The sequence below is a fragment of the Ictidomys tridecemlineatus genome, chromosome 13 (assembly GCF_052094955.1).
Source record: "Ictidomys tridecemlineatus isolate mIctTri1 chromosome 13, mIctTri1.hap1, whole genome shotgun sequence".
Taxonomy (NCBI): domain Eukaryota; kingdom Metazoa; phylum Chordata; class Mammalia; order Rodentia; family Sciuridae; genus Ictidomys; species Ictidomys tridecemlineatus.
In genome coordinates, this window is record NC_135489.1 from 17,291,551 (window position 1) to 17,416,430 (window position 124,880).

Sequence of the window (124,880 nt, forward strand, 5' to 3'; positions counted from 1 at the left end):
TTGGTTCCAGGACACCCCTGACAGAAATCCAAATCCTCAGATGCTCCAGTCTCTTATATAAAATGGTGCGGTATCTGCAAATAACCTATGCATGCTCAATGCCGATAGTCTAGAGATGGACAGGTAAGAGGTGCAAGAGGAGTTTTTATATTGTATTGTTTAGGGAATGATGACAAGAAAAAAAGTCTGTGCATGTTTAGTTCAGATGCAATTTCCCCCTTTATTTAAAATCTTCTATTGGCTGAATCCAAGGATGCAGAACCCGGTGGACTCGGGCAGCCAGTGGTAGGTATCATTTGTGTGTCATGTCACTGCCTATTCCCCGCCCCCCATTAAAATTTCATTCTACAGAATCAAGGCCTGGGTCCTTCCCAATCGCTGCTGCATGCAGAGCACTCAGATAGCGCCTCTGAAGGAAAGTTCCTGAAGGGTGGGCCAGGCCACACAGCCTCCCCAGGGAGCTGCTGGGGCACCACTGCAGTGCCCAGGGACCTTGCTCCTGTCTGCCCTCCAGGCCTCCTGTCCCTACCCCTGCCTTGGGGAACCACAATTTAGGCCCTTTTCTTCCTTCTCTGCTTCTCCATTGCCTTGGTCCAGAACAACTTTATCTAGCCTGGGGCAGAGCGACCTGGCTCAGACGGATCACGTATTCTTCCAAATCTATTATTTATGCCTAAACCGTATGCCCTGAGTTCTTCAGGCCCGAGGCTTCTTCAACTCAAAAGCCAGGCTTTGAAACCCAGAGAGCTTGCCCCCCTCCACGCTACAGTCTCCGCCGTGTTTCCAGAGGCCTGTTTTGTAACAGAAGTGAAAACTTGATTCCTTTTACTGCATTTTGCCATGTCATCACTTTCCTATTGCAGGACTCGTGAATGTCCCTGCGGCTGCCTGTATCAGAGGGCAGGCCGAAGGGCAAGAGGCAGGGAGGGGTGCTGGATCAAAAGGTTTCCCACCACATACTCTGTAGTAGAGGAATGGCCACCAGTATGAATGCAGCATACATGCCCTCAGCAAGACCTCCTTAAAGGCACTTTCTCATGGGTGCCAAGGCATTCACAACCTAATGGTAATGCCACTCTGCTCTGTGGGGGATGGCAGGAACAGCCTGCACCACTGAGCACACCCATTTGCTCCAGGATTCCTGAAGCAATAAGCCTGGCTACGAAACAGTTTGTCATCTTTGCAACCTGGGAAGCTGAGGCAGGAGGATCACAAGTTGGAGGCCACACTCAGCAGCCTAGTGACACCTTGTCTCAAAACAAAGAGGGTTAGATGTGTAGCTCAGTGGTACAGCACTCCTGGATTCAATTCCCACTATCAAAGAACGAATGAACAAATAACAAACCCAAACTACCTTCAGTTATAAAATGAACAAGTCCTGGGGATCTGATGGATAGCATGGGTGGAGACAGATGTGTGGATTAATGTGTCCCATCATACACCTTGAATATATTCAATTTTAACCAAATATTTTGAGTAAAAATATCTAGCAAACAAATGGAATACTAGTATAAAAAAAAAAAACAGAGGCTTTTCTCAATTATTTTTCCTGGCTAAAAAATAAGTGCCTCTTGAATAAAGTTAAAAATATAATTTTTTGAAGTATGTGTCATTGTCCCTGCTGCCAACCACCAATGACATTACTTTCCAGTTCCTTTTTTTTTCCCTAGGCATTTGTTTGAACGTTGGAAATCTTACACTATATGCCATTTTGCAATAGCAGTTTTTCATTTAACACAATCTCATAGGTGTTTTTCCTTGCAACTAAAATTATTTAAAAATGTTAATATCTTTATACTATTCTATTTTAGAGGTGTGCAACAATTTAAACCACTTTCCTGTTGGGAGACATTGTGTTCATATTTCACTGGTATTATTCACCACTAAGGAGTATCTTTTATAAACATCTCAGCCCCCATTTCTGATTACTTTTCAGGATAAAAATCTTTAAAGAGGAATCACCAGGTCAGAGAATATGAGCCTTTCAAGGTTCTGGATGCCCATTGGCCAGACTGCCTTCCGAAAAGGTCACATCATTTATATTCCTCTCTCGCTCACCTCTGTAGCATCTGCACTATCAATATTTCTATTTTTTACTAACTTGATAAGCAAGAAGCTATATCTGGTGACATTATTTTTAATTTCTGTGATTGCTTTTATGACAGAATACCTTTCTTATATGTATTAGCCAGACATATGTATTTCCTCTTCTGTAAATCATCTATTTATAACCTTTACCCATTTTTCTATTTCTTTTTTTTATTGATTTGTACAGATGCCTTATATAGTAAGATTATTAACCTTTTGCCTGTCATGTAGGTGACTAATATTTTTCAGGTTTATTGTTTGCTTTTATTTATTTATTTGTGGTGCTAGGGATTGAACCCAGGGTCTTGTGCATGCTAGGCAAGCACTCTGCCACTGAGCTACAGCCCCAGTCCTGCTTTTATGTATTTATTTTTAAACATCTAGCTGTTTAAAAATTTTGTGTGACCTGATAAGTTAGTCTTCTCCTTTGGGACTTATTGCCTTGTTTTGTGCCTGGAAAATTCTTCTAATGCAGGGATCAGGCAAATATTTGCTTACATTTTTTGATAGTTTTATATGATTTTAAGGTTTGATAATAGTAATATGCCTGGAGTTATTTCATTTTAGGATGAAAGATGAGAATTCAGATGTTTCCTTCCACCAAGTGAGTCCTAAAACCACAGTCAAATGATTTATTCTTTTCTCTGTGATATATAATACCCCCTTCATTAGCTCTGAGACTCTTGCTAAAAAGTACAGATTTTAGAATCTATAAAATGGAAATAATAATCTGCTTTCAACTGCACAGAGTTGTTATGAAAATTGAACAAGACAAGTCTAAGTGAGACAGTTTCTTGAACTCTGACACATTCTACAAATGCTTTGGTGGCTAATAAAACTTATAAAAGACAAAATGGATACCAAAATGTTTACCAGTTTCTTAAAGAAAATATGCATGAGGAGCTGCATTCCACTGGGTCTGAGTTAGCAGAAGGTTAGAAGTCCCCATACCTTTTCCTCTTACATAATTGTGTCTCCCTGTTCATAGTCACATCTTACCAAAGCTAGGAGAAGAAAAGATGAACTACTTTTTTCCTTGAGTCTTGTAAAGATAGTGTGTCAGGGTTACAATAAAAGAAAAAAATTAACAGCAGAAATTAAATTTAGGTATTTTGTTTAGAAATTTCAGTTCTCTTATCCTCGTCCTCCAAATCTCCAGATAGGAGCCAATTGGATTCAACCGTTCAGTCAACTGAATACGGTTTCACTGAGGCTCTGCCATGAGCGCCAGTCTTAGAGACACACTAAGATGGGACAGACTGTGTGTTTGAGAAGACTGTGTCCATGAGACAAGCCAAGAGAGCTAAGCCAACGTGTGGCCAAGGGACAAAATGGAGAACACATAAGGACCAAGGTGAATCCCAAACGCTCCTGGTAATGAGAAGCAGAAAACAAAACAAAATAATAAGCTCATGTCACTTTAGGGGATGGGTCAGTTTAGAAAATAAGAAGAAATAAGTGTCGTAGGTAGATTCAGATTAAAAGCAGAGATGACCTGAAGTCAAGTTTAGGTCTGTCCCCTGGCAGCTGGCCTGAATGGAATGCGTCCCCTGAGGGATCTTCTCCACCGGGTGAGGACGGGGTGGAAGGTAGCAACAAGACAGGGCTAAAGGGTGGAGAACTGGAGGAGTGGGCCGATTTGCTGTCCGTTCATAGAAAGCTATTTCCCATGAAATAAAACTTAAGGGTGGGACTGGCTTGGGGGGGAAGAAGATGGGGATGAAAAGGAGGCGTCATCATGGAGATGAGTCTATACCTTTTGGAGGCATTTTATTTCATTATATATCCTAGAAAATCAAAGTGATGTCAACAGAGGATATGTTCCAAAGATTTCATCAGGTCTGGGCTGGTATGTCCCAACTACTTTGATCTGTGATGTTTTGGGAGTTCATGTCTCACTAAATGGAAAATGCCTTTACACTGTCTCCCTGTGGCTTCAACCAGCCTATCCGTCGTAAGTAAGGCAGGTTCTAGTGCTCACGGCCTTGTTTTCCTGGCTTGTCTTCCTTTTCAAAAGAACAGTCATATTGCTCTATATTCAGAAGGCTGTGTGTCGAGACGGGGGATTATTGAGTTTTTTTTTTTCCTTCTTTTCCCATGGAGGACAATGGTAAAAGATCTAAGATCCACTCCACAGAGCCCTGGGTAATCTTTTTTTTTTCTGTCATCTTTAAGGATGATGCACAATGTGTGAATATGGCCCACAACTGAGGCCTAATTATGATTCTCCAGCGAGTGTGCTGCAGTTTGGAGGAAGTCTTAAATGAGCACTTAAGCAGTAATGCCTCTGAGCACACCACTGTGGATTTGGAGGAGAGCTTTGATTCCTGCACCAGGAGCAGCCTCCTCCCTTGCTGCTCCCACAAGCACTTTTATCACCAAGTTATTAGACCATTATGGTCTACGATGGTCTTTTACCGCCTTTGATTTTTTTTTCTGTTGTCAGACGTGAGGAAAGTGATGTGTAATATGATCCAAAAGGCTCTTGTTTGTTTTAATCTACTGTTTTAATATATTATGGCTTCCTGCCATTACCCTCCTCTGGCAGGGCCCTGGGGTCCTTGGAGATAGCTCGAGCATGGAAAGCACTGGGCACTTTGGGGCTCTGGTACACAGTGGGGGCATTGTGCTCCTGCCAGGTGGGGACTCAGAGCTGAGCATGGAAAGCACTGGGCACTTTGGGGCTCTGGTACAAAGTGGGGGCATTGTGCTCCTGCCAGGTGGGGACTCAGAGCTGAGAATGGATCTAGAAGTTGGGTCCAGGGGCTTTGGAGGTCACTGGAAGACAGAGTGGCCTGGTGTTATAGTTTAGATGTGGTACCCCCCAAAAGCTCATGTGAGAGACAATGCAAGAAGGTTTGCAGGAGCGATGACTGGGTTCTAGCCTTAACATAATCAGTGACTAATCCCTGGTGGGATTAACTGAGTGGTAACTGGAGGCAGATGGGGTGTGGCTGGAGGAAATGGTTCATTTGGGGCATGGCTTTGTATCTGGTGAGTGGAGATCTCTCTCTGCTTCCTGATCACTATGTGAGCTGCTTCCCTCCACCACACTCTTCAGCCATGATGTTCAGCCTCACATCAAGGCCCAAGAAAAGGAACCAGGCTTCTTATGGACTAAGACCTCCAAAACCGTGAGCCCTTAAGTAAACCTTTCCTCCTCTATAGTTGTTCTGGTTGGGTCTTTCAGCTGCAGCAGCAAAAAAACTGACTAAAACACCCGGGGACTGGGCCATTGGAACTGGTCCACCAAAAGATCTCTCCCAAGCTATACATTCCGTGAGGTGCTTGTGTGGGATGGGGGTCTATCTTAGACCATTTTCTGGTTGCTATAACTGAATACCACAGAATGAATACTTTATTAAAAAAAATTTATTTCTTAGGGTTCTGGAGATTGGAAGTCCAATGTCAAGGGGCTCCATGTAATGCAAGACTGTTTGCTGGTGGATCTCTCTTTAGAGTCCCAAGGTGATAAGACTGGGTAAGTTTGCCAGGGAGAACTTGCCTTTATAACAAAGCCACACCCTCAGTAACCCATAAGCCAGGAGGAGGGTTTACACCATTCATGAAGGCAGAGCCCTCATGACCTAATGGCCTTTCCAAGGTCCTGTCTGGTCCTCACCTCTGAGTTCCTCACCATGGGGATTAAATTTCAACAGGACTTCTAGTGGGGACATTTAAACTATAGCAAGGCATTTCCTTCTTGGACTTGAGGTGGGTAGAGGGTAGTTTCCCCAAAACATGTGGAAGGGGGATACCTCCAAAAAGTGCTTTAAAATGAACCTTTCATCTGGTGCAATGTGGTCCCCAGTGATGTAATGGGTGGTAATTACACACAAGCCTGAAAAACTCTTTAAAGGAAAGGGCACCAGCCTAGGCCTTTCATAATTCCCACCCTTTCCTGTAAGACCTGTTATCTCCCCAGCCTCCCTGGAATCTCAACAAAGGCAGAGTTCCTCTTCTATCCCACCAGAAACTCTTGGCTTCTGAAGGCTATAGTCAGTGAGCTGAGAGCAAGACCATGAATAGCTTTATCTTTTTGCGGGTGGTGATTGCCAAGATCATTCTGGAAAGTTCTCTGGGAGAGCTGGCAGAGCTGATCTACTCTGCAAGTCATGCTGGGTGCTGGCAGGAAGGCTGTTCATCCTTGTTGGCCTTTAGCTGCAGAGCAGCCATGCCTTTAACGTGAGACACTACCCTACCTTGAACCCTTCATTTAATCAACCCACAAATATTTATTGACTGATAGCAAGTCAACCACTAGGTTTTTTCCTCTTTATGTTAGCCCCATGAGACATGTAGCAAGAGTGTTTATGCTCTCTTTAAAGATGAGGCAACTGAGGCTCAGAGTAATACAAGACCATCACTAAACTAAAAGCAGCTACAGAGATCAGAATCCACTTCCTTTCACCATTAAGCCAGTGTTTCCAACCGGGTGTGGTGGCACGTGCCTATAATCCCTGTGACTCTGGAGGTTGAGGAAGGAGGATCTCAAGTTCAAAGCCAGCCTCAGGAAAAAATGAGGTGCTAAGCAGCTCGGTGAGACCCTATCTCTAAATAAAATACAAAATAGTGCTGGGGATGTGGCTCAGTAGTTGAGTGGCCCTGAGTTTATTCCTTGGTCCTTTCCCCTAAAAAAAAAAAAAAAAAAAAAAAAAAAAAAAAAAGCCAGTGTTTCCCACTATATTGCAGGTGACAAAGCAGAAAACCCTCACTCCTCAGTTCTGCCAAGGCACTTACTGTTAGGGGAGAAGGAAAAGGAAAGGGGTTAGTGGTATTTCTACATAGCCCATGAAAGCATTTCAATTTAAGACCTTTGGAGAGGAAAATTAAGGAACAGCCATGGGCCTGGACTCTAGTTAACCTCCCATTGACACGGATTAACCATTTGCCAATGAAGAAAACTGCTCTGACCACAGACAGCAATAAAAAGTTCATCAAGAAAAATCTAATTCAAAAGTCGAGTCATGTTTACCATCTTAGAGGCAACAACAGCTTTGGAGGAAGAGGAGGAATATTTTCCACCTTCTGATTCAAGAATGGTAGACAATTGCAGAATTTCAGGAAATGGCAGTTAAGGTGTCTAAAAATGAAAACACTCTCACAACATCAAGAATGAAGTGGGGAGAGCGTACACACCTCAGAGATTCTAATTTCTATAAGAGAGCTGATTAATAAGCCAAAATAAAGCTATTCATCAAGGAATGAGCTGTGCTGCCTAGGGAAGGCTAGGGTTCCTTAGGTGGATGCTGTTGCCCCCAGATAGAAACTATAAGAACTAAAAATTTAGGCACTGAGCATATGGGAAGAGATACTTTGGAGGTGCCAACCCTCAAGAACTGAGCTCGTCATCAGTCACTACAATCACCTTGCTATAGGTAAGAGTTCAGGTCATACATACAAATGTACTTCTTGTTAGAGAAAACCTACCACAGCTTCCTATATTAATCAACCTAGTGTTTCTTTCACAAATATGGGTGAGTGATTCAAGATCAATGGATCATGAAGGAAGAAAACAGCATCTAAGAGAATACTGACATGGAAAACAAAATCCAAAGGGAAAAAGTATTTCAGGAATGGAGAGAATTTTTAAAATCTGAGTAGAGTCTTCAGAGAGAGGCAGTATTTTGCCTCCATAAGAAGAGGATGTTATGAAAAAGATTCTCCAGAAAAATAAAGTAAGTCATTAAAGATGTGATGGCCAAAATTAAAAATTTAATAAAATGGCTAAGATGAATTTGATAAAATCTCTCAGAGCACAGAGTGAAATGGAGATGAGATGAAAAGTATAGGTTTAGAACTAAGAGATAAAATATCAGTTCCAGAGATCCAGCATTCAAGTAATGAGACATCTGGAAGGAAAGAACATCAACAAGGAAGAAATGAGCATGTAAATTATGACAGCATGTATCTAACAAACAGAACCACAAGTTTTAAAATTCAAAAGGTACACTAATTTCTGAGCAGGAAAATGGAAACAAGGCCCATAATCTTTCAGTGAAGCAATACATCACAACAATAAAGAGATGATTCTAGACCTGAAGCATCCAAGAGAGTAGCCAGATGTCACATGTGGTTCCCAAGCGCTTGAAATGTGGCTAGTCAAAACTTTGTAGGGGAAAAATAATGTGATATGTCTAAATAATAACCTGTAAAATATTGATTACAAGTTGAAATACTCTTTTGGACTAATGGGTTAAATTAAAAAAATACACTATGAAACTAATTTCACCTGTTAGTTTTCACCCTGTTTTAATATGGCTACTAGAAATTTTTAAATTTCATGTGTGGTTCACTTTATGTTTCTATCTTATCTTGTTATTGTAAAAGAATCCATATGGAGAGAAGTTGATGACTAACAAGAGAACAAGAATGTGATAGGCAGCAGACTTCTCATCAGAACACTGGGGAGCAGGAGATAATGGTCTTTCAAGCTTCTACGGGGGAAAAAAAGATTTTAATATCCAGACAAACTATTCATCAAATGTGACAGTGACATAAACATTTTCCAGCCATTATAAATTCAGAATGAATTCAGGATCTTTATATAAAAAATATTCATCTAGACTACATGGGAGAGAGGAGCAGCCAAGGTCCACAAGTCAGTACTACTATTCTAGGGATGATAATAGAAAGACTCTCAGGAGGGCGCCTCCAAAATAGGTCTAGAAACTCAGCTCCAATTAGAGTGGGAGGTTAGAGGACCCTGACTGCACTTTTTTTCCAAGAATAGAATGGGGCTGGGAGCACAGCACCCCTGAATTTGAGTGAGGCCCTGGGTTTCACCCCCAGCACTGAAAAAATAATGAAAGAAAAAAAGATAGAATGGACATGAGTTAGGAGACAGGACAATTAAGAAGATGAGGAAATCTTAGAGCAGTGGCAAGGAAGACTTATTTACTTATTTTTTTCTTTACAGGAAAAAGGAAAGATAATTGGAAATGTGTCTGCCGTAGGGGAGGACAAAAGGAAAAACATGAGATAAAAACCTTAGTTCAAATATGAAGTCAACAAAAATGTGGATGATTTTGAGCAATGGATGGAATGTAACAAAAAGAGAATCCATTTGACCTTATCCTTGGAATATTCTCCTTTGAGAGATTCAGCTAGTGACATCGGATCCCATTTCTTTTTCAAAGGATTAGATCACACCATATCTGCAGTGACTAATATATAATCACATTTACATAATTATAAATAGTTATTAGTTTCAGTTTTTATAATCAAAACTGAAGAATATTATAGCTGTATACTAGAATGGGTATGTAATAATTGACACTGAGTAGCAACTGCTCCAGCTGGTGGAATTCAAGTTGGGAGGGAAATTATAGAGGTTGAATTGTCTTCACTTTACTTTGGGAAGAGACAAGAGATACTGTGTTAAAAAACATGGAACAAAAGAAGAGGATTATATATATCAGTTAAAAGTATAAAGGCATGTGTATTATTTAAAAGGATAAAGACAACTAATCAAGGACACGCTGAGATAACCAACAAAACCCAGAATAGGAAGAGACAGTTGCAAATAATGTAAGAGAACTAAAGTTTTTCCCTGTTAGCAGGTGGAAGTGACCTGATATTATCAAAGAAATTGATATCATCAAGGAATCAAGATCTCGGCATATTGGCTCAAATTATGGTGATAAAACTTACCAGAAAAATTAAAAACAAAAGATCCAAAGGGTAGGTGGGGAGGGGAAATGAGTTGGGGAGTTTACTATGCCTTTAATACCGGTCTGTACTGTTTGAATTTTTAGCCTTATGAATGTATCATTTTATAAGAGTTTAGAAAATATAAAAAATTGCTGTTAAAAAAAAAACAATAGGTGTAAAGAAAGCCTAATTAAAGAATGGTTCTTCCCTGCTGGTGACATTTGCTAGCTTGGGTCTTTAGCTAATGATGTATCTACTTGTCCTTTGGGGGTCCCTTCTCTGCGGCTGAGTTCCTGTTCTCTGCATTGACACACTCCATCATTCTAAATCAACGTGTGCACTTAACAGTGCTATTTAAGCCTTAATAAATATTGTATCATCATTCACGGGGGATGGTATGGAGAGCGATGGGAGCTCATATATAACAAAGGGACTTCTTTTGTTAGGGTGTGTGTGTATGTGTGTGTGTGTGTGTGTGTGTGTGTGTGTGTGTGTACGAGATGGACATGGAAAGCAAACAAACTTTCACTGAGACTTTTGAGGCGGTAATGGAGAAACTAACAGCATCCTTATTCGTTTCCTCAGGAATGGGAGAAAAGTCAAGGATTCTCTAGGTTCTTGCTCCTGGCCCCGAGCAAATCAGCCTCAATCTGTCTGTCTGTGACCTCTGAGTGTCCCCAGCAGCATGGTAACTCAGAGACCACAGTGTTGGGTGCTTCTCACAGCCTTCCCGTGGGAAATGAAGTCCTTGCCCCAGGTCTAGCTGACATCAGGACTTGCTTGTCCTGGCTATGAAATGGTGTGCTCCAGCAGAAGCTAGCTCTCCATGGCTGAGCAGAGGCTCAGGACTCTGCTTCCCAACAGAGCTGCCCCTGCCCTCTGTGAGTCTCTGCCTCCCACAGTCCTTCTCCAGGGAGCCTCCTGCTAATACTTGTCTAGTTTCTGACCTCACTTCTGTTGGCCCCTGGCTGCCCTATCCCTGAGCTTGACCCTTTCCATTCTCGTTGTTTCCCATTTACCTATAACCTCATGTCCCTCCTAATCCGGTGGCCCCTTCCATACAAATTCTTCGCCTTTTACCTAGTTCTTGCCAAGAGTTTGGAATCAGTAGTTGATTTCCCAAGGTCATGACCATGAAAAATTCAACATGTATTTGAATATGTGGATTCTAATCTGTTTATTAAAAGTTCAGCAGCATTATTTCATATCACTAATGAGTTTTTGTGTTCTTTACGGTCAACTCAACTCGACTGGGTCCTGTTCAGAGTTCTACACCTTGTTGCTCATCCCCAAACAAGTTAGCCAGAGAGACCTCATGTAGGATTTTTGTGGAAGTCTTTTTTATTTGTCAAGACTTTTTTATTGTTGTGATGTTTCAGAAACCTGAATAACATTAGCTTAAGCAACAAAGGGAGTTTATTAGCTCTTTAAGAATTCAAAATGGATAGAAACTGGGTCATGGCTGAGTCCAGAGGCTCAAACAGTGCCATAAAGGTCTGATGGAGTGCGTCAGTGCAAAGAACAGGAACTCAGCCACAGAGAAGGGACCCCCAAAGGACAAGGAGATACATCATTAGCTAAAGACCCAACCTCCCTGTCTAGCTCTGTTCAGCTTTATGCACTGGTAGGAAGGAAGGTGGTTTCTGGGGTCCTATGGTGTATACTTTTGCAGGAAGGGAAATGCAGTTCTCTCTTGTTGCTCTTTGTATATTAAATGTTACAGAAAAACTTCTGATTGGTATTCCTTGGGTCATAAGTCCGTGTACTAATAACTCCAAATGCAGGCTAAGCTGTCTAATAGCCTTTGTGGGCCACATACCCCTAACCTCAGGCAGGCACGATGGCTGACAGCGCCATCAGCACCACAGCCCAGTATTCTTTTTAAATATTTATTTGTTTTTTGAGGTACAGGATAGAACGCAGGACCCAGCACATAACAGGCAAACACTCTATCACGGAGCTGCATCTGCAGCCCCCGACTTATTCTTTTAATCAATCTAAATCTTCAACTGATTTTAATTCAATGAGTATTGAGTGAATATTTTAAATCTCACCTTGTACTATGCATTGAAGATACAAGATAAATAAGCGGAACACCTGTTTTCAAGGCTTGCAAAACACAACTGAAAAGATCAACCCCTGAACAATTTATGATAACACAGTCAGGTCAATGCTACAGTAGAAATGGGAACGAAGACCAGGGAGCGTGGGAAGGAGCTGAAGACTTGCTCAGGAAGGGGAGACAGCTGAGCTGCACCTTTGAGGATAAAGAGCTCTTCAGCTTGTGCCTCCTGTTCAGTGCCCTCCTTTTCCTCATCTCTTACCTTCTTTTGCTTTGATTAGTTATCGTCCATTTTTCTTCTTATTAAAGAAGTACTTTCCATTTATGAGAAACTCCTCTAGAAATACAATCTGTGCCCTTGAGTTATCAAATTCTCATATGAGTCAGTGTTTGGGGAGGGCTTGTTGACCTCTGATTGTGTGTTGGGCATTATCTTTGAAAGGTTGTTTATAGAAATACATCTGAATGATGTTGTCTTCCTCTTCAGAAAGAGGCTTGTTTGTCACACTCCTTAGGAATGCTGGCAGTCTGGGACAGAAAACTTAATGCAAATTTAGGGTTGACATTTCTTGGCTGAACAGATGATCACATGGGGACCCATCTGCCTGAAGCTGTCTAGCTGCCTGTGGTGTGGTCCTTAGCGTCCCAGCTATTGCTGGGCTCCCAGATTCTATCATTAGTCCTCTCAGCTTTTGAAGGATTGACAGAAGCACAATCCAGCAGCTCAGTGGTCTCTTCTGTATTAACAAATAGTCCCAAGGCAAAACGGCACCAAGTGACATGCTTCCTACTTCAGGTACCAGCCCCCTAACATGTTTTGGTCAGTAGTTCTTCACCATCTTCTCAGGTCTTTTGCTTCTAATAAATTATTTTTGTATTTCATCCAGATTTTATTATCATAAATTTTGTTATTATAAATTATTCCTGAGGCCGGATCCATCTAAACTCCCTTGTCGCCTGGAGACTAATAAACTCATTAGATGGATGAACTGGGTAAGGAGGTTCCCATGCAGTGGGCAAAGTACGAACAACACATGGGGTTGGGCAGGTGCACGGGGGTATCCAGAGAAAGGCAAGTGGTGACTGTTAGGTGCAGGACAGGCTGAGTAAGTTGTCTGCAGGGCATGCCAAACAAAGTTAGCTGCAGGGTGACCTGGCCACTCAAACCCTCTGTCTGGCTCTTTATCACCTGTTTGCTTCAAGTCCAAATGCCCAAGCCCCCGCTCAAGGCTCACTCTGCCCGACGCTCAAGGCCAAACACTTAACCCCCTTGTGTGCCAACAAGGCACCTTGCAGACCCAGACACCCTATTACATTTGGGCTATAAAAACTCCCTCCTGCGGGGCCCCTCTCTCTTGCTCTCTCTGTCTCTCTTGCTCTCTCTCTCTTACGCTCTCTCTCTCTCTTTCTCTTTCTCTCTTTTCTCCTCTGTTGTACTGCTGCAATAAAGCTCTCTTGGTCGCTCTGAGTGTTGTGGTCACTTCCCTTTCAGTGACATGTGGCTAGAGCCCCAGGTTCAAGAAGGAGAGAAGCAGGATAGGAGGCTGGGAAGCAGGAGAATGTCACCTTCAAAGGCTTTGAGGGCCAGTTTTTGGCATTTAGATCTGTTCTGTGGCCAACTGAGGAGAGTAACAATTCTTCAAGTGAGGGATGATATCATCGGATTTGCTTTGGCTCTGTAACTTTGTGTGGCTAATGTTTTAGAGGAAAAGAAAGAAGATGAGAGAGGAATGAGACCAGCTAGGAGACTTGAGGCCTAGTGCTTGATGACGAGGGATGGGAAGTGGGGTGAGAAGACAGGGGGCAGGATAAAACCAGGAGACGGAGCAGCAAAACTTGCTGGCTCCCATGCGATTCCTTGTTGAACATGGTCAGTGGGTGAGCAGTCCCTGTCGAGTCTTTTTGAGATAAGAACAAGCGGATGAAGGTACAAACTTACCTGTAATCAACTCCTCCTGCCAGCCACCTTGAATGGCCAGAAATCAGCTCATTGGGGTTCTAAGATGTGCAGAAAATAAAGTAGCCATAGGGAAGGGAGAAGGTACGGGGCATGCATGTAGTTATCCCGTCTCATGTTAATCTTCTTAGGAGAGTTGGGGAGCCTCCTGCTTGTGACAGACTTTTTTTTTTTTTTTTAATTTAGAAGTGGAAATATTTTTTTTCTCTTAGATCCGAGAAGCCTGATAAAAGTGAGTTTTGTGTTCTATGATGGGAGCAATTTTCAAGCTCAGATAGGAAAAGACAAAAATCAATTGGAAAGTTAGCTGTCATGAACTGGGGCTTAGAAATGACAGCTGACTCCCCTTGACCCTGGAGAGAATCACCCCTACCCAGCTCCCAGCTCACTTTGCTGCTTTTCTTCCTCTCAAACTGAGGTCCTTGGAGATGTCACTCCCCAAAATAATTTTAGATGATAACCTTGGTGCTCTTCAGGGGCTGTTTACACCCGATGGCAGGAGCTGCCGAGAGCACAGCATCATCAGTAACCAATAATTCGACAATGGGGCTATCTCTTGGCAGGGAGGGAAGACTGTCTTGGGAATTCTTTTCTGGAAATGGCCTTTAAAAAAGCCTGTGGCCCATTATTACTTGGGGCAGGATATTTAAGCTCTTTGTGAGCCATCTATGAAATGGGGGATAACAATAGCTCCCCTCGCCCCATCATTTTCTTATAATAATTAAAATGAGATGATACATGTAAAGTGCTTAGGGTAGCGCCAGATGCCTAGTAAGTTCTTTGTAAGTATTAGCTATTATTTTCCTTTTGCATGTCCTCAGTGACTTTGAATCTTTGAAGCATTGGCTTCTAGGCAGCCTAGAGTGCATCGAGGGAGATGGTGAGCCAGGGAGAGGTCCTGGGTTGGCAGGAAATAGGACAACAAGGAAGGGCACAGGAGAGACCTCCTAGCCAGACATGTGTCTTGAAAATGACTGAGTTCATCAGCCAAAGAAAGGACTTCGGGAAAGAAGGAACAATGTGTACAGGGAATGTAGGCAAACGTGGATGAAGCCATTCAGGGCCTGTGGGTGGCCTTCTCCAATTAGGCTCTAAGATGGGAGGTTGGTGGTGAGAGGAAAGGCTGGAGAGGTGGACAGATTCCAGATGAAGGAGAACCTTGAAAGACATGTCAAAGCCTTCAGACTTTATTCTAAAATACTGGTGTTTTAGTCAGATACAGCCACCTTGGATGGCCAGAGGTCTCCACTTGTCAGATACAAATATATCCCCCAAAGCCACATCCCAATTCCCACTTCCTCCAGCCACACCCCACCACTTCATTGCCACTCAGTCAATCCCTATCAGGGGATTAATTCACTAATTGGCTTCAGACTTTCACAACCCAATCATTTCTCCTCTGAACCTTCTTGCACTGTCTCATGCGTGAGCTTTTGGAGGACACCTCACATTCAAACGGTAACAATTGGAGAGCCATTGAGTTGACTTAAGTAAGGAAGTCACAAAATCAAATTATTGGTTTAGAAAAAGTGATCTGGCTGCAATATGGAGCAATGGGTTGGAGAGAGACAGTGCTAGAAGTAAGATCGGGTGAGACCATTTTTTTGAGATCTGATCATGAAAGTCTTAAGCTGGAGCGGTGGTGGTAGGACAGAGCAAGGGGAAGATTAGAGATCTATGGAGCAAGTGGAAGTGTCACCCTTCAAGTAAAGGGATGAGGGAGAAAGAGGAGCAACTGAATGACTCCCAGTGTCTGGATTAGGCAACTGAGCGGCATGTGCTATTCACTAGAATGAAGAGTTAGAGCCAATTTGGGGGGGGGGAGTGATGTTGAGTTTTAAGCAGGGCTTAGATATCTAATATATTTGTGTGAAGTCCAGGAGAAGCATTTGGGCTTTAGATAAAGATTTATGAGTCATCCGTGTGTGGATGAGATCAGCCAGGAACATTCTTTGGAGGAGACAGAATGCTAGGGGCTTTCAATGGCTTCTCTTAGGAGAGATGAAGCAGCAGTGGTCAGAGATGTAGGGAAGCCAGGAAAGAAGGATGTGTGCGGAGCCAAAGGAGCAGGGCGGTTCAGAAGGGGGGGGGACAGTGCCAAGTGTACTTCCTAAAGCATCAGTAATGTAAGGATGGGGAGGATCTGCTGGCTCCCCAAGGAGGAGGAATCTGGATTTTTTTGGTAGGGCCATTTTCAGAAAGGTGGTCCAGATGAACAGTAGATGACAAGGGGGTGAAGGAGTGGATGAGGGTTGAGGCAGTGGTGTCTGTGAGGTTAAACTGCACTGGCGTTCTCTAGAGGAAGACAACCAATAGAATACATGTCCTTAAGGCACACAGACATGTGTCCTAAGAGATGAACGAGTTCAATAGCCAAACACACACACACACACACACACACACACACACACACAAACATGGATTTATTAGATCAGCTCACACCATCAGAAGCTGGATAGTCCCACAGTGGCCCTCTGTAGACTGGAGAGCCAGGGACATCAATGATTGCTCAGCAGTCCTGAAGTCTGCAGCCTCAAAATAAGAGGGACAATGATGTAGTCCCAGGTTGAAGGCCCGGAAACTCCCCTGGAGAGTTGCAGGTGCAAATCTATAGTGAGACTGAAGAAGCTGGAGTCTGGTGGCACCAGGCAATGGCAGGAGCAATAGCTGCACCCACTCACGAGGACTGGAGCTCACGCTCCCTGTGGTCTCCTCCTCCTTCCGTTGTTCCACCCAGGCCCCAGCATACTGAGTGGAGTCACCCACATTCAGGGACGGTTTCCTGCTCTCTTTGCTGTCCCACATGCTAATCGTATGGAAATACCCTCACAGCCACACCCAGAAGTGTGGCTTTACTAATTTCCTGGTGTCCCTCAATCCTGTCAGGTCGACAATACGGATTAATCATCAAGACGAATCGTCACACTGTTGCTTCAAATATACTCACAGAGAAAGAAAGTGGTATCAGAGGGAGATCGAGGGCCCATAATTGAGTTTCTCAAATTGTTTGCTTATTTTTAAAGAAAAGAAAGTGGGGCAGACATATGGCAGATAAAATGCAAGATAAAGTTGATTGATGGAGGCAGAGCCAGAGGAGAAAGGAGTGGCATCCAGGGCCCCGGGCATGGGCTTAGATGGAAGGGTAGTTCTTTCCTGAGAAGATTAAGCAGATACAGATACATATAAGTTCAGAGGGTGGTAATTAATTGAGAGATGTCTTAGAGCAGGAGGGGAAGCTGAGAGTAAGGCAGATGTGCAAGCACTCACTCACCTGTGAGACAGCAGGAGGCAGGGGCTTGACTTGCCATGGAGGTGTGTTGTGCCCTGTGAGGGCTGCTGATTCAGAAGCTCCTGAATCTGTGGAGGCAACAAACGGCTCTGCTCCATGGTTTTCTTCTTGGAAGAGGCAGAGCGTGAGGAGATTCCCAGGCTGGGAGGTTCAGAGCATGCAGAGTGGAGGCCAGGAGAAGTAAAGGCGTTGAAGAGCTGGGCGAGAGTGTCTAGAGAGTATGGGCAGTGCTCTAGGCTGGATAGAAATCAAGATGGCAGGAGGCTGATAGGTGGTGAGAACAGACATAGAGTGCAACAAAACTTCTTTGGGAATAGATATTAGTTTTGATTAGAGTTTAAAATAATTTCTAGTCTAACCTTCCGAAGAAGGTGGATGATCAAATCGAAAGCTGTTATATTAAAAACAACCACCGTGGCCACGCTCTAACACTGAAGGGGAGCAGTGAATTTTCTTTTATGATTGTATAACTAGCCCTGGAATTAGTCTTCCAAAAGATCCAACCGCGTTTTGAGCCACAGCATTATTGTGGAATGAGGGTTTTGTCCCTCAACTTGCAATGCTGGACATAGAAATCTTAGAGAATTTGTTTAAAACACATTCATGTTATTTTATGGTAAAATCTAACCATGTGATGTGTGTTCCTTGACTCCCGGTTGGATAATGAGCTTCTGAAAGAGAGTGGGTTCTCTTAAACTTTCTGTTTTGCTTCTGGTTGCCAATATGGATGCTGGACCCAAATGAGAGTGCTCATAATTATTTGTGAAAGGGAAAATGAATCAATGCACGTCTCGAGAATAAATAGTAAATGCTGTGCTGCCTCAACTTTTACCGACAAGAAAGCTCTGGGAGCATGCATTTTTGATACTCTCTATTGCAAATCATTGAACGCAATCATTGAAATTCAACTGCCGTGCTAGCACATTTGAAAGAGGTCTGATAAAAATGCAAAGTTTATGCTGTCTCCAATGACTTCAGCTAAGTAAAATAAGCCTAGAGGGGAAAATAAACCTTTTTCTAAAACTTCACACAGGGAGAAACCAGAAAGTTTCCCAAGTTTCTGAGCAATGACTAGTATTTCCGAAATGGAGTTTGATCAGGACTGTGAGAAGCCAAAGGTGGTTATGAAAACTAATGGGCCGGTTGGGAAGCACAGGCTACCTTCATCAGGCCTGGAGAGGGAGCGATAGAAATGCAAATCTAAAGCTGCCTCCAGATCCCCTGGTTAAATAGAAACACCTAGAGGCAGAATCAATTTTTCACTGCTCGATGATGACCGCCTGCTCTGTAGGGTGAAAGCACAGAGGTAGGAAACTTTCAAAGTTCTCAGGAAATGACAGGTAGATAGATCAACAATCATTGCTCTCGCCTCTTTTCCTCCTGGAGAGGGTTTGGTGTCTCCATCCCACCCCTTCCTGTCCTGGATACAGTTGGCATCAGCTACTTATTAACTTGGCATGTATCCTGATTCAGGAGGGAGAAGAGGCAAAGAGATTTAGTGCCAGAGGAGACTGGGCCTGAAGGGGCTCTCAGCGATGAGATCCAAAAAGCCAAGAGAGAAGGCTTACAGATCAATTCCATCTGCTCCAGAAACATGCTTAGGGCTGGTCCTACATCACAGTGTGCGTGTGTGTGTGTGTGTGTGTGTGCAGCCGTGTGCACGTTATTGATCGGATGACTCTGTTTTTCTCAAGTTGAGCATTAAACTTATTTAGGGAATGCTGGGTCAAACTGCTGAGATGGGGACTTTCCCGGGAGCCCTGAGATGTTGTCTCTGTTGCAAGGGGAGAGGAATAGAGACAAGCAACTTTCCCCAAGACAGAGCTGCACCTCCTGAGCCCAAGCTTGCCAAGAACCCAAGTGGGTGAGAAGCAGTGCAGCTGTCACTGCAAATGAGCTCCTGAGCTAAAGATCTAGGAAGGAAGAAAGGGACCTCACTTCCTTATGGAAATATAAATATAGTATGGAGCATGGGGGAAGAGTAACTTTGCAGTTTAGGAAACTGTCAAACCCAGGTGAGCAAGGACGACACCACAGTGACGTCATGCTGGTGGTATAGAGATGATGTGGTGAGAATGGCTCTTCTGCCGTCTCCCCCGACACCCAGAACTCCTTTGAATCATGAGGAGAACATCAGACCAATCTCAGTAGGACAGTCTGAAAAGTACCTGACCAGTCAGTACTCCTCAAGACTGTCAAGAGCATCACATATAAGGAGAGTCTGAGAAACTGTCTCATCCTGGAGGGGCTGGAGGAGGTACCATGCCTAAATGGGACATGGATCCTGGAACAGAAAAAGAACACGAGGTAAAAAACAAGAAAATCTGAATAAAATATAATTAATGACGATGTATCGGTTCATTAATTGTAACAAGTGTGTGATACTAGTGTAAGATGCTAATAACAGTGAGAAGTGGATATGGGGTATACGTGAACTCTCAGTACTATTTGTGTAATTTTTCTAAATTAAATCTAAAAACTGCTTTGTTTTTATTTTAAAAATGAATGCCTACCTGAAAAGATGCTCCGCAGCATCAGTCACTAGGGCGATGCAAATCAAAACCAGAATGAGATGTGACTTCACGCCCACTTAGGAGGACTGTGATCAGAGACAGACAGTAGCACATGTTGGCAGAGAGGTGGAGAAATGGAAACCCTCACATATTGCTGGTGGAAATATTGAATAGTGCTGCTGCTTAAATAATTCATGGGGGGGAAGAATGGTCTTTTCAACAAACGGGTGTTGGAAAAATATGAAAAAGCTAGACCTTTCCTTCACAGTGTACATAAAAATTCAGGTGGATCAAAGACATCCAAGTAAGGGCTGAAACTATCGAACTCTTGGGAGAGAATATAGGTGTTGGGTTGGTCAATTCCCCATCACTGTGTCAGGATGATGGGGAACACAGCAGAGCAAAGCTACTCAGCTCCTGGTACAGAGGAAGAGGGAAAGAGAAGGATGGGAGGAATGAAGAAGGGGGGAGAGAGGGACACAGAGGTAGGGAGAAAGGGACATGGAGGGAGGGAGAGAGGGAGCCAGGGCAAAATATAGTCCCAAAGGCATGCCCCCCAGGACTGACTCCCTCCAACAAGGCTCCACATCCTGAGTTTCTATCACCTCCTAATGGCCCATTAAATTATGACTCCATCAATAGTTTAACGCAATTGATAAGGTTTAGAAGTCCTCATGATCCAAACACTTTCCAAAGGCCCAATCTCTGAACATCACTATCTTGAAGACAAAGTGCTTCACATGTGAGCTTTTGGAGAACATTTGAGATCTAAACCATAAGAGGTATGAATCTTCATGACCTTGGATTAGGGAATGGTTTCTTAGATAGGACAGCAAAACTAGAGCAATGGTGTGAAATGAGAGAGAAGAAGAAAGAACTAGAACTCTGCAGACAAGTTGGCACCGGCGGGCGAGCCCGACTCTTCATCTGTCTCTCGTGGGCTCTGGACCACCATCTTCACCATGCTGGTGCTGCAGGAAGAGCTGGTGCTCCACATGCTGGACTCACCAGGCCTGGGTTTGGAGGCACTGAAGGAGGAGCCAGGGTGGGTGCTGCAGGGAGATCCACTGCCTCCTACCAGCAAGGAGAGCCAATAGGCCATCGAGGGCATGTGTGAGCTGCCCCCTGCACTAACCTTCTTAGTGCTAAACAAAAACAACAACAAAATGGGCTGGAGATGTGGCCCCGTGGTAAAGCACATGCCCAATCTCCCGTACTGGGGGCTGGGGCCTGGGGGCAGGGGTCAGCTACTGATTTATTTCCACCTTTTAAAATATCTTATGACTCGTGCTAACACAGAATTAAGCAAAAGAAAGTTCTGGAACATAAAGATCTAAGTAGACACAGCCCAAACCCAGCACATGGCTTTAGTGTCTTCTCAAGAGCACTTCTGAGCGGTCCAGGCCCAGGGTGAGGTCCTGCATCGTCTTTACTCTTCCTCCATCCTCTGTTGCTTTCTTCCTTTCAGTTATGACTTCATCGTTATTTTGCATTTCTGTTGGTTTAAAGGCTTATTATGTGTCTCCACCCTATTCATCTACAAGTCCTCCCAAAGCAAAAAATTTTTCCTTATCTACTTCTGAAACCCTAGAATATAATAGTCATCATGATGATGATGACCACACATAATAATAGCAGTCACATGGATAGCCTCCACCTTGCACTGAGCCCCCCTCGAGTGGTTTGTGTATATTAAATTTTGCGTTATTGATCACAGAACCAGGTATCTGGCTAAGAGCAGGGGCTCTGCCTCCTCTCTGTGCTCCTGTGGGGTGCCTGTTGGGATCCCCAGGGCTTAGCTCAGTTGCCTTAAGATATATAGGAATGGATGAACAGGGATATTCCAGCGGTTACTCCTTGTTTTGAGGGAAACAAAGGAGAAAACTTATTGGAGAGTAAGTTGAGGTTTTTGCAAAATCTTTTTTTTTTTTTTAACCTGAAGGAGATATTTCTTCTAGAAAAGATTTTGTCCTGGTGCACCTTTGATGACACATGGCCCTCAAAAGCATGCCAACAGGGTTATGATACCTTTCAGGGGGCTCCCTGCAGTCTGGCCAGAGTCACTGATGTCCCTACATGGCCTTGGTGGCTGCTTAGGCCCATCTGCCTAACAGTTTGGGCTCATTGTCCACACTTGCTAACTGGGTAGGAACGGACTTTAGCTTCAGGATATCGAAGATGGCTAACTTTGGCATAGAATATTATTGAATCATTTTTAAAGTTGCATTTAAACACTGTTTGCTAATATATCACCGATAGGCTTCTGTTATCTGTGGTTATATTGCTTTATTGATCCCCCAGTCCTGCGGGCAAGCTGAATGACTAAAGAAGCATGCGTAATCAGGGCCAGAGAGCAGCGCCTCTCAGAATGAGTCTGAGTTCCTGCGTGCTTCTGCGTCTCTAGCTTGTTCCCCTGGATTTATGCTGAAAACGTTGGTGGAAAAAAGAAACATTTTTAAAGTTGAATTTATTATAAAAGTGTTTTTTAAAAGTTTAATAATAAAAGACGTCAAGCAACCCACCAAATGGATTGCAGCAAATTTATGAGTGAAGGGAATTCTCCTGTTTCTGATGGGAGTTTTGCCTTTGGGTTTTCAGATCTCCTCTTTCTACCTGTTCCCCCGACTGGAGCCTTTCCAGTCTTAGTGCCCAGGGAAAGATGATATGACAAATTCATCTAGAATGCTATGATGGTCTAACATGCTTGTCTTAGGATTTGCATTTAGGTTATATGCATTTTCAAGAATGCCTTTTAAATGAGGTATCTACAAGGCACTGCTGGTGTGAATAAGGCTGGGGGTAGCTTTTCTGGACAGCTGTCTGTCAACATTTGGTGAAGTTTACTGTACCAGGCAACCCGACTTGTGTTATTTAAATTATACAGGGACTTGCACAGGAATGTTCTCTGCAGCAGTGTTGATGGTGGCTGGGAGTGGGAGACAATCTGGGGTCTGTTTCTGAGGGTGGTGGCTGGATTCAATGCAATGGTTCACTCCATGCTTTGCTGTGGAGCACTTAGAAGCAATGACTCCAAATGCATGCAGTAATATATGAAAGCAGAGTAACGAGCAAAACTATAAGAAGTGGAATGAGATAATTAATACAGTACTTGTTAACATGAACTAAAAATGCATGGACCCAACAATGCACATTTTACATGAATACATACAAATAAAATGATGAAGTTGCTTTGAAAGAAAGGAATGAGTGTAGAGTAGTGCCTCATTCTTGGATGATGGATATTAGGCGTCAAAGTGTTCTTTGTGGTGGGGGTTGTCTTGTGTATTGTAGGACACTTAACTGCATCCTCTGGCCTCTACCTACTCAATGCCAGTAATACCTTTTCACTGTGACAATCAAAAATGTCTCCAGGTGTTGACAAATGTTCCCTGGCAGGATAAGATGGTCATGTTCCCTGGCTGAGAACCAATGGTGCAGGAAACAAAGATAAAAGGAAATGAGTGAATCTGGGCACGGTAGCATACACCTGTAATGCCAGCAGCTCGGGAGGCTGAGGCAGGAGGATCGCGAGTTCAAAGCCAGCCTCAGCAACTTAGCAAGGTCCTCAGCAACTAAGCGAGACCCTGTCTCTAAATAAAATACAAAAAAGGGCTGGGGAAGTGGCTCAGTGGTTAAATGCACCTGGGTTCAATCCCAGGTACCCAAAACCAAAAACAACAAACACTCCCAAGCAACAACAACAACAAAGGAAATGAGTAAAAATATATACGCAAGACACAAGCCTGAAGAAAAATATAAGTAAATAGAAGTTGCCCCACAAGGGCAACATCTAACTCAAAAGAACACATTGTGAGTAGTGGGGCTTCAACATGAGTGTTAGAGCAGGTGGTACTTTCCTCACAGCCACCAAGGCCACTGACTGCCTGTTCTGTGTCTGCACAGGTTTTCCAGTGTGCACGCAGGAGGCACAAAGTCATTTTGTGTGTGTGTGTGTGTGTGTGTGTGTGTGTGTGTGTGTGTGTCTGAGACTTGTGGTGTTAGGAATAAGAGGTTCCAGAAAGTAATGACTGAGCATGGCCTAATCCTGAGTGGCTAGAGGCTGGGTTTGTTCTGGAAGAAGCATTACTACTGAGGAGAGGCCAGCGGCTCATTAATACAGGGGATCCTGAAATGTCCCTCTTCAGCAATATCAAGGATCAAGGCACGGGGGCCTCCTGCTGCCTGCTGGTGGAGGAGCCTGGTGGGCCACTGTACCCCTGCTGCTCTTGACCTCTTTTCCGTCTCTGTCAGACCTGCTATAAAATGCTGAGCAAACAAAGGTCCAGCCAGAAAGCAGGCAGCTGATGGGCAGTGGCCAGTCATGAGTAATTGGAAGGAAGATGGGTTTGGAAACTGTCCATGGTTCTGGATTTGACCTTGCCATGGCAAATCATGGAGAATGTTGATATTTCACTTGGACGATTTTTCTTAGGAAAGGAATATCTCCAATTGTAGAATAGAAAGGTTTGGGGGGAAGAAAAGGCTTACCAGGCTGCTCCTGCTCAGACTCCAATTCCTATAAATTTACCTTAGATCTTGTCAAATTTAAGCCTTACAAAGTTATCATTATATAACATTTGGCACATTTGGGTTTTGTTGTTGGAGTAATAGTGAAGGCAGATTTAGGGACTGCAACAAGTTCTTCTTCTTCTTCTTCTTTTTTTTTTTTTTTTTTGCAACTTCTCTTGACTCAGCCTTAGTGAAGGAGACCACAGAAACTTGAACCCTGTCCACCAATTTTAGGTCTCGTGAGGTTACAGCTGACACGGTACCTTACTCCTTTAGTCTCTTCTTTTTTCCACATACCCCTTCTCCTCTTCTACCTCCTGTTTCTCCTCTTCCTTTTCTTTTTCATCCCCCCTTCTACTAAATTTTGAGGGCAAGTTATAAGAATATCTAAGATTTTTTTTTTAATAAGTGACAAATGAATGACAAGAGGTCCTGATCAGGATTCAGATCCAGGAACATTTTCTTATACTGATGGCTATGGGTTGAACTGTGTCCTTCCCCTCAAACGCCTATGTTTCCTGACCCCCAGTACCTAAGAACATGACTTTTCTGGACATAAGATCGCTACAGATGTATTAGTTAAGATGATGGAAGTACAGTGGGCCCTTCATCCAATATGATTTATGCCCTTTTAAAGGGAGAATTTTGGATGCAGAGGGGAAGGCAGATTGGGGTGATGTGTGCACAAGTCAAGGAGTCCCAAAGGCTGCCAGGCCACCAGAAGCCAGGTCAGAGGCCTGGAGCAGGTCCTTCCTTAGCACCATCAGAAGGAACGTGACCCTGCCCACTGCTGGGCTTCATCTGCCCTCGGCAGCTGTGAAGCAATATATATATTTTTAAGCCTCTCAGGTTGTTTTACTTTGTTACAGCAGCCCCAGGAAAGTAATACATTGGCCAGTTCCTCTTTTAAAAAAATTGTGTTAAAATGTATTTATTAGTCAATTACCAATTACCATACTTAGGATCGTAAAAACTTTTTAGAACCTGTAGACTAAATATTATCCTGGTGATACACATTTGTCCCCAGAATCTGGCTGGTGGGCTGGTTCTCACGTTTTCCTGCCTCCCGTGGGTGATCTGTGGGTGACTTTGGGGATAATGCATTCAGGTTTCTAGAAGGGATTCCTCTTACATGCTACTTTCCTGCTTAAGCTGCAGCCACAAAGAGGTCAGGCTAATGTTATAAGAGGAGTAAGAGCTCCCCAGTCCATATTGTCATGCTTAGGTTTTTTGACACTTGGTGCCCTGGGAACAGCAAAGTTTATTTCTCAGCTGCCATTGTACCCTCCTCAAACTCCTTTGCAGTTTGGGTCCTGAATGTAAATCAGGTTCCTCTAACTAGATGTAGCTGTGTGGGATCGACAAGGTGAAATTGAATCAGAAGTCATCTTATTGCCCCTCTGACTGATTCTACTCACAAAGTCAGGTCTTGGTGAGTATTTTCTGGATTTCAAGAGACACTTGTGGCAGAAAAAATAAATTCTTTTTTTTATGCATTCTTGGTTTCTGGATCTGGGAAGTCCAGGCAAAGGATAATAAAGTCCAATAATTTAGTAGGCACTAATTCCTTGCATTAATTCCCTTCTTGTACAAATATTTTGACTGTGTTCTGTTTACTGTGGGCTGCATGAACTCCCACGGCTTATGGACAACATGGATGAATGATGTTCTCCACCCCTGCAAGCTTTCTGTGGCTTGCATGATACCATTATATTACTAAATGCACACAGCAGCCCTGAGGAGTTCATATTATTATATCCAGTTTACAAGTAAGGGATCAGGATCAGAGAGCTTTTAAAATGTGTTTGCCCAAATTTGCTTGAATAATGAAGTGGCAGAACTAGGATGGAACTGGGATATTTCTGGTTCCACACCTGACACACCATGTGCACCTTATGGTGCAGAAATCAGTTTCCCAGGTCTCCCTCTCTCATCCAACCACTGAATTCATCAGGATTTTCTTCAGGTGTTATGACTGCTGGAGCCCAGGAGAAAGGCCGAGGGTAGCCTGGATGAAGAGGACCCAGCAGGGATTGCCTTCATTTCTACGTCCCACCCTGTGGTAGGCAAAGATGAACCTCCCCTACCCCCACTTCCTACCCCCAAATGAGTCACACTATATGTAATCCCTTGCCTTGGGTGTGGACAGGATTGGTGACTTATGACAGTGCTGAGATGCAGCTCTGTGAGTAAGTTTCATGATCTGGGAGTCCAGTCTTGGAGGAGACACTTTGCAGATGTGTGAACTGCGGTGAAGCAAGAGGGTCACATGACATAGAACTTAGAGGGGCCTGCAGGAGGTGAGGACAGCACCCCTGCTGATAGCCAGAAAGAAAACAGGAACTGAACTCTGCCATCCACCAGGTGAACTCTGCAGAGGACCCTGAGTTTCAATGAAGCACAGTCTTGGTGGATACCTTCATTTCAGCCTGTTGAGACCCAAGAAGAGAACCTTGCTATGCAATGCCCAGGCTCCTGACCCATGGAGACAGTGAGCTCCTAAATGTCTGTTCTCTTAAGCTGCTAGGTTCATGGAATTTGTTACAGAGTAACGGAAACTAAGGTGCACCCTAATCCCTCTTCCAGATGACCAGTCACACACACTCCAGCTGGAGAGTGGGAGGGAGCAGGCTGAGGGGGATGAAGGTAGGGAGGCCTGAACAATTGGAGCTGGGAGTGTGAGCCTGTAAGAAGGGGGTCACCCCTTCCATGAGCTCATTGGAGTCAGTTGGCTTTCAAGGGCTCCCTTCAATGTCAACCTATGGTGTCAACCTGTTACCTGAAGAAAATGGGTGGAGCCAGGCCTGTAATGCAATGGCTCTAGAGGCTGAGGCAGGAGGATCACAGGTTCGAGGCTGGCTTCAGGAACTTACTGAGCTCTATTTCAAAGCAAAAAGGGCTGGGGTGTAGTTCAGTGGTAGAGCCCTTACCTAGCATGTGCGATGCCCTGGGTTCAATACTCAGTGTTGTACATGTGCCCACGTGCCCACGCATGCATGGTTGAAAAGGAAATTCTGGAAGTTGTGATTATACATTTAGCTATTTCTTGGTTTTGTCCTACTCTCTGCGTCAGCCTGCACACCGTGTTCACCACTGTGTCCACCTTCACCTATACACAGAGGACGATCCTGCGGGTCCTGCTTTGCTCTTGCAGGTTGTCCTGACCCAGGCTCTGCCTCCCAGGCTACCGAATGGCTGGAAACACTCAGGCCTTTCAGCCTTTGCCCAATTTGGAAACCCCCTTTCACATAACTAGGACAAAGATTTTTTTTTTTTTTTTTTTTTTTGGCGGTGCTGGGAATTGAAGCAGGGCTCTCACTCATGCAAGGCAAGCCCTGGTCTACGGAGCTATACCCTCCACAGTTTTAATTCAGTCAATACCTGTTATGGTTTGGATGTGAGGTGTCCCCCAAAATCTTATGTGTGAGACAATGCAAGAAGGTTTGGAGGAGAAAATGATTGGGTCATATCCTTGAACTAATCAGTGAATTAATCTCTGATGGGATTAACTGAGTGGTAACTGGAGGCAGGTGGGGTGTGGCTGGAAGAAGTGGTTTAATTGGGGGCGTGGCTTTAGGTATAGATTTGCATCTGGAGACTAGAGTGGCTCTCTCACTCTCTGCTTCCTGATCCCTCGGCCACAGTCTCCTGCCATGATGTTCTGCCTCACCTTGAGCCTCAAGGAATGGAGCCTGCTGTCCGTGGATTGAGACCTCTGAAACTGTGAGCCCTCAAATAAACCTTTCCTCCTCTATAATTGTTCTGGTTGGGTCTTTAAGTCACAGCTGCAAAAGAGCTAACTAAAACAATATCATGGATATTGCAAGAAAATAGAGCCACTAAATTTCCTTTTCTGATTTTTTAGAGTCCTGTCCAGCTGTGCCAGGGGATAGGATAGAGATTTCATTTTATTATTTTATGTTATCTCAGTCTCTTGCTATTCAAATAATCTGTTTGTGGGGAACAGCTGGTTTGTGGATTTATTTATTTATTTTTGGTATTTTCTTCCCCCTTTCTCCCTCCCCAGTTTAGTGCCTGCTTTTGGGGGATGAGTGGAAAATGGGTAGAGTTAGGGGGATAACTTTAAATGGGCATTTTAGGTCACATTGCCTGGAAAATAGGTGCTGATAAATTCTACCTGCAGAACATTTATGGACAAGTGCTTTTGGGAATAAACCCCTGTGAGGAGTGAAGGAACAGTGAACTTGCACTTTTGTGGGGAAGTTCAACTCAGGGGGCATATATTGGGAAAATCCTGTGGTCTCAATTCCAACCCCATTCTTCAGTTGATAAAACTGCCTTAAAGAAGACTGTGCCATTTTTGTGTTTTTATTTCTCTTCTAGTTCTAAATTCCGGGGGGAGAAGACAAGGGTGTTATTTATTGGTCTCCTAAAAATCTAGCCAGAATGGTGAAAGTGAAAATGGTGATGACAATGATAATGATGACCCTGAGCCCATTCGAAGCTCGAGGAGGTTGCTCAAACTTGCCTCCATTAGGCAAATAGTTGTAGCCACTGACGCTACCAATACCAGGTTCTTTCTTTGTGCTTTGATTTGGCTGCTCTTGGTATTTCTTAAAAATAAATTTGCATGGGTAACTCAAGTACATAGAGCTAACGGTGAACCTTCACCTGCGTTTCTTTATGCTCCTTGTGTTTGGGAAGTACCAAACCATCATCTGTCAATCCGTGGAGTTCCAGGCACCTATCCTAGGTGGAGTTCCCCCAGCAGACAGGGAAGATTTAGGAATGTAAGCGAGCTCTGCCTGGCTATAAACAACAGCGTCCCAGCTGCAGGTGCATTTATTTATTTATTTATTTATTTATTTTTAAAGAGAGAGTGGGGGGGGGGAGAGAGAGAGAGAGAGAGAGAGAGAGAGAGAGAGAGAGAGAGAGAGAGAATGAATTTTTAATATTTATTTTTTTAGTTCTCGGCGGACACATCTTTGTTGGTATGTGGTGCTAAGGATCGAACCCGGGCTGCATGCATGCCAGGCGAGCGCGCTACCACTTGAGCCACATCCCCAGCCCTGCAGGTGCATTTAGTGGAGATGTGGGAAGAGGCTTTGAATAGTTACCTTCATTTCTATCTCTGTGGTGGGCTGCTTAGTGATCAGGACTCAGGACTTTCAGTTGGAAAACATAGACCTAGGAGTCCCAAGGTATGAGTATTAGCCTAAGGAAATATTCTCAAACAAATGCACTTATAAGAACTTAGCACAAATAAGAACTTAGCTTTCTATTTAGCCTGCTTAGTGTTTGGCCTGTAGCAAGTTACTTTTTCTCTCTAAACACCAGTTCCATTGTCTTTAATGTAAAGATAATTGTAGTATTTGCCTCATAAGGTGGTGGGAGAACAAGAAGAGAGAAATGGCTGGGCGTGGTGGCACACACTGTAATCCCTGCAGCTCAGGAGACTGAGGCAGGAGGATCTTGAGTTCAAAGCCAGCCTCAGCAAAAGCGAGATGCTAAGCAACTCAGTGAGACTCTGTCTCTATGTAAAATACAAAATAAGGCTGGGGATGTGGTTCAGTGGTCGGGTGCCCCTGAGTTTATTTCCTGGTACTTCTCCCCACCCCCCCAAAAGAAGAGATAGACCATGGAAAGTGTTTAGCACAATGCCCAGAACATATGTGTAACCTGCTATTATTAGATGAGCAAGGAGATGATTTAAAGTTTTATGGTTTAATTGTTCAGTGGTAATAATAATAATACCTGCACCACAAGTTGTAGGGGGAAATGAAATGAGTCAATGAATGAAGATTATTTTTTAAAATGTAACTGCAATGTATCATTATTTATTTTTGAAATAACATATACTGTTCTATCTTTCCTAAGAAGAGTGTGGGTAAAGAGCAACTTCTGTTGCAATGACTGTCACTCACTCCAGCAGACTCAGCATAGACAGTTGGGTGTACTAGGGTCTGTTCCAGCTTTGATCTGGGGATATAAGTCTCCCTAATTCAAAAATATGCATCGACTTCATGGGGAGCTGATAAGCACCTTTCCCAGAAGAATCCCATCCTAGGGCAGTTTCTCCTAGTGATTCAGTCACCTGCATCTCTGATAATGAGGCTCTTCAGATTAGCGTGCAGAATGCCACAAGGATTCTTTAATGTGAAAATAATCACCCATTAATTATCATGAGAAATGTTACAACTGGGCTCTGGTAAAACTAAAGAGCCTTAAGATAGTGGGCTGGAGAAGCCCTACCCTGCTCCCTTGCATGCATGGAATATACCTTTAGACTGTGCCACTGGGGACTGGACTATAGGGTCAATCTCTAAAAGCTCCTACATCCAGTCCTTTGTCTAGTTATCTGCTGTCTGATGCTGTGCAAGAGCTAACAAGAGCTGCCTCTTGAACATTGCTAGGAACATCTTGAGTGCAGCTGGAGCTCCTAGGAGTACAGGACCTCAGACTTCATTGAAGTTGCACAATAGGTGGTTTGTGAGGTTCTGTGCCTAATTTGATACGTAAAACATATAAATATGTGGCAGTATTTGGTTTCAGAGTTACTTCCTTTAAATCTGGTGGGGTATCACAGGAGAGTAGGTAAATCTTGTCCATCTCAAAACCTTTGAGGGGCTGCTATTAGCTACCAAAAAGAGCCTATGTCGTGCATGTCTAAATTGGCTTAACCAGTTTATGATCATTTGTATGAATAGTGTTTTTAAGGCAGAACAAGCAAGGTTATACATTCTTCTACTGGGTACATGCCTATAGTCAAGACTAGTTGTTAGATAATGGCCCAGGCCTTGGTATTCACAGGTGTGCATTGCCACAGTGCCATAGCATGGCACTTTCTTCCCACTTGGGGAATCCATGTTTAATGGAGAGCTTCATGTGCTTTTAGGTGGGCTTTGAGGCTGATCAGGCTCCACTACTATAAGACTAAGGCCAAGTTACCTAAACTCTCTGAAACCCAGATTTTTTTTTATGAGAGTTGTCTTTAATAGCTCAAATATATTACAGTGCTTGATACTTTTAATTACTTTGTGAACTAGATAGGATAGCAAAACATTCTTATCCCCAAAACTAAAAGGCAGAGAGTTTAAACAATTAGTTTAGAGTCACATACAGTAAGAGGTGGACTTAGGACTTGAATTAAAATCTCTGTCTCAAATACCTGGGTTTTCTATTAAATCAGAACTAGAAGTATCTATGGAAGCATGATTCAGACATCTACATATTGCTACTCTGAAGAACAAACTGTATATGAGGTCACGGAATCTACACTTACAAACTTGGATTACTTGCCATGAGTTGAGTTCTGCTCAGCTGGGTTTAATAATGAAAATGTAGTACTTGGAAATCTTAATGAGAGGATTTTTTTTCCCATGGTGCTGGAGATTGACCCAGGGCCTTGTGCATGCTATGCAAGCTTTCTACCACTAAGCTACATTCTTAACCCTAGAAGTTTCTTTTGACCAGCCCAGTTTTATGTACTTTTCTTTTCCTCTGAACTCTTGGCATTTTTGCTTGTTTGTGTCACTTATTTGGAAACACAGCAGCTATGGTCCACAGCAGGAGTGTGTGTGTGTTATGACTCCAACCAGAGGAAGCATACCTGACTCACTACCAGGTCTCCCTGGTGTAACACTAACATCTGGGTCTGAATCCCAGTTCTGCCACTTGGTCCTTATGTTGTTGTACTCCACCATTTGTATTTGTGAGGAGGGAATAACAGCCCCTGCTCTAATGTATGCACCTTGTGCAGCTGTTGTGTCGCACAGGCAGGATTCTGGAGATGACAGCACAATGGCTGCCGTCATGGTTAACGACAGCTATCATTATTAGTTCCAGAAATAATTATGCTCAGTGAACCACTGCAGACTGTCCAGTGCTTCCACATGCTTGATGGGTCCTCATGGATTTATTCTTGCTTCTAATTTTCCTTTTTCAAGTGATTCACCTCTTAGATTTAGGGAGAAAGTAAGAGAAAGGATTTGTAAGGATTGTGGTCAATAATTTAGGGCATTTTGACTGAAAGATGTTCCATACAACCAAAAGGCTTTAACCAAAGTCTAGATGAAGAAATGGCCTAATGTTGATGAGTTTCAAAAGTGAGGAGGGATTTTCCCCCAGTGAGCCAAATCTGTTATTCAGAAGGTCCACCTAGATGATGGAAGTTTCTCTTTAGCCCCCTCAGGATACCCATAACTGAGATCAGAGGTCCTTAGCCTTGAAATGGGCACCTGTGGTTACTGTTTCGCTTTCTGAGTAACAGTAATGGATCACTGGAGGGCAGGTGTTAGCAGAGATAGAAAGGGTTTTGGTGTCATCTGGTTTACCCTTGGCAGAAGCTGGGAATGGCTATGCACCTGTTTTCTAAGATGCCCTTCTCTGTCACAAGTGTCTAATACATTCTGGTTTGTGTAAATTTTTTTTCCTTCAAATTGTATCAATTCAGTCTATGGGTAATAACTACTTTTCAAGTTTGGAAGTTGTAGGATTTTTTTTTTCCAGAAAATACGCTCACATTATACAAAAGTCACAATCTTTAACTTTTATTTTGGACTGGGAGTTTGTAGCTTTCCCATCAAGAAGTAGAATGTCTTACCACTCCTCCCTCGTCTAAGTTTTTGCTGGACTTATGGTTTTCTTTATGCAGAAATGATTCTCCCAGTTCTGTGCCTAGGATTCAAGGGGCCTCTTGTGTTTCACTTGAACCTGGAACCCTGCCCATCTGATCTTACTGGGGGATGAGAAAAAAATGATCTAAGTTGTCAAAACTAACTACTTTAGACTAGTCAGCTCTCAGCCAATCACGGGGCTGATGGCAAAGTGTGAGCGAGACCAAGAAAAACCAGAAAAACCACTCATCTAGGACCAGCGCAAAGAGAGAACCAATGGATTTGTGAGCTATAAACATAAATGTGTTTGCTCTTTTCTAAAATAAAGGTTTTAAAATTATTTTTATTTTTAATTAAAAAACACTTTAATTAGTATACTACATTTGTGCCTATTTATGAGGCAAAATGTGATACCTGGTTGTTTTTTTAAGCAACTAGTGTTTAGGGTGGTTTGTTTGCAGCAAAAGCTAACTGATGGACCAGTGTTTGAGACTCACCCATGCCAAATCAGGTTAATTGGTCTAGGATGAACTTAGCATAAATATATTTTCAAAACTCTTTAGGTAATTCTAATGCACAACCAGAGTTGAAAACCTGTAGTTCAGACAAAGAAATTTAGTTCTTTGTGGCCTGAGTCAGGGGGTTGGGCATAATGAGGCACCTTTGAAACTTGAGTGCATCTTAGTTTAAAATGAAAGAACTCCTTGGCTCATTCACTTACAGAAAATAATAAGCCAACGTAAGAAATGTGCAAAAGTACAAATGTCTCCTTTTTTTAATTTTTTTTTTTTATTTTTGGCAAATGAAAAGACGGAAGTAACTGTAGGCATAACTTAATTCTAACATTAACTTTGTATAGATGGGGAAATTGAAGCCCAGACAGGTTGCATGACTTGCTCAAAGTCATATAAGTAATATTTGGTAGAGTCTCGACTCCATGTGAGGCCTCCTCACTTCAAATATGTTTGTGTTTCTAGGTTCTTCCATAGGGTGACAATGACATGATCCTCATTTTGATTTGTCACATGTAACTCAACTTATCCCTGTACAGATGCTATTTATCTTTAAACTAAAAGGTAGGCTAAGTTATCCTACCTTTAGGATAGGTTACCTTTAAAATTTTAACAGGTTAAGAATAAGGTAATGAGGAATGGGGATACAGCTCAGGGGTACAGCACTTGCCTAGCAAATGTGAGGATTGAACCCCCTATCCCTAGCTTTGGGGAAAAAAATTATGGGGCATCCTTCATCTTTTGTGGTTGATAAGGATGACAGATTTATTGATTATAAAGTGTTAGAGATAGAAGCTGCAGTCTTTTTAAGAATAACTTATTGGTTCTTTCGGAAACCATAATAGGATGCAGCAGGATTAAGAGTGCTGAATTCTTCTTGTTTTTGAGGTGGGGTCTAGCTGTGCTGCCCAGGTTGCTCTCTCATTCCTGAACTCAAAGTTGTCCTTTTCCTTAGTCTCCTGAGCAACCGGGATTACGGGTGCATGCCACTGCACCCAGCTAAGCATTTCATCCTATCAAGAGAGAAAGAAGGCAACTGAATATGGTCAATGAATTAAAGCAGTTTATTTGACATTAATTGCAGAATTTACAGCACTACCATTTAATGATAGGAATAAAAATAGAATCCAGTGTAAGCAACGTTACACACGAAGCATCAGGGTACGAAATGAGCAAACTGGAAAATGCAGTTAACATTCAAGGAAATCTTCCAGAGGACTGGGACCTCATCAAGGTGAGCATTCCCTTGATAATGAAGTATGATCCTCATCCCCACTAGGACCTCAGGGCAGCCACTGAACATATACCCTGTTGACCATCCCTGGAAAATCTTTCAGCACATTCTGACTCTACCTGTCTGAGATGGAGCAAAATCTGCACTATGATGGTTTGGGGGAATATAGCTCAGGGTGAAAAGGAAATAAGAATGTGGATCAGTGTTTAGGTTTCCTTTTTCAAAATAGGAGGGAGTGTGTGTTCCTGGCTTTAAACATGGGAGGTAATGTCAAAGGGCTTGACTAAAAGTAACAGTTTAACACTTTCTCTTATGATTTTAATATTGGAGATAATATCTGGAAAAGCAAAGAAACAGAACAAAAGGTGTGCATGTGACTTTGTAATCTCTTGTCTTCCTTCAATCCGGTGTGAGTCCTATGACAGGTAGTTGGGTTCCTACTGAAGAGCTGGATTTCTGGAATAGCCAGCCACTTAGAAGGCAAGTGGAAGAGTGTGGTCACTGTCAGAGATGCCCACATTTCCCCATGGCTTAAGTGGGTCTCTTTTCCATTTTAAAACTTTAAACACAGCTGGGGCAAATTCTTCTCTCTTTACCTTGTCCCTTCTCTCATCACAGTCACCTTTAAATACCACAAAATAACCAACAGATTAGAAGAAAGGATTTAAACCCCATAAACCAGCATGTGAAATTAATGATGTTTTGAATACCCAAAATAAACATCTCCAACCAGGCCTAATATGAAGAAACTGCCAAGACTGACTTGGATTGTGAGAACAAAACTAGGTGGAGAAAAGATATTGGTACTTGTTTTTAACCCACTTTGGTGGGAGGATCATTTCTCTTGGGAGAATTCACTGACCAAGAATCTGTAGTACCTGTGCTAACAAAGTATTGATCTGGGTGGAAATATTTGAATAGGAAGAATAAAAATATATTGGATGGGCTCTTTCTCTGCAGTTCAGGGAAACACCTTCTTTGAGAAAAGCAAAGGATGATGAAGAGAATTAATTAGAATGTTGGTCAATTCCTAATTATCCTCATCCATGAAATTCGGTGGCATCTAAGATTTGTGGAGAAAAGACTGAACCATTCTTGGACTAAGGGGGGAAAAATTTGGTGATTGGAGATAGAGATTCAAAAAGAAACCAAAACCAGTTTAATGCCTGTACCATTTCAGTTCACACTTTAGTAGTTCTTTTATCAATTGGTCAAGTGTGAAGCTTGAATTCTTGTTTCAGAAATTCTAATGTTGTGGGTGTTTTAAAACATTTTGTGGTGAAGACTTAACTGGCACCATTTGGGCTTGTGTAGTACAAAAAAAAAATAACACACTAAAGGAAGGAGATCATATTTTTTTCCTTCCAGGCAGTATCTGTTAGTGATATGACTACCTACCTGGTAGCTAGATAGGTTTTGTTTGGGACTTAACTTTTTATCTCGGGTGGCAGGCTCCTTGACATACATGGGGCAAGAGAAGGGGGAACTTTTCTGGATTGTAAGATGGCTTTTGAGCTAAATGCCAAACTGAGCTAAAGTCAGAAGTATAGGGGAAAAACCCAAGTTCTACAACTTTTTTATTTATTTATTTTTTTGCAATGGGGATTGAACCCAGAAGTGCTTAACCACTGAGCCACATCCCCAGCCCTTTTTCATATTTTATTTAGAGCCAGGGCCTTGCTGAGTCATTTAGGGTCTCACTAAATTGCTGAGCCTGGCTTTGAACTCACAATCCTCCTGCCTCAGCCTCTGAAGCTGCTGGGATTATAGGCAAGCGCCACTGCACCTGGCTCAACAACTTTTTAAATAGGATGTTCAAGTAGAGATAAAGGAAGTTTTGATGGGCTGTGCTCTTGATTGGCTCCATAGCTATGTTACAGCTTGTCCCTCAATACTTGTCTACAAAGTATTGAGTAATAGCCTGGGCAATGTGCATGTCTGCCCTGAGATGGGAGCAAGGCACAGAGAGACAGTAGGGTCTCCTTTTCCCTCTTACAGATGAAAGAATTGGGAAGTTAAAATACAACTTAGAAACAAAATATTAGAAAACATGATTCCAACCTGGCCTGGATTTTCAAATAAGTATCTCCAAAAGTTATAGATGGGATAGCTAAGTGGATTGCAGAGGATGGGTGGGGAGGGTTTTCTGATTTGGAGGAGTCCAAATGAGTGGTCAATGAGTTGTCCTGGACCCTCTGCAGCAGTCAAGATGGAAGAAAGGCCTTCAGTGCTAGCCCAGTTGAAGTCAACCAGGTAGGCCACTACAGCCGTGACTGGTGAGTACCCACTGGGTCCCAGAAGATTCGAGGTTGCCATTTTCTCTTTGTTTCCATTCCTACATGAATTGGGGTCTACCTTCATGCTGGTATGTGCAAGAAGAGATCTCAGACAGTGCCAGGGTGTAAAGATAGTGAGGCTAGAGTTTGGACCCAGCTCTCTTTAAAGCTGACAGACATGGAGATCTCTTTCTAATGTCCCAAACCTACCTTCTAGCCCAGACCTTCCATTTACCTCCCTGGTCAGGCCCATGTTTTCTCCAGGAGGGCAGGAGATAAAACCAGGCTAAGCTGGTGATTCCACAGTTCTGTGTCTCTAAGGAAAAGGACATCCATTGGCACAAAGTATTGAGTAAAAACCCTTTAATAACAAAATAACATTCACAATGTAGCTACTTCAGATGTCTGTAAAACTTAGCTTACACTTGATTCAACATCACTTTCCACAAAGTTTAAAAAAAAAAAAAAAGGACATAAGTGGCAAACAAAATATACCTCAAATTTCGTAAGACAAGACTTCTTGGCAAATCCTAGTGAGCCAGACCCCTGTGTTGCCTGTAATAAAAAGGGTTGGACACACTCATGTCTCAGACACCCCTCTGTTTTCTTTGGATGGAAAATGCATTTGAGCTTTATAGATGCTACAATATCTGCATCAAGAGGAACAGTTTGTGGGTTGTGAGAATTTACTGAAACAAATATCGATTTGATTTATTGCAGAAGAACATACAAAGCTTTCTAGAAGATTAAACACTATTACAATCATCAACTGTCTTACAAAAGCCCATTTTAAAATTCTTGTATCCATTCCCGTCTTTGGCAGATTAATAAAAGGAAAAATAAAAAGACTATATTACAAAGCTTTCATTATCACAACCTACTTTATAAGGCCAAATGAAAATGTTTCTCTGTATTATTAATGAAAGCACATTTGTAACACGTTCTCATTGACAGATAATGTGAATGCTCGACTGTCGGTGATTTCTAACAATTTGCATTGCACACTGCTGTGTTTCCAATCTGCACTCTCCTATGCAAAACAAAGTGTGCTTGGCAGTTGATTTGGCTTTATGTCAAGCATACTGGTTTGGAAAATAGGTCTGAAACTTGAGGATGGAGCTCAGAACCCAAATATAAGAATTAATTTGCTCAATCCACAGCAGCTGAAAACTACTCTGAGATAATTGGGGAAATTAAAACAAGATGGTTTTCTTAAACTGGGCTTCAAACTCTTTTCTTATACTCCCCTTTAGAAGATAGGTGTAGCATTTCGGAGCAAGTTAATCTGGCTATGGGAAGGAAAAACAATGACATAACCACACAGATGAAGTTCTGGGGAATGGCCATATATTTTTACCCAAATCACTTGGAAAATGTTGGTGGGAATATCCAGGGGAGGGGGTAAAAAAGTCAGAGAATTATTGATATTGATGCCCTTTGAGTTTCTATTAGGAACTGACCTGACATCAAAATACTGGAGGAAATCACACATAGTCAAAAAATAGCCATTCCCAGAGACCCAAAGAGCTGGAGCTGGATGAATTAGCATCCCATATACATAGCCACTTAGGTCTGAAGTCATGAACATAAAGCCAAAAGAACGCAGTTGAGTGGAAATTAAAAATGCAGAGGTGAGTTGCTTTTTGATGCTTATTTTCAAACCCCTCTCAGATATGGTGCTACATCTGGTTTATGAGGATCCCAGTTGGTGAAATGCAAGTTGGCTAACAAACTTGAAATGACTTTTCTCATGATAAAATTTGAACCCAATTCAATCTGACTTGTTTTGAAATCCCAACAGGTGTAAAGATACTTTTGAGGTGAGACATCTCCCAATAAAACCAAGATTACCACTGTCTGAGGCTGAACTGTGTACATTTTCACAGTTTAATGTATACACAACTGTTTCACAACTGCTAACAAACGATAGGCGCCCATGCATAAATAATGTCCATTGAACCAAAGAGGAAGATCTAGTTCAAAATGAAAAATGTTGCTATTAAGACCACAATGCATCACATCGCTAAATTTTTAGCCTCATGCATAAAATTATAGCACTGATTGGCAGTTGCTAATTATAATACTACACTGTTAACACAGAACAATTAATTGTTCAGACCAAGTACCACAAATGTAGAAAATAATTATTATTTTTTTTTTCAACAGAGCAAATGAACACAGATTGTTTCTTCAGCAAAATATGAAACTGTAAACTTTGGGCTCATTCTGCAACTTTCCCCAATCCAGAATAAATAAAATCCAAAGGGGAAAAAAAAAAAAAAGAACATACATTTTTTTTCTTTTTAAGCGCACCTTTTCGTCTATTACAAAAGCACAACCTAAAACGTATAAAGCTTTTTTTTCTTTTTTCTTTTTTTAAATTACAGTTACCAAAAAGAAACAGTGAATAATTTATTACATACGCTATAATAACATTACTCTAAACACTATTATCTATGAGGTATATCTGAGAAAATTCGGTAAGGAATTGCGCGGTCTGCATTGCCAACATGCCCAGGTTCATATTAAAGCTTTGGAACCGTGAAGAACTAGAAAAGGGGGAGAATGGGAGGCAGGAGGAGGAGACATAAAGAACCTTTGGTATTAGTACAAATCTTGTTCTTTGCAGGGTTGCATTGCAAAGCACCACAGTACAATAAGCCCACCAATTTACTGTATGGAGGCCCAGTTGAAGCTGAGGTATTCACAGGAAGGATTAAAAAAAGCACAGAGAGGTCCAGACTGGCTAAATCGTTGCTTTGGTTCAAGCAAGGCACTCGTCCCGTGGTTATGTCACACTTTGCAAGTGAAGCATGAGGCTGAGGGGGGGTTGCTGAGGCGGGGTCTGCCCCTTGGGGATGTTTTCTGTGTTCAAGCTGCCATTGCTCTCTAGGTTCTCGCTTGTGGGACCTGGTGGTAGGAAGGCTGAGGAAGGTTGTGTCTGCCTAAGGGCAACACTCTGCTGCTTCATGGCTTAGGCCATCTTTGTTGTCTCTCAGGTACTCTGAGAATTCTATTTCTAATATGAATTTGGGAAGAAAAACCCAAGTGATTTACTGCTTGGAAGGAAGGCCTTACAGGTCTGCCTCATGAAGGGAGAAGCTGGAGCTTTGAGCTCAATGGAACAGGAAGGAGCTTTCACAGGTGTTAGGATGGTGCATGGAAACCTCAGATACTGAATGCTTCTTAGCTGGTCCGTCTATTTTCTCAATGCCTCTACTACATACTCTGCTGATGTGTAGAACTGATGAATTCATTGGTTCCCTCCTTTATTACCTTTATTGTCTAAATGGTCTCTTAAGAAAAACCTCAAAGGTTACTATATTAGGCGAAGTGCGAAATACTAGTATTCAATGAAGAACTGTATAGATTCGAGGTGGTTATCTGTGTCTAAAACCCATTTGGTCAGAAGCTGAAGGAGATTCATTGGCTAACATACCAATCACTTTGATGAACGATCTTAGTAGTGATTTATCATTTAATGGAATTTAAAGAAACTTCAAGAAGGCCAATTAATTTCAGGACTAAGGAAAAAAGAGAAGCAACTTAGACCACTTCTTAAACTAGCATATCAATTCCTTTGAAAAATTTGGGGTATTTTATAATGAATAACCGGCATCTAATAATGTTTGGTTTAGATTTTTCTTATCCAGAGTGGCTTAGAAATGAAATGTAAACCCTGTAAGTGTAAAGGAGAAGGAAAAGAACTGACAGCAGAAGTGTCAGACGTGCAAATGGCAATCAAGTTCCCTTTCTTGGTAAATACTGACTTAAAAATGTCCATAGCAATTAAACTCAATGGGCCAAGAATGAAACTTCTCCTCCCAGTGAATTAAAAGCTTAATTATACAACACTTTGGAATGGGGAGATTGCAAAGCAATCACATTCTTTGGATCAATATGTATTTCCCAGGGCAGAAACCCCCGCATGAGCCCTAATATTTCAAGGCTGGCCATCGTACTGGGCAACTGATCATATGTGACTGGCAGTGTAACTAGGTAGGTACTGAACGTGCCTGTGATTATTCTCACAGAATGAAAGTGTTAAGTGACAAGCCCCAGTCCCTGCTCATTGCTAAAGGATTGCCACTTTTCTACTTGCCTACATGTAACCAGTGTCACACAGAGGTGGCACCACTCAATGAAGCGCTGGGGCCGAGCAGGAGGCTGTGGTGGGCTTTGGCCCTGCAGTTATTTGACTTGGATAACTGCGTCACTTCTCTAGACCACAAGGGGCTGGACTAACTGAATCCCGAGGTCCCTTCCAGCTCTGCTACCCAATGGTTAGTGTTTCTAAGGTCTCGTAATTGGAAATCTTTGCTGTGATAACTCCAAGCAGAGAGAGAGAGGTCATGGCTAGGACTGAAGGCCATCTCCAACCAGTCTTCTTCACCAATTTGGAATTGGAATTTAAGGAATACAATTACAGCAGCATCCATATTTGCCTCCTGACCACATGGAGGGGACAGCAAATAAATGAGAGAAACACAGAAAATATCCCTTTCTAAATCAGCAGCCGCCATCACATAGATAATTATTTCTTTGGGGTATCTGAGCTGTGGCTGTACATACCATACGTCAGAGAATAGTTCAAATTATAAAAGAGCACAAGCAAAATGCAGACCGCACAGAGAAAGAAATCTTTGGTATCTTTAGTGTCATCAACACGATTAAAATTACAAATGGAAAAAGTCAGTGAGGTAGCCTTCTTTGGTTCTCACTAGAAATAGAAAGTTTTTTTTCCTTTTTTTTCTTTTTTTTCTGCTTTTTTCCCCTCTTTTGTTGCTTTACACACACACATAGTTCATTCTTGGAAGCAGCTAGTGTAAGGGTTTCTCTCTCTCTTTTTTTTTTTTTTGTCTATGATTTTTTTTTTAACTTATTTTTCCAGTTTCCATATAGAAGCCCCGAAATCCAGGCTGGTGAAGCAGGGTCTCAGCTTATGTTTCTGAATGTACAGGTTCAGGTTGAATAGTCATTGCTTGTCCACAAAATTTGCTCTGTTGTTCTGACAGCAAACAAACTGCAGTGCTCTCTGTTGTTTTAAATAAAAAATATAAACTATACAGTGCATCTGTCTCAGATGCTGAATAAGTTAAATAAATAAGTTACAATATGAAGGCTCCGAGGACCCCAATAATTAAGAGGTGAAGATCGCCTGGTACCAGGTGGGGCTGTGAACTTAAATTAAATAATTTAATAATCATTACTTAAACTATTTTAAAAGTTAATTCAAGAAGGAAAAATACCCCCCAATTTTTTTTTTCATAACCTATATTTCTTTCCTGTCTGTAACAGAATTTCACTGCTTTATAAAGCAAACTAAACTTTGAGAATATTCTAAGTAAGATTTTGCATCTCTGATGCACCACTGGTCTATATTTTGATAAATAAGTACAAGAAGTAAAATTTAACTAAGGAAGGATGATTAAATAATTACTCCAAATCTATACACTTATGTACTAGAAACTAATTTAAATAAATTAATTACATTAATAGTATACTTATTGGGTCATAACCCAAAGAAACAAGATTAAAAAAAAATATTTGGAGGGAGGGTCTTCATTTTTTGAATGGCAAAATGTAAAATCTCTTCCTGTAGTCTACTGGGAAATAAAGTAGGAAAGTGTAACTTCTAAAGCTCTCATTAAAGACCATTTCCATGTGACAAGCATGAGAAAAAAAAATCACCACTCCTCACTAGCCAGTGCGGCCTCCCCAGGACCAGGGCAGCCTTGTCTCCACCCAGGAAACTAGAACCCACTTTCTCCCATTGGTTTGAGCTTTACTTTGCTATTTTTTTCCTCCTTTTCTTTTTTTCTTTCTTTCATTTCCTTTTTTTTTCTTATTTTCCTTTTTTTTCGGTTTTTTTTTTTTTTGGTCCTTTTTCAGGTCTTTGGATTTAGCTTTAGTTATGAGAGATCCAGAATAAAGCTATTCAACCGAGGTGATCAAGCGTAGGTGTCATTCTAACACAGATGATTAAATAATATCCAAGGTTCCTTTACAAGTTGAGTTTTATCTGAGATGTGCCCAAAGGAAAGTAACTCAATGAAGATGCTGGGATACTTTATATATACACATATATATTCCTGAACTTTGGTTTTCAATGTTACAATAAATAATCGTGAAAACAATGTACATTGCAAAAGTACCACATACATGTTACAAGATGATTTAAAATTTATTTATTGTAACAGATTACAGTATATATGTATTGAGTATGTCTGTACACACTTGCATGTACACAGTCTAGACACCTATGGGTAATGTGTTCATGTAAAGACAACTATGAGAATACCTGTTGAAATATGCATCTAAAGCTGTATACATCCAAGCTGACAGACCCTATAAACTTTAAGCAAACTTACCAAGGTTTATGCTATATGAAATACCTGCTGCTAAAAATGGACTGAGTACAAGACTTCAGCAGAATGAACAAACCTGTAGCCATGTGTGTGTGTGTGTTTTTTTTTAAATTACATACATTTCCCCACTAAAAATGTTTTACATGGTTAATTGCAATCAACCTAACTCAAAACCTGTATGGGAAAGCTTGGGCTCCAGTTTTCACTTCCCCTAGACTGTCAAAGCCATTTTGGTGTCTGAGGACAATGAGCAGTCAAGGTTCTATGGGATTCACACCATAGCCCATGAGCCTCAATTAGAGGTTTTGCACCTATCTATGTGAAGTCCTATGTTATTTTAGTAATGATTTTTGTATTTCGTAAGTATTTGGGGACCTTCTAAAATAAATAAACAAACCATCCCTCTGCCCCAATTTGGAAAGAAGCAATTCATTGACAGACAAAGGCATTGGGACATCCATACTTAAAGCCAATGTCCTTCTCTTATGAAATTCATACAACCAGCTGGGGTGCCATTCTTCTTTAGGGAAGATTTTTGTGACCTTATTTTAAACATGGAATCTCCTGTTGTTTCAGAGGTGACTTGATCTTAGATATAGGGACAAAATTATTAAGCTATCCAGTTTTGCAAACATCAGAAAGTTATAGGTATACCAGCTCTATCCTTTCTTCCTCTTACCAGTTCCCATTCGCTCTTCTTGGTTAAGCAACAATAACAGCAAAAAGTTCTGAGCTGTTGTGAATCCAGAGAGTTATTACCAAAGTACTTGTGTTTGGGCCTTGTGGTCAACCCTAATTTAACAACAGGTATCATCCCTTTTTCTCCAGTTTTTATGGAGAGTTCTTCAATAACATTGAAACCCATTTTGTTCTTAGATTTTGGAAAATTCTCATTATACAACCACCTAAAGATCTGGGTTCACTGCAAAGGCATGCTGTCAAGAATCTTTAATGACAGAGACTCCTAGAATCCTAACATTTTCAAAAGTGGGAAAGTTTCTCCCTATACCTAGGCAGCAGGAATTATTATGACTTTAAAAAAATCTGCTCAACTTTAATTTATTGCACTAATATGTGGGTGGCCAGCATAGACAATGTAAAATGGTTGATTAGGGGTATTTATATTTTGCTTTGAAATACACTACTGGACGTAGAAAAGTGTGTGTGTGTCAGATTTACCTTCCTAATTTTGTTCTTATTTGAGCTTGAAATGAAAATGAGCTTGGATTTCTTAAACTCATAATTGCTAAGAGTCTCTGGGGAAAGAGTGGCTCTGCAGCCAACTCTGAATTTTCCAGAGAAAGCATTGCACCGGGGTCCTTCCTAGCTCAGACTAGCCTGTAACTTTGTGTGCTACATCCTAAACACTCTTTTACATTTTGGAGGAAGTTGTTAAATATTGGTGTGGAGGTGTTGTTGTTGTTGTTGCTTTCCTTTAGAAGATAAATATCTTTTTAAAAAAAATTCTTGGAATGGAACAATCATATCCCTAGTACCAAAATCACGTTACGTTGAAAGCAAACATGAAACCTCATTATGTAAAGGCATAAGGTTAAATATCTTTCCACTTAGTAGCTGTGAACATTAGAGTATCTGTTGCCTCAAGAAGGTGAAACTTTGTAGAGAACCAGTCCTTCACATAGTCCCTGTCATTGCTGATGGCTGAGGCATGCCTAGAATTTTTCTTGGATTGAGGAATGGATTTTAAACTATAACCAAATCCAAAAGGTTATTTTCTCTGAAATTATTAATGTAAATCAATTTTTAAAAAATTCTTGAGGAAACTCACTGTTTTAAATTCTATAATCTTTCAATACAGCAATTTTTTTTCTTTCAGATTTCTAACAAATTCTGTAGGGCTTTAAATTTTGATAAATAAATGTACAAGATGCACATATATATTTATGTATGTAAATAATTTTTTAAAAAAGCAAGCACTTCTCTCTGGTATACCATTATTTAGTATGAGATATTTATCAAGAGTTCTTGGAGGGAAATTCTTGCCTTTTTCATACTATGACATCTTTCTCTGATCACCAGAGCACTGGTTTGACCAGTTCTGAAATGTCAGGCCACAAAGGCAGACTTTTGGCCTATGCATCTTCGTGGGATGCCAGAGACCAAGATGCTGAGATTAATGTGTCAAAGAATCACTAACAAAACCAAGAGACTTAGCTCCTCAACCTATTCTCAAGAACAACCATTTCCATTGGCCACAGTCACAAGGACTTGTTTAGAAATAGCCAAGGTAAAATTCATTTTCATCAGTACACATGGGAACAATCCCCTGCTGAAAGACACTCTTTTCTTGATCCTTTGACAAAGGATACGTGGAGTATGAGAAAAGGATAAAAAGGACACAAGAGAAACATCAAGGAACAATCCCCTAGCTGGGATAAATTACAAAAATCATGGAGAATCACATTCTCTCCCAGCTCCATGACTGCGGTCCCTGCCTAAAGGGCCATCTACATGGTTGGGAGTGAGGAGGTGGCGTGGTAGATGATGGGGCTCTCCAGGGGGAGGACTCTGGGACTCTCCCCCCAAACCTGCTACATGTCTTTTCTCCAGGACTGAGATGCCTCCCCCGACCCCAAGAACACCACCATGGTCCCACCCCAGTGCCAGCTGTGGTTGCACGCAGGCTCGTCAATGCAAATTGGTAATGTGTACCACCCTGAGGAAACTGATCAACCCATTGCAACAGGAGTTGGACTTCCCCATGAGAAGTCTCTGGTGGATCTACTCACTGAGGGGGATTTGGAACACCCTGATGGACAGAATCTCCTGGAGAATGATTTTCTGAGCTGGCTTCATATTCCATAGCTGGTGGGAATGGACCACAGACTCTTCCCAGCAGTTACAGAAGATGAGCACCAGTGGCCCAGCTCTGGGCTGAATCTGGTGGCTATACCTCACTCACCACCTTGGTCGTGGTTGAGGCATAGAATAAAGATGACTTTAGATACAAATAAAACTCATTCATATCATGAATCTATTTATCAACAGGTTAAATGGTGAAATACTTGAATTCTCTTTCCCAGAAATTTTCATAGAAATCTGAATACTCCAAATCATCCACCATGTCCAATCAACTCTGGCATGGCATGAGACATGAGCGAAACTCTAAGCTGAATCTTCAGCAAATGAAGCACGTGACAAAAAACAAGACATGAATTTGGACAGCAAAAATTTGGGGTTATCACCAATGTCAAGTTGATCTATATATGTATTCATATATTATATATATCTTTCTTTAGAAATGCAACTTTACAGCTGATTTTTAAAAAGCTAATAGAAAAGTAGAAACTGGCAATTATCTTTACATGTTTCCCCTACCCCCAAATGAAGCCCTGTTAAGATGTAGCAATCACATGAATATGAGGTTGGTTAAATTCCTCTAAAAATTCTTTGGTTTTGTGGCTAGGGAGAGGATGCGTCACTAAGACCCCTGCCCTGACCCTCGCTCCACTTCCCTCCCCTGATGATGCAACTCTGAACATAGAAGGAACCAAGTCTAAGGGTTAAGCAAAGAACATTCAAGTGACAATGTCATTCCCCACACTTGGTTGAGCAGAGAGAATTACTCAGTATCCCAACATCTTAAATTTGGCGTCCATGGAACCTTTTGAGAGATTCCATGTTGGGGTAAAAAGCCATAAAACATAAAAGGAAAACGATAAAATCAAATAAATGACCCTTTCCTTTTGTTGCTCAGAGAAACAAAATTGATTACCTTTGTACAGATCAATGATGCTATTAGTATTTTAGCCAGGCAAAAGGAGATCATGAACGGAAACAAAAGATGTGAGAAATCCTCATCTTTGGTATTGTAGCTGTTGAGGTTTCTGTTGTTCTGTTCCGTGTTCTTTTGAAAAACTGCATAGGCACAAATTAAAGACAATCTTCAACTTTAAGATTACCGCGTGAGTTGTCAAATGAAGCAGCAGCCACGGAGGCGCTTCCTAATTTCAATTCTTGTCTTAACCCTTTCTTTCAAATCTGCTTCCAAAAAATGTCCCAAGAGGTCTATTTGAACACAGTGCATCTCACTGTTTTTTTGTGGACTTTTTTTTGTTGTTGTTGTTTTCTTGCGTGCTTCCTTTCATTGGTGGTGATTTCCATTGATTTACGGATTTATTTATTCATTTATGGGACAGTTCTATTTGTTGCAGAAGTAGGTGCAGAAAAAGTTTCTTTGGTTTCGATTAAGTAATTCATAAAAAAGTCAGTCTCAAGTGTCTGTAAAGAATCATTGCAGCGTTTGGCTTGCTTTGAACACCCCCATGGTGCCCACCTGGGGCCATTCACTGGTAAATATGCACATCATGACCTTTGCAATCTCCCAGAGTTCTGTGGGTGCTCTTCGCTTGCTATGGGAAGGTGACAGCCAGGAACCAGAGCTGGCATGGTAAAGCCACCGCCTGGGGGACTTGGCTAACGTCCTTGGCGTAGCTGGTTCGCTCAGCCCGTTATTGAGTCAAATGCAAGAGCTGAATGCCATTCGGAGTTGCAGAGGTTTTTCTGATTTCTAAAAGTAATCACAGTATTTTTAGGCTAGAAAATGGCAAGTTAATAAATGTCTTTGGTTTGCAGTATTCTGCTTCTTTGGTGTGCTGTGTTTTCTCCAGATTTATTCAGCTGTTTTGCAAGGATGAGTCAACAATGGAAGAGAGATAGACTAGATGACAGTCATGAGCAACATGTGTAGTGGTTTGATTTATTAATATTTTTCTTTCTAGAAAACACTGGAAACATCCCTATTAATGGGATGGTGGAGGAAACAACACAAATCAGAAAGAGAATGAATTACGTGGTGGTCGTGAATGCATGTTAGGAGGAACCAGATGACTAATAAATCAAGAAGGATACATTAGATCTAAAAAAAAAAATTCAAGATTTTTTAAAATGCTGCATTTGCTCCATGTACCGTAACAGTTAAATTGGCCTCCTGAGTGTGCGTCTGCGTTATGTACAAACAAAATTTGTAGCAAACTGCAAAATGTGCTTGAAGCCATATTCCTAAAGATTCCCTAATGACTTCACAACAGGTGTCTTGAAAATCCAGATGCAGTGAATCCAGAACCTTCCTTACTTCTGTTTATCTTCATTTGTGCTTGATACTTTGAGCTCAAGTGAATTGATTTGTTTTTGGACAGATCCAAGACCACATGAGATTTCCAGGAGGTAAAGAAAAGAAAACCACAAACTGGATCAACTTAAAGCTCTCCAAACCATTCGATGAAAGATGCCTGAGTTGGAAAAACAGGTCCTTGGATTGTTATTTTTTTTAAAACTTCCATATTTAAAACTTGTGCTCAGTAGTTACTATTCTGATTTTTTTTTTTTTTTTTAATGTCATGGCTGTGAACTTTGGTGTACTGTGATGTAATGAGGCTAAGCACTTGGAAAACAAATGAGGTCATTCTTGTTGCTAGATTCTTCTCTTGTTTTAGTGTCTTGGAAGCCTAAACTCAAGAGTCCTTCCACGGCCTAAATTCCCACTGTTTCCCGTGGGAATGCTGACTGCTAGAGGTTGACAGGACCCGAAGTGGGACTGTGGACATTTTAAGCAATCCTGAGCTTTAGTTGACACAATACTGGAATTAACCCGCTCCAGGAAAGCCCCCATTTGGGTTTCTGGGATGCTTAGCGTGCTCGGAGGACAGTGTTTGGTTCAAAGAGATTAATTTTCAGCTTGCACTTGGACTCCATAGCCATTAAAAACAAACAAACAAAAGGAACACCTGGCCTATGATTACAGCTAGAATAGAAGTTTCTTTTCAAGAGAATTGTGCTTTCAAATCACCAGTGAAGGGCCCCAGCTAAGAATCTGGTGTTTTGTTTTTTTTTTTTTTCTTTGTGTTTTCTTTTGGTATCTGCTGTCCTCATTTGGAGGTGACTTGTGCCCGGCAAAGTCCTTCCATCAAGCTTTGGTACAAGTGCTGGAGGTGGACGAGGAGCCTCCGGTGCTCAGGTCATCCTGCCACTTCTCCAGGCTGCGGCGCCGGGCGTTCATGAAGAAGTTGCTGACGGTGGTGAGCTCCAGGCCCAGCTGCTGGGAAATGGTGATCTGCATCTCCTTGGACGGGCGCTTGTTCTCCTTGAAGATGGCGAAGAGTGTTCGGCGTTGGAGGTCGGTGAACACCAGGCGGGATTTCTTCTGGGAATTGTTCCTGTCTTTGTTTGGTTCTTGCTCTTTGCGTTTGCACGCTTGAAGGGAAAGAAAAGAAGGAGAAGGAGTCAGTGGCAGTGTGAGGACCAGCAGCGGAAGGTGATCCATTGAAAACATCGACAACACAGTACAAGGGGATGTAGACCGTTAAGCTTTATGGCGCAGATTGCCCGGCTGTCAATAACCAGCCTTCCCAGTTCATGCGGGTGATGGAGGGCATCTGTTAGCTAGCAGGGATGGGAGAAAGGAGGAGAGGGGGCTGGTTTACAGTCTGGTTTGGACCAGCTGAAGTCCTCTTTCACTTTAAGTCCCTGTCCCCTGGCACACCCCTAGAATTCTTTACTCTGAAATCAGATGTGACAAAGGACTCCAGGGGAAAGCCTGGTGACGCAGTTGCTCTTATATTCACCCTCTATCATGGTTTTAAGCTGAACTGCAATTATCTTTTGGAAACAAAACTTAAAATTGCATATATTTTTTTTCAAAATCAAGGATCCTACCCATATGACTCTAAAACACTGTTAACAGAATGAAACTAGAAGATGATAATATCTTTCTGACCCCAATTCCTTTCATCTAGACTTCAGGAGAATTAAAACAACATGACAACAATAGTAATAATAACAACAAAACCTTCAAAACAAAACAGGGAAGGACCCTAAAATAATTGGTTTACCCAACTCTAATTTGGGTAATTTGAAGTGAAGTCGGTATAAGAAGACGGAAGGTGAGGGTGGGAATAGAAACCCAGGGTTACAATGAGAGGGCTTTAAGGTTCAAAATTGGCCTATTACTATGTGCAGAGTCTCTTTGAAATTAGGAGAAATGAGTATCACACTTGGATTGACATATGCGGCGAGGACATTAATGTGTCATCACTTAGCCTGTAAGTTGCTGCAAGGTGGTGACCAAGTCTCTCATATTCCTCACTGACTCGTTTTTGGAGCCATGGACACAGTGCTTGGAACCATGATGACAAATGGCTTCTTGACTCTTTCAGGGAATTGGTACAATTCCTAGACAGATTTGGTTTCTCAGAAAGGTGACTTGTAAGAGTTAAATGATGCAGTACATACGACTCATAAAGACACGAGAACATGGGTTAAAATCACTTGAAAGAAATCCCATCTCCCCAGGGTTTTGTACAGCCTCACCCCCTGAGCAAAAACCTTCAAAACAAAACAGGGAAGGACAAACTTCCTGAGCAAACTGGGGAAAGGCAGGGAAAGACTGGATCAGGAGGCCTCTCTAGGAACTGAATTTCATACTCCACTGGACGTTCAGCCCCCGGTCAGGAGTCTCTTCAACTGGACCGACATTTCCCCCAGCAATCCCTCAGGGTGACGACTGGCTGGATTTCTACACACCTTAAAGCCCAGGTCTGTCATGTGGTTTCCTGGTTCTCCATTCAGGCATTTCCTGTCTGTTGGGAGCATCATGTGAGAGGGGCCATTTCAATACATCAAGGGAATATCTTAGGGTTTGCTATGAATGTCTGTGTCCCTCCCCCAGATTTGTGTGCTGAAATCCTAGCCCCAAGGTGATGGTAGTAAGAGGTGGGATCTTTGGAAGGTGATTAGGCCTTGGAGGTGGAGCCCTCACGATGGGGTCAGTGCCCTTAGAGGCCCGAGAGAGACCTCTTGCCACTTTACCATGTGAGGACACATCAAGGGGAGAGACCTCTTGCCACTTTACCATGTGAGGACACATCAAGGGGAGAGACCTCTTGCCACTTTACCATGTGAGGACACATCAAGGGGAGCTGTCGATGACCCGGGAAGCAGGCCCTCAACATAAACTGGATTTATCAGCACCCGACCTTAAACTTCCCAGCTTCTAGAATCCTAAGAAATGTATTTCTGTTGCTATAAATCAGTTCACGGTATTTTGTTGTAGCAGCCAAACAGACTGAGATGGGACTTGAGTTCAACAATCGCAGAAAAGATACCCTAGAAACTAGCCCTTCTAACCTAGTTGGCCATCTCCCTGGTGGATGCTTCACATCATACAGGGAAACAAAGGACTCCCTTCTGAAACAAACAAAATGCCATGCACACCCAACAGGCGGGAGAGAACTTTCCAAAAGGAAGCCTGCTGTGTCAGCTTTGCCAAACTCTTTCTTCCTGACTTTTCTTTCATTTAAAAAAAAATAAAAGTAATCATGTTACCTTGGAAAATTAAACACACCCACAGAAAATAATTTGTTCCTATCTTAAAACCCATTCTCCTGGGGGCCTAGGACTTTCTTAGATGAAGGGAGCTTCCTCAGCAGCAGGAGCTCCAATAGCAGGGGCCGAAACCACTTATTGCTACCTGTCTCTCAGTTTCCCAGCAAATAATTATTTGCCCATCCTTGGCATTTTCTTGGATAATGATTCCTGCATGGTTGCCATAACCTCAGGTCATCTCTTGCCCCAACTCAAGTCTTCTACAGTGGTGCTTTTGAACTTAAGGGTGCCAAGAAATCATCTAGAGAACCCATTAATAGGCAGATTCAAATGCAGCCAGTCTGGGGGTGAATCTTGAGACTCGGCATTTCTCATGAGCTTCCAGGTGATGCTGCTGTTGCTGCTGCTGGTCCACGTGCCTAAGTCGGAGCAGCAATGTTCTGCTTGATTCCTAAAAATCTCAGAAGAGCATCCAATGCAATGGGAAGCTCCAGAGTCAGATATGCTTTGGGTCTGACTCTGCTTCCTGCCCTCCCTCTCACTGGATGATCTCAGTTGCCCTGAGCTGGGAAAATCAGGCAGGATGACTTTCATTTTAAAAGGAACTAAATGGAGAGACTTTGGGTCCACATTCCAGGTTTGCTGCTGACCCAGGGCGAGGCTCATTCTGCAGGGGAGCGCTATGCCCAGTTACACAGTAGAGGGGACCCTCCATGCAGGAGAGCCCAGGGCTCCACTCCAGAGATCCTGAGCACACTGTGTGGGACCAGGTTCTGGACTCGACTCTCAGATCTTTCTGAGATGTGGGAACCAGTGTGCCTGGCAACACTGCCACTTCAAGTCCCCAAACCACTGTGCCTGGTGCCAAGCCTTCATCTGTAGGACTTTGAATAAACAGTGGGGTGGGATAATCTCCTGATAACAAAATCTGGGTAAATATCTTCTGCAAACATTGGCAGAGGTCCTCTGTCAATTAACTCTCCTTTGGATTAACCATATAGCCCTCATTTTCATACCAATATTGATTATTCTTCAAATAATTCTGTATTTATGCTTTTAGTAGGGTGATTAGACAGTGTTGGTAAAAGTCCATATTGGTTTCATCAGATTATATTTGGTGAGGTATAGATAGATAAATTTAATAGATGTATATATTTAATTTCAGAGAAAAATATTAAAGACTTAAAACGTTCAACAAACTGTAGAGAAAGATCCAACCAATACATTCTGCCTATACCTTCCCAATAGCTTTCTAAAGCCACCATATTCTGTGCCAGCAAATTGAAAGCTGTAGCCTGGAATCTGCAAATGTACGGCAAGTCCAGAAGCCCAGAATAATGAGGCGGAAGGTCCATTACTTGCCCACAGTCCTTACAGTTAGCAGTTGCCAGCCCATGATTCTTACAAAAGCTGCTGGTCAGGAGCTGAAAGAAGTAAACACAATTTCACTTGCTTTGAAAGTCTAAGCAAAAGTCCAGAGATCAGACAATGTGGAGAAGCTGTTATGAGGTAGAACCAAGCTGTGAAGCAGCTATAGCCATAGGCACAAGCAGGATGTAAATGGCTTTGGTATTGTTAAAACATTACATCCTGTAGTCAATGTGTACCCATTTCTAAGTGGCCAGGAAAATGCCAAGTGGTTCCCTACAACCCAGGAATGTGCTAGAAACCCAACAAAATAGCAGGTGTTCACAGGTGGGTGGTGCTGATATACTGAGATGATATAGCCCCATGCCAGTCTCTCCTGGGTTCTAGCTACTCCAAGGAAATTCTGCTATGGAAGATGCAAGGCTAACCCACCTCCATGATAGCACATGGATATGTTTCTGCTCTTTCTCCTGGGAGAAAAGTGGGTGTGTTAGTGTATGTGTGTGTGTGCACACGCACGCATGCACCAGGGGTCGATGTGTGTCTTGCATGATGGTGAGGTGGGATGCAGATCCTGAAAGTGCTCAGCCATTCTTGAACTTCCTCCTCTTACTGGGAGGTGCTCCCCATGTGGGGCCACCACGAGGACCAAGAGCTCATATCCATTTGAAAACTGGATGTACCTACTAGGAGGTAGGAAAGAATAAAATTGATCCAGGGCTGGGGATGTGGCTCAAGCGGTAGCGCACTCGCCTGAACTCGCCTGGCATGCGTACGGTCCAGGTTCGATCCTCAGCACCACATACAAACAAAGATGTTGTACCCGCCGATAACTAAACAATAAATATTTTAAAAAAATTCTCTCTCTATACCTCTCTCTCTTAAAAAAAAAAAAAACTTAAAAAAAAAAGATTGATCCAGATTGGTAATGTCGGTCTGGGACTGGGACAGACAGGTGTGTACAGATCTGTGTCTAATCTATGATTCATAGAAAAGGAAACAGCGAGTTATACTTTAAAAAGCAGTTTCCTGGGGCTGGGGCTAGGGCTCAGTGGTAGAGGGCTCAACTGGCACATGTGAGGCACTGGGTTCCATCCCCCACATCACATAAAAATAAAGATATTGTGTCCACCTACAACTAACAATATATCATTATCAATTTTTTTTTTAAAGACAGTTTCCTTAGCAGCCTACTTTTTCAAACCACATAGTACCCAGAGCTAAATAATAAGGGAAGCTCTGGCCCCAGGCACAAGCCTTTTCTGAGTCCCTGAGATGTCAACTTGCCTGTTACCTTGTGGCCACTGTATTTCCCTCTCCCAGGATCAGAAACAGGATGAAGAAAGTGCGTTTCCACAGACATGCTGCTCCCCTGTAGCTGATCTTCCCTAGCCAAGATTGACAGGTCGGTTCTTCTGTCCACACCTCCCCAAACCCAACTTGCCATAAAGCCAGGTCTAATTTGTTTTGAGAGAGGCTGCTCCTGGCATTCGGGGAACTTGGTTAGCCTTTGACACCCAGGCTAACTGGCTTTTAGATGCACCCATAGCCCACCATGGGTCCCTTGAAGGTGTAGGATCAGAGACTTGAGGCAAAGTTTATCAAGCCCAGGATAACTCACATCACCTCAGGAGTGTGTATGGTGTGTGTGTGTGTGTGTGTGTGTGTGTGTGTGTGTGTGTGTGTGTGTGTGTGTGTGAGACGGAGGTTAAGGGGGGCAGTATTTGGTTGATTCTGGTACAGGTATGTGGGGGTGGGCCATCATAGTACCACAAGTCACCTTGGACCTGTTCTGCCCCACAGATGCAGGGGCTTTAGCTCTTTTTAAGGCACCTGAAAATCACCTACCTCCCATAACTTGGTCCTCATTGCAGTCATAGATCTTTAGGGGTCTTGTTTGGTCAGGGGCTGTCAGTTCCACATGGGGAACTGGCGACCCACTGAGCTGATGCTCAGCTCAATTGGAGTCTGATGGGTCTGGAGGCCCCACTTTCCACAGCATCTTTGAGAGGAAGATGAGGCAGAGGTGCATATCCCATGTTACAGTTAGTAAAGTTTCAGTGACTCTTCTTTGTTTTTTAGTGTTGGAGACTAAATCTAGACTTTAAAACACCCTCTGTAGCCTCCCTAATTCCTGGGGGGCCCATGAAGTAAGGGTGACCCAACATCAGATCAGAATCCTCCTGTCCTTCCCACACTACTTGGATTTTGCATCATGAATTCAGATTCACTGAGCAACATTCCTGTCTTGGGCTAGAACTTTCCCATTTGTTTTTGGAGAATTAAACCTAATGATGTGCAAGAGAATTATTAGTCTGGAATAATTAGGGCTCCTGCTCTATAGCCTTGTTATAAAAGATAGATTCTTTTCCCTCCCAGGCTAAAAGTTTTGGGGTTTGGGGGGGAATATCTCTAACCACTGGGACCACCTAGTAGTAGTACTAGTGGGTGCTCAGGAATCAACTGCTGGAGGGAGATAGCCTAAGCAAGCTCTGGGTTTGAGTGGGCAGCAGGGCCAGTGTGGTCTGATTGGGTCTCTGGGGTCTGGACATGTGGGCTTGTCCTTTCGTTCCTGAGCTTCTGCATTTGATTTCTAGAGTCATCTCTCCCATTTCCCTTTTTTTTTTTTGCTCAAGCTTTCTGGCCCATCCCTGTCCTTTTAGAATCCAACTCTGCTTTCCACCTCTGCCTTTAACATTCCCTTTTCTCTCCTCCCACTACACCTCCCAGCCCACCTGGCACCTTCCCCCAATCCAAAATCATTTCCTGTGTTAGACTCCTTAGCACAGGGAGTCTTACAGAAATGATTTGTCCTTCGAATCCTCCCAAAACCACAAGCACACAGGCCAAACAGAGACTGCTATTGTTTAGATATGGTTTGTACATGTCCCCTAAGGGTTCATGTGTTGGAAGGTTAGTCCTCAGTGTGGTGATGTTAAGAGGTGGTGGGACCTTTAAGAGGTGGGGCTTAGTGGGAGGTTCTCAGGTCATTGGGGGTGTGTCTTAGAATTAATGTATTTCTCCTGGGACCTAGTGATCCCAGTATCTTTCTCTAGTTTCTTGTCTCACCATGTGATCTCTTCTCTTCCTCTTGCATTCACTCTTGCCATGATGCATCTGCCATGAAGTCCTCACCAGAGACAAGTCATGGCTTAGAATCTCCAGAACCATAAGTTTCACTAACTGTAACATGGGATCTGTATCTTTTCTGTTTCTTTTGTAAAATACCAAGCCTCAGGTATTTTGTTATTGTAACAAAAATGGACTAATAGGTCTCCTCAGAGAGCTGAGGGAAGGTGTGTGGGCCCTGACTCCACAAGTAAACACAGTCTAGCTGAGATAGAGAAGCCAATGCTGAAAAAGGGCTCTTAAAGCAGCCCCTTTACTGCAGTCTGGTGACAAAGGGCTTGGCTTTAGTGCAAATAGGTTTGTTGAAGGCTTAACCCTTGTCAGACTGAAACATAGTTCCTTTCCCTTTTGGAAAGGGCCATTTTACTGTCTTGTAGTCATTCTTTCCCTTAGTATGAGTGAGAAGGAGCCTCTCAGTGCAGACTCTGAAAGAAGACAGCAGAGAAAATGGAGGCTCATGAGAAGCAGGTGCCACTCACAGAGCACCACAGCCCCACAGAGAAGCTAAGGCTGACTGACTGCAAAAATGGCCCAATGCCCTCACCTTCTGCAACATGACTGTATCTGCTTCAGCCAGAGATGTGTTCACCCTCCCTATGGGTCTGGGATGGCCTTATCACTTGCTTTGGCCTGCAGAATGTGGTGGAAGTGACATTGAGGGCAATTGTGAGGCTGGGCCCCAGGAAGCTGTGTATTTCGTCCAGGCTCTTGGAACACTGCCTGACTGCAGCGTGAACAAGCCCAGGCCAGACTCATGGAGGAGATGGGCTGTCCCAGTGCCAGCCATTCTGGATGGCCAGCTCTGGCTGACCCAGCACTGACTGCAGATGCTCAAGGTAACCAGCTACGATCAGCCATGCATAGCCTGGATCAGCATAACCACCCAGACAACCCATGGTCTCCTGAGTAAAGACAAATGCTGTTTTGTGCTGCCCACTTTGTCATCTCTGTTACACAGCATCATTGTGGCTACAGGTAACCGACACAAAAGCCAAGAACAACCTTTGCCTCCTGCTCAGAAGGTGAATCACATGTAGGGTAGAAGCCTCAGCTCAGAACGAAGACCTGGCTTCCAATTCTATGTTGTTCATTTAGCAATTGCATGAGGTTGAGCCTCATCTGTAAATTGGGGGTTCTAATGCCCACCACTCCAGGACATCCAAATGCTAGCTGTAACTCTGGCCCTTCATAAGTGCTTAGTGGATATGACTATTCTTTCTTCCTTCACAGAGATAAAAAAAAAAGGCATTAGAAGGTAAGGTTAAGATTCAGGATTTGAAATGGTTTTCTAAGGCTTACTCAATAGTAGATAAATGGCTTGCAAGGCTAATGGCAAATAAAAGGTTAATGATTTTTGTTTTCCTTGTGAAGTTGTCTCATAGCCAATTCCCAGCCTTGCACAGGAGGTAGGACTGTGATGTGTTTTTACATACATGTCAGAGATCCTAATAGGTTCTGGACCACCGGTGTTTCCTAACATCACTAATTTATGTCCAAATATATTCTACATATGATGGGTATTGTTAGCCTATAATAAATAATGCAGAAGTGCTCTATTCTCCTTGCATTCAGTAAATACTTTCCCTGAATAGTTCAATATGATCTTGCCAGGGTATAGGATAGGGGTGGGGAGGGAAAACGTCCAGGGTGTGCTGCGTTTGTCAGCAGACACTTAACTTCTGAGTGTATGGGTTTGAAAACTATGCCTACAGGAGAATTCTTTTCGTCTTCCCGCTGGACCGCTGATGCTCTCTTTTAAAGGGCTTCTGCAAAGAGGAGAGAGTGACCTTCTCCAGCAAGGAGGGCACATCCTGAGAGAACATGGGGGTGCAGTTGTGTTGGAAAGATCAACCCAGGCCCTCGATTGGGGTTGTGTTAGGAAAAGTAATGACACATATAAGTTCTCATTTGTACTGTTGGCCTTGTTCCCTGCAAAACCTTTGGGTTTTTGAGGAAAGAAGCGAAATAAACTCCCTCTACTGCCTGCTCTGAAGAGGGGGCCCTTTTACAATGAAAGAGTAGCAAGCCCGTGAGAGGCGATGGTGTTCAAAAAGCAAATTCTCTGGAACTCATTTGCATATTCAAGAACCTCTAAAATGAGAATGACAGGGTCCCTGGCATTCAAATAAGGAAGGAAGGAAAAGAATTACACATTCTGATAGCACATTTTTAACGTTCAGTAAGCCGTCGATGCTGGGAAATCAGTCATGCAGGCTTCTTGGGTCGGCAGAAGGACAGGTGTCAGCACATTGCTATAGGGACACGGGGGGCCGGGTGGGGGGATGCTGACACACATGACTTGGCAGTTCCACTTGTCACTAAGGACCAGCTGGAGTGGGGACACTGATCACTGGGAAAGGGGGGTGGATGTTGGAGAAGGGCTATATTAAAATCATTATTTGTTTATTTTGTGCTTCCTGAAGTTATAAATAATTTGCATTTAGATGCCCTGAAGTTTTTCCTACCTTTCTGATTGCTGGTTCTGGTTTATCAACAAAACCCACCGTGGTCCAGGTTACCATGGAGCTTGGCTCCTGAGAACTGAACCCTAACTTTGATACATCTCTCCAAATGTCCCTGGCCTAAGTCAGATGGAAAATTTAGTGGCTTTGTCTTAAGCTAGAAAGCTGATTTTCCTCAGAAACTCAATCTCCATGGACCAGATTCCAATCCTGTCAGGCAGTGGAGCCATCCAAACTAACATTGGTTTGAGAGGCCAAGAGCAGAGATGGGGATGTGCTTTGCAAATGGTCTGGGGCTGTTCTTTCACTTTCTTCTAATTAAGGGTGTAGGTAAAGCCCTGTCAGGGCTAACCTGTAAGCCATTCAGCAAATTATCCTGAACATACAAGGTACTCTGGATGCATGACCACGTGCCAATCTAAGAGCTGCAGCCCAACTTATTAGAGCAAATGTTCTGGGTGGGAGGATAGGGAGTGAGTGGAAAGAGAGAAAAAGAAAGCCGGGGAGAGCAGGAGGGGCCACACACACACAAGCACCTCCATTCTGGAGACACTGGATGGGGAGGATCATGTCCTCAAGTATAGAGACCCAGAGTCCCATGATGCTTGGCATTGCCAGTAAATGATGGAGCTTTGCTTTGGGCTTCACCTCTGATGTGGGGCACATTTCTGACTATGTGGGAATTTCCTGCAGCACCCTCCTCCTCTCATTTGGAAGATGTGGATCATAAATGATAGGTCTCTGCTGTTCCTCCATATCTCAGAGCCCCTACTCGCACTCAGGTGTTGGGTGGGTTGTAAGCAAGTGAGCCTCAACATGCTCCACAGTAAGTCAGCAATGTCCATTTCTTGTCCCAAGAAAGGCAGAGAGCACTAAGTTCATGGGCCTCAAAGTCATTTTCTGGAGAAAACGAGTTTTATTCCCTGTTTTTTTTTTTTTACTTTCAATACAAAAAGTCTAGTAAGTTCTTGAATTCACTGGAGTCTGGAAGCTTGCTCTGCATGGGCAGGACAAAGGTGCAGGCCTCAGTGCCTGGGCTGCTGCATTACTCCTCTGGTTGGCCCAGCCTGTGGGCAGGAAGCACACTGGAGCATGAGGGGATATGCCTGCTGCCCCTGCCTCCCTGTTGGCAGAAACTCTGGGGGCAAAAGCAAGGAGCCCCACAGAGCAGGTTGCTAAAAGCAGACGGTCCTGGCCAGCTGGTAAACCATGGAATCCCAGGACGGAGGACTTGGAGACCATTCAGTCTAATCTTTTTTTTAGAAATGAGACTAGAACTCCCAGGAGTGACAGTTTGCCCTACAGTGACCACAGCTAGGCAGTGACAGGGCCCTAAGAACCCTGATGCCTTCCCATCTAGTCCAGTGGGATTTTATTTCCCATCTGCCTATTAGAGTGACTCCCTGTGCCTTGAAACCACAATTCCCATTCATCTGCTCTGTGCAGAACCTGGCATAGAGGGATCTCTACTTCTGCTGCAAAGTTGCATTCCTCCAAGCTATCCGGGAAGCCGTGGGCTGCTAAAGCAAATCTTCAAGCCTGGATAGGAATATCTGGCTTCAAATGACTAGAAAACCCTGAGGCAGCTTCTCTAATTTCTCACTAAAATCATCCCAAAGACCTACAATAAAAGCTAAAACTTACCACACTAGAAACTATGGCTGAAGTCAATCTGTATCATTGACTGGACATTTCTGAGGAATTCTCACCTAAATTCAAGGCCAATGGAACCAAATTGAAAAATAGCACCGTGTCCTCTGACTATTCAGAAATTCAGCTGTAGTAGCCATCAGTTTACTTGGCAGGTGCTGCCTTTTGGAACAGCCAGAGTTCTGTCCACTCCCCTTCATTTACCAACTGAGAACAGCAACTCTCAGAACACAGTGGACAAAGAAAACTGGGCCAGGGGTTGGAGGACACCTATGATAGCACTTTGATCCCCAAGGGGTGCAGTTTCCAGACTGCTCTGGGGAGCAAAAGGACAAGAAAGCCTTCGATATGCACTAGTTTGGGGAACTACTGCAAACACACCCTTTGATCAGCTTGCCAGCAGCCTAGGCCTGGATGAGAGGGAAAATCCCACGGCCATTCAGCAGGGCCAGATGATAAGCTGTGCAGAGCAGGGGCTCCCTTAGGTGCATCACTGGAGATTCAGTACAGGTCTTAGAGAGTGAGTTCACTACATCCAGAAACGAGGTCATGTGCAAAACACACACCCTCCTATTGACCACACCAAGCCTGAATGAGTCTTTTGTCATTTGTGAAAGATAGACAGATGAAAAATGGTAAAAAATAGGAAAAGGGATCATCATCTGAAAATCAGAGAAAATTCATTTGCAAGATATATTACAAACACTTAAAGAACATTTTAAAGATTCACTTCAGGACTAGGGATGTGGCTCAGTGGTAGAACACTTGGCTAGCGTGTGTGTGACCCTGGGTTTGATCACTGAATAAGCAAAAAACAAAAAAACTCAACCCAATAGGTTGCAGAAGAGATGATTTATGAAACAGAAAATTACAAAGAAGAAAAACAGACAAAAATGTATAGTAACAAATATCATGGAAATGTAGTTAAGATAAAAAATCTGCAAGAAAATGAAATGCTAGCATCAGAGGACATTGAGAAAGAAGTTGACACAGATTGTAATGCTAGAATTTTAGGCAGCTCAGGTGGTATGTCCTGTAGGGATGCATCCTTTAAATTATTCAATGACTCAAAAACTATCGACATTCTCTTAATGAAAGAAAAATAACTTGAAGATGCAATCTAGCTTATTAAGAATTTAATAAAACTTAAAAACTCAAACTATTCCCATTTGCAGATGACATGATTCTATATTTAGAAGCCCCCCAAAATTTCACCAGAAACTTCTAGAACTTATACATGAATTCAGCAAAATAGTAGGATATAAAATTAATACCCATAAATGAAGTGTATTCCTATACATCAATGATGGATCTACTGAAGGAAAAATTAGGACAATTATCCCATTCATAATAGCCTCAAAAAAATGGGGGAATCAATCTAACAAAAGAGGTGAACGACCTGTATGATAACTATAGAACACTAAAGAAAGAAATTGAAGAAGACCTTAGAAGAAGGAACAATCTCCCATGCTCTTGAATAGGTAGAATTAACATTGTCAAAATGGTCATACTACCGAAAATGCTATATAGATTTAATGTAATTTCTATTAAAATCCTAATGACATTCTTCATAAAAATAAAAAAGGCAGTCATGAAATTTATTTGGAAAAATAAGAGATCCAGATTAGCCAAAGAAATCCTTAGCAAGAAAAGTAAAGCAGGAGGCATCACAATACCAAACCTTAAATTATACGACAGAGCTATAGTAACAAAAATGGCATGGTTTTGGCACCAAAACAGACACATAGACCAATGGTCCATGTGTCTAGAAGACACAGGGACAACCCACAAAAATTGCTATCTCACACTAGACAAAGGTGCCAAAAACATACATTGGAGAAAAGATATCTTTTTCAACAAATGGTTCTGGGAAAACTGTAAATCCATATGTAACAAAATGAAATGAAATCCCCTCTCACCCTACACAAAACTCAAGTGGATCAAGGACTGGGCATTAGAACAGAGACCTTGCATCTAACAGAAGAAAGAGTAGGCCCAAATTTACATCCTGTTGGCTTAGGAACTGTCTTACTTACAAGATTTCTAAAGCAGAAGAAGTAAAATCAAGAATCAAATGGGATGAATCACACTAAAAAGCTTCTTTGCAGCAAAGGAAATGATCAAGAATGTGAAGTGGGGGTCTACAGAACGGGAGAAAATCTTTGCCACCTGTTCCTCAGAACACTGTCCAGGATATATAAAGAACTTAAAAAACTTAGCACCAAAAATCAAATAACCCAATCAATAAATGGACTAAGGAACTGCACAGACACTTCTCAGGAGAAGTACAATCAATCAACAAATATATGAAAAAATGTTCAACATATCTAGCAATTAGATAAATGCAAATTAAACTACACTGAGATTCCATCTCACTCTAGTCAGAATGGCAATCATCAAGAATACAAGCAACAATAAGTGTTGGTGAGGATGTCGGGGGAAGGCACACTCATACATTGTTGGTGGGACTGCAAATTGGTGCAACCACTCTGGAAAGCAGTATGGAGATTCCACAGAAAACTTGGAATGAACCAACATGTGACCCAGTTGTCCCACTCCTTGGTTTATACCAAAGGATTTAAAATCAGCATACTACAGTGACACAGCCACATCATTGTTTATAGCAGCTCAATTCACAAAAGTTAAACTATACAACCAACCTAGGTGCCCTTCAACAGATGAATGGATAAAGAAAATGTGGCATATATACACAATGGAATATTACCCAGCCACAAAAAAAGAATGAAATTATGGCATTTGCTGGTAAATGGATGGAACTGGAGAATATCATGTTAAGCAAAATAAGCCCATCTCCTAAAACCAAAGGCCAATGTTTTCTCTGATATATGGATATTAACTTCATAATAAGGAGGGGGGATGTTAGGGAAGAACAGAAGTACTTTGGATTAGAAAAAGGGGAATGAAGGGAAGGGAAGGGGAATGGAAATAGGAAAAGAGAATAAATCAAACATTACTATCATATGAACAATGTAATTATACATCATGCACAACCAGAAGAATGAGAAGTTATACTCTCTATATGTATGATGTCAAAATACATTCTATTATTATGTATAACTAATTAGAACAAATAAAAAAATAAAAAATTAACCTAAAGCTGACTTAAAGGTGAAATGGAAAAAAGAAAAAGAAAACTTAAAAGCTCAAGAATGTGATATTGCCTTTTAGAAGGATGTGCCAACATCCCTGAGCTCACCCCAAACATCCTAAGGAGGTTTGTGAGGTTAACTAAGCACTTTGTTTGGAAATGAACATATCTTCAGGAAGGGAAAAGGGTTGAGGTCTCCTTTTATAAAGTTCTCAGGGACATTTAAAAACAAGTAATTTCACTACTAATGTTTTTCTTTTTTATGCAAATAATATAGTTCAAACAAAAGAAATTCCCTTGAAAGGGTATTTCTGAGTTTAACACCAAGTTCAGAAGTCCAGTTAAAAAGGATTTCAGATGTCAGACATGAATCAAAACAACTATGCTTATAATGAAGGAAATGTTGCAAAGTGATAAGTTTCAGATGAGGCATGCAAGCACCCTACTATTCAGTGTGATGTTAAGAAAGTACCCAATAAAATGACATAAGAAAAAATAGATAAGACATAGACATATGGAAAGTAATGAAGCTAATTAATAAAATGACAAAAACTGACAAAGTTCAAGCGTATGCTTGGACTGCTTTGTTCTAATTGTATGAACTCATTTGATTTTTACAACCATCCTATGAGGCTGTTTATAATGAATGATACTGAGCTACAGAGGATTAAGCAAATCACTAAGGCTTACATACTAAGTAGGGAAGCTGGGATTCAAATTCAGGTAGTCTGACTGTTGATATCTAACAGGTACTTTATACTATTTTTCCAGATAGAATCAGAACTTTCATAACTACATATTAATTTGATTTTTTTCAAGGCTTTAATTTGATTTTTTAACCTAGAAAAACCAAGAGATTCTAAGACAAATTATTAGAACTATTAAGAAAGTTCAGTGTGGTGGCCAGTTATCAGACAAACGTAAAAAACAATATTGATTATATGGACATAAAAAAAAATTCAAGAGAATAGAAGAAAAACTAGTAGAATTGGAATGAGATTATGTGAGATTTTCGAAAGGTTTCTAGGCTCAGAATCAGCGAGACAATGATCAATTCTATTTCTAAAGACACAACAAACAAGATAAAAATATACCCTTTACATAGAGAAAGATCAAAACATCAAGCACATAGAATAAATCTAACAAAGGCATGCAAATATTGGAGAAAACCTCAAAACTTGGTTAAATTACAGAACACTTAAATAAATGGATTGGAAGACTGGGTAATGCAGAGTTTAATTTTTTCCATAGTAATATATAGATAGAGTACAATCTCTAATCTGAATCCCAACAGATTTCTCTCCCTCCCTCTGTTCTTTCTTTTCTTTCGGTCTTTGGAATTTGACAAGCTGATTCTGAAATTTATATGGGAATGCAAAAAAAAAATTATTGCATAGTCAAGCTATTCTTGATGAAGAGCAAGACAGGACCTTGCCACATCAACTATGAAGACTTTCAGTTAGGCTACAGAGACAGGGATACATAACTCTAGACCCACGGAACAGAGCAGAAAGCCCAGATGTAGAATCATACACATATGGACACTTAGTGACAAGATTGGCCATGTAGAACATGAGGAAAGTGTATTTTTCCAATAATGGAGCTGGGGCACCTGGCTAGGTATGATTTTTTTTAACCTCTGCTTCATGTCATACACAAAAAGCAAGTTCTGCACGGATCACACAGTAAACTGCAAAACAATAAAGTATTCAGGAAAATAAACATAAGGTAGTATCTTCATATTCCTGGGAAAGATTTCTTAATACTCAAAAAGTACTAACCAAAAGGAAAAAATATTTGTATGTTAGGATCCATTAAAATTGAGGACTTCTGTTTATCAAAAGATAGTAATAAGAATAAAAAGGAGATTATGGATTTTGGCCATACACATGATAGGCAAAGGGCTTAAAGCCAAAATACATGAAATCTACTGGAAATCAATAAGAGAAAACCAGACACCCGAATATAAACCAGTACTTCACAGAAGAAGAAATCAAACTACTAAATAAAAAGATGCTCAAAATTATTAATAATCCAGGAATCACAAAACATTAGAGTCCCACCAAGATGGCATAAACATAAAAGTCTTTCAGTCCCAAGAATCGGCAGGTACAGCAGGCCCCAGGAGCCTCCATCTGGGCTCCTGTTGTATAACTGGGCACACTGGTTGGACAGCTGGGTGGCAGAGTCTGCAGTGGTTTAATATATTCATGCCCCAGGGCCAATATTCTGCTCCTGGAGAGACTCCCAGGAAGAGATTGTTCCTTGTGCTGCGAACCCCTGGGCCTTCCTCTAGGGTGTGTGCCAGCCCCCTGTCAACTGACCATGCTTCCATCTCTGGGCCTGAAGGTTTTCTCTGCCTTCAGGAGCCTGCCCTGTCCATAGGCAGGGAAGGCCCCTTCCAAAAGTTTTCCCCAAATAGAACAACTGGAGCTGCCGGTTAAATCCCCCCGTACCTTGTTCTTTAGCAGAGACAACTCTGAGATGTTTCCTATGGAGTTTACAGAATAACTCAGGAGGATTGAGTTCTACTTGCCCATACTGCGAACATGATTGATAAAGCAACTCTTATTGGGCCCTGTCTTGCTTCTCCATTCTTCTGTTAGTGTTTTCTGGAATCATCTTTCAAACTACCTATACTTAAATCCTTGTTTCAGGGTCTTTCTGAGGGAGCCCAAACTAAGAAAATTCCACAGAAATGAATGCTTATATACACTAGGATACATGTACAAGTATGTCCAGAGCCACATTCCAAAACAAAACAAAACAAAAAACTGCAAACCAACCAAGTGCCCATCAACAAGAGAATGAAATAACTGTGGCATGTTGGTTTGATGGAATACTATGCAGCTATGAAAACAAGGAACCACCAGTCCTACTCCATGCCACAATAACAGCATGAATGTAATATTGGGGGAAAAATAAGCCAGACATAAAGAAAAATACTGAATGAGGTATTTACAAAATTAAAAAAACAACAAAACTAAACTACACTGGTTAACACTTGAGTGTTAAGAATTATACAATAAAGCCAGGAGATAATAATAAAGGGCAGAGTAGGCAAGTTATTGCTTATCTGTAGGGTTAAGGGAGGATTTTTGATAAGAAATTTTGGTAAGTAATAATGTTTATTTCTTCTAAAGTGCTGGCGATATTCAATTTGCTTTAGGATAAATTGTCCACCTATATTTTTTATACACTCCTTAAATCCATGTTTTGTTTTACAATAATACATGTTAAGAAGGTATAACTTTCCTATCTAGTAGAAATAACCAACTTGAAGAGGCAAAAAGAAAAATTTAAAAAATTAAAAAACCAAAAACCTCTTCACAATATTAACAAGTAACTAGGAATAATGTTAACCAAAAAAAAAAAAAAAAGAGGAAACACTAAATCTAAAACTTTTCTTTCTTTACTGAGGACTTAAATAAGATTTGAGCAAATAGAGCTTTGTCCCCTATTTATAATTGGAAAAATAAAAATATAAGTTCAGGTCGAGTATTTTCTGTGATATAAGGTTGTTGACTCATGATGGGGTTTTGGTTGGGGAGCATGGGAGGATGAGGCGAACACTAGATAGGGCAGAGGGTGGAATGTGGGTAGGAAAGACGGTGGAATGGGATGGCCATCATTACCCTAGTACATGTATGAAGACATGAATGGTGTGACTCTCCTTTGTGTACAACCAGAGATATGAAAAATGGTGCTCTATTTGTATAATATGAATTGCAACGCATTCTGCTGTCATATATAACAAATTAGAATAAATAAAAAGAAAAAAAATATTTAGATTCAGGCTGATTCTATAGTTTTTCCAGAAGAGTAAAAGTGTAAGGAAGGCTAAGAAAATGCAGAAACAAAAGAGGAGGAGGAAAGAACATGCCCTGCTGGAGCTCAAGACATATTACAAAGCAAAGCGATTTAAATAGTATGATGTTGAAATGGGAATTAAGAAATCCATAGAGCAGAATGGAGTCCAGAAACAGATCCAAGTGTATATATAAGGGGATTTAATTAATGATAAAGTATTTCAGATAGTAAGAAAGGAATAAGTTGTTCAGAAAACACTGTTGCATTAAGTGGCTACCCATTTAAGAAGATGTAGTTTGATCTGAATGTTAAATCATTTCCCTAAAGAAACGGCAGACAGATTCATGATCAAAATGTTTAAAAATGACCCAAGAAGCAAACACATAACTTAAAATAACAATGACATCAATCTGACTGCATCAAAATTTAAAAAAGCCTTATTAATTTTCAAAAAATAGCATGGAAGAGAATATTTGCAATAGGTAAAACAAAAGATTTGCATCCATAATATATAAAGACCTACTAAAAAGGAAAAAAGAAAGAATGAATGAATGAAAGAGAAAGAAAACAAGTCAGTGAAAAAAACGGACTAAGGGTATGAACAGGGCATTCTCAGAAAAGGAAATACGTATGACTAATAAGTACATGAATGTAAACAGACTCATTGGATATCACAGAAATACAACAAGCAACATAAAGCAGTCGCCGAGTACCATTTGTAATACACCAACTACGGGGAAAAGTAAGGTTGATAACACAGTTTTTGGGAAATAGAGACTCTCCCGTGTTGCTGATGGGAGCCAATTTGCGAGACAGCTTGGCAACACTTTTCAAAATTAAAGAACGTTCATCTCCAGGCTCCAGCAGCCCACTGCTCAGTGTCTCCCCCAGCCCCCCGAAGCATTCACACGGGTACCCAGGGACACGTGCTCAACATTGCTTAGCAAATAAGGCAAAGAGCCAAAAAGGTAAGTGGCCTAATTGCCCAACCACACGGGAATGACTGAATAAAGGAAAAACCCAGACCACGAGGTTCAGTGCAACAGATTCAGGCTGGAGGAGCCTTCTGTGAGGATGTGGGTAGATGGTTCTGAGTGGGAGACGAGAGCTTCAGAATAGCCACGCTGAGTGAAGGCACTTGTGTTAAAACAATGCACAAACGTCATCTTTATCCATTCATCCATCTTCGACGAGTACCTCTGTAGGTAAGCACGCACCTGGATAGGCAGACACCTACCCAGAAGAGTACCTACCCCTGGGAATAGATGAGGGAGACTGGGAGGAAGGCGATGGGCAAGGGGGATTTCATTAATGTTTTGATTTTTAAAAGGAGAACGTTGGAACACATTACCCAGGTAATTAAAAAGCAATTTTACTAAAAGCAAAAATATTCATGTGGTTGTCTTTGAGTGGCAGAAACTTTTCTATTTTCCAATTTTTTTAATTGAGCAAGCATTACAACATAAATGACCAGTTTTGAAACTGCAACAAAATACACATAAATCTTACCATCTTAACTGTGTTTGAGTTATTTAGTTCCATCGTGTTAAGTACGTTCACATTGTGCAAACTTCAGAGCTTCTTCATCTTTCAAAACTAAAACTCTACGCCCGTGAAACAGCCACACTTCATTTTCTTCTCTCCTTGCTTCCTGGCAATCCCCATCCTAGTCTCTGTTTCTATGAGGATGACTGCTCTCCATGTCAGTGAAATCATACACTATTTGAATTTCAGTGACTGGGTATTCCACTTGGCATAATGCCTCTCAGGCTCACACACATTATAGCAGGCATAGGAATTCCCTTCCTTTTTAAGGTTGGATAATATTCCAATATGTGCTCTACCACATTTTGCCCATCCATTCATCTGTTGATGGATACCTGACTTGCTTCCACTCTTTGGCTATTATGAATAATGCTGCAATAAACATGGAGGGGGGGTCAAATATCTTTTTGAGATCTTGCTTTCAATTCTTTTGGCGTATGTACCCAGAAATGGTATTTCTAGGTCAAATAGGAGTTTGATTTTTACATATTTAAAGAACTGCCACACTGTTTCTGTAGCAGCTATACCATTTTACATTCCTACTGATGGTATACAGGGTTCCAGTTTCTCCACATCCTCACCAACACTTGTTATTTCTCTCCTCCTCCTCCTCCTCCACCTCCTCCACCTCCACCACCTCCTTCATCTCCTCCTCTGCCTCCCCCGCCCCCTCCTCCTTCTTTAGTAGCAGCCATCCTAACAGGTAAAATAAACTTTTAATTAAAAGAACTATCTATCTGAGCCAGCAGATCTTGCTCCAGGCTACTCCAGGTTGCAGAAGATGTTTAAGTGATGTTCACACCCCAAAGCTCCTTCCCCCGCTCCCTGGCCTGATTTTCTTTCCTCTAATACAATGCTCCCCCTTGCTGCCCTGGACACCTTCCTGAGGACTGGTCCTCACAGTGAGCTCCCCTCCCTCCCTGCACACAAAGGACAGGGACAAGGGTGCAGCTGTAACCAGACCCCATCAGAGCTGCTGGGGATGTGCCTGTGGATCAGAACTAATGGCATTAGGCAATCACTCAGGGAATAGAGCTGCAATTACCCCTTGGATGCTTTCTCCAGGATGACCACATGCAGAACACCAAGAGGGGAGAGTAATGAATCACCGAGTGAATTAACTGGAAGCTGCTCTAATTAGTGTTATAATTTTTCATGAAAACACTAATGAATATGAAATAATGTGGCCATGAAACCACTAGGACAATTAATGCGTAGGAGTAATTTGGGGTCAGGAAAGGATACTGGAGACTGTTTAAATAGACTGGTGTATTGACAATGCAGAGGCACATAGCTTCAAAATCTTCTATTAGCAAATAAGTTGCTACTGCAGAAAATAGCAACGGCTGGGTGTCCGTGGGTTTTCTTTCTTATTAGGCTTCCTGGATTTGGAAATAAAGACAATGGTACGAACCCACAGAGAGGCCCTTCAGGGAGTCAGATGAGAACCCAAGTGAAGTTAAAAAAACATGCTTCTCCTTAGCAGGTATGGCTTCGTAATCACCTGGGTGTTTATGAAAGTAACTTTCTAATAAAACACCCACTCCAAATCAGTGATCATTATGGAGATAGATGAGCTGAGTCTTGTTGGTTCACCTGCAATTTCTATATGTAAAACTATCAAATGTAGAATATTTGCTTCACACTTGTAAAATGGACTTCCTTCCTCCCAGCATGCTAAGCCCATAAGGATTCAGTTAGAATTTACTAGTCCACAGTAGGCTCTTGGGTTCTAAGCATGAACTTAGAAAAATGCCCATAACTGTCAAGAGAGTCTTACAAGGATGATAGGGAGTGGGGAGTAAATAGCCTCACTGCATTTTTGACAAGTCTGCAAAAAGCGACTCTAGTGGTGAATGCAGAGTGGCAACCGTGCTCATCATAAATTCCAGCACGGAACATGACACACAAATTATGCTGAACTAGAGACATGGCCATGTGTAATCTAGCACTAAGGAAATCAGCTGAACTTGCCATTGTGTTTTACCCTTAATGTATCTCATTAAATCTGTACACCAACTAGATGATGTCGGGGCAACCCTATCCTCAATCCACGGAAAAGGGAATGGACACTCTCAGAGGTTAAATCTCTTGCCTGAGGTCATCGCAGAGCTTGGATACAAACTAGACTGGTTTGACTCCAACCTCATACTCTCAATGCCAATGCCAAGCCATATTTGTAGTACATGGTACTATGGTATAGTCCACGACTCAGGCCAAATCTCCTGTTAGAGAAAATGAGAAAGGTGATCAATCAATCAACGAATAGTAGTAATAAAAGCAGCTAAATTAGCAAACATTCACTATCTACTAATTGTTCTAAGCTTCTGTGTGCATTCATTCAAGATTCACAATAATCTTGTGATGTACCCATATTATTCAAGGTCTAGATAGACAAGATAAATCTTGAAGGCCTTGCTGAATCTTAAAGATTTTAGTGAATTCTGAAATGTTCAAAGCTAACTAACAGTGCAACCAAAACCAGTTTTTTTTTTTTTGGGGAGGATTTAAAAACAAAAACAAAAAATTAAAGCAGTGCTTATGGAATATCAATTTTCCAAATATAAGACTTACAAAAGGAAAAGAAGAGAAGGAGACTCTATTTTTCTGTCCTCAGTAGCAGGGCAGGTGAAATGGAGAGAGGAGGCCTTGTTCCTGTTTTCCTTCCAGTGATACAAAACTTTGGTACTGATACCTTTTCCACTGGGAATAAACCTTCTGATAACTTATCCCATTTGATTTTCAAACCTGGTTGGAATTCTGTCTCCTTGGTAGATTTCTGAATGCCCCAAATAAGACTTCTGAATGCCCTGAAGGAAACCAGCTTCCCTGAGCTGGACTGTGAGCTTGTAAATAGTGACCCCAGGACACCAGCTGATCCATGAAAGAAGTTACAAAATTTTTTCCCAATTTTCAGCAGCTGGAAAAAAAAATCCACCCACCCAACTATAGGCACAAAACCACAAGGATTTTGTGGAATTACAGAGTAGACAAGCTTAATAACTAGGGATAGCTCATTATGAATAATAGGAGACTATATCTTCCTACTAAGGGTGGCATTTGTTCACATCCTGGGAAGTGTAAGCTCTGGGTATTGATTCACAGGATGCTCTTTCATATGTATGCAGAAGAAATTCAGCTAAACAAAATTATCTGCCCAATGGAACTCAAAAAATATTTCTCAATTTAATTTTAAACAGACCTCGAAGTGAAGGAAATTTAATTATGTAAGTAATATAGAACACAATGAAATGTCCATCAAAATTGCTTCCAAAGGTTTAAAATGTTTTCCTTTTCAGACAATGTAGTTAGAGCAGCTGAGATATCTATGTTAGTACCAAGTCTTGGAAAACAGGGCTTAGAAATCAATGTGATCACCCCTCTGAGTTAAGTATGCACAAATGAGAGCAACTGAGATCCATATAAATCAGCTCAAGTAGCCCTCTGTGTACCAGACCATTAGGAGGCAGGCAGAGAAGAAGGAAGATGCAAATAAACACATTATCTGGGGCACATTCGCTAATGGAAGGCATTCCTTAACACTCACACTGAGAATCAAGACCTAACCAGAGTGTCAAGTATTTTAACACTGCTCATGACAAAAAAAAAAAAAAAGAAAGAAAGAAAAAGAAAAACCATGCCCCAGATGTAGAAGTTGAGGTTAAAAAATGAACAAAATAACAAAAAACTTAGCCATGTTAGACTCACAAATGAGTTGATCTTTTTTGATATTGCCTTTTGACATTGCCTCCAAATTGCCTCTATATTAATTAGCAAAACCCCACACAATGTCTATGTTGTTTGGATTCTATTGACACTGAATAACTGAGATCTAAATTGGATCCCTTAACCTCTGTAAGCATCAGACTTGAACATTTGCTTCTTGGATGTCTGGTGATCACTGCAATGGAAAAAAATTAAATAAAAACTTAAAAGGAATCCTTAGTTTAAAATACATGATGGGTTATAAGCAATCTGGTAGGGATGGGTCACACTAGAGCTGTGTGACCCTGGGGGTCCTTTGCCTTGTGTGTTTATCGAGTGCTAACTGTGTGTTGGGCACTGTGCCTGGGCCAGGGGAAGATGAAGGAGAGAAGTTTAAGGCCCTTGATTGCTATCATCTAGTAGAGAAATTCAGGCACATCACAAATCATCACAGTACAAAGAGACATGGTTTCTGTCCAGATGGGCACAGGTTTGTTACTTATGAATGTGATATATGTCCCCCTTTATCTTCTCTTTGTTGACAAAACCAGTCCAACTCCTATTAGACATACCTTGATGTCTATATATTACCAAGGGAGTGTCTTCCTGCAAGAACAATTTAACCAAAACAGGTGGTGGTTAAAATGACAGAGTACAAAAAAGAAAAGGCAAATCTCCAGTTCTCTATCCCTCTCTGAACCCCACTCTTGCCATGGAAGCTGCAGAACCCTCCTGCTCCATCTCTGGGTACAGTCATGTTATCTGCTTTCACCAACAGGATGGTAAAGAGAAAATGATTGCTTGCTATTGCTGTGAGAAGGACATGCTCAGGCTAACTGGGTGGTCACAGAAGAAGATGAAAAACGTGTGGAAGAAGAACCACCCATAGACACATGATCCAGCCAGTTACACCACAGACACATGAGCAAATCCAGCTGGGACCAGCCTTCATCAGCAGAATCCGCAAGTGTGAGAAATGTGTTTATGGTTGAATTCCAGGAGTTTTGGTGTGATTTGCTACTCAGCATGATTATGGCAATAAATAACTCATATACAGCACATAACAGATGTTCAATAAAATATGTCCTTCATATCCTTTCTCCCTGCCCCCTAACATTCAAAGCCATCTTGAGTCTTGGGTCACAACTCTAGGCAAGGGACTTTGTGGGGGAAATTCTGAAGAAACTCCACATTACCTTGTTTCCTGACAAATACTGTATATAGATAAGTTCTATCTAATATATGTACTCTCTAAGGTGGACACCTTCCCATTTTATAAAGAAGGAAACTGAGACTCAGGATAGAACTGGTCAATGGCAGAGTTAGAATTAATATCCAAGCCTGTCTCACTCCAAAGCCAAAGATCATTCGTTCTACTGTGTACCTTGCTGCTAAACTGTCTCCATAAGATCTGAAGGGGGAGAGAGGGAGGAAGGGAGAGAGAAAGAGGGAGAGGAGGAGGAGGAAGAGGTAGAAGAGGAGCGGGAGCAGGAAGAGGAAGGGAAAGACAAGTGCTTATTTCCTCCAATCCCTACCCAGCAGCCTGGAGGGAGGAATCTGATCATACGGAGACTGTTCTCAGGATTTGCTTAGACTCCCTGTCTTAGCTTAGCGTTCCCTGCCCTCCATCTCCAGAGATTTCCACAGCTCTGAAGAGGCAGGATGCGGGTCTCCTGAGATGATGTGGCTTATGGTAAAACAAAACAAAACAAAACAACAACAACAAAACAACCCCCCAAAACACCACCTATCTGGGTATAGATTTCCCTCCTCCAACTCAACCTCCTACCTATTTCTTACCCTGGTCTATTAACTTACTTTCCAGAATTTTGATTGTAAAACCTGAGTCTGGGTTTCCAGGGAGGGTGGGCTCACCAGTGGGGTCTCCTCCTGGTCCCTCTTGCTCCTTTTTCCAGGGTGGCAGAAGAGGGGGGGTGGGGAGGGGGCAGGCGGCCCAGGCGGGGAGAAAGTTTATGTCCTGCTTATGGTGCCCCAGCAGGGGACAGTCTGCAGCTCCTCAGGTGGGAGGTGCTTCAGAAAGGCCTGAGAGCCACCTTTCTGCCCAACCTTTCCTGCTTCAGTATCAAAGGAACTTGGTTTGGCTATGCAAGGCACACACGTGACAGTCACTTAAGTCAATTGCTCTCCATGTACACCTAAGTATCATGCAGAACAGCAATACATTCAATTAAAGAAATTTTTTTTAAAATCTGGAATGTTTGAATTTTAACACTATATTCTGTTCACATATGCTCACTCTTCATAGTCTGTTACTCCTGTAATATGAATGCCAAAGCCTAACTGTAAAAGACATAAGGCATCACGAGGCAATATATTATTCCCTCATAAGATGTATAGCAAGTAAATTATCTTAGTTTTGGTTTCTCACTAGAGTTGAGATAATAATAAAATATATTCTTAATCCCATATGGGTATTTTAAAAATAAACAAGGATTTATCCACTTGAATCTTTAAAATTTAGTAAAATCAAAGGGGGAAAAGCTAATTTTTTCCCCACTCTTAACTATAAGTTTGCTTTGGTCTAGGGTACTTTCCCCCCCTCACTAACATAACTTGAACTCAGCTTCAGGTCTCGACTCTGACCTCCTAAGTTGGGATCTCCATCAACTGATGCACAAAGAATACAGACAGGGATTGCCTCTGACTTGCAGCGTCACCCTATAAGATGAAGTTCCAGGAGAGCAGGGATGGCACAGAGCATGTAGTAGGCAGCTAATAAATAAATATTTGTGAATAAATTAATAAATACTTTTATACAACACTATTTCTGCCCATTGTGTTCTCCCAGATTAGTAGATGGTATTTTAAAAACAATCACTATAGAGGCACCATTTAGAAGTATTCCACATTTCATAATACCCAGTGCTCGTCAATATCATTTCCCTCCAAAGCTAAGATACTACAGCCAGGGACTAGTTTTCAAGGGAGTCTTACAGTGGATTTAAGTTTTTTTTTTTTAAAGGTTCAGATTATCCCCTGTGAGTCAAGGGAATGAAATGGCTGTCACTGGACACTAGAAAAGAGACCCGTTTAACCTGTTGGCTCTAGTCCCCAGGTAACCCACTCCAATCAGGTGGTTTTCCTTGCTGTTCTTCAGATGTTGTCCCTTCTGTCGTGTTCCCCTATTTGCAAATCTGTTCCCCTGCGTGGAATGCACATCTCATTCATCTCTCTCGGGTCCTCGCTAACCTTTCAGGCCACCTCTGATCTACCTCCTTTTCTCAAGTCTTCTCGGTTGACTTTAGGCCATCCTTTTCTCTCCCTTTCCTGAGCTGCAGCTGTAATCATCTGTTTTAAATCATATAATCTAGCATCTTAGCTCTTGTAATTCTCCCTACAGCTTTTCTGCGTCTTCTGTTTCTAGCTTCTGGTCCTAGCTGACAGGTAGCATACCCTTATTCTTCCTGTGGCGACTGGCTCATGACTGAACCCATGGTGGGCATTTTTTTTTCCCAAGGGAGTTGACTCCTAACTATAGAATCTCCTAATTTCACTCCTTCTGGGAGGAATAGGTAGTGTATGCTTATTTATATCTGTCACTGTTTTCTAGCTTTTCTTTTAAAATGGGAGTTCTTTTCTAGAAATGATTTGGTCCTTGACAGAAATATTGGCTTACATAATCAAAAATAGATCCCCGTGTTAACTCGAAATTAGACGTAAGCTTAATATGGAGAAAACACGGCTTATGATTTGCTTATGATTTGGTTAAAAGCAAAGGCTGTTCTGCCTTCACACAAAGCTAAAAATGTCACCCATCTCAAAGCAATTGAGCCAGCAATCAGATCAGTGAATCAAAGGTTTCCTCTGACAAATAATTTTAATTATCATAAGCTAAAAATTTGCATTTACATAGCCCTTACTTGATATTCTGCAAATTCTTAGATTGACTTAAATTTACCTAAAAAGAAATAAAATCCTGAGATCACATTTTTGTACTTTTGAGTTTAACCTCTTCCCCTTTTCATCCTTCCTTGTGGCAAATAAATAAGTGAAACCGCTTGAGATCTTGAGACTTAGTAGTTCAAACAGTTTAGGGGATGAATATAGTTCTGCATGTAAAGTGCACCAGCCCTGCTCAGAGATCTGGGCTTTGTTTCAAGGGCCACATGGAGCCAACAAAGAATTTTAAACAAGGTGTTATATGCTCAGATTGAGGACCCAGAAATATCACTCTAGTTTAAACATGGAACAAAGGTGAGAGAGGGCAAGACTGGAGACAGACAGATCAGTTAGGAGACTACTGAAGTTGTTGATGGCCCCAGCTGGGGCAGCACCAGAGGGGATGCAGAGATATCAGCAGATGGTTAAGAGGTGTAATCCACATGGCTAATTTGGTTGACAATGGAGAAAGAAGAAAGGAAAGGGCCCAAATTGACTTTCTGATTTTGGATTGAAAGTCGGCACATGCTAATATTATTCAAAGATGGAATAGGAGAAGAGCATCATTTCTTGGTGGTGGTGAGTGAGGCTGAAGGATAAGGAAATGAGTTCACTCTGAAATAGACTGTGAGGATATTCAGGCAAAGATGATCAGATGCAGAAGAAAACAGCGAGAGGAGAGGAGAGGGCTATAGGTACTGGAGAGAGACCTATAAGTCCTCAGCACAGCGAGATGGTAATCATGTGGGTAAGATCTTCCACAGTATATTGACTGAAAAAAATAAAAATAAAAATAAATAAAAATAAAGTGGCCTAGAGCAGAACACTGGGGGATAGGGCAGGAGAAAGAAAGAAGATGAGATGAGATTTCAGAAAAGAAGGAAAAAGGGTTTAGAGAAAAGAGTGGTCAACCTACAGTGTGTCAAATGCTTCAGAGAGGCCACCTTAAGAACTAAGAGGTGTCCATGGGATCTAGCTACAAAGACCTCAGTAGTGACATTGGTGGGACCAAGTTCACAAAGGGCTGAGGCTGAGCAGGCAGGTCACAGGCAGGTAACACTGAGTTACAGCTACTCTTTCTAGAAGTGAAGAGAGGAAAGAGGTAAAGGTAGGATAGGTGCCGGGAAGCATTTTTTAAAGACATAAAAGAGACTGAGGCATAACAAATGCTGACGGGACAAAACCAATGGAGAGAAAAAGCAGATAGAACAGAAAAGGATGGGATCCCGAGTGGAAGCAGAGGCAGAGCCCAGAACAAGGTAGAGGATTTGGTCTTCAACAGGAAGATCACCTCTTCCTCTTTAGAAGAAAAGAAGAAAGGATGAGGGAGTCAGATGTTGAGGCTGAAGAAAATCCATTCATGTGCCTTGAACTTGTCCTGAAGTGAGCTCTGGTATACATGAGGAGGCAACTACATCCAAGATTTTTTTCCCTGTATTTCTCATATTTGGGAATCTATGGCCCTGACTTAGAAAAACATGAAGTTCTTTTATTCCACATATTTAAAAAATATATATATTTGGAGTCAAAGAAGACCACAGAAAAGGTCCTATTTTTACATGACAGTCCTGTCAAAATCTCTTTTTAATACCTGAGTTCTTTAAAAGGCAATACATTCAGAACATGTTCTTGCAGAATGTAATACCTTTTTTAAAGAAGATTAGTGATCCACATAAAAAGACTTTTTAAAAAAGTCATGCTTACTGTCAATTCCAGGTTTTACTGGAAGAAGTTGTGATAGTGAAACCCAACAACTAACCAGAAATGCATGTCTGCAAATTAAAATGTTATACAATGGAAGAAATGGTTTTATCTACAACTCATTAAATACATTTAAAATCAGTGTTTAGATCTGATTCTGCTCATTTTTAAGGTGAAATTTTAGGTATTTAGACACAGAATTTTTTTTCAAGGAGTTTGAATGCTCTACCAAATTTGTTTAGTTTGGGGCTGGATTTTCCCTTCATACAAGAGCCACTTGGGATTTAAAGATGAATTATCACAGGAAAGGAAATCTCATTTATCATACCCTTGACTTTCTTTTAAAGCGGGCACACTTGTCTGTTCCCAGGCTCCACCTCCCTGAGAGCCACTTTAGCAATAGATTAGGCCTGAACTGAAGTTCCTTGAAATAAAGCAAAAGTTTTACATTTTAATTAGCTTTGGGAAGTCAAGGGCCATTTTTCTAGAAACCCAAAGAGACGGGAGTTTTGCCTCATCCTTGACCAAAAGAACCCACCTGCATCTTTTTTTTTCTGGAATAAAAACACAAATAAAGCAGAGCGGCTGATTGACAAAGGCCAGAGTCAGGGGTCAGTGCTTAATGTCAGCCCTCACCCAGGCTGGGGCCATATGAATCCATTGTGTGGCCTGGAGGATGTGACTCAACATTCCCCGCCTTTTGTGTGGAAGCAGAAGTGGTGGGAAGGACTTTAAAGAGTCCCATCGTCATTAGTGACTCTCAAGAAACCAAACCCAGTTTTTAGATTTATGTGAGATAGTGATGTCTCATAGTTGGCTCTCTCTAAAACATTATTGTTAATTTAATGTGAGAATATTACTTATTAGAATGAATACCATGTTTTCAAAAATCAGAAGCAAGCAGGAGTAGAAACAGAAGCATCCGTTTGTGTATACCTGTAGAGGGTGGAGGTGGGGGGTAGGCGGAGGCAACTGACGCAAACTTTGAAAGGAAACCTCGACCTGAAATACGTGTTGAGGGAGGCAATTCCAATGTCTGCAGAAGGCAGTAACTTGGAGAAATACAGGCCAATCCTCTCGCCCCCAACAGAGGCCCTGCTCGTCCTCTCTGAAGGCAAGGGTCCTTTAGCATCTTTTGTCTCTTCTTCCTTTATTATCGCTGACCTCATACAGAAAACCCAAGAAGGCAGAGGTGAGAGAAAAATCTGAGGTCCTGCTCTATCTGGGGGCATCGAGATGTATAGGACTGAAGCTACCAGTCAGGATCCTGCCCAGAATTAGTACCAAAGGCTCCATCTACCTTCGCTAGGCTGAGATGGAAACTCATGCTGACCACAGTCCCGGCGCAGGGCTGGCGGGCGCTCCAGGGCGCTGTTCATGGTGCTGAAGCCCGCGCCACGGGAGCCGAGGCAGCGACCCACCCAACAGGTGCTGGGCTGCCAGGGGCTCTGAGCTGGGATCGATGTGTGGTGACTCTGGAAACAGCTGCCGCCCACAGAGCTACAGCCAGCTCCACAGCTGGCTCCAAATCTAGCTCAATGGCTCACTTCTTTGCGATTGCAAAACGGCTGGTTCGCATTTTTCTTCCCCGGGGGAATTCACAGAGCCCACCTCTCGCATGCTGATTTGATTGGTCTCTTTCTCCAGCGTTCTCTCTGCTGATGCTAATTGTTGTCCATCCTCTCTCCTTCGTGCAGTATTTTACCTTTGCTGATCTTCTTGCACTTGGCACGATCCTCCCTGGCACCATCAATTGAGCCATTCTTCTTCCAAACGTAACCATTCTTCTTCTAACACACATTTCTTGCATTCTCTGCATCTCCTTCCCCCAAGCACCACAAGGAATAGGGTGGGTGAATAAACTCATTAATGACAGAACTGATAATTGGTTTCTCCTTGGCAATGAATTAGAAGAGGCAGAGGTTAGAGTCTCAAAGGACCAGGAAAAGTTCCCTTAAGATAATTCTGGGAAGGTCATGTTTGCATGGGTGGCAATCTGGAGGGTGGAGCACGGGAGGTGGGGGCACAGAAACTAGGAACTGAGCAAGGAAGGCACCAGGACCTTGTGAGAGGTGCCATGCTGGTTGCAGTTCAAAGACTCCCAGCAGGTGGCACCCTAGTTCACAGTGCTGGTGGTAGAAGTCTTGACTCAGCTTCCACTCCACTTCAAACCTTCCTTCTGCCCCGCAAACCCCCAGCCATGTTTGTAGGCCTGTCTTCCTCTTGATCCAAGTACTTAGCAGGACTACATTCCTGCTAAAAGCACCGTGTTTGCAATTCTATTTACTGTAATGCACAGTAATGAAGGGAACATAAATAGAAAAGAGTCAGTGGAAGGATTTTTTTTTTTTTTGGTGTGATTGATGGTGCTCAGATCAAAACTGTTTAATCATCAATATCATGATTCAGCAGTTGAGAAATGTAAACAAGTTGTGCAACTGCTTTGCTTTGGTCAAAGCCCTGGAGGGGCCCAAAGGACAGGGCCAAGCCCCAGGGAGGGCAGTGCCAGCAGGATGCCTCCTCCCTTCCACTAGGGCAAAGCCGGCTATGCCTACAGACTGACTGGCGTGACCTTTGGCTTTTGCAGCATGCAAGCAGTTGGGCTGGGGTTAATGGCACTTTGCAGGGAGCTCCAATTGAGTAAACAAAAAATGCCTTGCCCTGTTCTAATGGAGCACATTATTCTAAGGCCTTAAGCCTTCATCCAGGCCCCTGCAGCTGCTCTGCAGGTCAGTGCTACCAATAAAGCAATTAGCCAATGAGAAAACTCTTCTTCCCCGAGGGGGACTTGCAGGTTTCCTTGCAGTTGCTGTGTTTTGCTTTGGGTTTTTAAACAGGCAATCCGAGTTGATCTGAGCTTCTTACATCAGACTCCAGGATAAGGACAGTGAAATTGTATGTTTGCTGAGTGTGATATTTTAAGGGACTGGTCCCTTGTTCAACATAGCCTGGTGAGCTCACTGCTTCCTGTTCAATTAACCTGAACCATGGCTGAACTCTGCCCTTTGAACTTGCTTAGCAGATAAATACATTAGCTCACCTAAGGAATCATTAATATTTTTCAATCACATAAAACAAACATGAATGTCCAAAAACAACCCAAGAGATAGCCAATTAGGAATAGCTTGTGCACCATGTTGGAAAAAATCACCAATGGATGTTATTTACAGAGCAAAAAACAGGTCAAGGAAGAAATGAAACAAATTGTGCCAACAGTTCTAGAGACAAAGGAGACTTTCATTTTTATATCTGCAAGCAAAAGGAGCACTAAACAATATTTAGCAACTCTGATTCTGTCTACCCTGCTCTACAACAAAAGTTGTCCCTTGGACTAGCCTCTACCCACTTTCATCAGAGCAGGCAGCTCCAAGACCTTTCTCTTCTCCAAGTTATCTTCAGTGTCCTTGCTCATATGCAGAGTTCAATGTGGCTTTTCTAGGGACAATTCTATTCCTGGTTTTCTACAAATGAACCAAAAAAAAAATTATTGTAGCAGTATCTTTGCTTTTTAGTGAACCAGATTAAATGAATCAAACTAATGGCTTGATTGAAATATTGTACAGTAAAAAGTAGTGTTCCTAAGAAATCTCTACACATGCACATACAAACTAATTTTCCTTTGTGGGGTGGGGGAGGAGGTTAAATAAATCTATTTTGTCTTTATCCCTGCATGTCATCTTAGAAGAATGAGAAAAACATCCCCAACTGGGTCGTTACACATTTCAGTTTGATTTAATTTTACTTCCCACAATTCTGCCTCCTAACCCCTCTTCTCCTACCCCCTTTTCATTTTTGTTTGGTTGGGAGTGTGGGCTTAATGCTTAGCTATCCTAGATGAGAACACTTAAAGGAATATCACAAGCACGAAGGGTAAATCTATTGAACGAGGGTCTTTAACTATGTGGTTTCCTTAAAGGGAAAGGTTGGATCAATAGGATCAATATGAAAGGTTTCCCTGGCCCTGCATAAAAGGGTAAGGGCTTCTCTTTTCACTGGTTTAACTTTACTCTCTGACAAATGCAAATCAATGGATCTGTGTTTACAACAGATTCCCTAACAGACTCAACTTGGGCAAAGCCCAGAGCTTCGCCATGGGGGTGGGGAGCCCAAGCTTGCTCCAGGGGGATGCTCTAGGGCAGAGCTTCACGCTCATGACTCAAGACACAAGGCAGAATAGGGAGCAAGTTGGCAATGGCTACCAAGCACTATTAAAAGAAGAGGCTTTTTGTCCATCCAGATCCTGCTGCCTATGACCTCTCAAAAGAAGGTAGCAAATTAATACACCATACATGTTCTTTAAGGATATCTATAAAATATAAACATAAATCCCACATTCTCAGATTTGATGAGCCAGTCAACCTGGCTTCCTATCAATATAGATCTTGGAGGCTGACTGAACAGAGGAAGCTGTAGTGAAATATCTGCAATTGGAGTAGGATGAGTATTTGAGCTTTGGGGGGGCTCTTTCTGCCCTATCTTAGTGGTAACTGGCCTTTCTTAGTAACGACAAGGCAAACCGCTAAAACTGTGGCTTCTTTTCCCTTTAATTTTTACCTTTCCCTTTAAAAATGTGATGCTTTCCAGAGATTACATGACTTCAAGTCAATACCAGTTACTGAGAAATTATTTTTCTTCCTGCAGGAGAAAGTATATGTATATTTGATTACACTAGCCAAAGTCCGATGCTGATTAAATTACGTTGGAGGTGTGCTTCCAACCCAAACAAAGTCTGCTTTCTCCTGAAAGAGTAATGGATCCTCAAATGGTGAGAGAGGCGCCAAGGTGGAATGAAGAGCCTCCCTGCCCTCTGGGACAATTTGTGTGGGATGATTTTTCATAATAAATGTCCACAGGTTCTAGGAATCCTGCTCCCCAAGTGAGATTGCCTCTATCTGCATGGCCCACGTCTTGTCTCCATGCCTTGCCCATCTGTACTGTGCCAGGATTCAGTTGTACTGGGTTGCCCAATCAACTACCTTACCTCCTTCCACCTACCTCTAAAAACCCTATGTACTTTTTAAAAAATCATTGCCTTGCATGAGACTTGAAAAATCAAAAAGCCTTTCCCAAAGGCATTGAGAGTGTTTAGGGGAATCGACTGGGTAAAGAGGTCTGCTGATGTCCCTCCTTGGCATGAGCCAGCTCCAACTCTGCACCTGATGGCGTAAATGATCCTATAGGATTTCCTCATAGTGGATTCTGCCCACCAAGAAAATTTATCCCCCTAGAGGAAGTAACCTTCCTCCTCAAGTGGAGGGGAGGGGGTCCCTAAAAAGATCAGGGTAAGCATAGCTCAAAGAGTCTATGCAGATGAAGTTTAGGGCCCAGGGTGCCTCCATCTTTATCCTCTTCCCTAGGGCCATTTATCTAGGCAATTATTTCTATTTATGCCCTCCTCATTTTCCTCCCTTTGGCAAGAACCCAGAAACTAAGTCTCTCTGCTTCTCCTTTGAGGTTTTCATCTCTCCAGGGATCTCCCTACACAATACCATTTTTCATGAAGACAGTTTCTGCTAACTCCAACCACCAGCCATGGTGTGGGGTCCAGTACATCTTCCTGAGAGCTCTCCAATTCATTCCTCTGGTTTTCCTTTAGTAAGGGTTACTTAGGGTTAGGATCTCTCTTACATCAAGAGGTGAGCCTAAAATGAAGTCCTGGAAAGTTGGCCCAGGATCCTATTGCCTCTGGGCTGACTGGTTCAAGAGGAGATTGGAGCAGTTGCTGGGGCCTTGTAGGGACAGAGAGAATCTTGGGTAATCTGTTTACCCTCTACCTTGCCCTCACCATTCATCAGGAATCCTGCTCTGACTTGGTATTCCAAGATGAGGGTGGGGGTTGTTAAGACTCACTTCTCTCAGAGCTTAGAAGTCCTTGTGTGACCCCCTTGAGGGGGTCAGTTGCTTTCCATACCAGAAGGAAACCCACCCTGTCAGTATCTGATCGCCTGGCACTGGTTTTTAGAAGACAGTAAGACACTTTCTGACTAGGAACCATGGCAGCATTTGGAGAAGCTCCCTTGTTTAAGGGGAGCGGCTGCTGGGGGGATGAGAAAAAACACCTGCTCACCCTCTGCCACATCTCACCAGCAGAACAATGCAAGGTTTGTTTTTCTCTCTCTCTTTCTTTCCATTGTTCTTGGAAAAGAAAGGAAAGTAAATGCTCCTTTCCTTCCAGAATGAGACCTTCTCTTGAAGAAAAAACTTAGTTTTCTCAAAGAAGGATTTATAATTTAAAAAAAAAAAAGACCAATTTAGTTCTCATCCCCAAACCCCACTACAGACCCAGCTCTTTCATTCTTTATATAACATTCACCTCCGTGTGCTCCTTCTGGAAGAATAAGCTACATCTGGCAAGGAGAGGTTGGCAGGGTGGGGTGTTAGGAAGGAAGAGCTGAGTTCTTTCCCATTGTGAGTGTCTCAAAGAAATCCCCCTGCCCCGGATATGCCTGTGACCCTCGCCTCAGAGCCAGGTGGGGGTTAGGGTGTTCTCCAGTCTTTTCCCCTAGCCTCCCATCAAAGTGGGTCACAAGATTCTTCCCTGGTCGACCCAATTAGCCCAGAGCAAAGCTGATTGTTGTGAGGGATGAGACCTAAGTTTTTGTTACTAAAGCTGCATTTAATGGCCCAACTAATGCATCAGTGTCAAAAGTACCATAACTGGTAAGGATGAAGGGGGACTTCGGATCACGAAGGTGCGAAGTTAGCAGGCAACTTCAGCCACGTCACTTAGAAACTTAAGACATTTGTTCATATTGAGACTGAAATTTAAAATCATGGGGACTTCTCGGGAAGGTTTCGATGGGAAAACCTCGAGCTCTGTTGAACCACGTGCGGGCCACCGACACCAAGGACAGGACAAGAGAGTCGGGAGGATTTGGGCGCCGTTTTGTGAGGACTGAGACACCCTACGGGTCGTGGGCAACGTAGAGGACAATGAGAGCGCATATCAGGACGGGGAAGAGGGCTGGGAGCCTCGCGAGAGGAGAAAACTGGCGAGGAAGGCTCGTGCGGGGCAGAGTTGCGGTCAGACTTGAGAAACTGCCCTCGGCTAGGGAAACCGCGTGGCTGGAGCGCCGGGGAAGCTGGGCGCTGGCGAGCGCTCTGCTGGGAAGAGCGCTCCGTCGGACTTACTGGAAATGCGCCGGATCAGGTTCCAGATCAATGAAATCTGGGTCCACACGTTTACGTTATTGTTGCCAGCATTAATGCTCTTTTAATCTTCTAAACATTATCAGCATCGATCTCACTCCATATACACATTTGTTTGAGAAAGTGACATAACCACACGGTGGAAAGCCTGGAATAAAAATAAAGCGGGGCCTCTCGTGTCCCGGGCGCCCGGCAGCCTGGAATACTTCTAGAGCTGGGGTTCACTCTCGTCCCTGGCGTCCCGCCTCCTCTGGCAGCTCCCGCCCACCCTACTGTGTTAGAAAGGCGGTCTCCGAGCGCCCAGGACTTGACGACGCTAGGACGATAGCAGGCTTTTCAATTATTAATCCGACCAGCTAGCAGGCGAATACATCATCTGCTCCACATTGGCGAGGGTTGCGTTTCTCCTCTACCTCTGGGGTCCCAAACTAAACCCGTCAGGAGAGGTGGGGTGGGCCCGCAGTCCGAGAAAGGGGCGGTGGGGGTGGGATGCGAGTGCACTAGGAAGAAGGACCCCTTTTCTTCAGAGACATCCTGCGACCCGCTTCGTCTAAGGACTTTCCCTGCGAGCAGGGGACATGCATACAAGTAACGCCGCTGGCAGGCGCAGCTGTGCACTGTCGAGTCGACGCCGCACCACGGCGGGTGGCAGGTGGTCTAGGCGACTTTTTGAGTTGGTTAAGGGCTTTCCGCCTGCTGTAGGATGTTAGCTCCGACCTGGCAATTGCGAGCTGTAGCCAGTGCGTCTGTCGGTGGCAGGGACTTCAAGCAGTCGGGGAGGGGAGGCTAGCTGAAAGCGGAAACCTTAGCAGAGAACTTAATCGCCGACTCTGCGCTGTCTTCCAACATTGAAAAACCCCTCCTTGCCACAGAAGGCAGAGTTTTTCCTCGGCCGCGCCGGTTCAGGTTCATACCTGTATTCTCGCAGTCACTTCTTGTTAGTGTTTGTGGTTAGTGCTGAGGCCCCTTGGGCTCAAAACTGGAAAGCGCCTCAAAACTTCGGTAATTTGTCCTTGTTGCCTCTTGCCAGGTTAATAAAAACCTCCCTACTGGGGCCTTTGTCGTCGGAACCCCAGAAGAGATCCACCTGGGTGGGGTTGCAACCATTACTACCCTCTCCACACCAAACTATGTTTGGAGTTCATTTTTTCTGAAATCTAATGTTTGGCAATCCGCGAGTTTCCCTGACACCTTTCCCTTCACCTTTTAAGTGACCCCGGTACCCAGCTTGGTAAGCCAAAACTGTCATTAGGGAGAGAGCCTGGTAACCCACGGGCGGCAGGAAGGACGGACTTGCCTTCCTAGTGACTAGAGGTGCTTGTCCCTGAGGTTGGCAGGCTCGCCTATTCAGACGTCCGGATTCTGAAGCCCCTCGACTCTTGTCTGCTAGGGCCTCTGGCAGGGCCCCAAAGGGACCCAAAATGAGAAAAAGAAAGGAAAGCCAAAAGGAGAGGGAGACACACACACACATGCACACTCCGGATATGGGCAGGGTCGGGGCTGTGTTTTGGAGGCCCTGGGCTAGGATTCTGGGCCCAGCCGCCCAGCGGAGCTGCTGGCTTGTTTAACCCCTGGGGCCAAGGGTTTGGGCCCTCAGTGCGTCCCAGCGGGGAATCTGATCGATACTCCTGGCGCAGAAGGCCTCGGCTTTTCTTCTCCATTTGCTCACGTCCCCCAGCGCTCCTGAGTACATAATACCTACTTACCAGTCCAGCTTCTGCGTCAGTCTGAAGAGACTGATCTACTGACCCCAACTGAAAAGCCTCCTATGTAATAATAACCACTCAACACACTTGTAGTTGCTGATAAAATGGCCAGATAAAAAGGCTAAAGCTCTTGTCCCTTTTCAACCCAGGGTAATAAAACAGACACACATTTGAATGCTTGAGCAAAGCCGGGTCCTCAGCGGCATTTCCCGCTTGTCGTGGGAGGCGATCAGTTTCCTGTGGAGGCAGTTCCAGCGCTCCTCTGCCCCAAAGCCCGCGGTGTGGGCAATGCTCTCCGAGGTTTGGCTCTGAGCAGTCACCACTCAGACAACTAACGGGCCGCGTGGGGCCGAGGACCCGGAGATGCACCCTTCCTCATCTCAGCAATACTTGGGGCCGCGGTAAAGGCAGACAGGCCCTACAAGGTGAAGGAGTGCTTTCCACTTGGCTTTCAGATCTACACAGTCCCATCTACTAGGCAGATAGGCTGTGTTCTTTGCGCTACAGGCGTGAGGGGGCGGCAGCGCTCCGAGAAGGGCCCGAGTAGAAAAGCTGTCATCCTGTCTTTAACTGGACCCCCATGAGCAGCTGCCAAGTTCCTTCTGACCACCAAAGCCCAGGAAGCCAGCCGACTCTGGAGTCCGCCTGAGAGAGCCTTCGGCATCGGGGGCAGGGGTGGGGGTGGGGGGCAGAAATCTAAAACAAAGAAGCACCACCACAGAATCGTCAGTCAACCTCCAGCTCATTCCTCACGTCACTTTCTTCTCATTGCTTTATCTTTGCCAGGAACCAAGCGTAAATCTTAGAAAATTGTAGGACAGGCCGAAAGGTAAACTAAAGGACAAAAAAGTATCAAGTAGACTCCTAAGTATACTCAAGAGTATTTAGAGCCCACCATTTTAGGGGGTGACAGATTTTTTTTTAACCTTCTGAGATCAACATCGTGGGGTGGTTACTGCGTGGAAATCCGAATTCCCCAACAGCTGGCTAAGGAGGAGGCTGTTAGAGCGGAAACACCCCCTCTCCAGGCCCAAGTGAACAAGATGCCTGTCACATCCCCCTGCCCAGACCGGCGTCAGTAGAGTGCACCCCATAGGCCGGGTCCAGCAACGCAAGAACATCCCCCCCCGGGGGGGGGGGGGCTCACAGCCCCGGAAGCGCTCTGTGCGCGCGGCTGACTCCGAATCTAGGGTCCCAATATCCGCGCTATGCAAATCGAAGCCACTAAGAATTGTTCCCCCCAGCGCCCGCGGATTCTGAGAGAACCTCCCTCCCACCCATCTGGAGAAGCCGCCTATACTGGCTTGCAGTAAGGTTATTGTGCGTCTTCCTCAATGGGAGAGCTGGACACTTTGCCCCTTTGGGATCATGGCTTGGTCCTGGGGGTAAGAGCAGTTACCACGCGCGCGGCGCAAGGTCTGGGCGCACAAAGGCGCGCAACTGTATGCCAGTCGGAAGCCACTGCCGCGTCCTTCGCTCTCGCTCCTGCACCCGCCGCCCACACGGGAGATTTCTGTCCTCCTAGAACAATAGAGGGCTGTACCTCGCGGCTCGGCCGCTAGAGGAGGCACAAAGAGCCGAGCCCGCTCCAGAACAATGTAACCGGCTCCTCGACCCGTCCTCTCCCGCGGGCCGCCAGCCCTCCCTGCTGCCCGGCTACGCTCACAATCAGCGCCCGCTTAATGCAAAGGCGGAGCTTACAATCTGCAACCGACATGTATTAACTAACCTGCATCTTAATTTATCAGCACCTCTTTCCCCGAGCTAGTATCTTCTCCCGGAGTCTCAGCATACCTCGGCAAATCCCAACAAATAGCTGGGAGCCGGGCAAGGGTGGCTGGTGAGGGAGGCACAGCGCTCTCCCTTCCGCCTCTCTCTCTCTCTCTCTCTCTCTCTCTCTCTCTCTCTCTCTCTCTCTCTCTCTCTCGACTTCCTAAAACGGCGAATGTAACACTCCCAGCCTCCTTCTTGCACCCTCCCCTCGCTATAGGCAGTGGCACCGGAGCTCTTTTAATCAAGACAGGTCAGAAAGTCCCTGGCCAACACCAAGGCAGGAGATGGACTCCAGGAGCAGTGTTGTATCCTCCTGGCTGTCAGCTCCCTTAGCGGGCAAGGCTGTGCCTCCTGCCAGTGACCAAAGAAGTTTGGCTGATGTGGTGGGTGGGAGGGAGTGCGGAGATCTTTTTCCACTCTAAGAAGCAAAGCCCCTTAACTGCCTCCATACTGGGAGAGTAAGTAGCCTGGAAAACTTAAGTTTGTTGTCTAAGGAAGAGTTCAAGTGCACGAGATTTTGAATAAGTGTAGTTCGCAGTTTCTGTGAGATCTGGAAAGAAAGAGTTCTCGCAGACATCTTACCCCCCACCAGCCTCCCACTGCTGGGAAAGGTGGGAAATTGAGGGCAAAGATTAGCACAGAGAGGAGAGCGAATGAAATGGGGGGGGGGAGGTAGTTAATGAAAGCTCACGGAAAAGGATAGAGGAAGGAAGAGAGAAAAGAGAAAAATAAGAGAAGAAAAAAAGAAACTAGAAGAAAAAAAAACAGAGGAAGGAAAAAGGAAGAAATGTATAGGGGAGAGGAAGACAGAACCAAGAAAAGTGACCAGACGCGCAGACTTGGATCCCAGGAGCATGGGGGGAGCCTTGCTCCTGGGTGCCCCTTACCTTACCTGCCAAGCGTAAGGCGGACATGCGCTGGAACTCCGGCTCCTGCAGCCACTTCCACATCCTGCGGAAGGTCTCCCTGCCAGATTTGAGTTTACTCCATGGTTTTGGATTCCGGAGTAGGTCGGAGAGAGTCCCCTGAGACCGGCACAGCACCCTCTGTGCGAAGATCGCCTGTGGGATGCTGTAGCGCTTCAGCTCGGCGGTGATGCGCTGGGCCACCTCTTTGGTGTTGATCTCCTCCAGCTGGCCCGAGGTGGCCACCTGCGAGCCCGATGAGGACGATGGGGGCCGCTCGCGGCTGGGAGCCAGCACTGGCCCGTGGGACTGAGTGTGGCCCGGGTGGTGCAGGCCATTGAGGTGCGACATCATGGCCGCGGGAGGGGTGCCCAGGCCTCGGGACAGGTGTTGCTCACCGCGGGTCAGCATGGCAGTGTGGTGCGCGTCGAAGTTGGGGCTGAGCATTTTGTCGTGGCCAGGAGGACCGTAGTTGGGCAGACTCTGCTGCGCATTGTGGAGGCCGCCCAGCCCATTGCCCAGCGGCGTGGCAGCCAGCGGGGACAGACTCTGGCTCATGCCGGGCATCTCCTTGTAAGGGCTGTAAAGGTTGTTCATGGCCGGGAGCCCGCGCTCGTCGCGCATAAGCGTGAAGCTACCGCTGACGTTGCTGGACAGACGCTGGTGGTGGTGGTGATGATGGTGGTGGGGGTGGTGGTGCGGGTGCGGGTGATGAAACTTGTCAGAGACAGTGGAAATGGGTGGCAGCGGCTGGAGCGGCGTCAGCGTGGTGTAGGTGTTACTCATGCCCATGCCGGGCGGGGACGAGTCGCAAGACATACTCATGGCGTGGTGCAGCGGGATGGAGAGCTCGGGTCGGTAGTCACCACCGTCCAGGATCGAGGCCATGCTGGTGACCATGGCCGAGCGCGACGCTGCTGCTGCTGCTGCTGCCGCGGTGCCCAGCTCTTGGTGTGCGGTTGGCGGCGGCGGAGGACCCCGCAGAGAGCCAGCAGCGCCGCGGCTCGCATGGTGGGGGCTGGGGCTGGCCAGCAGCTCCTGTTCATGGCCTGGACCCCCGCCGCCGCCCCCGCCGCCCCCGCCGCCCCCGCCGCCACTGCCGCCGCCGGCCGGCCCGTGCAAAGTGCCCAGACTTTCCATTGTCAGCTCCGGGTTCATGGCGCAGCCTTCTAGGTCTTTGGTGAGGCATCGATAGGCGGTGTAGGCAGCCTTCATTCAGTCCATCGGGGCCCGGGGGCGGCGGGGGCGGCGGGGGAGGCCGGCGGGCTGGCAAGGCGCGCGTGGCTGGGCTCGGCTGTGGGTACAGGGGCGGGCGCGGGAGTGCGTGAGTGTGTGCAGGAGAGCGTGTGTGCGGGTGTGTGTCCCGGGCTGAGGGCAGGCGGGCGCGCCCGGGGTGGGGGTGGGGTGGGGGCGGACGGGACTTGCGTGCGGGAGAGGGGAGGGGGCAGGGAGGGAAGAAGGGATCACCGGGCCCCGCCGCTTGGGCCGGCGCGCTGCCTCGCCATGTCCCAGCCCGCTCCGGCGCCGACGTCTTCTGTTTGGGTGAGCGGGAGCTGTCCAGAAGGGCTCTGCCGCTCGCTGGGGCAGCCAACCTACCTTCCCGGACCCGGGGCGGGGCCGCACTCGATGGGCGCCGCAAGTAGCCATTCCTCGGACGTCTCTGCTCCGGGGGGCGGGCTTTTGACATGCAACTACCAATGAATGGGTGAGGGGCGGGGCTTCGGGTTTCATGTTTGGCTGACGGCTCGGTGCCTTTTTTCCTCCTTTGCTACTGGAATCAAACGTCAAGGAGAGGGAGGGAGGAGAAGGGCGGGGGGTGGGGATGGAGAGAGGCTGGAGTGCGAGAGAGGGAGAGAGATTATGTGAAAGATGCCGCTCTATATCCCTTTTGGGCAGCTGGGATCTGGGGAGAGGGGCATTGCTTTGGTCCCCTTCGCATCACCTCAAAGCTTTTCTCGAAGCTGGGAGGAAGGGACTCCGTGCTCCTGTGAAACAAATGTGCGTCTCCTAGCGAGTCACTTCCCGAGAGTCCCTAGCTGAGAGCCAATAGTTTAGCCTTTTAAAATGCAGGCGCTAGTGTATTCTAATGCACGGTAAATTCCCGAGGCTGGGGCATGCATAATCTACTCGGCAAAAGGAACTCCAAGGCCCTTGCAGCTTTCAAGCTGCGGTGGGTAGACGGCCCACGGGCAGCGCGGGCAGCCGTAATGTATGCAAAGTTAACACAATAACATCATTTAATTACTCCAGGAGCCCATAAATCTCCCAGTTATGAGACTTCAAAAGGGCCTTGCTAAATTGCAAAACAAAATTCGAATTCCGAGAGCTGCGATTTCAAGAAGATCAAGTGCTTGCTCCATCAGTGGCTTGAAAAGAAGGGGGGAGAGTGTAGAACTGGTGAGGTGGGGGTGAAGATTGTTGCCGATACTTGTAGTGAGCAAACTTCTCTTGGGGACAGGGAACATGCGAACTGACCGGGGCAACAACCGCGGATCTTTCTCCTAATGCACCGTACACACAAGCACGCGCGCGCGCACACACATTCTGGAATCCCGGGAAAGGAACATCTCGGGTTATGGGGGTAGGTGACACCGAGCCTGGACTGACATCTGCATATTCAAACCTTATTTCTGAAAAGATCCTAGCCCCTGGCCGGTTCCAGAAGCATCCATACCTTTAAAAAGTGCACCTTATTCTTTCTAGAATTTCCGTTGTTTGGCAACCACTGATCGGGAGGTGGAAGTGGAGCTGGGGGAGAAAGGAGGTTGTGATTTCTGCGGCCTGCGTGGGGGTGTAGGGGTAGTTGAAGACAGCCAAAGAGGCCAACACTCGGCTTTGAAAGCCTCAAAAGTAACAGATTCTTCCAAAGCAGGTTGCGCTCTGTTTGCCTCCGAAGATTCAAGCTAGCTGAGGTTGCGCAGATGTTGCCTTTGTTTAAAGAGACAGTAATTAAGGACAGGGTGGACATAAGTTTGAGAAGCGTGACCTATTTTCTTTTGATCAGCTGTCAAAAGAAGAGCAGGGGGTCTCCTTAAGACAGCCCCCGCCAACCACTTCCAGCTGTTAGAGAAAACTTGATAAGAAAACAAGGACAGCCTGGAATACTGTATGTGTTTCTTGGTGCTACAGAAAGGTTTAATTCATTTGGAAAACAGTTCTTAGTCGCAGTGACCTTTTCTGTTGCCCTCCTCTCTCTTCTAGCTACAGAGACCCTCCCCATTTGAACACCATCCTGTCACATGAATGTACAGTGACGTTATTCATAGATCAACTTTATTGAGCTCTGGCCAATACGTTGCCAATTATTCTTTCAAATTGAATCTTCTCTGTGTTATCAAACCCTGGGTAAGGAAGCAGTACTTGGCTTTGCCAAACATAGTTTTCTGGATTTTCACATCTTTAGTGTCACAACAGGAGACAGGTAAAATAACTCAGTTTTCTGTTTTTTTTTTTTTTTCTTTCTACTTTCCTCTCCCCCTTTCTTCCTTCTACTGTATCTCTTTCCACTCCCTACTTTATATATGATGGCTGGACACTTGGATAATTTGAGCCAGTTAATGTTTGAAATACACACCCAGTTGAACAAAAGTTCATAAGAGTGCAACCTGCTGTTGGCCTCCTGAGTGGCTGAAATGAGGCAGGAGAAAAACAAGCCTGGGAAGGGGTTCATTTAATGGACCCCAGTGCTAAAGGCTAGAGGTAGTTTTTGCTCCCCTGGCTTCAGGCTCAAGGAATGGCCAATGACCCCAGAGTGGTGCTGCTTCCTCACAGAAACCGAAGTATATAAATTGCCATTTAAATTATTTTTCAAAATGATAAACTCATTTACCAGGCCACCAAGATAAATCTGCTCCTGGGAATTGCATTTCGATGTGTCTGGGAGCAGAAAGGTGAGTTGCATTTTCTCCCTGCCGTTTCCTCCCTCCCTCCCGCCCTCCCTCTCTCTCCCTCCCCGCTTCCCTCCCTCTAGCCTCTCTTCCACCATCCCTCCCCCTTTCCTCGATCAATATTGGCGATCTCAGGGAAATCATGAAATCGTATTGGCTTCTTTGTATATAATTTCATTGGGCTAGATTAAAGCAGATTTTTCACGTTTTTCTAATGGTGGTTTGAGGTTTTATGTTTCAACCCCAAACCCATTTAAAAGGAAAATGAAAGCTAGCACCCTAATTTTTTTTACTTATTAAGATTTGGATGCTCTTTCGCCTTGCTTTCTAAAAGGAAATGTAGTTATTTTAATTTTCAAGATTATTTTAAGAATATCTACGTTAATAAGATTTAAAATATGTTTTGAGATACACTTTATGTTTCTTTTAGATAGTCCTTTGAGAAAATAAAAAAGAAGCATTGCTTTCTAACTGCTCCTTGTTTAGGATCCATACTCTAACCTTCACAAATTCTGTAGCTCAGAATTTTGTCTTTTAATATGAAGTTATTCTCTGCCCTCCTCCCCACTCCCCAGTATTTGATTCACAAATAGTCTGTATAGAAATGTGGTGTGCTAGTTCATGACTAGTAGAAACTAGACAGTTGCACCCACTGTTATATTAGGACAGGAATATCCACTTTTGAGTATACCACATTTGCAGGTCAGATTTTCTTCAAGATCAGAAACTTAAATAGAGCAAAATAAGCATGTAAATAAAACACAGCTTTGACAATAATTGTAGGCTATTGCAATGTAAAAGAAAAAAAAAAACACCTGAAAGTAAGGTAGCAATTGTAGGAAGAGACTGAAAAATATTTATTGTCAGAGAGTTTCACATGCATTTTTTCACATTAAAGCTATTTGGGGGAAGGGGAGAGAGAAACATTCACTTTAAACAGAAATTCTATAAATTATTCACGAAAAAAAAATTTGAAAAGACCACAAGTAAACCCAAACTGGATAAAGGGCCCAACAGCTTTGTTTTTACTAAACAACAGTAACCACAGCCCAAATCCAGAGAAGAGCAGGGCTGCTTATTTCTACCCAAGTGCTCAAAATCTCTTCATGTTTTGTGTTGGCCAGAACACATTTGTGCTCCAACTAGGTTTATCAGAGCAATACAAAAAGACATAATGGTGGGTTGATTTGGACTATTTTATTTTTGTCCTTCCCCAAACCATCTGGCGTGTGAGTGTAGGGGTATTGATCAGGATCTGTGAGCTGCAGACCCCATGCCAATCCATAGCGTTTCTGGCAATCAGCGTCGCCCATGAATTGCAGCTGTCTGTGCAGCTCCGGAACAGAAATCTTCAAAAAAAGTCCCCCCTTTATCAAACACATCATCCGTTCGGGGGTAAGTCAATATCATTTCTTTGTCATTCTGTGAGTGAGGATTATGCAGGAGAAAGTTTTTGTTGTCTGTGTAGCTGCTGCTGCGCCCGGCTTTTTTTTTTTTTTTTTTTTTAAAGGAAGGAGAGCAATTTTCTATCCATTGAATGGTAATGGTTTTCCAGAAAGGCCTCAAGCGTTTGTATGAATCTGACAACAAATGCCGTTTCAATATTGTGGGGGAATTTTAGGAAGAGAAAGAAATTCTTATGTTGCTATACACAAATAATAGTAGTGATAATAGAGGGTTTCTTTTAATGATGGAGTATTTTCTCCCCCTTTCTCGGAGCCCCTGGTAATGAAGACCCCGCAAGTCTCTGTGATTACACGTGCAGATGGAGGGTGGGTGTTTGTGGCGGAAAAGGAGCCTTCGGAATTGTGGCTCAGTTTGATATCTCCATTAGCTTCAATTTTCTTCTGTCTGAAAGCTGGGACTGGATGTGCATAGGAAGAAGAAAACTAAAGCCTTAGCTCAGCCCCTCCACCCACCTCGCAACTTCCTTCGACCTCTCAGCTTAGAAACTCACTGACACATTCAGATTTCCAGCTGGATCTAGGAAAGTTAAAAAAAAAAAAAAAAGTTTCCTGGGTGCTGAAGCCAAACGGGTCCTTTTTTTTCCGTCCCTTTCCTCCTCCAGGTCGGTTTTGTTAAAATCCCCAACAAGAGGTTAGCAGAGCCTACAAGGGACTGACCCCCCCAACTTTTCGGTTGACAAAATACACTTTGTTCAGGGTTGGGGAGAGAGTTGGGGTTTGTCAGTCTTGCCCTCACCTTCATCTTGCTTCTTAGGGAATAAATGAAGCTAAAGGAACCTGCGGTGGAAAGTTTCTCTGGAAGACCCCAGCCCAACATCTGCATTAGAAGGTTGTATTAGTTGGGCTGCCAAAGAGCAAACCTTGCAATTTCCTCTGTAGTCCGGACACGGGGAATGGGTAGGCTTGAGGGAAAGGGATGAGGAGAAGCTGCTATCCCAAGGGGCGTGGGTCCCTACTCCAGGGGCCAAGGATCTGCAGGGGTAGCCACAGCAGGAATCCTGAGCCCTGCCAAGCTGAGCTATGGTAGCTTGCTCACCTGCCTAGTTTTAGAGAAAGCCAAGAACTAAGTTGGCTGACCTTGATCGTCCTCCTCTAACTCCACAGAGGACTGCTGGAGTCTGATATCTCTCTCTCTCTCTCTCTCTCTCTCTCTCTCTCTCTCTCTCTCTCTCTCTCTCTCTCTCACACACACACACACACACACACTTACTTCTCTTTGCTTTCCCCCAACCCCGATGCCTCTGGGGCCCCTTTGTCGGAGTTGGAGTTGAAGAGGGTGGGTGAGTGCCCAGGCCTCTCTTTTGGACCGGGCGGTAGCTGTCTCCGGGACTGTCCACAGGAACTTCGGACCATACCAGAGCACTTTCCTTCCCCAGAGTTCAGGCCCACCGCAGACTTTCCTGCCTCCACCCGCTTCGTGGCTGCTACCACTGCGGAAGCAGATGAGAGAAATAATGTTCCTCTTTGGGGAAAACATAATTTAAAAAAGTGAATGGGAAGGCAATGAGGATTAGAACTAGAGGACTTCTTTTGGGGAGGAGGGGAAGGGTATTTTCTGAGAACAGATTTCCCCCCCCCCTAAGAATGCTGTGCTTTTAAATAAGCAACTTGTTAACTGGAAAAGACAAAATTCCTCTCACCGACTTTCAGATTTTTGCCCACGATTATTTGTCCCTTTTCCCCTAAACTCCATAGCCTCGATTTTAAATTGTATAGACCTGCCACCGCATGTTCTTTTTAACATTAAAGTACAACTGAAGAGTGCTTAAAATAAAGTTTTCCTCTCCTCCAGTTGTCACCCTACAAAAGGAGAACTGGCGTGAGGTCCCTTTTGTTCAGGTCAAGTTGTGCGTGAAATCTTTTTGTTGTTCTTTCCAAAGGAAGGCAAAAGTTGCAGTTGATCGTAAAAAGGACAAATTTAACTCCCTGAAAGTAGAGCTGTTTTCAAGTTGTCCTGAGACACCTAAGCATGGGCGTTGCCTTTTAATTTATCACCCTCTAAAAACTATCATTTATTTGCTTTGGAAGTAACAATTTTTGATTGAGCATTCAATATTATTTAGACATTATTACGAATACCTAGTAGCTCCCCCCTCTCAATGATAATGGGAGAATTTAAAAATCTTTGTATATTTATCTCAATGAGAGGTCTAGTCACTATAGAAAACATTTTTAATTAGAGAATTTTAAAAAGGAGTTGGCCAGATTTTTAACTTGAGAAATATTATTTCCGATTAAAAAATAATATGCCTAGTTAAAAACTAACAAAACCAACCGAGGAGTTTACAATAATTATACGAATCACATCAGTTTTTTTTTCAAATCGCGTAGGTTTTAGATTCCTCGAGTATCAGCTCCCAGAGAAAAGAAAGACCAATTGAGAACGAATAGATATTTCAGGGCAGCACAATTAAAAGTCACAGAGCACAGAGAGATTATTTTAGGAGCATTTTATTATTGAAAACCGGCTCGATGTCACTTTTAGGAATTCGGAATTGTTTTGTTTGCGAACGTGCAGAGGAAAGCAACTCTGGGGGACCGCTGGGTTCGGAGGCGGCCGTTTCGTAGCCTTGCCGGCGGAGGAGCAGGACTCGGCCCCCGCGGCCTCCAAGAACCAGAGCCGGGCTGGGCTGGGCACAATTGGTTTGGCTTCCTCCAAAGATCTGGGGCTCGGGGGCGTCCCACCGGGTGCTGGGAGAGCCGTGCGAGCGGCGCTGCGGACTCGCGGCCGGGGAGTACCTGTTGGCCTCGAGAATGCGCGTGGGAGCGGGTCGGACCCGAGCCCGGGCCTGCGGGCGGGCGGCGTCGAGGCCGAGGAAGCGGATGGCCGCGCAGGTTCTTTGAGCGGCTCCCCAGGCCCGGCGGCCCCGGGGTCCTCGCCAAGCCGCTTCCCGGGGAGGGGGCGGTGCGGCCCCGCGCCTCGAGAGGCGGAGGGAGCTGGCCAGGATTGATGTCTAAATCAATGCCGTTTCTAGGCGCTTCTCTCTGCTCCTCTCCATCTTCCTCAAAGGCAAATCGCCTCCCGAGGGTGGATTTCCTCTCCCTTTGCAAAGTCTGCGTGAGGAGGGTGTCTGCACAAAACCCTACAACCGCCCTCCCGAGGCGCCTAGGTGTGTGGGTGGGATCTGGAATCTGCGCCCTCCTAGAGGACGGTGCTGGGCTGGGAGTCGGGCCCCTGTGGAGCGCCCCCCTGCTCCCCAGCCTCCTCGCACCGCACAGGGGTCTGACTTCGTTCGCGCACCGAGAATGGCGCCGGGCCTGGCCGCTCTCCCAGCCCTGGCGCAGGGCGAGGCCTGTCTCTTCCCTGGCCTCCCTGCTCCCCACAGACCCCCAATCTGATGGGCTCTGGGTGGGGAGTCCCTGGTCTCCGACGCCAGGCAGGCCTGGTTGGCTCTGATTTAATTATTCACTGATGAATTAGACAGCTGCAATTGTCGTGAAAAATCAGCGGCCACTATTGATTCCAGGGCCGAGTGGGGGTGGGGAGGCCGCGGGACGCGGGGCAGGCCGGAGAGTCAGCTCTGGCCCTCGGGTGCCCTCAACCCGGCGACCTCGCGGCGCAGGCAGGCCTCCGAGCCCCAGCGCCTGCCTGAGCCCTGGCCCGCGTGGCCATGCTGGGACCCGGGGGGCGCTCGAGGGGCTGCAGGCCTGGCTCCCCTCGGGCCTGCTCTCCCACACCCGGGCAGAGAGCCTTGTACTGGAGGGGCTCTCTCCAATGTGGCCTGCCAGGAAAAGGCGGCCCCGGGCAGGGGTAGGGGCAGGGGCAGGGGCAGCCCCAGGGGGCGCCCCAGGCCTGCGCCACCCCGGGCCCGCTCCTGCGAAGCGAGGCAGAAGGGCCAGCTGGCCGCCAGCGCTTCAGGCTCCCAGCACACGCCGCCCTCCCTGTGGTCAGGGCGCGAGGGAGTTGGCGACCGAGCAACAAGTCCTAGAGTCCGGGAGCCCCGAGTGGGTGGTCAGTTTCCTCTTCTCTGGCTCAGGACTGAGTCAGGGTTTGTCCAGTGGAGGAGGGCTATCAGTGGGTCCTCAGAACAAGGACAGGACACACTGGTATGGAGAATACAAACTAAAGACCCCGGTCTAATTAGAGCTGCACAAATGAAACAAAAAAAAAACGAGGAAGTGTTCGATGCAGTCAGTGTACTGAAAGTTTTCTTTCTTTTCTTTCTTTTTTTCCATCTAAATCAGAAATACACTGGAAGCCAATATATACATTTTATGTCCTCTTCATTGGTCGACTTAAAGCCATATAGGTTTTCATTACAACTTGAAATTACATTCTACACTATATTTTATAGGGATCACAAATTATGCAGGAAACGTATAGGCTGCACAGAGCAAAAGCATCCAAGATTTAAGTACCTCAGTTTCAGTTTTTCATATTCCTTTTTCTCTCTTCTAAAAACTACTCCTAAATATTAACTTGACTTGTGAGATGAATTCTTCAGACTTTGTTTTGGAAAGACATGGGCACTGGCTTCCTGGAGACTGGATCTGAAGAATAAAAAGGGATCTCAGTGCTACATTGCCTGCTCTGCAATCCATTGGTCTGAGTCTAGGTCACTGAACACCAAGTGGACTTTCCTCTCTTGCTTACTGAGATGGTTTCATGGATTTTGTAACCCTTTTCTAGTTCTGGTTTGGGGGCTTTCTGTTCACAGAAACCAAACAGGATGTACTATGTCAAATTCTTTATCAACACAAATTATTAACAAGATAGTGGCATTCTCAGGGTAATTCTGAAACATCAAGTTTTTGAAACACCATTCATACTTGTAAATGTGACAAGTCTGTAAAATTTCCCATTTAAGGTTTGGGGGAGGAACAAGTAAGTTATGGTTGACTTCAACTTTCAGTAAGGTAAAGGTGGCTGAAGACATGTTTAAGGATTCACAGACCAAGCAATTCTTCCTGGATAGAAAGAATCATATGATTAATATAGATTTTCTTGTTTTGAAGGGACAAACATTTTGACCTTGTTGGTATGGTTCACTCACTTCTCTAGCTCTAATTCCTAAGCTTGTATTCTAAATTTCTTTTTAAAGGGTTTTCTTATTACTTAGCTGATACCACCCTCAGTGGTCGCTAACCCGGAGAGCTCTCATAGCATACTTTTGGGAGATGATGTTTAGTTGTAAATTTAAAAAAATTTTTTTTTACTTGAATCTTGCATTAAGGAGAATTTATCCTTGATAAATATTGTAATTTAACTGTAGTGTAAATGGGGCAGTAATCAAGTGCAAGAATTAGGATATGGGAGAGAGTAGAAATTATAAAATGTTGTGCCAGAATTATTATAAATAGCCAATTTACTAATTTTTTTGTTGTTTAAGAAATGTTTGAGTGTCCATGTGCCTTTTGGAGTTTTGGGTTGCAAGCAACAGAAGCTGATTTAGATTAACTTAAGAGGAAAAGAAGTTCCATGGAAGTAACTAGATTGCTCACAGAAATGATAGGAAAGGCAAGCACAGGAACAGAGCCAAGGTCGTGATGTGCAATGGAATACTTAGGAAGCCTCTGTTGACATTGCTTTCCCTGTTGGTGCTGCCAACAGCACACTATTCCTGTTTTTGTTGCATCTCTACAAGAGCTAGTTGGGTGAAGGGTGGCTTCTCCTAACACATTCCAGGAACCTAGCAACCAGGGAGTGAAAAGGGAAGCACAGCATTCCCCTTATATTGTACACTTTAGGAAGTTACTTCAGGTAGAAAAAGGTGCTTGAATAGTGGGCAGAAAAATAGCCACAATAACAAAACAAAGGGCAGAAAGGTATTACCACACAAGTGTTGGGGATAAAAAAAAAAGTGAGCAAAGTGGAAGAAAGTTCTTGCTCACTGTTCTCATGGATTTTGCATTTTAGTAAGGTGAAGATGATGACCTCCTCCTCCTCCTCTTCCTCCTCCTCCTCCTCCTTTATGAAAGGAACAATAAAACAACAAAGATTTATTCCCATTTCAAAGCAAGGAGCTAAATTCCTCTTTGACTTTTTTTTTTCTTATTCTCTTTTGATATGATTGCATGTGAGTCAAGGGAAGTTAAGGATTATTGGTTTGGGAGGCTCTGTGTCTAGTCTACCATCCTTAATCTCATGGTCAAGCGGGGACAGGGACCTTCATTCTAGCCTGGGTTTTATTATTGTCTGGATTGGTAAGGAAGAGACTCTTTCCCCTCTGGAGATAATCTACCAGGTCCCCTCCACACTTAACATCTGTTTGACATGGATTCCCTTTCATCAAAATGGGGTCTTTATAATGATTAGGTTAATTTCCTATGGGTTCTTTAGATATCCCGAATCTGAATCACAGTGTTTTTGAGACTTACAGCCTTAAAAAGCTGTTTCTGATGAGTAAATTTGTAATAATCAGCTTCATATTCTGAGAAGCCTTCAGGATGCTTTTTCAAAAATGAATTTTCTTTTATTTAAGTCCTGATGAGTCAACATCCATCAGTTAGTTTTTGTTTTCAGTTTCAAATTATGATATGAGTGTTTTGCTCCTATGTGTAACTAATATTGAGACCCAAAAAGGTAGGAGGAATAGAGAACAAAGAAGGAGAGAAAACCAGAAATTTTCATAATGTAAATTGCCTACTGTCCAGACAACTTTCCTATTCTGAGATGACGCCCTAAAATATACTGTATAAGGTGAAGGCAGTATTCCCTTTTTTACTTCTTAGGATCCATGATTTAAAATCAGTGAGACAGAATCACTTCAGTTATACCACTGCTTAGAATTTACTACAAATATTTCAGCAAGTATTTCTTCTGAAGAGGATTTTAAGTTATATGTGAAAAAATATCACTTGACAGAGTGAAATTCTTATTTAAACCCTATTCCTTCCATGTGGAACTGTAGTGGTATTGACTGTATCATCAAAGTATCTTGACTGGGAAATATGTGGGAACAGTTTCAAGGGTCATGTTTAACATTAGGTTTGTTACACAATGTAAGCAAACAGCAGCAGCTCTGGATATTTTACATTCTTGGTGTTCTAAAAAAATTGGGTATCCATTAAATGATTGCATGTTAAGTGAGAATTCCTCACTTTGTAAATGAGCCCTCCATATGACCCTTTTAAAAAGTGAATAATTCCTTGACATCAATCATTTAAAGATGTAAACACCTGGAACAGTGATTTTCATATGTTGGGGTTGCCTATAATAATGGGTGGTTGGGGTGGGATGGATGGGCTGAAGCTGGTGTCTATAGGAGTTGATCCTTAGTGGGCTATGCTTTTTCCCTAACTTATCCTCCTCTCCCCTAAGCCACTTCATGTTCTACTCATCCTTAAAATTGCATTTGTAAATGTTCTGGGTGAGAACTATAGTAGGAAATGGATTTTATTTGTGATTCTAGTATATATAAATTTGTACATTTCTAGGCTGGAGTTGTAGCTCAGTTGGTAGAATTCTTGCCTAGCAAGGGCAGTTCCTAGGTTTGTTCTTACCACTGGAAAGGGTAGAAGCCCACTTCAGGAAATAATTTTTTTTTTCATAATTTATTAACTTGAAAATATTATTTGCCTTTCAACTCCAATTTCAATTGACAAATAAAATTTTATATATTTATAATTCACATTCTTTTGAAATATGTATATATTGTAGAATGGCTTAATGGAGCTAATTAATCTATGTGTTAACCACACATACATGTATAGATATGTAGGACTTTTTTTGTGATAAAAATGCTTAAAAATCTACTATCTGAATGATTTTCAAGTGTACAATATAGTGTTTCAACTATGAGTTGAGTTGAAACTATGAGTTTCAACTATGAGTGAGACCCCATGTGGTATAATAGATGTCTTGAATTTATTCTTCTTGTCTAATTGAAATTTCGTATTCTTTCACCAACATCTCCCTCAACTCCCCAGATCCTTGGGAATCATCATTCTACTATCTGTGTTTATGAGTTTGATTTTTTTTATATTCCACATATTATATCATGCAGGTTTTTCTTTCTGTGTCTGGCTTATTTCTCCCAAGTTTGTCCATGTTGGAGAAAATGATCTTCCTCTTTTTTTTTTTTTAAGAGAGTGAGGGGGGGAGAGAGAGAGAGAGAGAGAGAGAGAGAGAGAGAGAGAGAGAGAGAGAGAATTTTTAATATTTATTTTTTAGTTCTCGGCGGACACAACATCTTTGTATGTGGTGCTGAGGATCGAACCCGGGCCGCACGCATGCCAGACGAGCACGCTACCGCTTGAGCCACATCCCCAGCCCGATCTTCCTCTTATTTTTCACATTACGGAGTAGCATCCACTGTGTAGATATGCCATGTTTTTTGAATCCATTCATCCATTGGTGGCACTGGGGTTGATTTCCTATCTGGACTATTAATAACACTGCCATGAACATGGGAGAGCAGCTGTCTCTGACACACTGATTTCATTTCCTTTGGCTATATACTCAAGAGTGGAGTTGCTGGATCATATGGTAGTTTGGTTTTTAATTTTTTCTTTGAGAAAGGAAAGACATATTTTTAAATGCCTTATTGTAGCCAAACTTGTATTTGAAATTAATTACTAAAGCATAGGGCCTTGGCTGATGGTTCAGGGATGTATTTTCTGTTGTTATTTTCTTTTCTGCATTTGTTTGTTCTTGCATAGTCCTTCAGTATATGTCATCTAAAAGTGGACATTGCTATTTGGGTTTGTGGGGTTTTTTTAATATTTATTTTTAGTCTTCGGTGGACACAACATCTTTGTATGTGGTGCTGAGGATTGAACCCAAGCCGCACGCATGCCAGGCGAGTGCGCTACTGCTTGAGCCATAACCCCCCGCCCGGGTTTGTGGGTTTTTGATGGTAACCACTTGTAAGATGCCACCCTGCAGCGAAGTCTCCAGTGGCATGCTGTAAGATTATCTTGTCCAAGGCTTTTAGTAAAGATTTTTTTTTTTGCAAGTTAGAGGACTGTTCATCAAATTTGTAGGTGACACAGAGCTAATATATTATTCATAGATAACCTACAGAAAATGAAATCGAGATTCAAAATAAAATATGAATCTTGGAACTAAAACCAACATGATGTAACTTAATGAGGAGCAATGTAAAGTGCATTATTTAGGCTGAAAAATTAAACCAAGAGTGGTTCAAGGATTGTGGCAGAAATGTATGTGGAAATGAGGGGGGGTATTAATTGACCACAGATTGAGTACTCCTTATCCCAAATGCTTGGAACCAAAAGTGTTTCAGATTTGGATCTGTTGGACTTTGGAATATTTGCAAATACATAGTGGGATATCTCAGAGATGAGATCCATTTTTAAAAGTAAAATCCATCTATCTTTCACATATACCTTATACATATGGCTTGGAGGTACCTTTGTATAAAATTCTTAGTGTACCTGGGATTTGACTGTGACCTGTTGCAGTAGAGCAGTTGTGGAGTTTTCCACTTACAGCATCATGTCAGTGCTCAAAAAGCTTCAGATGTTAGATTTTCAGATTGTGGATGCTCAACCTGTAAAAATGTAAAGTGACTCAACAGTATAATGCTGCATTAAAAAGATAATATTATTTTAGACTGCATTAATAAAGATATGGTATATAGTTGACAAAGAAGGTAACAGGTTTCCTGTATTCTGGGTTGAAGATTTACCTAATTCTAGGCAATTTATTTTAATACAGACATTGGTAAATTAGCGTTGAGCCTGGGTCATCAGAATATGCAAGAAGAAGAAACCAGGCTTTAAGTGGAAAAGCTAGAACAAAAGTTTAACCTAGAGAAGAGGCGGGTGGTGTGGTACATGACTGCCACTTCAAATATTTGCCTCTCTGTCACGTGGCAGAGGGAATAGGATAGTTGAGACCAAAGGGTAAAAGTGACAGGCTGCTTTTGATTCTGGTAATTAAAGTTCTCCAAGAGTACAGCAGGTTGCCACACCAAGGGGTGAAGTCTTGACCCATATAGATGTAGCCAAAGTCAGGTGACTACCTGGAAGGGTGTTGTTGGTAGGAGTCAGCTCAATTGGACAGCATGTTGAATTGAGTTCCAGGATTTGCTGAATTGCATGTTTGGAAAAAAAATATATTGTGAAAGGGATTTGATATGGATGATTTTAAGAGATAGATTGCTATTAATATTCAAACTAAATATATATGATGGAGCATTTTCTGTTTAAAGAACTACAAAACTATTCCTTATGCGAAGTACAAGCTTATTATTTCTTGTCTGTATTTCTAAAATCCAAAAACAAAACTCCTCTATGAACAGTTATTTTTATTTCTTGTTAAAATAACTTTAACAGAACTGATATGAGACCATCTTATAATCTTTATCCTACTTATAATTAATATTCACACATACCTGTGTAGACATATTGCTATGTTTAATGAGAGGATGCTGCCCCAGGCCCTGTTGGAGGGTAGATAATGTGTGGTTGTTGCTTTTAATCCTTTCAAATATCTGAATAATTCTCACTTCTAAATCATGTATCTACAAAGGATTTGGCCAAGGGATGTGTACTTTTAGTATTAGTTAGCCTGTAATAAGTTATTGTTCTTTCTTGTTAATTTGAATTCAGTGCCAGAAATCTAAACAATAAACAACACAGTATAACTTCCCCATGGTAGAATACTTCTCAAAAACTATGTACAAGACCCTAAATATTTATGCAGAAAGACTTTGTTTGATAAGCCAAATATATACTATATAACAAAGCAATGAGCTGCTCTTCCCATTTCTCTATTTATTATATAAAGAAGTTGGTGGCAAAAGACGTCCATGTCAAGGCTCCCCTCCCAAAACACATGCACTGTTACTTAAGGCTGGATCTGGGTGACAATGGCACCGTTTTCTGGCCTAGAGAGAGGATTTAGTAGCATCAACTGATTGATCACTTTCATTCTACAACTCTTTTCTGTAACTGTGATTCACTCAATAGACATTTTTGGAGCACCTACTCCAGGCTGGCTTGAACTAGGCAAGAGTGACACAGACACGACATTATGACTTGCTGTGTTCACACATTCATTGAAGCCTCAAATGACATGTGAAATAAACAGAGAAAATGTCATTGTTCCCATTTTAGAGATGAAAAACGGAATCTTGGGGAATTCAAGGGTCTGGCTAATTTAAGTGTCTTTAAGGGTTACACATTCACTAAGTGGTAGAACAGGACTTGAATCCAAGACTTAAATTCAGAATTTAGTTATGTTGTCCTCATATTAACATATACGCTATTGAGAACTATGTTCTCTCCAGGGAGCGTTGTATTTTCTCATCTACCCCTCTCACAGATGCTTATTTTTACTTGGTATTCAGAATTTGTACCCACATTTTGTGTTTACAGAATGCATTGTGAAATGAGATTTTTTGAGGTGGGGGGCATGGAGGGGGAGACTTCACTTGAAAGGCAAAAGTCCAAATCCTCCTTTTCCCCATATTCTGGTAGCTGGGACTCAGAACTGCTTATCTCAGACAATAACACATTCTGTGTTGAAGGTCAGATACCCAAGAGACCTGAGAATGGGGACGGCTTGGAATCCGTGCTGGTGACGGGGTACATTCTGTGGCCAGCAGTGGCAGCTCATGTCTGGTCTGCTGCTTTGTCTGTGGCTCCTTTTGCCTAAACTGCATTGATTTCAGACCCTTTCCTGACAGGTTCTCACCTTTTCAAGTCTATTCTGTGAGCAAGCTGTCTTCCTGTCAGTAAATTTCTTTGTCTATGAACACTAGTCTGTTTCTGTTGTTTTCCACCAAGAACTCTTCATAGGAGAGATTCATTTTATAATTGAATTAGTCAGATTGGTGAAGAATGGTCATGTTCTCAGGAGAGGGCTGATAGGATTTGCTGATGGATTAAATATGGAATGTGAGGGAAAGAGTCAACAATGGATTCAAAATATTTCATCTTGAATAATTTGAAAGAATAAAGCTACCATCAATTCCAATTCTCTATTACTACAAGGCACCCTAAGAGGACCCCACACCCATTTTTATTACCTCCATTGGCTCTGGCTTCTCACAGCACAGTGACTGGGTCTTGAGAAGAAGGGTTCCCTGAGGGATGTCCTTGAGTGAGCATTCCAAGAGATCCAGGAAAAAATGGTTTATGGCCTTGTATGACCTAGCACCAGAAGTAAGAGTGTCACTCCTATCATACTCTGTGTCTAGAATTATCCACAGGCTAATCCAGACTCAGGGAGGAAGGCATGCTGAAGCATCAAAGAACTTGGGAACAGGTTTCAAAATAATCACACCATTTACTAGAGAACGCCAGGAAAGGTAGGGCAGATGGGAAGAAAAACAATTGAGGAGATCGGCAAGGTCAAATGTTTGTGTGTGTTAAATACAGGTGACCACTAGTCATCCAAGGGGAGATCCTGGGGAGGCGGTTGGATCTAAGTCAGAAGTTGAGGTGAGAAGTTGGGTCTAAAGGTGTAAATGTGTAGGTGGTATGTAAGGCCACAGGAGTCCTGGACAGGGATGTAGATGAGGATAAGGTAAGGCGTGACTGGAAACAGGAGAAGTATCAAGGGAGGCTGAGAAGGAAAAGCCAGTGACCAGTGTGCTGAGCATGTCTGAGCACAGTGGGTAGGGACATAATGGCAGGAGGCAGTGGTGCAAAAAGGTGGTCAGAGTCTGCTTAACCAAGGAGTTAGAGTCATGACCAATATTCTGGAAAAATGGGTTGTTCTTATTTGGAAGTAGCTTCAATTGTCATGATGAAATGCAACATTCAACAGGTGCTAAATAGAGAGTCCACTATTTTCCTACTTCCTTTAGGTCCAGGAAAGAATGAGAAACATGGAAAGATTGCAAATGGCACAGAGAGTTTTAGTCTTAGAGGAAATTTTGCTTGACTTCTAAATGATGACTCCTTTACTTGACTTCTAAATGATGGAATTTCTTAAGGTTGATTTTAGAATCTCTCCTATTTTAACTCTCTATTCTTTTCCCTCTACACCAGGAGATCTTGCATAAATTTCAGTACCATTTATTTTCCAGTGACACTGATATTTTTATACACAGTGCAGAGTTATTTTCTTTGTTCCAGACACATGTTTTTAACTGATCACGTGATATTATCCAAGGATCTAAAATTCAACAGGTCAAAACCTCATAATTTCTACTTCTTAAGATTGCTCTTGCAGTCTTCTCCATCAAAGTGATTGGGGATGCTCCTTCCAGAACATTTTATTAAATAAATTTTTAATTTTGAGGTTATTTTAGATTTACATGTATTTTCAAGAAATAATGTATAGAGATTCCTTGTGATTTTTTTTTACCCAATTTCCTTTTTGCAAAACTAACTGTTATATTATGATCAGGTTATTGACACTAATACAATCCAGATACAGAACAGTTTCATCATAAAAAGGATCTCTTGTGTGGCACTTCAATAGTCAAACTCACTTCCCTCACATCTTCATTCCTTCTTGATTTTCTGTTATTTTGTCATCTCGAGAATATTACATAAGTGCAACCATATAGTATGTGACCCTTTGAGGTTGACTTTCCACCCAGCTTAATTCTCTGTAGATCTACCTTGACTGTTTTATACATAAATAATAATTTCCTTTTCATTGCTGAGTAGCAGTCAATGGTATTGATGTATCACAGTTTGTCTAACCATTCAGCCTTTGAAGATTATTTCCAATTTTGGGCTATTATGAATAAAGTTGCTATAACATTCATGTACAGGTTTTTGTGTGAACACAAGTCTACATTTCTCTGTTAGGAATGCCCAGTAGTATGGTTCTTGGGTTGCATATGTCTTTTTTTTTTTTTTCCCCAGGTAATGAACTCAGGGGTGCTTTACCACTGAGCCACATCCCCAGACCTCTTTATTTTTTATTTTGAGACAGGGTCTCTCTAAGTTGCTGAGGCTGGCTTTGAGCTTGTAATTCTCCTGCTTCAGCTTCCCAAGCCACTAGGATGATAGGTGTGAGTCACTGTGCCCAACTGCTTGTGTCATTTTTTAAGAAACTGCAAACTTTTTAATAAAATGACTACCATTTTACTTTCTCACCAGTAATGCATGAATAATTCGGTTTCTCTATGTCTTTTCCAGCTTACGTGTTGTTGATAATTTTATTTTAACCATTGTGGTAAGTGTTATAATAATGCCATATTTTAGTTTCAATTAGATTTCCCTAGACTAATGGTGTTGTACATCATTTCACGAGTTTACTTGCCATCTGTATATATACTTCAATAAAATGGCTATTCATTTTGCCTGTTTTCTAGGTGGATTTTTTTTAAGCTTTTAATATTTTTTTATCATCAAATTTTGAGGGTTTTTTTGTTCTGATAGCAGTCCTTTGCCAGATAGGCAGCTGCAAGTACCCAGTCTGTAGCTTTTCTACTCACCTTTTTAGTTGACCTTTCAAAAAATATTAATTTTCACAAAGTCCAATTTATTTATTTTTCCTTTTATGGATCATGGTTTGAGTTTTAAGGCTAATACTATGTTTACCCTTGGGTCCTAAACATGTTCTCACTTTTTCCCCCTATGGTTTTATAGCTTTATATTAACTTTTAAGTCTGTGGTACATGCTGTTTTTACATTAGGCATGAGGTATATCAAGGTTCTTTATATTTTATTTTGCTTATAGATGTCCAATTGGTTCAGCTCCATTCATTAAAAAGGCTCTTTTTGAATTGTATTCACACCTTTGTAAAAATTAGTTGGGCATAAATACATGGGTTCTCTGTTCTATTCCATTAATCTTTGTGTTTAGCTTTCCAATGTCACACAGTCTTGATTGCTAAAGCTGTACAAGTCTTAAATCAGGCAGACTGATTCCTTCCACTTTATTCTTCCATTTAAAAATTGTTTTAACTATTTCAGTTTCCAGGTAAGTATTAGGATAATCATATCTATATCTACAAAAATTCATGCTGGGATTGATAGGTAATGTGTTGAACCTGTATATTAGTTTGGGAAGAATCCACAACTTCACTATGTGAAGTCTTCTACTCCCTGAACATGATATGTCCATCTAATTATATCTTCTTTGACTTGTTTCATTACCATTGTATAGTTTTCAGTGTGTAAATCCTGTATTACATTTTCCCTAAGAATTTTACTTTGGGGAGTGATAAAGATTATATATTTAAAATTTTGACATGCACATATTCATTTATGTATATAGAAATACCATTGATTTTTATTTGTTTATCTAGTCTTCTGTAACTTTGCTTAACCAATTTAACAGCTCTGTTTTTTGTAACTTTATTGGGATTTTATATGTAGACAATGATGTAATTTAAAAATAAGGACAGTTTTATTTCTTCCTTTCTGATCTGTAAAACATTTGTTTTTTTGCCTTATTTTCCTTACTGTGTTGGATAAGATTGATGAGAGTGGGCATCCTTGCCTTGTTTCTAGTCTTAGGGAAACATATTCAGTCTTTCAGCACTTAATATAGTGTAGCTGTAAGGTTTTTGTGGACGCTTTTTATTAAGTTGAGGAAGTCATTCCTACTTCTATTTTTGTAAGAGCTTTATGAATGGGTGTTGAATTTTGTCAAATATTTTTATGCATTGGTTGATATGACTGTGTAATTTTTCTTCTTTAGCCTATTAATATGATAGATTACATTGATTGATTTTCAAATATTGAACTAGCTTTGCATCCCTAGAATAAAACCCATTTGGTCATGGTGTGTAATTCTTTTTTGTATACTGCTGAATTCTATTTGCTAATATTTTGTTAAAGATTTTTGCATCTACATTTATGGGGGATATTGGTTTATAGTTTTCTTTTTTAATATTGTCTTTGTCTGGTTTTATTAGCAGAATGATACTAGCTTTATAAAACAAATTAAAAAGTGTTCCCTCAGTCTTAGAAGTTGTGCAGAATTGATGTTAGTTCATCAACCCACACTTGTTAGGATGGCTCTTATAAAAATGGCAAGAGAGAACAAGTTCTGGAGAGGATATGGAGAAAGTGATATGCTTAAGTACTGTTGGAAATGTAAATTCATACAGATATTATGGAAAACAGTATGGAGTGCTCTCGAAAATTAAACACAGAATGATCAGATAATATAGCAATTCCACCTCTGGGTATATATTCAGAGGAAATGAAATTAGTATGTTAAAGAGGCATCTGCAGTCCCATATTCTTTGCAGCATTATTAGTAATATCCAAGATATAGAACCACCTTACTGCCTACCAATGGGTGAATGGATTTTAACAATGGATAAATGGATTTTTTTAAAAAAAATATATATATATATACACACACACATACATACATACATACATACACACACACTGGAATATAATTAAGCCTTATAAATTGAGGAGATCCTATAATTTACAATAATGAAAATGAATCTGGAGTATGTTATTTTAAGCAAAATAAGCCAAGCACAGAAAGACAAATACCATATGATCTTACTTACCTATGGAATCTGAAGGAGTCAAATTGTCAAACTCATAGAAACAAAGAGTAAAATACTAATTATAAGGGGTTGGGGGAAGGCAAGGATATGGAGTGGACATGTTGGTCGAAGGATACAAATTCGAGTTAGAAGGAATAAGTTTTGGTGAGCTATTGTACAACATGAACATGTTGACTATAATCAATAATGATGTGTTGTGTGTGTTAAAATTGCTGAGAGTCAATTTTACTTTGTTCTTGCCACAGAAGCATTTGGTAAGTATATAAGCAATAGATGAGCTCATTAGATTGATCTAACTATTCTTTAATGAATGCATATATCAAAATATCATGTGGTGTACCTACATGCAAACAAGTTTTTGTCAATTAAAAATAAATAAAAATTGAGAGAAATAATTGGTACTAATTTTTCTTTCAATAGGTAGGATTCTTTAGTGAAACCTTTGGATCTAAAGATTACTTTTTGGGAAGATTTTCAGTTGCAAATTTAATTTCCCTAATAGTTATTGCAGTAATCAATTTATCTCATATTGTATGCTAGTTCATACTTTTTGAGGTACATGTTATTCCTTATTATTCTTTTGGTATCTGCAGGGCATGAAGGAATGCCCCCCCCCATTTCATTCCTGATATTTGTAATTTGTGTCTTCTTTTGTTTTCTCTTTGAGTCTTGTCAATTTTTTGACTGTTTTCAAAAGAACTAGTTTTTTTTTCTCTCATTGATTTTCTCTATTTCTGTTCTGTTCTCAATTTCTTTGAGTTCTTTTCTTTATTTCCTCCCATGTATTTTGTTCTTCTCTTTCCAAGTTCTTCGGGTGGGAGTTTTATTTGAAATGTCTTTTTTCTAATATAAGCATTTGGTGTTATAAATTTTTGGTTCTGCACTGCTTTAGCTGCATCCTACGTATTTTGAGTTGTTGGGTTTTAATTTTAATTCAGTTGTGTGTATTTTTAAATTGTCTTTGAGAATTACTGGTGGATTATTTACAAGTATTGTTTAGTTTCAAGTGTTTAGAGATTTCCTGTTATCTTTCTGTTGTTGATTTCTAGTTTGGTTCCATTGTGGACAAAGAACACATTCTATGATTTCAATTGTTTTAAATGTGTTGAGGTTCTATTTGTGGCTCAAAATATGCTTGATGTTAGTTTATGTTCCACGGAGGATTGGAAGGAGTATATCCTGATGTTGGGTGATGTGTTCTGTATATGCTGATGGATCTTGTTGGCTGATGCCATTATTCAGCATGTGTATATTCTTGCTGAGTTTATCTAGTTGTTTTTATGAAGAAAGGGACAGTGAAGTATCCAAGCGTAATTGTGGGTTTGTCTATGTTTTCAGTTCTATTTTTGCTTACCATATTTTGCAGCTCTATATTTGGTGAAAACTGACTGAGGATTGTTATATCTTTTTGTTGAAACAATCTTATCATTATGTAAAGTCCCTTACCCTCATGATTTGCTTTGCTCTGAAGTTTACTTTACCTGTTATTGATATAGCCACACCTGCTTTATTTGATCAACATTTATGTGGTTTATTATTTTACTTTCAACTTATTTGTCATTATATCTGAATGTAGTTTCTTGTGGACAGCATATAGTTGAGTCATGGTTTTAAATTCAGTTTGTCAATCTCTGTCTTTTAGTTGGTACATTTAGACAATTTATATTTAATGTAATTGATTATATACTAGGGATTATTTTTTTCTTTGCTTATTCTTTCTGTTTTTCCCTTGCATTTCTGCTTTCCTTTGACAATTTATTAAAATTCTGTTTTTATTTATCTCTAATGTTTTTGAGTTTGTATAGCATTTGTAGTGGTTGTCCTAACATACATATAACTGATCACAGCCTGCTAATGTTGGCACTTTACCAGCTCAAGTGAAATGTAAAAACTTCCTTCCTTTCATATACTTATACCTTTTCCCATTTTAACATATTTGTTTTCAATACTTGCTTTATATTAACACCACATCAGATAGTATTACAATTTTTTTTAATTTGTAGGTGGATACACATATCTTTATTTTAGTGCATGCTAAGTGAGTACTCTACCATTGAGCCTCAACTACCAAATATAAATTCACAAATTCAAGAACAAAAGGAAAATGTATATTTACTTCAATTTTTGCTTTTTTCATATTCTCCCTTCCCAAATTTTCAAGATTGCAATGCTTCTTACATAATTTTCTTTCTACTTAGAGGATCCTGTAACCATTCTTTGCGGATAGGCCTGCTGGTAAAAGAATTGTCTTAAGTTCTGTTTATCTGAGAAAGAGGCAATGGTATGACATCTTTAAGGTGTTGGGAGTATTGGAGAGGCAGATGTAGAATTTTATTCCCAGTGGAAAAATGTCCTTCAAACATGAAGGCAAAATAAAGGCATTTCTAGGTAAAGAAAATTGAGAGATTTTATTATCAACATACTTTGGAAGTTCTTCAGGCAGAAGGAAAAGGATCACATATGAAAACAGAAATGCAAGAAGAAGAAGATTGGAAAGAGTATGTGAATAAATATAAATGAACAGGTGGGTACACAAAACAATGATGTGGTGCATAAAAAACACAGAATTAAAACGCATGCTAAAATAAAATATAGGAAGTGGGTATCTTGAGTTGACATGTTCTATATTTACAGCATTTCTTGGGAAGTATAAATGCACTAATTAATTTTAGATTGTGTGACAGATCAATAAAATTTATTTCAAAAGTATCGACTTATGTGATTTTCTGAGCTGGAAAGTCTGAAATCTGTAGGGAAGAGAAACAGGCTGAAAATTCACAGCCTGGGGCTAATATTTTGGTCTTGATGCAGAATTCTGTCTTCGGGGAAACCTTGGTTTTGTCCTTTGGCCCTTGGGCCCTAGTGCTGACTAGGGACTCATCCACTTTGTTGAGGTAATCTGTCTCTACGTCTTTTTTTTTTTTTTTCCCCAAGGCCTCTCACATGCTAGGCAAGTGCTGTACTATTGAGCTCTGTCCCTAGCCTTTCATTTAATTCTCTTTCATTTAAAGTCAAATTTAAATCTCTTTCATTTAAAGTCAAATAATTGTAAATGATAACTACATTCACAAGGTAACCTTTTGTTTTTGTGCTTGAATGTAAAAAAGTATGATTTATTCAAGTGAGAAGAAACAAAACTCTCAAGGGGTGAGGGGGGATCTGATAGGAGTAACCCTAAAAAATACCTTTATAACAACATCTAGAGGAGTGTTTGAAAGAATTATAGGGTAGTGTAGCTTAGCCAAGTGGACTCATAAATCTAACTATCACAGATTCTTGTAATGTTGTCTGTATTTATTACTTAGGACAGTCCCTGAAAAAATATCAAAAAATTTATAATTACCAGCCTAATATTAGGAGAAAACTTAACATTTTTTTATTATCAATTGTTTAAAATAAGGCATGAAGAGAGAAAAAAGAAAAAGCAGATGGAAAACTAGTAAGCAAATAGTAAAAATGGGCAAGATAAGTAAAATCAGTAATGATATTAGATGTAAATGGTCTGAATACTTTAGCTAAGAGCCATTTGTAAGACTGGATAAAAAATTACCCTATCATATTGCTACTTACAAGAGGTACACATTTAACATAAAGACACAGGAAAACTGAAAAAATAAAGAATAGCGAAAATATGTAATTAATATTCAGCAAACTAGAGTTGATGGAAGATATAGAACAGGTAAGGAGCATTTTAGGATGAGAAAAGAATTGGTATAGTAGGAACATAAAACAATTACAAATTAATATGCTTCTAATAAAATGGCCTTAAATTACAAAGTAAAAGTTGACCAAAATTAAAGGAAAAATAGATGAATACACAATTATAGTGGGAACTTTTAAGATGTCTTTGTTAGTAATTGGATAATGATTGACAAAAAAAATGTATCAGAAAGATTGTGGAAGATCTAAACTGCATGAGAAACAAACTTGACTTTGTTCGTGTGCATGGAACCCAACAACCAACAATAATGACCATGTATCTTATTTTCAAGTGCATGTGGAACATTTATAAAAATTGACTATATGCTAGAACCTAAGTCAAGTCTAACAGGTTTCAAATTTTTAATCATTCAGAGCATTTTCTCTGATCACGAGAGATTCAAGACCGAAAATAACTATGAAAAAATAGGGAATTCTTCAAAAATTTGGAATTAAGCAACATGCTTTTAAATAACTCTTGGATCAATTAGTAAATCACACAAATATTTTGAATGCTAATAGAAACACGGTTTATCAAATCTTGGGGATTTCTATGCTTAGAAATGAATTTGGAGATTTTAAATGCAAATCTTAGAGAAGAAATGTTGAAAATAAGTGCTCTAAGTATCCACCTCAAGTTAGCTCAATTTAAGGACAATAAGTAAAATCATAAAGATAAAAGAAGTGAATGAAATAGGATTAAAATTAGGCCTTCAGGATAGTTGCTGTTCCTAAATATACTATTTTTGAGCAAGTTTACATTTATTATTTGATCAGAGAAAGGTGGACAAGTTAGAAAACTTCAGCTTGGAAATGAGTATGTTTGAATTCCTCCTTATCTACAGAGACAGAGATGGAGAAAAAGAGAGAGGAATCCTTCTCCAGGTTTGAACACTCTCCTGCAGACTTTGGCTGTGATATGACCCTTCTGCTGCAGATTTTGTAGTAATAAATACTTCTATATATGGCTTTACAGTGTCCACCTATTACCACATGCTGCATGTTGTTCAGGTTATCACCACATGCTGCATGTTGTTCAGGTTATCACCACCCCTGATTGAGGTGTACAGGGTGGTGTTATTACTCCTGGTTTATCTGAAGAAACTGGAGCCTCCAGGTCTCTGAGTCCCATAAACTCTTGCAGCTAGTAGGTGACAAAGCAGGAGTCTAACCCATTCCACCTTCTGGTGCTGGCTCAGAGCTCCCCCACCTCACAGCCTTAGCCTCCTTTTCAACTATGGTGCCCATCAATAGGAGAATGAATAAAGAAAATGTGGTGTATATACCCAATGGAGTTCTACTCAGCCATAAAGAATAAAATTGTCCTGCTAAGTAAATCAAGCCAGACTCAGAAAGTCAGCATTTTCTCTCATGTGTGGAAGCTAGATAAAAAGAATGAAATTTAAAAAGAGGATCTCATGAAAAGAAAGGAGAGCAATAAAGTAGAAGTAGGGGACCAAGGTGGAGGAAGAAGGGGAGGCAAAGGTGAAGAACTGGGGAATAAAAGCCACCAATTATGTCATCTGCATGTATGAATGTAGCATGATGTGTTCCAATTTTATATATAACTATAATGCACCAATTAAAAAACAAATAAGCCTGGCACAATGGCACAGCCTGTAGTCCCAGTCGCTCAGGAGGCTGAGGCAGGAGGATCGTGAATTCAAAGCCAGCCTCAGCAAAAAGTACTAAGCAACTCAGTGAGACCCTGTCTCTAAATAAAGTACAAAATAGGGTGGGGGGGATGTGGCTCAGTGGTTGAGTGCCCCTGAATTCAATCCCCAGTACCAAAAAAATCAGTGGTTGAGGAGTATTCCTGAGTTCAATTCCTGGTACAAAAAAAAAAAAAAAAAAAAAAAAAAAAAAGAAAGAAAAGAAAAGAAAGTAAGAAAGAAAGAAAGAAAAAACAAATAGAAAGAAGACCAATAGAATAGATGAAGGGGAAGACAGTACTGGGGATAGAAAAAACTATGTTATATGCATTTATGGATACATTAAAATGAGCCCCACTTAAACAAACAAACAAACAAAAGACAGAACTAATGATTTTGCAGCTAGCAAATTTTGGTGGTGGCTGGAATTTCTAGGTGGCCAAATGTTGACTGAAGCAATGCCGTGATTAAACCCTTACTGTGTGCTCTGGTATGCTAATGACTTTATGTGATTGATCTCATTTAATATTCACAATGACTTTGAGAGATAGAAAATGAAATTAACTCCATTTTACAGAAGGGGAAACTAAGGACGAGGTTTAGTAATTCAGTCATATTGCCAGTAAGTTGTGACGCTGAAATCTGAACGGAGCTCTGCCTGACTGTGCCCTTCAGCACCACTCTGCAGCCAGTCTATCACAAGTTCAGTCCTTGGCAGCACTGGCGTTAGATGTGAAGTTTATGAGGAAGCTTGGGTAAAAGGAAAAGGCAAGAGGGGATGCCTGGGACAGTAGCACGGTGGACACTTGGGCACTGAGTCCCCTCAAACTAGCGAAGTGCTGCTCCTTAGCCCGAAAGCTTCTCACAGGCCCCTGTGCATTCACAAGCCCGGGTCATTCACACATGGGAACAAACACCATGGAAAAGGATTGCAGAATCTGCTTGACATAAAGGTGATCATTTACCTGATAAGAACTGCTAGATTTCTGAACACTTTGCTCAAAAAATGACTCTTTTCCTGACTTACCACAATGTCTGGAATTTGCAGCCCTTCTTATTTTTTTTAAGCAGCCAGTGAGGACCTTGTGGGGAAAAAAAAAAAAAAAAAAAAGAACCATTCTGAAAAGACACATAGTCAACCTTCAGGCCTTGAGACCTAAGATTTAACCACATGATTCCAGCACAGGGCAACAGCAAAGGGAACCGAACCCAGCAAGGACATGTTCTCAGGTGCTGTTCAAAAGTCAGTTTGAGACTGGCTGCTGTGATTTATGGGGATGGATGGCCAATGTATGAGCGAACCGTGCAGATTTTCTAGGGCATTGTCAAGGTCAATCATTGGTGGGAAGAAACAATTTTATGGTAAGAATGAATGAATGACATTGAATCTCCAGTATGTCTCCTCTGTAAAATGAAGACCTGTCCTTCCAAAAACAAAAACATCACTCAGTGTCACAGGTGATTATTATATAATTATTGCAACTTTCCCCATGATAAGTGGCTGCTCATGCCTTGGGCTTAGTCCTGTGGAGAGAACCCAGGCTGAACACAGTTCCTCATCTGAACCTCTGCCGTGGTTGTTGATGTGGGGGAAATTCTAAGTTTCACAAATGGGATGGGCTCTGGACATTAATATGTATCAGGAAGGCATTAGTTGGGAGTAAGATCTCAGGTAACTCTGGAAAAAAATGTGGTTTGGCTGATGCAGAGACTGGGGATACTAAGAGAAGGAGATGTGGGATAAAAAAAAAAAAGTTACCTTCTTCACAGGAAGGGAATACAGGTTTTAGATCTTTTTTGAAGATGAGATTAAATGAGATGGATTAGACTGATAGAGTTTTTCCAAACCATCCTCATGTAGAGACACACTGACATTTGTTTGAGTGTCTTTTGAATTTCCATCAGTGCATTTCCTCATAATACATATGCCAACATTGAAGTGGGTCAGTGACACACAAACCCAGATTCATGGGATAACATTAAGGACAGAGACGGACAGCGTTTCTAACCATGTAGCTATTTGACTATATTCAGGTCCCACTTAACTATATTACCTGGATTTAAGATAATCCTTAGAGGATTTTTATTCCATTAAAAAGTTTGAGCACAGGATAGGTATAATCCTTGGTTCTTTTTTAATATAATATACAGGGAGATGGATGAACACACACCAGCACCCTGAACTACCCAGTGGTCGGAGTGCATTTGCACTTAGAGGAATGCATTTGAAATCACGGGGTGATGTTTCTTTTGGTTTGGGGTAATATAGCTCCCCCATTCCTTTTTCAGTATGATGCAAAACAAAAGCAAAAACAATCCTTCTTTGACAGAGCGTTACACAAACATTTGCATGATTTGGTAGAGAGTACCGAGACGTGGGGTGGGTGGCTCACTGATGTCTGCTTTACAAGTCAGGAAAAGGCTGTGTAGCTTCTGCCAATTGGCAAGTTCTGTACTAGGTCCTTCAAGGTTAAATGAAATGGGAAAGAAAGACCCTGATCCTACTAAGGAGACAAGGTTACATCTCTGAAAAAAATAAAATATTACATTTCAAATATTTTGGGCTGTAACCATAATAACATGGTTTGGGGGCACAAAAAGTAGTTTTTCCAGTATCTTCGTGTTTGATACTACCCATAGGTGAAGGTTTACCATGTGCTAAGGTCCTATGCTCTCACTTAGTCATTCTAAGAATCCCTGTGAAGTAGGGACTGTCATCTTTACAGAGAAGAGTCACGAAAATTCTGAAGATAGTCAGAACAAGTTTTTAAGTAGGTTAGGAAACCGTCACATGGAGGTTGGGTCGTAACTTCAATAGGATCATTTGCCCTTAATGACCTGTTCTTCTTAACCCTTTCTCATAAGCCACTTACAATGATGATAACACCACATGAAATTTCTTTTTTTAAATTTTTTTTTAGTTTTTTTTTAGGGGGACACAATGTCTTTATTTCATTTTTATGTGGTGCTGAGGATCAAACCCAGTGCCTCATACATGCTAAGTGAGCACTTCACCACTGAGCCGCAACCCCAGCCCCTACCACAGGAAATTTCTGACATTAAAAAAAGAAGCAGACTGCTTTACAAACATTTTATTTAATACCTCGAGTAGCCTTATTAATTCAGCACGAGGCTTGTAGGGTTTGCCTACCTAGATTTTGAGAGGATAGGTAGATTTGATTAAATGGAGAACTTCAAAAGGTAGATCCAAGACTATTCCAGCCCAGTCTGCTTAGGTCATGTGCTGATGATGTGTGTGTGAGTTCACAGATCAAAATTATGTCCTGGGAAGTAGACCTGGAGATGGAGTTTCACAAGGAAAGTTCTTTGTGGGTCTTTTCAGGAGATAATCTGCAAGGTCAAGGGGAACGAAGGAGGGGGCAGAGGGAAAAACGACTCTGTATTCCTGTGTCAATGAATTCTACAGTTCTCCAGAGAGCTCTGGAGCGGGGGTGTCTCCTCAAAATGCTTCATATATAGCTAGGGATAGGGTTAGGGTTAGGGATAGGGTTAGGGTTAGGGTAGGACCGGACTTTCTATCCCTTCAAAAGATCACTGGTCATGGGCTGTTCCCTAGGAGGGGCTATTATCCCAGATGAAGCAATGCCCGACAGCTGAGGGTAACTCCCAGAAAATAGCTCAGCTGTGGGTCACCAGCATCTGGCATCTTGACAGCTGGGGGTGGAGTGTCAGTCCTGATGAGGGGATTTGGGTGTGACTCTGAGTGTGCACCGCAGTCCGTATCTGTCACTCACATCCAGTTACTGCTGATCAGGAATTCACCCTTCCTGGGAACATCTATTGGATTTTGTTGGTCTTGTTTCTTGGGAACTTACGAGTGATGGTTTGGTAGGAATGCTACAGCTCTTGATGCTAAAATTGATCTCAAGTTTATGCAGTTGACCTCAGGCCTCATTACTGCCCTTTTTACCACTCATTCTAGATCCCCTTTACACGATTCGGGTCTAGACTAATCTGCTGGTGATAACTAACCCCCTAAGCCTGGGTTACTGGGTCTATCTCTGGCCGTGGCTGCTCTACCTGTCCCTTTGCCTTTAAATGCTGAGCGTGGGAGCGTCAGGAGACCCCCTGACTGGAGCCCCTGACCAGAAAGCACATCTTTCCACTTCTGTTTCTTGGCAGAGTCTGTGGACCAGAGTCAATTACCTGTGTCAAGATGGTTTATTTCTCTACTTGCCTGCTGGGGTCCTGGCATGAGGATCCCAAAGTTATTGGTAGAAGCAGTAGCTTAAAGTTCAAAGGGACTCCTTACTGTGCATGCAGGTAGAAGTCTTTTTCCTTTAGGAATCAGAATCTTTAGACCCACAGAGCCTGAGCTTGTGTGGACAGTAAGCAGAGATATCCTCAGTCTTCCATCTTGTAGACTGGGGATATAGCTCAGTTGGTAGAGTGCTTGCCTCACATGCACAGGGCCCTGGGTTCAATCCCCAGCAAAACACACCCACACCCCCCCACACACAAATTCTGTCTTGTGTTTGAGGTCCCACCATCTAGCCTTTGTTCTGCTTGATGTCCTTCCCCTGCCCTCTAGACTCTGCCTCACTCCTGCTCTTTTGTGTGCCCTTTCCTGTGTTTGGATCGCCCTCTTGACTTATCTGAATTGTCCATATTGTCACCTCCATTCAGCTTTCAGGGATGGATCCGGTCCTCTGAATCCTTTTCTTCCCTTCTTCTTTCTGCTTTGTATCCAACAGGCCCACAGTAAGCACAGGATGGATCTCTGCTTACGTCATTTGTGTATTTCTCTTTTTGCTGTATTTAGTTTAGGTTTCAAGAGAGCAGCCATCACAGTGCTAAAGAAAAGCACTCGCTAAATACCCATTTGCTGAATAATTATCATTTGTTTATTCGACAGCCTTTCAACAAATAATTGGGGAGGTTTGTATGTGTAGGGGACCCTGAGTGTGACTTTGGAGACACCACATTACTTTCCCTGGGCCTCAGTTTCATCAGATATAAATAGTGTTGGGTTTGATCACTAAGGTCCCTTCCAGCAAGAAAAGTATATGATTCTAAGAAGCATGAGGCACAGTGCTGTCACCCAGATCTTTGAATGACTGGTGACTTCGTCTCTGTCACATATGACCAGCTTTTAATTTTAGTTGGTGATATGTACAGGAAGAATTGGCTTCCTCCCTTCCTTCTTTCTTTATGTGTTTACTGTCTGTCTCCCCTCACTAAACATGGGAGTTCCAGGAGCTCACAGCTCATGTTTTATTCACAAGTTGTATCTCCAGTACCTATAAGAATACCTGGCACATGGTTAGATGTTCTGCAAATATTTGTCCCATGGATGAATGAGGTCAATTCAACCAGGAAAACCCCATTATAATTAGATCTTTAGTTAGTCTAGACTCCTTACCATCAGAAGAGTGCTTGTAGTTCATCCCATGGTCCACCTGGTACTGCACCTAAGTTGGCCACAGCACCTCCAGCTGCTTAGCCATTGTGTTTGCCCTGTTCCTTGTGCCTTCGTGTTAGCATGGTAGCTTCTTAAAGCCTAACTTCAGGAACCCCATAGGACAATGGCTCCAACCTTGTGGAAAGGATTTAAATGTCAGTATAAGTGTTCTTTGAATCAATCTTCTCTCCCCTTCTAAGTAGGTCTGCAATAGTCATTTTGTGAACCTGAGGATGCCTGTTCATCTCCCATGGCTGATTCACTGTGATGTCCGGTTTGTGTGGTCTCCTAGTATGTTGGTTGCTCATTTGTATAGTGGTTTGTTCCATCTCAGTGCCTCATTATTTCCCAAGAAAAATAACATTCACCATTGAGTATGGTTGCAGATCTTGCTCTGCTGACTTTCTGGAGATAAAACAGCCCTGCAGATGAATGCTCGCTTGAGGCCCAGGGCTAGTGGAATTTAGTATTGAAATTGAGTGCTCTGGGTAGGTGGTTTTCTGGCAGGGCTAGGACTTCTAGGATTGAAAGAAAAGTCAATCAAATTGCAGGGCTGGGGCAAGGGGAGGGTGAGAAGATTATTGAATATGTGGCAGGGACTGTGTTGTGCACAATTATCTCACTTAATCCCTTGCAAAACAAGGAGGAAACTGGTGCCCATTGGTTGAAATGCATTAGCAGTGAACAGGCTGACCTAGTGGCCAAACAGACCTGGCTGACCAAAATCTGGGGCTTTTCTCACTATACCATGTAGTGCCCAGAGCAGGGCCTGTAAATCAGTGTTCATTGAATGAGTGAGTGAGTGAATATCAGTCAGGTTTGTTTTACCTCTGTGCTGTTTCCATTTCGATGCCCCATTCCTCCACTCTAGAACTGTTAGCTACCCTAGCCCAACATGACTGTGGTGCTCCCCATGGGTTTGCCATGTTCTCTCCTCTCTAATCCACCTCTCATTCAAATGCTCAGCTCTCCACCCATTCAAACCTTCTGGTCTTGCTCCTAATTTTTTCCCCCCAGGATCCTGTCTTTGCTAGGAAGTTAGTAAAATACTGTGTGTCCTAGTGTTTATATGGCTAGTGTTTGGTAAGTGTATTTACCAAAGTCCTTCTAGAAGAATTGTTATTTAACCCAAAGGTTGTTGTTTAAGGGGCAATTGCAATTAAGAAGGGAGATAGACTTCAGGTGGGAAGGAATTAGAATGTCTTTTGGATCATCCCAGGCCCTCTGCTGCTTATTCTAATTATGTTGATCAAGGCTGACTTGAGAGCGAAACCTAGGAGTATTGAATCTATTGTATCTATTGAACAGGGAATTTGCAAATATTCCAGCTGCATGGAATTGTTGTTTCTGGTGCTGAAGAACAAAAAAACCCAAAAAAACAAAAACAACAACAACAACAAAACAATCCCTTTTCTGGACTTCTTTCCTTAATGAATGGATTTAATGACTAGAATGGGGATTCGGTTTTCCTAGCTCTTTAAGAACAAGTCACTCTATGTATAATGATGCACTCCATCATATGAACCTCTCATCAGAAGCAGGGAGATGTTCATGAGCTTCGAAGCCTTGGGACCCCAGACCAGCTCATCAGTGTCTCTCACTTCGCCTCTGCCTCCCAGTCTTTCAGTGGTACCTGTTCCCTGGGTGGAGAAGGGGAACAAGTCCAAGGCTGGCCACGTGCTATTTCTTCCCAATGCAGGATGGCTCCACTAGTTCCTGGGATATCATCTTGAAAGTTTCACTGCCTTCCATTTGGTTGCTTTCAGGCTAGTATGGTTGGAAAATTCTCTTCTTCCTGGTGAGGTCTACCCTCTGGTTTCTGTCTGGTCCTCAGGAGGATAGACTCAGTCCTATGCTTCGATTACTCATCCTGCAGAGGGTTAATAATGCACACAGCTCTGGTCCCTGGAGGTAAAGCTCAGAAGGAAGTCTAGAGTTAGTCCCCCAACAGACCTTGCTAGCTGATGGCCTTCAAGTCCCCAAGTACACAAAGGTGGGTTGACTGTGACTGAAGTCCAGGAGTGTCTGCCCCTGGGTCTCGGCACCTTCATTTGGAATTTCTAGGTCTGTGTTCAGGAACTCGAAGCACCATTGGAAAAAAATGTCTGCTGTGTGTGCATGTGTACATGGGCACTCGTGATGGGGTGGGGTAGGGTGTTAGGAGGGAGGAGCGCTGGAGCTCTACATTTTTCTGTAACATGCAAAGAAGGAAGACAAGCCTGAAAATTTGGCAGAGTCCGCACGTAAAGTTGCTGCCCACATCATTGCCATCATCACTAGATTTGATTAATCATTGAAGATGGAGTCCTACTTCAAATGCTCTTTCTTTGGACGTAGCATCATTCATGTGTTTGGTTGGTATTTACAGACTGTCCGCTGTGTGGATCATCCTACTGCTGTTCCAACATAGAATGCATAATCTAAACCACCTGTGAGTTCGAGAGTCACTAGAAGAAAAAAAGTGAGGGATATCAACAAAATAACAATAATTATATCTACCATGGAGTGAGTGCTCCCTCATTGGCTAGATAAGGTGTAACTTACAGGATGCCCCCTCACCGCCATTTACCTAAACGTCTTTGCAAAGTAGATATTACCAGAGGTTCTGAGACCAGGCTGTGCCCAGCTGGGACTCGAGTACGGACTGCATAGCCTTTGATCTCTCCATGAAGCTACTCTGCATCCCCATGGGAACAGGGACAGAAATCAGAGGGCTGCACCAGCAACACTGTGGGTCCAGTCCCAGCAGCCTCACTGAGCATGCCAAGATCCAGTGGGGTAAGCTGAGTTTAGGCAGGCATCCTGGCTAAAAAGGTGTCTCTTTGTTAGATAGTACAGGAGTGAAGAATTCAAATTTGTGGGGAAATGGACGTGGCCTTGACTAAGCAAATCATCTCTCAGAGATTAAACAAAACCAACAAATAGAAAAGCTAGCTCCTTCCTCTCCTCTCCCCTTTTTACCATTCAAGAAGGAACAAAATCTAACTTAAAGGAAGTGGGAGTTCTCTGCATCTGGATCTCTTTTTGCCTCTGCAGAGGGAAGAAAGCCAGTCTGACTACCGAGCTTCTTCCCCCCTCCTCTCCTGCACTTTGTGGTTTTCATTTAACGA

General features: G+C 42.4%; 1 protein-coding gene across 1 annotated transcript; it reads right to left on the minus strand.

The window, feature by feature from the left end:
• Positions 1-37,017: 37,017 nt before the first annotated feature.
• Positions 37,018-90,869, minus strand: Onecut2 (one cut homeobox 2). Its single transcript, XM_005323094.4, has 2 exons — positions 89,280-90,869; positions 37,018-49,250 (listed from the first exon to the last, which is right to left on the minus strand). Exons 1-2 carry the CDS (start codon positions 90,505-90,507, stop codon positions 48,964-48,966), a joined length of 1,515 nt encoding a protein of 504 aa, XP_005323151.3. The 5' UTR covers positions 90,508-90,869; the 3' UTR covers positions 37,018-48,963.
• Between the last annotated feature and the right edge of the window lie 34,011 nt (positions 90,870-124,880).

Bases quoted from the DNA above. Each gene is read 5' to 3' on its own strand.
- Onecut2 (XM_005323094.4), bottom strand. From the start codon at position 90,507: ATGAAGGCTGCCTACACCGCCTATCGATGCCTCACCAAAGACCTAGAA. The intron at 49,251-89,279 runs GTAAGGTAAGGG...TTTCCCTTCAAG, and splicing joins GTCCGCCTTACGCTTGGCAG to CGTGCAAACGCAAAGAGCAA.